We start from the raw sequence: 144,179 nt of genomic DNA, 5'->3' as shown, positions 1-144,179 counted from the left end.
TGTTAGGATATAGCAGGTTGGATAATGAATGGATAGATATAGGCGATTGCTTTTGTTTTTATTTTTAAGTCTGAGCAAGTAGCTAAATATGCCATCAGCTTATTTAGAAGAGATGTGATGACATCACAAGTTTAAGAACCGTGTGACTAGCAGCATTAGAAAGAATGTGGAAGCATTCCCAAAATAACACTTTAAATTGTATCACCCACAACACAGGGCTTTGACTAAGTCAACACTGGAGTGCTTTAAAAATATATATAATCCAAAATAAAATGTATTTATTTGTAAAATTTAAACCAACTGTTTTCTAAATGTTGCTGAGAGAGCCACTCTTCAGAGACATAGATGCCAAATGCACTCATCCTGTTTCGGAAGAAAATGACTATGAGGGGCACAAAATATTCTAGTTCACTACCTCCTTCTACTGGTAAGAGAGGAATTTCCAGATATGAGTAAAGACTACAAGGTGACAACTTTTCTGGAAAACACAAAGGGTTAGATATATTCTTAAATAAGTGGTGAGGCCTAGCTGATATGTATCTGGACCCACTTTCTTTCTTATGGTAGAATTCCAATAAATCTTGGAATCTAATGTAGCAAGTCACAGCTTCTGTCCAATTAATAATAATAAAATTTGGGTGAATTTTACATTTCCTATCAATATATCAATAAATGTTAGGACAGAGGCTCATGCTACCAATAGGATTTTCTGCACAATTACACCGGATGTCCCACAGCATCTCTAAATGCTCCAACTAGGAATCAAAGTGAGTTGAATTTGAAAATGGCATTCTAGAAAAATTCTGTTATGGGTACAACCATCCTCCAATCAGTATTTGGAAATGCTGAACTGTAGATTGTCCCTTAAGAGCAGTTCTAATTCATGGTTCATTTTCTCTTGTCTTTCCATTTCCCACTGAGTGGTAACCTGAAGTGAGGTCAATATTTCACTCTGTCTTGATAAAAAAAAATTCCAAAGCCAAAATACAGTATAAATTGTATTCCTGTATCTGAAATAAATACTTAAAGAAACCTAAAAAATGTAGTTAATCATCAATAACAGAAAGTATACACTTTCAAGAACCTGTCTACTACAGTGCATCCGGAAAGTATTCACAGCATCACTTTTTCCACATTTTGTTATGTTACAGCCTTATTCCAAAATGGATTAAATTCTTTTTTTTTTCTCAGAATTCTACACACAACACCCCATAATGATAATGTGAAAAACGTTTACTTGAGGTTTTTGCAAATTTATTAAAAATAAAAAAACTGAGAAATAATAACTGGAGTTATTCCAGGATGAACAGCAAACACTGACATCCTCTAGATTGGAACAAACAAAATTTTTTTTATGGAATTTTTGCCATGGTTTACATTGCTGGAATTCAGTTTTTTTTTTCTCAACATATTGACACTCACATAAGACATGTCAGTGAGGGTTTTTACAATGGCAGAGGTGCAAACATGTAAATCTGGTTTCAAAACAACTATCAGACAGTAAGAGGTTAGAAACTTAATTGAAAAAAAAACAGTGTGACAAAGTTAGACTGATAAGCATGGAACTTTGGCCAGTTTTAAATCTCTAAGTCTTCTTTATATCATGAAGATTTTTTTCCTTTTATTAAATAAAAGTTCAGACTAACCGTTGTGCCATCATAATATAGGCGTATTGGAATGACATCACTAGTCATAGTCAATGTGTCTATCAATAGGGTCAATACTAGGTAAAACTTGAATGCATTCATAAAGTAGTGCACAAAAATGCCAGCAACAGTTAGAAAAATCACCTCCAAAATGGAGCTGTGATGATGTCTCTACTGAAGTACCTTCAAAAATGTGCCACTATTTATGTATACAATCTAATCCAGCTGTTTCATTTAAGTTCCTACTTACACTCCTTTTTTTTTTGTCTAATGACTTGTTGCCCTGTAAGCTTTGGTTACCAGTCTTTATTCTATGTGTACTTACCTTGGCTTCGTCTGAAGGTCCTTTTGATATGCTTTTAAAAACAAGAAAATTCTGTTAGTCTCCTTAAAATGTATCTATGAGAATATTTATGCAATATTTTCAATGTTGATGACATAAATTCAGTCAATTAAAAATGCTTAATTCCAAAGTAGTGGCATTATAGAATATATCATGCCATCTGCATGTTTCAGAGCTAACAACAATTGCTATATGGCGACTTGTCTTGAAGCAGGTTCTGGAAGCTGATGCTACCACAATGCAACATATGTAGCACCCTCTGTTAATTTTGTTCTATTTATTTATTATATTTTTTTATGTGTGACATTGTTGATATATCTCATCCAGGGTTCCTCCAGTGGCTGGTGTTCAAAGACATGTTTTTTGTACTTTTTGTTCGTTGTTGACCAGTTATTTAATTTAATGTTACTTAATGTTCTTAACTATCTGTTATGTTTTCTTTTGCCTGTTTTATGTTTCATGTGTTTCGTGGGTGGTCCCCCAAGAGGCAGGGCCCCCCACCAATCACCACCAGGAACTGCCTTCTCCCCTATATACTGTATCTGGAGGGTCTCCCACAGCTCCTGGCAGTTCATTTCAAATTGCCCTTAGGAATGGTGAATTCTTGTGCTTTTGTAAATTCAGTGTACCTTGTGATTTTCTGGATTTGTTTGACCTTCTGTTCTGTGTTTTCACTTTAGAATCTACATTTGGACTTGTTTGATTTGGATTGACATCTTGTTACAGGCAATTCCATTTTGTCTTTGTGTTCCATGGAGCTTCATTATGATTAGAAAACATTATTGTGAAGAATAAATTGTTTATTTTATAAAGATTCTAAAAGGGCCTTCTTGTGTCTAGTCAGGGTTTTTGCTGGGACTTCCCCCTCTAGTGAACATTGTTGGTAGTTCTTTTGGGACTTACGCACTTTGGAACTCCTACTTCATGACAATTGTCCTCTGACATTCCTTGTATTTTGTGGGTGGAACCACAAGGAATTGGACCACCGTTGCATCCCTGTTGAGGAACTGCACCCAGCCTTTAAAGGCAGCCTGGTGAAGTGAGTCACATAGTGGTTCATCGAATGAGTTTTTAGTGATTGTTGCATTGATTTTCTTAATGAATTTACAAATTGTGTTGACTTTTCCCTGTGTATTGGGTTATTTCTCCAGATTGTATTTTGGGACTGTTTTACCTTGGATTGCTTTTGGACAATATTTTTTGCTCTTTTGAATTTATCTATATTTGTGAATAAATCTGTTTTTTTTAAGATTCTTGTATAACTTTTCTCTGTACAAAACAGAAATTTCACAGTTCCCCCTCTTGTGACAAACTATTTTATTTTTTTGAGACTTTAAAGCATTTTGAACTTTAAAATCACCGTTTCTGTGGCCTAGTCACATCCAAAGTCTCCCAGTTACCTAGGATCAGGCTTCTCTGAATGAGACATGAATTGGGGCAGGACAATGAGGATTCTGGACTATTTTTGTAGGTCTTCTTAAAGGCCTCACCCATTTTATTATCACAACAATTATGCTATGTGTAAATGAGAATTTGTATCCATAAAATTTCATCAAACAATGGGATGCTGATGCCTGGCATTGTGTTACTGTCTGATGTCATCATCATCTGACAAAGTACACCGTATAGATTTAACCATTAAGATACTAAAGGCTTTTTTCTTGAGAATTTTTGTGCTCTTATGTTGCATTGGTGCAACCAATGACAACTGTTGTTTCTTATTTGCTGAGTATGCTTTAGTAATTAGATGTTTTGTCTGCTGAAATCTTACGAAGTACTGACAAGACAATTTTGAAAATATATTTAAGCATTTCTTTGACTATGTATAGTCTAAGCCCCCCTGTATTTATTTTATTGAAAGAACATTTTCAGAAATGTGCTTCTTACAAACAAAAACCTGTTCCTCCAATTTATACAAATACAAAAAATACAGACTACATTAGAACTGCTTTAAACGCGACATAGTGGGTCTTTCTTGGGTAGCTTATGCCATATATTTTCCTACCATCCCTAAAATACTTTTATGTAAAGTCATGGGAATGTCCTTCTGAGATTTTCATTCAGGCAGTCAATTGTGTATTTTCTTTATATAACACACTAAAACTAGAATTACTTGCACTTTACAGCTGTCCTTGAAAGGATTGACTTTATTAATCTATCCCTCTTTTTTCATTACCCGCTTTTCCTGTTCAGGAAAACCAAGATTTTTTTTTTTTTACTACTTGTGTTGCTTACATAACTATATTTTCTGAAACTTCTTTTAAACTGGCTTATTTTCTACACTGACATTTGTTTTAATTTAATGTGTCTAGACAAATGACCAATTTATTGCAGAATGAAACATCAATAGCCATGAAATCCATTTTTACCTTATATAGTTGTTTGTTTAATTTCTTGTCTTTCCTGTGCAAATATATCTGTATATTTGTATATGCTTATGACAGCTCTTAACCCTAATAACAAGATAAGGAATGCATCAGTAGTTTTAAGCATTTGTTTCTTCTGTGATCTTTTACAAGGTTTAAAATTATGCCAACATTGCTCATATAGGCTGGATCCTTTCCCTATTAAAATTAGGTGACCATACCTGCCAATGCCAACCTAAAAGAAACTTAAGAGCATCAAGCAGATGTTGTTAATTGCACCTATTCTTATATTGTAGCAGAAAATTGAAGGATTTTGCTTTTATCCTTCAAAGATTTCCCATAACTGCCAGATAGTCTATAGGAACATAAAAGACTTGGCTTGTGGACTCAGCAGATTACTCTTGTACAGAACCTTTGGGTTCTCTCCTTGTTATATTCCAAAATTTATTTCTATAGCACATTTTCATACAAATGATGTAGCTCGAAGTGCTTTATAAAGAGTTTTTTTAGTAGTATTTTTAAAGGGATCTACAGTTTTAACCTGGTGTATCTCTATTGGTAAAGTATTCAAGATTTTTGGTGCCTAAGAGCAAAAGGCTGATTCACCACTTCCATTATGCTTGGTTCTTAGATCAGCAGACCACTATTAGAAGATCTAACATTATGATTTTAAATGTAGGAGGACAGACGCTGCAAAATACAGGAAGGATCAACATTATTTAAAGTTTTATATACCATTAGTAATATCTATCCATCCATTATCCAAACTCCACGCAGGGAGGATCCGGGAAGCAAACCCAGGTCTCCTAACTTGCGAGGCAGCAGCGCTACCTACTGCACCACCAAGCCACCCCCATTAGTAATCTTTTAAAGTCAATTCTAAAATATGTGGGTAACCAGTGTAATGATGCTAAAACTGGTGTAGTGTTCACAGATTTTCTTTTTCTGCCATCTAAATTAAGGCATATGGCTGGTAATGACCTATAACTGCTGGACAAATGCATACATTTATAGTAACTACACTGCCCTTTAATGGACAGAGATGGAGATTGTACCATTCATCTGGCATGCACAATGAAAAAAAAGTCAGAACAGCTAAGAGAAGAGGAAAAAAGAAAAGGCTGTATGGAAGTCCTTGAGATCCACATAACTTTCTCTGTTTTTCATTAATACTTAGAGAAAATGGCAGTAAATCTCTGTTGGAAATTACCAATAATCTTCTTTTAGTCAGAGGAATTGTTCATGATTATATCATATGTTCTTAAGAGGGTCGTGATTTAATTCTCCCTTTACTCCAGACAATACTTTATATTAATCAAAAATTGAATTTAATGGAATTTATACTGTGTAGAGTCCTGTGTGTATATATGTAGACAAATGGCTAAGTACAATAACTGTGTAGGAAGACATGATGGCAGACTATGATGACTATGATAATATATTGATTGGACCCAAACCCAGCAGCAATAACTAGAAGACTGATATAAATTACTGATTATTGAGGCACTGGAACAGTCCAATAAAATACTTAATTCATTCTTTTTTATTACACATAATTCCACTACAGTTCTGTTAACATTACAGTTCATAGTAAATAATTGCTGTTTGACTGATTACTTTACCTACTGTATTTTCCTAATTCTTTCCATCTAACCAAGCTACCTCAAAACTTCTGTTTCCCTTACCTTAAAAATCTCCAAACATTGTCATAGAAATAAATATTTGAATTATGAGGATACCATAATTGCTATTTATTTTTTATTAAATTCATAATATTAAAATGCAAAAATTTTAAGAAGTATTCTAGTAGGTATATCAACTGTGCCGCATGTTTAGGTGACATATCACACATTGTTTAATACATGAAACTAATAATTTCACTGTATTCTGTATAAATCATAATAAGGACTGTATAAAACTGTCATCAAGCCTTTATCTGTTCCTTTTGGAGAAGGGTTTCCTGAAACATCATTTTCAAAATTCAGCAATACAGATTTGTACTTGCCTATTGACTCTCTGCTGAAATCTACTCTTCTCTGCAATCATTCTCTATCAAGGTGAATTTCCAAATCTTTCACTGTATTCTCCCTTTCCCTCAGGCTTGAATGAGGCAAATAAGGACACTACATGTCATGAATTAGGAGATTTGTTCTGTGCAGAGTTCATTTTGGTATTTATTTTTATTTTTCTGTGTGTTTTGGCCATTGTGATGAAAATGTGTTGCTACTCTGACATTCAAGACACCATTTTATTAATCATTTTCTGACATGGAGGCCACCATTTTATATGTTTCTCCCTAGCAGCAGTCATGTGGTTGTTATAGCCCTGTATTTCTACCATGTGACAACAGAAAATACATCACATGGTATCATCACCAAGTTAGTATTTAGAATGGCAGCATGCTAACTTCTGTGTTCAAGATTGTGGATATAGAAAAAATTCATTAGACTTTAGTTGTTTTCAGTCATTTTGGAAATGGACCTTTGAAAGTTTTTTTTTTGTTTGAAAAAATTGTCATTAGCGTTTTGGATTTAGATGCTTAGCTTTCTTCTAATTTCCAGATCCTGATGCCTTCTACAGACTACCATTTTACAGTGGCAGAACACTGTAAGGCTACAGTGCTGTCAAATCCGAATATGAGTAGACAAAGCTGGTAACAAAGCTGAAGTTAACATTTCTGAGAATGACTAAAATCAGTAGCACTGGCATTTGATTGTGTCACAAGATCTAAAGTATCTGCCATTTTCTGCTTTGTTAGTGCTTCTTTATCACATAATTGGTAGCCTACATGGGGGCTGTTGACCATTACCAAGGGGCACAAACTATATGCATCCATTGTTGTTTTCTAGGCATCACACTAAGTACAATTGGGTTACAGTAACAGGAGAAGCCAGTTTTAATATTGTAGTTCCTTGCCCACCTCAATGCAATGAATTGATGGTCATTTAGATAGATAGATAGATAGATAGATAGATAGATACTTTATTGATCCCAAGGGGAAATTCACATTTTATTAGTTACTTACTGGGATGGTATAATAATAAAATATATTCGATCTGCAGTTGGCTGATTCTGCAGATGCGGAACCCATGGATACAGACAGCCAAAGTACTTTGGAAAAAAGATACTTTAGAAGGTCAAAACTAGTAATGATAACATCTCAGAAACTGACTGGCCAGATAGCCAGGGAAATACAGATGGACTGAGATGAAAGGCCATTAATAGTCCAGCATAACCTGGAATGGTAGGGGTAAGTAAAGGTTACGATGTCCATTCCCTCTCCAGAGAGAGAGCATAGGGTGGAATGTTGTCTAAATCCGTCCAAAATGAGATGTGTTGAAATGAGATTGGAATGAAACAGGAAGATGCCTGGCACTATGATATGTCATTAGTCCAGGGGGTATATCAAGGTAGATGGACTAAGAAAAAGATAGAGGTAACAAAGAAGCTCAGTTTCTGTAACATCTATGGAGGAGGAGTAGAACCTCTCTCTCAGTGGCCATGTTCAAACAGGCAACACTGCCTCTTTCTGACACACCATTCAATGGCCAAGCTGGATCAAAGGCCATGCCAGACCAGGCAGTGGCAGTGCATGTATCCAGAAAGTAGGTATTATGTCCACACCCGTGAGGTTTGTAGCATAGCAATCTGCTCTGGGGCTGCGTATTAGTCTTTTACATAACACTCTCTCAATATACAGACCATTGCATGCCACATCAATGCTTACAAGAAAATATCCAAGTAACTGAATATCTCAATCATTAAGAAATGGAAAAGTTATGTCACATCTATAATTCTACCTTGAGTACACCATCCACAAAAACTGAGTGATTGTGCAAGAAGACGACTAGTGAGGGAGCCCACCAATCCTGGGGAAAGACTGTGCCACCTCATTATATAAAGATTGTTTCTTTCAGTTAACCACCATGTCTGGATTGTATATGTCACAATTGGTCTACGTATAGGAAGAAAGCTTGTGAAAATTGGTTTTACCTATAATTTTTTGATACAAAATCAAACTGTGAACTTGACCCAGGAAAGGAAATTTAAGTTTAATTCCTCCATGTGAACTTATTTTTACATTTGAGGGTTGCAACTTGTAAGGACAAAGCAAAAACATACATGCCACACATCCATACACTTCCAAGCTCTCCAGGCCACTCTCTAGTAGATGTTACAGTACTTGGAAAAAACTTGTTCAGCTGTGGAGAGGATGTACAAACTCTACAGTTAACCGTGACCAAATCAGGAACTGAATTTCTTTTTCATTTGTCTTCTCTAAGTGGACCCACAATTATAGTAACCACATTTCCAATCCTCTGCTGTGCCAGTCCTACTTACAAAGCTATTCTAGACTGAATCAGGGGTGATCTCTTATTTTTGAGTATTTATAGTTCATTATTTTTACTGCAGATAGTCCTCTTGTGTTATGCTTGCTAAACGAAACAAAGACCTAACTTCCATCCATCCATTCATTTTCCAACCCGCTGAATCCAAACACAGGGTCATGGGGGTCTGCTGGAGCCAATCCCAGCCAACACAGGGCACAAGGCAGGAACCACTCCTGGGCAGGGTGCCAACCCACCGAAGAAGGCCTAACTTGAATAATAATTTCCACAACATATATGATCAAAGTAATCATCTCATTTATACATTTGTTAGGTTCGTTCTGTTCTCTTGCATTTGGGTGCCCTTATCTGAGATTAGATAGATAGATAGATAGATAGATAGATAGATAGATAGATAGATAGATAGATAGATAGATAGATACTGTATTCATTTTAAAGGAAGTGGCAGATTTAGACAAAAAAAGTCACAAATGTGCATATAACAAGAATTATAATAATGCTAGATATGTCAACAAGGTACAAATACACATATAACAAGAATTATCTATGAATTAACAAAGTGTAAGTATAAAGTCATTAGATTGCACATACTTATCAGTTACAATTTCACAGTACAGGATGTTTGTCATTGACACAGTATATTGCACATAATGTCATTTTCTGCTAGACCAGCTCTGTACCATTCAGCACACAGGGAACAATACCACCTCGGCTATGGGGTGACTCATTATAGAACCTGATGGTTGAGAGTTTAAACAACCTCACATAGCGCTCCTTGGAGTCTGTTAATGAATGTGCTCCTCATGTTAAGCGATGATAATCATTGTACAGGATAGTAAACAGCTTCCTGAGTGACTTTATAGAGGATTTAAATCTATGTATCATAGTAATCTCAATCAAATTAAAGTAAAACATGTTGTAATAGCTATCTTTAAGTCATGTAAGAGTTAATTATTAAAGGCTCATGCCTATACTTTTTTTTCTAAATACAGTAACTAGAAAACCACTAATATTTATCAGCCCAAAGTTAGGAATGTGAAAACTAATTAAGCGAATATGGAGAGGTGATTAGGTGATGGCCAAGTGGCAAGTGTTGCATTCAAATCAAGATAATAGTGGCAAGAGATAGATAGAAAGTGATTATGCCAAATGAGCATAAGGAAATATTGGTGGAAAAAGCAAGCCAACAGGATGAGGGAGTTATGCCTTAGGAGTCAGATAGCAATGAAAAATGTGTAAAGCAAGGTTGTTTTGTGATAAGATTTGTAATTAATACGAGGCCCACAAATGGGTTAAGGGGCTCACTTCAATGAACTGAGACGGCTTAGTGCTCTATGGAATAAAGTCTTATTCTGAATGCTCATCCAAAAATGGCGTGTTTTTCTTTGAGGTGAGTTTTGCTCTACGTCATCTTCTGTTCTGCCACTTCCTACAGTGAGTCCAGCCTGACTCCCAAGATTGAATCAGTCTTTTCAATCAGTAGATTTAGTCTGTTGCCCTCACCTGCACTGATGCCATTTCCCTAGCACACTATCGCATTTTGGTCACTACACACTGATAGAAAAAACTTGTAAGAGTGGCCTACAGAAACAGAGGCGTACTTTGACATTTCTTGTTTACAACTTCTGCACTGGTACTCCACTTAAGCCTATTGTTCAGATGCACTTCGAGATGTCTCTTTACGTCCTTACAAACTCCATATTTTGACAATCAGTAAGAACCGGGGGCAGAGTGGGTTTGATCTTCCTGAAGTCTATGATAATCTCCTTTTCCTAACTGATGTTTAGGTGCAGGTGGTTCAGTTTGCACTATTCAACAAAGTTCTTCACTAGCATCTTGTATTCATCCTCCTACTGCCCATGGTTGATACATTCAACTTTGGCTGTGCAATTAGAAAATGTCTGCATGCGACATGATTCAGTATTTTATCTAAAGTCTGAGGTGTACAGAGTAAATAGTTCCTTCTGGAACCCCTGTCTAATAAACAATTAATTACATGGGCAAATTCTGGTTCATTCTAAATGCCTTGTGCTGTTCATTAATACTATATTATATATTATTTATATGAAAGGCAGTATACAAAATCCTAAATAATATACGGATCGTTTTAAGTACTGCAGTTTATTTTTCACAGACATTTCTGCAATTCATAATAAGATGAGTGTGACATCTCATTGTTCTCCAGGCTCAAAGCTGATACGGAAGAAATGTTTTCTTACTGAAAAAAATGTAATGCCTAACCTTGCAGAAAAAAATCGAAATTCAAGATTCTGTCTTTGTGCTAGTAAAAATGTGTTTTTTATTGTTGGATGATGTCCCTCTGCTTTGTTGTGAGAATTTCTGCCAGCAATAATTTATTGCAGCATGACAGCATGTAGGATTGCTTGAGGGTCACTTAGCCCTTAACAGATTCTAGGAGCTCATTTAAAAACAATATTTTTTAACTTGCTCTTTTTCAGTTTTTTTTTTTTTTTGAGCATTGGCAGTTTATTATATTGGAGGAATGACAGAGATATGTTGTCTTTATTATTGACTCTTAAGTTTGTTTTGTTTCACATTTCAGAAGAGCCTTAAAATCATAATGTGCATTGAGCTTTACAGCTTTGTCATGGCCAGAGCGGTGTGGATTATTTAGCCTGATTTCTGACCCATTTTCCTAATGCATAATGGATGTGCTAGCTTTTCCTATTCAGATGTCATTCTATGTTAGCCATTTCTCTTTTGCACGCACTGTCACTTGTTTTTAGACAAATATACAAAGAGTCAACTTTTATTTTCTGTTGTGCCTTTCAACACTGCACATCATCCCAATAACATAAATGGAGCACACACCAATGAAATATCCCACTGTAAGTCAGAAGTAGGGATTGAACAGTGCGCATGGGAGGCAGTTGAAGGGATTGAGTAAAGGAAATTCCAAATCTGACCAGGATGTGGTAGAGTGCGCTGACTCTTTTTCCCACTTTCTTGCAGACCATTCACTGGAAGTTCCACCTGGCCCTGTTGACGTCATTTCCGGGTCTGAACCTATAGAGGAAGGCCTTGCCAGGTCCGGCCCTCTTGATGTCACTTCTGGGCTCGAGCCTATGGCTGAAGATCCCGGCCCCTTTGATGTCACTTCCTGCCCTGACCTTTAAAAGCCTCCACCTTTTCCCTATTCCCTCTATTTTCTGTTTTGGACTCCAGTTTGTGCACATCAGTGCTATCATATACTTGCAATTTGCAGCCTGGAAACCAAATATATGGGTGGCTGCACCAAACTTTGCTATGGTTCTTTGTAGAGTTTGTGACAACAGGTAGACACAGTGTTCCAGAATCCAGCGTTATACACATTGTCCTGCACCTCCTTGCTTCTGTAAGTCCACTCCTCTGACTTGTAGCTCTGCTAGTGTTATCAGTTCTTTCCTTTTTTCTCCAGTACCACTTTTATTTAGCCCCTGTAGCAGTTGTTTAGATTCCATCTCTGTCCTGACCTTTAACTGTATGAGCGCAGTGGCTTGTCCTTAACTATAAATTCAACCACACTACAGTCAGGAGTTACTGTGAAAAATAGATAGATAATAACAGATAATATGATTGTTTGATTTCAGAAGGCATGCTGCATTGAGGCTACCATTAATGGGTGTACTCCTGCTGTATGAAATCTAAGGGACAACATTTTAAAAACACTTCTATACTCCAAGGTTGTACTGGCCCTTAGGACTGTGGGTACAGCTGCCAGTGGGCTGTTCTCACTCTCTCTAAGTGATTGAGAAAGATGTCATGTGACATGTGTAGCCCACATCCACCATGCATCTGCCTAACTACATCATTCGACTAACTCCAAGGTCATTCCCCATTACCTTTTTCCTGAAGCAAAGAAGTGGGAAGTGCAAGACAGGAAAAATTTGTTCCAAAACACAAATGGAAGCAGAGCTGAAAAGTAACAAAAAAATTGCTAATGGTGCATTCTTCTGCTAGTAGAGCTTTTGGAGCTCTCAGACTTGTAACATTCCATCTTCTCACTTCCCCCCCAAAAAAGCAAGTGAAGATAAACTATATTTATTGTGAAAATAATAGGAAAACTAATGTGTATCATTTCACTTCAAATGCCATTCAACAAGAAATGTATTTCTGGCTTGGCTGAACAGATAATATATTTTGCCAGTAATGGTGCACTGCACAATAACATGCAGTGAACACACTTGACTTGAGCATTCATAGATTTCATCCTCTTCCTCTGTATGTTTAGCATTCGTTTGCTTAGAGGTTGATGTGCTTGCTGCTTCCTGATCAGCTCTTCCTTTCTCCACCCTAGCGGCCCACTTCTTCTCACCGGCATCTTTTTGCATTAAAAGTAATTAAATCTATTGCTCAATCTTAAGGATTTAGACTCCATATCTACAATATATAAAATCATTTTACAATCCCTCCCTTTCAAAGATCCAAGAGGACACTGGGAAAAAGATCTCTCAATTAATATATCAGAAAAGGAGTGGAAAGTAGCAATGCAGAGAATTCACTCGAGCTCCATATGCGCAAAGCATACAATTATACAACTCAAATTATATCGAGCACATCTGTCTCGACTAAAACTCTCCAAAATGTTTCCAGGGCATGATCCAACCTGTGAACGTTGCAACCAAGCCCCAGCCTCACTGGGCCACATGTTCTGGGCCTGCACCAAATTAACATTATTCTGGACAAAAATTTTGAATTACCTCTCAGACAGTCTTGGACTCACAATCCCTCCTAACCCATTAACAGCTGTGTTTGGGGTTCTTCCAGAGGGGCTTAAAGTGGAGAAAGACAAACAAATTGTGATTGCATTCACTACACTCTTGGCACGCAGACTCATTCTGATAAACTGGAAGAACCCAAACTCTCCTCTTTTAAGTCAGTGGGAAACCGATGTGTTATATTATTTAAAATTGGAAAAAATCAAAGACTCAGTTAGAGGATCCGTACAGACTTTTTTCAAAACATGGCAGGATCTAATCAGTAATATTTTAAAATAAGTTCATGAAGCACAGAGAATTTATTAATTTAGGTATGTTTACAAGCCTTAAATTTTACGCCGTTTAGTTTGCTCTCTCTCTCAGAGGTGGGGATCGATCTGTTCTTAACTTAATTTTTCTTTTTGTAAAAACTTGATTGCTTTGTATGGATTCCAATAAAATATAATAAATAAATAAATAAAAGTAATAAAATCAGTGTTTGTGTTGCAATTAGTATGTTTCTCGTAATTTTTCACTTAAGCTGGCACTTAAGTCTTCAATCTGCCTCAAGAATGATTTAAGATATGAAGAGGTAGGGGAAGTGACGGCGAAGGTGGTAGGGATGACAACGGCGCCCGTATGCATGCGCCGCAGAGCCGCCCTGCTGGCCGCTGCCGAGAGCTGATTCTATAATAAAATAAAAAGAGGAATAACCTTGGAGGTCAATCATCACCCCGAAAGCGGATAGTAGACGTCACATAGTATATGTGTACCAATTTTCAGGTCAATAGGTCAAACGGTTTGCGAGCTACAGGTGATTTAAAATCCTGGACAGACAAACGAACAGCCATGTTAGCATATTATATATGAAGATTTTATACAATTAACTAATCTGAAAGGTCAGAGTTACACCACAACTTACAGAATTAAGGTAGGTTTTGTTTTCTCTGAATGGTCCAACTTGCAGTTTCAAGTTCACAGGGCATTCATTTGAAATTTGTGACTCAGAAACTCATATTTACCATCTATCCAATAGCACGGGAAGGCATCATAAAGCACTCCAAGAAGAAGCAAGGAAAATGAGCAAAGATAGCAAATGCAGAAGTCATCAGCACAACAGTCTGTTGACTATGACTCCTGTCACGTATTAGTGCTTGGGTGACATGTTCAGGGCTGCAGCAAGATAAGCAAGACAAGAGGGGGCACTGTTACAGACAACCTCTCCTTTGACTCCCGCAGTTCAAAGAGATGTTGGCTGGAGGACAGCTAACATCACTTCCGCATGCCCGTGGAAGCCCTGCTCCTTCCGGGAATCCAGTATTAAAACCCGAAGGCAACAAGAAGTAGGTGTTCATTAAGGACCCATGATTGACAATGACAGAACTCCAAGTCTGAAGTTAATACAACTCAGCTTTATATTTATTCACAGCAAGAGCCATTATTTAGCACCTGCTTGTGCTCCTTTTCTTTTTTTCTAGGTCACCATCATCAAATGGGATAACTACGGTGGTAATCCAAGTCTTCGTTTTGAATTCTCTTATTTTGTTACACAACTTATGATGGTGCGCAAGCCAATGCAGTTCATTATATAAAAATATGATACATAATAACTTAAAAACAACACAAATAACAATAAAATACATAAACACACATTAATCCATAGTAGAACTGTGGTAGTGAAGAATAAAATAAATAAAATTAGGAGCACAGTGCTCATGCTAAATGTCAGTAATGATAATAATGACTTTATTTATATAGCACCTTATCATACATTTCCATGCAACTCATGGTACTTTTCTCAGATTAATCAACAAAAACAAAGATATACCACATTTACTTGGATTATTATCATTAATTAATACTATTATCATTTCTAATAAATGTAAGTATACTAAATAGAAAATCAACCAGGCATTGTTAAGCAAAATTTTACCACTAAAGTGCAAAACAATCCTTCACTGTTATCAGAAAAAGGTTTTCAATATTTATACATTAAAGCTGAATATAAAAGAGCCAGATCTAATTAATATATTGTAACAGTAGGGGGCACTATCGCTCCCTTGAACCCACGCCAAACACCAGGTAAAAGTCCAATAATTAATATTTTTATTATAATAATTATGTGCACCAAGCACCACCACTCCACACTACTAATTAAATAATCAATACCACAATACTCAATCCTCCAACTCCCAGACGTGCTGCCCTCCTACCACCCAGCTCAGCTTTCCGTCTGTGAGTTCCCATGGTCCTTTTATATCTCCTGACCCGGAAGTGAATCTGCCATACAGTCCATGAGGTTCCCTATCACTTCCAGGTCAGCTACAAAGTCTTTTCCTTCACCCTGGAAGCACATCATTCCTATTGATCACATGTCCAAGACGTACTTCCGAATTATAGGGCACATAGCACTCCACAAGCCTCCCTATAGCGGCTCCTGGTGGCTCCTATGGTATCCAGCAGGGCTGTTTATAGAAACTACAAAGTCCATGAAGCCCTGCTGGAATTCGGGGAACCTTTATGCCACTGGGAGGGCTCCATCTGGTGGCTTGGAGGTGTGGTCCGGAATATATGGCTGGCCATCCTTCACAATATATACACATAAATATATACAGTATATATCTTTCTATTTTACCTAGGCATATGTACAAGGCAATATATTGAGAAGAAACAGTTACATGTTGTTAAAGTTTTTTTTTTTTATTTTATTGATTTTATTGTAATCATTCCATAAAAATAGATACATTTTTACAAAAAATAGGATTGAAAACAAATCAATCCCCAAACCTGAGAAAGAGAATATGGCCAACGGAATAAAACTTAAAGCTAGTAAAAATAAAGAAATTGATGAGTTTAATAGGCGGATAAAGATAAATGGAGAAGAAAAAAAAAATGGGAAGAGAATCTACTTCCTCAGTGCTTTAAGAGCTTATTCTAAAATATTATTGATTAGATCCTGCCAGGTTTTGAAAAAGTTCTGCACAGATCTGCTAAGTGAGAATTTCATTTTTTCCAACTTCAAATAATATAGAACATCAGTTACCCACTGATTAAAAGAGGAGAGTTAGGATTCTTACAGTTTAGCAAAATAAGTCTGCGTGCCAAGGCTGTCTGAAAGGCACTTAAAAATTTTGGTCCAGAATGATGTTAATTTGGTGCAGGCCCAAAACATGTGACCCAGTGAGGCTGGGACTTGATTGCAGCGTTTGCAGGTTGGGTCTTGCCCTGGAAACATTTTGGACAGTTTAAGCAAGAGAGATGTGCTCGATATATAATGTTGAGTTGAATAATTGTTTGCTTTACGTATATGGAGGTTGAGTGAATTCTCTGCATTGCTACCTTCCACTCCTTTTCTGATATGTTGAGTGAGAGATCCTGTTGCCATTGTCCTCTTGAATCTTTGAAAGGGAGGGACTGTAAAATAATTTTATATATTGCAGAAATGCTGTCTGAGTCCTCAAAACTGAGCAATATTTTTTCCAGCATAGAGGAAGGAGGGAGATGGGGAAAATTGGGCAGGTTCTGTTTAACAAAGTTTCTAATTCGAAGATAGTGAAAGAAATGTGTTGCTGGAAAATTCAATTTGGAATGTAATAGTTCATAGGATGCAAAGATGTTGTCTATATAAAGATCTCTAAGCAATTCATGTTGTTAAAGTTAATGAAAAGATACAAAATCAAATGAAACAGCCCATAGCAGTCAAAAGGACAACACCCCGGTAAACAGACGTATGATTTAAAATTTAATGTAGCCAATGATCTAAAGTCTTTCATGCTACAATTTACAAGGATGCCAACTTTGAAGCTCATGTGGAGAAATGTTAACTTGTATTTTAGCCAGAGTTTGTTCTCTGGTTGAGGTTTATTTTCCTTATCATTATCATTTCTGATGTTTTTCAAATACTATTGTTTGTGTCTTTTTTGTTTTTATGTCATTTTTTGTTAATATTGTTTTATGTTATTACTAGGCACAGTACTTGTGAAAGACAGGTAATATAACAATTACAAAATATTTGTTATCCCTTTCACTACATGTACATTTAGCGCCTTTCCTCTGTATTTACACGTGTGAATGTTTCTTCATGACTCTCTCGAACGTGTTCCCATAATGCCTGCTTCTCTGACTCTGTCAATATTTTCAAGGCACCTTTTTCACCTGCAGTCTCTTCATATACTTTCAAATACTTTTTGAAGCCAACTCTCTCAGCGTACTTTTTATGTCTTAACTCCTCCTCACGTGTCTCACACTCGTACTTTCATCACATCACCAAAGCCAAAGATTGCTCAGAGGGACTGGACACACTGACCTTAGTGTTTTATTATATAGTAGATTCTACGTATAACTAGCTGTGCTACCCATCAATGATGGGTTGAAATCTAAGTAATCAACGTAGACATCAATGTTAGCGTTTGCAGTGCACCATGCAATGCATATGCCTCTGTTATATGCCATTTGGTATGGGATTTGTAAAAACACATTTATTGTTTGTGATACACCATCTATTGGAATGACAAATGCAATTTATTTTATTCCTTTAAATGTTTGTGACGCACCATCTTTTGAGTAACACAGCCATAGCAACTGGACGAACACACAGTTATCCTTTTATTAAGGTGGTTTATTATTATACTGTAGATGGTGTGTTGCAGCATCAGAACTCCAGTCCTTGTGTTCTGTGGGTGGAACATCAAGAGGAAGAGCCAACATGATGTCACTTTTGATGAACTGCCTTCAGTTCTATTTTTTCAAGTTGAGAAGATGAATTCCAAAGAGATTCTATAATTTGAAATTTCAAAATATTTATTTTCTTTTGTCTATTTAAGCTAGACATTTAACCAAGCCACAGGGGATGCACAAACCAGTGTGTTTCTTCGTGCCGGTCCCAAGCCCAGATAAATGGAGAGGGTTACATCAGGAAAGGCATCCGGTGTAAAATTTTGCCAAATCAATATGCGGACAAGATGATCCGCTGTGGCAACCCCTAACGGGAGCAGCCGAAAGAAGAAGAAGACATTTCTGGTTAGCCTCTTCCTTAAAGGGCATTTTTGTACATTTAAGAGCCTGAGCCCCATTTTGGGCTTTTTTGAGTTTGGGACCAGACTGCCCAGGATGAGGCCTGTTTCAGAGACTGACCAGTGAAGTCCTGGTCTGGTTTTCATTTTCTGAGACCTGTTTACCCTATTTTGCCCATTTTGTTTTGCATTATCACTGTAGTAACACTAAACAGTAGAAAAAATGTGTGGTTAAGACTCAAACTAACTTTGTCCATGTGTTAGACCCTACTGCATTCTTAATGTATTGTTAATAGGTATGTTTAGCATCTGCTGAAGAGCACAGTTAGAGTGCAAGGTCAGGGTAATATGGCACCATCTATGCAGCTTGTGATTGTATTTTAGACATAATACTGATCTGCCTTATTTGCGTTTTACTTGTTATATGTTGTGGTGGATGGCTGGGGTGCTTCTATAGTGGAAGGACCCCGGGAGAAAATGTGCTCGGGGCATTATATCCCCCAGAGCAACAGATGGCAGCACTTCGGGTTGCAGCAGGGCCCTGGATTCTCACTGGGCCCAAGGGGAGTTGGGGTTTGCCACAGCCCTGTTGGGTTATGTGGGTGCTGCCAGGGGGTGCTGCAGGGGCTGCAGAGCCCTACTATGTTGGACTTTCGTCTCACCCTGAAGTACAGCATTTCTGGATCATGCTAATGGGCCACCTGAAGTGTTTCTGGATGCAGCATAAAAGGAACCCGCTGGTACTACTCCTGGAGCCAAAGTTGGGAGGAAGGGAGATGAAGCTTGCTGGGAGGAGTAGAGGTGAAAGGAGAGAAAGAGAAAGAGAAAAAGAGAGAAGACAAAGGTAAAGTGCTGTACTTGTTGTATTATTGGTGCTTGTTGTACTGCGCTGAGTAAGTGGGAAATGAGTGAAAATGTTTTCCCACAATAAAAATAAAAACTGTGTGTACTGAACTACATCTATCTGTGTCGAGTTTGGTTTGGGGAGCTGTGTGCCCCCTGCTAGCCACAGTGTGCTGTGGGAGGTGAGAGGAGAGGCAAGAATGGTTGGTGTCTAGCCAGTTGTCCTGGTCCAGGTTCAGTTTTTGAACCCAGTCCATCCCTGATGCTCAAAGATGCTGATGTGCTGACTATATTAAGCTGTGATCACCCAATTCTGTAAAACTAAAAATCATTAATGAAATATTGTCTGAATGTCTCTATTATCTCTGCCAAAAATATAATGCCTACTGAATTTCTCTCAGTCCTCTATAAAATAAATATCCATAGTGTAACATTCAGGTGTGTTTGGAGGCTTTCGTGACTTTTCTGTTATGTATGATATATTTCTCTACAAACAGCTTTGCACACGACCCTCTCATGGAGTTTTAACTAACTTGTACTGGGGATCTGACTGTCTGTCAGACAAGTAAAAGACGAAAGTATCCAAAATATACAAGTTGATGAAACCACTGTCAAAGTAAAATTAAAACCGCAAACTCATGTTTTGTCTTCTCTGTTTTGAGACAGGCAAGATCACAAATTTGCCAATACATTTTGTTGGGAGATTTTGAAATTTCATACATACAGGACAATCTGTTTGAGGTACCACAATGAAGAATTGAACCATCTCAACAGATTCCCTTGAAGAGTAAAATGTGTATATTTCAACAAAATTGGTCCACTGGGGGCCAGGTTTTTTCATGTGGAAAAACGGACAGACAAACAGACAGTCAGCACCTATGGCTATATATTATACTGTATGTGAAAACACCTTAAAAAATATCATGATGAAACAGGTTATATAGTAAGAGTGGCTTGTCCTGTTGTGTGTGCAGCCTTCCCAGGAATTCTTCTTAATGAGCTCTCCACACAAAGGAATAATAATGAGAACTGAGGAGAATGGAAGGGGTGCCAAAATACTGCTCAAAAAATTTAAAGGAACACTTTTTAATCAGCATATAGCATTAAGTCAGTGAAACGTCTGTGCTATTGATCTGGTCAGTTAAGTAGCAGAGGGGGTTGTTAATCAGTTTCAGCTGCTTTGGTGTTAATAAAATTAACAACAGGTGCACTAGAGGGGGAACAGGTGGTGGCCACTGACATTTTTTCCTCCTCATCTTTTCTGACTGTTTGTTTTTTCACTAGGTTTGCATTTGGCTATGGTCAGTGTCACTACTGGTAGCATGAGGTGATACCAGGACCCTACAGAGGCTGCACAGGTAGTCCAACTTCTCCAGGATGGCACATAAATACATCACATTGTGTCTCCCAGCACAGTCTCAAGGGCATGGAGGAGATTCCAGGAGACAGGCAGTTACTCTAGGAGAGCTGGACAGGGCCGTAGAAGGTCCCTAACCTATCTGCAGGACCGGTATCTGCTCCTTTGGGCAAGGAGGAACAGGATGCGTACTGTCAGAGAGCTACAACATGACCTCCAGCAGGCCACTGGTATGAATATTTCTGACCAAACAATCAGAAACAGACTTCATGAGGGTGGCCTGAGGGCCAGATGTCCTCTAGTGGGCCCTGTGCTCACTGCCTGGCACTGTGAAGCGCAATTGGCATTTGCCGTAGAATACCAGAATTGTCAGGTCCACCACTGGCACCCTGTGCTTTTCACAGATGAAAGCATGTTCACCCTGAGCACATGTGACAGATGTGAAAGGGTCTGGAGAAGCTGTGGAGAATGTTATGCTGCCTGTAACATTGTTCAGCATGACCGGTTTGATTGTAGGTCAGTGATGGCCTGGGAAGGCATATCCATGGAGGGATGCACAGAACTCTACAGGCTAGACAATGGCACCTTGACTGCCATTAAGTATTGGGATGAAATCCTTGGACCCATTGTCATACCCTATGCTGGTGCAGTGGGTCCTGGGTTCCTACTGGTACATGACAATGCCCAGACACATGTGGCGAAAGTATGCAGGCAGTTCCTGAAGGATGAAGGAATTGATACCATTGACTGGCCCCCACGCTCGCCTGACCTAAATCCAATAGAACACCTCTGGGACATTATGTTTTGGTCCATCCAACACCGCAAGGTTGCACCTCAGACTGTCCAGGAGCTCAGTGATGCTCTGGTCCAGATCTAGGAGGAGTTGCCCCCACAACATCATCCATCGTCTCATTAGGAGCATGCCCCGACGTTTTCAGGTCTGCATACAAGCACGTGGGGGCCATAAACACTACAGAGTATGATTTGGAGTTGCTGCAATGAAAATTTGGCAAAATGGACTAGCCGGCTGCATCATTTTTTCACTTTGATTTTCTGGGTGTCTTTGAATTGAGCCCTCTGCAGGTTGATAATTTTCATTTCCATCAAACGATGTGGCATCTTTTCATTCTCCCACATTACCCAGTACATATCAGTAGAGATATCCAGCAGGATTTTTTTCCCATTGAGATCTGATGTGTTTTCAAAGTGTTCCTTTAATTTTTTTGAGCAGTTTATATAAAGCTGATTGCACCATTATAAATACCAGACCTCTGATTTTTCACACGTTTCTGGCAATAATGAAATTAAGCAAAATGAAAGTGAGAAAAGGCAGTAAAGGAGAAACTGCTATTAAAATCATCTGAGCAGAAGCTGTTCAGAATGCCTCAGATATTTCCACCAAGGTAAGCAGATTCAGGATCAACTCTCTTTGAACCTTTGTAAACTGATCAGGCACAAACAGTCTATTATCAAAACTTTAAAATTTACTCTTGTGAGCATTCCAAACTATTAGTTTAGTAAAACCTAAACGTCACAAAGTAGGATAATTCCAGAAGCCTTGTGTGACATTTAGAAAAAGATAAGACCTGCTGTCTGTCATTTAGGACAATTGCTGACAATCTAAGAGAACTGTCATTATTTTTTCCTTTATTTTATATAGCAATAATAGACTTTAGTTAAGATAGTTTATTTGCTATTGACTATGGGGCTTTCTACTTTGTTTTGAGAGCTTTATGTGGTATTTATTCTTATCTAGAAATAATTTATGGTATTTGGCTTCATGAGTCAGTGGAAATCCATTATTTATCATCATATAGCAGCATAAGACGGTAAATTGGAGGCATAATACGTACTCAGCTGTTGATTTTTTATACTTACTTGCCTACTTCTCAGACATTTTTATTCCGTATCTTCTCAGTATTTCAGTACTGAATAAAATGATTTGAAAGAATAATGTCTTTAGTTTAAAATAAAAGTGGCTTCTGTGACTATGTGCAAATGCTTGAGGAGAAAGAGCATTTAAATGACTGGATAACTGGTGTCAGGAAATCAAGATGAGCTTGTGCATTAAAATGATCATGTCATAAATAACAGTTAAGCCTGTATAGTTTAATTCTTTTTTGCTCACCTATGCAAGATTTCTTTTGAAGGGACCATAGATCACCACCAGCACCTATGCAAGCTGCTATATAATTTAAAAGATATACACATGTTACATTTCTAGTAGGGAATGTATTAATATTTTTTCAGTTTTTATATTCTGTTTGTCTAATACTAGAAATTCCATAATAATAATGTTTCCCCCTAAATACATTGATAGAATGTTTTATTTAGTTTTCAGGGTTGTGCTGCTTTGTCTTGATCTTAAATTATAGCTAGATTCAATATAGTTTATATATAGCAACTGTTTAATGATATAATAAATGGGCAACAACCATATGAAAAGAATACATAAAGGACAAAATGTTAAAGAGTGAAAAATTCATAATCTGATTTTTTTTCATGTTGTGGGACAACCAACAAAAGGCAGCTTCAGAGGATCAATCAGAGGGAATTTGTGCCAAGCTGTTTATTGCTTCCTAACAAATGTTAAGGGTGTATTTAAATTGAGACATGTTTAAGCATGCACTGTTTGTTTTGCAAAATGTTTTTCTTTTAAATCAGTACTGTTAAGTCCTTAAAAGATTAAAACACACATACACACCTGGAAAAGGATATTATACTGTTTTGCTAGCCCATGCTGCCATTAAGTGTCCACCTGACAAGTAGCCATGTTTTAATTTGATAAGCATTACATTCAACTCTATAAAACCCAGTAAGCTGAATCTGGTTTTATGTGTCATGTCTGATTTCTTTTTGATGTATACCATAATATGTATAGCCAGATTTCCTAAAAATCTTAGGTTGGGACCTTCATAAACTCCTGTATGTGCTATTCCCAGGGTTTCCTTTCATTGATGCTTCTCATTCAGTTCTGCTTTTTAATTGTGCTCAAACTGGTTAGACAAGTTCTGCTAACAGAAGGTTTTGTTGGCTTCAGGGCTTTCAGTATTTGTCTGAACAGAATTCTATTACATTAATCCTGTGAACGGTTGGTTTCACTACAAAAACAATTTTAAATGAGATTGTAATGTTTATAGCTTGCTAGGGTGCCAGAGCCTAAAAGAGTATAAATTATAATTTAAATAATGTTTATTAATTACTCTTTATTTCTTAAAATTTAGCATTCTCTATCCTTGCAGCATTGGATTCAAGACAGGAACCAACTACACTAGGACACTGAGCCATCCTGGGGCACATTCATCCATCCATTTTCTTTTATGCAATACAAAAGTACAGTCATATATGTAATAAAATTTAATATGTGCTTAAATATTTAAATACCTCTCTGTATTACTCGACTCCTGTTTCATGCAATTCTTCTTTCTTACTACCTGTCCTTGTATTCAATTAATCACCAGAGCTATTATACCAATATTAACTATGTTCAGCATATTGTAAATAAAGATGGGCCTTTGGTTTTCCATTTAGAATCCACTGGAAATCTGAAAGTTTAAAGAATACATTTATAGAGAGAAATGTTCATGTCTATTGATTTATTTATTTACATTCATGTTAATAATTTTTATATTGTTGAGCCAGACAAATTTCCAAATTAAAGCACAACTAGCCACAGCTCATAACCTCTAGAGCAGGGTAAGCAACATCAGTCCTGGAGGGCTGCAGATTTTCATTCTAACCCTTTTCTTAATTAGTGATCTGTTTTTGCTGCTAATTATCTTCTTTTGAATTAATTTTAGTTGACTTGGTTTTTAAGAAATGTTTCCCTGAATTGCTTCATTTCTTTCCTTAAATGGCACCCAAACAGAAGTGAAATGTGAAGTGAGTGAGCCAACAGAAGACCAAATAAGTCAGGGCCTCAATCTCCAACCAACTTCACTCCAACCTGTTGCTTATTGAGGTGCTGAGTCTTGTCGTTAATTCAACTCGTTCTTTCTTAAATTCCATGGCTTATTGCTGCTCTCATTATGCAATAGCAGACATTTCCAAAACTGTGGATTTTCTCTTTTGTAAGAGCAGATCAGCATTCCTGAGACTTTCACCTTTCTTTATTTTCAGATATTGTATGATGGTCACAGTTTGCTGGTCCTGTTTTGGCTCATTTTGTATCTCATTATTATTTGGCTGCTAATTAAGGAAAAAAAAAACAATTGATGGGTCTGAGTGTTCATGAGCAAGTTAAATAAAATGAATTCAAAAGAAGTTAATTAGCAACAAAAACAGATCACTAATTAAGAAAAGGGTTAGAATGAAAACCTGCAGCCATTGCCGCCCTCCAGGGCTGGAGTTGGGCACCCCTGTTGTAGAGCAGGGTAAGCAATGTCAGTCCTGGTGTGCGGCAGTGGCTGCAGGTTTTTGGCCCAACCCAATTGTTTAATGAGAAGCCAATTATTGCTTTATTTAAGTGGTCTCACTTGTTAAGATTTTCCATCCTTAATTGTTTAGTTTAGTCTTAAACAGCTGCATACACTGTTTTAATAACCCCTTATTAGCAATAAAATGCAATAACTAAGGAACCAACAGTTCTCCATCTAACTTGTTTCCATGTATACCTGTGTGCATTCATCATGAATCTATCTGGTTCGTTAAAATATTTGGAGGAGGAGGACTGAGAATTGTTCATTTGTTTTAGGCTTCAAATACTTTGGATGATATCCTTAGAAAGGTAAAAATATATGATATATACAAATGATCTGACATTGGTGAGTTAAAATACTAACAAGCCATGAAATTAAATAAGACCTCTTATTGGTGAGGATGGGTTTCCAGTTAAGCAACTGGTTTGGAACCAAAACCTTTAACTACTACAGCCCTTCAAGACTGAAATTGTTCACCCTTCTTCTAGAGCGGGAGTCCTCAATCACAATCCTGGAGAGCTGCAGTGGCTGCAGCTGCTGCAGCTTTTCCTTCCAGCCAGTTTCCTAATTAGAAGACGGTCCTTGCTGATAATGAAACTTGGTATTTAACTGTTTGGCTTGTTAGTGCATTCATTCATCAAAGGGAAATTTGAATTCCACTGTACAGTTTCCTTCTCTGAGGACATTATCCATGGGTTTTGTGGACCAGAACAGATTTAAACTTAACAGTCCTTCCAATTCCCCTCTCATTTATTTATTTTTAACACAGATACCTGAAGGTGCATATGGACATGTTTTAAAGGAAGCCTGTTAACTGGAGAGCTGCTGGTTTATTGGTTATCTGCATTTCATTATTAAGTAATGTCTGGTTAATTAAACAAGCAACAATTAAAACTTAAATGCAGCTGCTAGTTATCTGGAATTGTAACAGGCCAGATAACTAAAATCCCCAGAACTGTATTATTGCTTTAGTAGTAAATAAATTGACTCAAATTAAAAAAATGGTTGAAGTGAAAACCTGCAGCCACTGCGGACCTGCAGAACTGTAATTGAGGACCTCCGATCAACAATGTAAATAAAATGTGTCTTTGACGAATGAAAGCGCTAACAAGACCTAGCGTTAAATACCAAGTTTCATTATCAGCAAGAGCTGAGTTCTAATTCGGAAAACTGGCTGGAATGAAAACCTGTAGCAACTGTGGCCCTCCAGGACAGTAACTGACGACCCTTGTTCTAGAGGGTGCTTCAACCACAGGGAAGTAAATTTATGCCACCACCATGCCATTTTGGTATTATTCCTGCAACGCAATAAAGCCTACAAGGCTTCTTAAATAACAGTGATGTTCTAGTTGTGCCTCTTTTAGACAATCTAACTGGCTTTTCCTGTTCTCCGCGGGTTTGGTCCAATTTTATGCACATGATACCCTTCAAAGAGTGAAGTTGTTTTCTTGACTGCAGCCAGATGAGAACTGCTTTCAGTAGTGACGGAAACTTGTGAATGATTCAGTGAGCTGTATGAATTGATTCGCAGACACAAGGGAAATTGATTCAGCCCGGCACAACACTAATGTTAAGGCACACGCTTGATGTCGTCAACATTTCTAGTTCTGCAGGTGGATGTTTAAAGCACACAGGCAAGTATCGCCGATCTGATTGGTGATCCTTATAATTATTGTTCACTTCATTTGCTCACTGACATTCTACAAAATACAATATGATGAAAACATACCAACACTGAGCATTTTCACATTTAAATGTATTTTTTTTGTACAATCCCTTATTATAGCTATTTTAAATAGAATACTTAAACACAATATTGAACTATTACATGTATGTCCCTTTGTCCACTCAATAAATTAAACTAAAATTACACAGAACTAACCTTACAAAAATATTGATCTAATTTCTCACATTTATTTGTTTACAACCTGACAATTTTTGTATGAACACTAGTACAGGCTTTTTACTTCCCATTGACTTCATCCAGCAGAAATCATTCACTGAAATGAAAACCAAATCAAACCTGCACATGAGTCATGCAGTTCTCATCTACAGTATTTGATTTTCGAACTGAATCATTACCTTTAATTTTTTAATGGTAAAAAAATTTACCATTTTTTAAAAAGGAAAGCACACGGTCCACAATCTAAAAGTCCGTTAAAAACAAGAATTGGAAGATACAACCAATGATGCAGAGTTCAGTTTGCGCACTGTGTTACCGCAACAATTAATCATCCAACTGTCCACGGATGCACTCTGTTCACAAGACGCTCGTTTCCCAACAGAAGTTTTGTCAAATTATTGAATCCTTCATCTTTTTTTTTTTTACTGGGCTCCTTGTGTTGCTGCCACCTAGGCACGCCTCGCTTCTCGTCCGCCAGCTTTTTTCTCTCTCACTGGACTCACAACTGGCGTCTTCTTGTGGAGCTGTCTCTTCTTCCCCTGGAGGTAAGTGTTGCTGTCCTTGTGCCTCACACCATACCAGCCACATACCCTACACTGCCTGCGAGCCCCTGTGCTTTGTGTGAGAGTCCTGGCAGCGTTCTCAGTGGACCGTCCCTCTCACTGCCTTCTCCTGTCCAGAATTTTAAATCTCCTTCAGTCCCTGCCTAGATCAACAGGATGATGAATTAAACAAAGATACATACCAATTTCCTGAGCTTGAAAAATAACGTAAACACAGGTTACAAAAAGTATTGTTACCAACCATCAATGAGTACACATATGCTGATTATAAACCCGTATTCTCAGACATTTTCATTTCTAAGTCAGGTAAATACAAACATTTTCCAAGGAAGGAGCAGTTCTTTTATCATTAATTTTGTATTGTTTGTATATCTAAGCAGTTAAAACTTTAAAGCGATGATTCTTTTGCAAGACAGTAAATATCTATATCCTGCAGACACCCATAACAATAATCAGTACTGTAACAGGATTACCCAGGAAATTTGCCTTTTAACTTCTCACCCCAGTCCCAACAATGGGTGCCTATTGCCTTCTCGTCTACTGTGTTTTAAATGTAATATTTACATGTTTCTTTGCCTAAGAGGGAAAAGAAACCACCTAGTGTACAAAAAATGTCCCCCTCTGACAACATCACAAGGCATACTCACTCACACAGGGCCAATTTGGTTACATTAGCATTCACATATTAGAGATGTCACAATAAATCATTGTATTCTGGGAAAGCCTACATTCTGGGAAAGACTACAAACCCAACACAGATAATGACCAAGATCTATTATTAATGGCACAAAACCAGGATCTCTAAAACAATTCCGTGGCAGGGTTGTCCACTGTACACCCAGCATTAAAAGAAAACCCTAAAAATAATGAATAAGTCATTACTGAAGCTCTGCAATGGACTTTCTTCAAATGCAGTTTCCTGCCTTGCAGCCAATGTTGCTGAGATATGCTCCAGCTACCCATGAGTCTAATGGTTGAATTAAATGTTTAGAGAACAGATGAAGCACTGCAGCTACTATAAGTCAAACAAGTGGCCACTGGTTGTTGAACAGAGCAGGTGACAGGAAGCATATTTTTTAGGCAGTAAATATTCCCAGTATGATATGAGTTATTGTATTTAAATGAAAATATATTAAGCCTGCAAAAGAGGTAAGCACAAGAAAACATCTGAGGTAGTAAATTCAGTATGCCAGTTAAGGAAATGTTTATGAAAGGAGCTTTATCAACATACAACACAAATGAATTATGAAACGAAGAATAAAAAGGACAATGCTCTATCCTTTATTTGGCTGATCAAATAAAACAACATTTTAAATGTCAAAAGCATGAAATACATATGCAATTCAGACTATACAATTTTTTGAAATCGGTCTGGGCCTATAAAATAATAGATAAAAATGAAGCAACCTGCCATAATGGCACCGCTCAGTTGCAAATGGTTGCAGCCTTTTTTCTCAACTTGACGTTAATTAGAAATTTGTCCAACAGAGTGGCATATAAAGAGTGACAGTACCCTAGGAAATAGCAAATTGACAGAAATTAGAAAAAAAAGAGTCTATGATATGAGGGTACAATAGCAACTACCATTCTACAGAGAGCAGAGGATCAAAAATGAATCCTGCAGAGAATCATGAACTGCTTTCTGGTACTTCTTTGAAAAGCAAATGAGTTCCTCTGGGAAGAATAAAATTGCAACAAAGTCATTACCACTCTAGAGGTGAGTCTTTACTCTGTAGTTTGAACATGTCATTGGCGATTACTTAAACTAAAACAGTGTTTGTCCCTTTCTCCATGCATTTGAATGCATACATAGTGAGATCATTTTAAGCAATTCTTTAAAGATGCCAGTGACGTTTGGACTTCAAGACAATCGCATTTGCCAGACAACATTTGCAGTACACATCTTGCCGTACATAACATATCCAAGAATCTGACGCAGCTTGTGGCTATTCTGTGGGTGCCATGAAGAACAATATGACTCAAAAGAAAACACACATTCTGCTTTCAGTGGAACCAATGGGTTCAGACAGCAATGAACTGAATTTGACCCCCTGAGCTCCCGCAAGGTTAAGATCTGAGAGAAGAAAATCTAACATCACAGTTAGAGTGGGCATAATTAAAATTAATTGGATCCCATGCAGTTTATCCTGTTGGGGCCGGCCACATTGTAAGAAACAATTGTATCAGATTGGTACATCATGAACAAAGAGACAGACATTTTTCATACCTTTATTGATTGATGTCTGCAGTAACACAATTAATGTGACTAGTCTTTAGATTTTGCTAGGCTGAAAGGTCTGTAATTACAGTAGCATTTTGTGTACTTATAGAAAAGTCTGCCAGCTTTACTAATCCTTCAGTACAAGTGAAATGTCCCACTAGGTTCAATTATGTCAAGCTATACAGTATATTTACAAAATGTAGGGCATTAAAAAAAAAGAGTCAAAACTTTATTTTATATATTTGCAGTTAGGCCATTCATAATTATCTAAGCAGAGCAGAAGTTCATCTGTATGATTATAGAAATTGAATGCCAAGATAACTCTATTAGTAAAGTTACTATCCCATGTGCTAAGAAGTCATATCATTAGCATCTCAAAAGTTGAACTTTTGCTAATTACACAAAAAAATATTTTGGGTCAAGCTGTACTGGTGGAATGACTGACATATTCACTCCTGGCTTGTGAGAAAATAACCCTCTAATTAGTACTGTTATTCTTTTCAGAAAGACAAACCTTTTTGATGCATATCCCCTGAAGGTAGCAAAAGCAAATATACATTTTTCATGTAAATGTTCATAGCTATTAATTGTGAATTTTAATTAGAAAATATCCTACAAGAAAAATTTCCATGTTGTTAAATTGAAAAGAAAATGCGTGAGAGAAAACTAGATTAACTTTTGCTCTTTAGAGCATTCTAGTGTATCATCAGGGCATGAGAAGCAAACTCTTATTAACAAACAATATTCCACAAAGGCTAAGAGAAAGCTATGCAACATTAAATTGCTTAAATTCTGCCTAAATTTTATCAATTCATCCATTTTGGTCCCTGCTAATTTCAATGTAGGGTCATTTGAGCCAGAACCTCTCCTGACAATATTTAGCACAAAGCTGGAAATAACGCTGGTTGGCATGCTAGCCTTTATATTAAGTTTAACTTTAAACATTGTTGCTCTTTTGCCATGCATTGCTGGGGTGTTCTGGCAGTGCAGACTGAGCTGGTTAGAAAGTTTGAAATGGATGAGTTGGAGCCGGAACTGAATCGAAAACCAGCCATCCATCCATCATCCAACTCGCTATATCCTAACTACAGGGTCGCGGGGATCTGCTGGAGCCAATCCCAGCCAACAAGGGGTGCAAGGCAGGAACAAACCCCGGGCAGGGCGCCAGCCCACCGCAGGGCACACACACACCAAGCACATACTAGGGACAATTTAGGAGCGCCAATGCACCTAACCTGCATTTTTTTGGACTGTGAGAGGAACCCGGAGCACCCAGGGGAAATCCATGTAGACACGGGAATAACATGCAAACTCCACGCAGGGAGGACCTGTAAAGCGAACCCATGTCCCCTAACTGCGAGGCAGCAGCACTACCACTTTGCCACCGTGCCACCCACTGAACCAAAAACCAGGAGGTCCAAGACATTGTTGCCAGAGCATAAATGATAACCAAGATCAAAGTCAAAAAGGCATTGTCAAAGCTGTAAGGGCCAGTGGCCTCATGTATAAAACTTACTTAAGTTCAGAAATGTGTGGAAGCTATTTCTTACACAAAAGTTGGGATTTATAAAACATGAACTTGGCATGGAAATTGGCTTAAGGCTTTAACCATCCATAAGCCCTGCACAGACTTTTTTTGTGTTGGCATTTTAGTGACTGATCGATGAACTGAATAGAAAATCTTGTTTCATTGTATATTTCAGTGACATGTCAGTCAGAGTCCAATTTTCTTCAACTAATTAAATCACATTGGTAATAATGTCTAATGCATACACTTAATGTCAATTGCTTTTAATGTGTAGCCTGTCTATTTTATGTATAAAAATGGAGTGCTGCGTGTTGTAAAACATAACTGGTAATGGCAGCGTTAGCTCTTTTGGAGAATAGGCTAAAGCAAGTTTTTAGAGATTGAGACTTAGATAGAGACTGAGTGAGGAGTCTGAGTGTCTGGGCTTTCGAGTTTCCTGGATAAAAACCAAGATCCAGGCCTTTAATGACCTCTTGGGCACAGCCATCAGCAGTGTGTCTGTTTGCGGAGAGAGTGTTGACCTTGTTGAGAGGTTTGCTTACCTTGGCAGTGACATTCATGTCTCTGGTGACTCTTCCTATGAAGTCAGTAGATGGATTGGGAGAGCATGGGGGGTCATGAGGTTGCTGGAAAGGGGTGTGTGGCGCTCCCGATATCTATGCAGAAGGACAAAGGTCCAAGTCTTTAGAGTCCTGGGGCCTCATGTATAAACGGTGCGTACGCACAGAAATGTTGCGTAAGAACGTTTCCACGTTCAAATCGCGATGTATAAAACCTACACTTGGCGTAAAGCCACGCACTTTTCCACGGTACCTCATGCCTTGTCGTGCGCAAGTTCTCCGCCGGTTTTGCAAACTGGCGCACCCAGCGTCAAAGCAGTGCTACTGTTCTTGTGTGATTACTCATTATTTTCATGACGCGGCTTTATAAATACACAGAAACTAACCACATATTGTTTATTAGTGTAATGCATCTGATTGTAATTAACTTGTAACAATATAATGGTCCAGGGAACAGCCATAGTATTCCAAATGCCATAACTGCTTTAGCGTTGTTACTCTCACTTCTCCTTCTTCTTCTTCTTTCAGCTGCTCCCGTTAGGAGTTGCCACAGCAGATCATCTTTTTCCATATTACTCTCACTGCACCACTCGGAGTATTTATATCACTGTATCTGAGTGTGAATCACAGCAGCAGCTGATCGGAAAGAGAATTATCGGTATACGGCATTAAGCACACGCTGTCTCTGCCACGCAAAACGTTTCAAAGCCTTTCCTGTACGGACCTCGCGGTTCAAAACAGTTTAATCCCAAGAACTTTAAATGCAGCCAATCAAGTGCTCCTTGTAGAACTGTTTGTACTTATAAGTACAATCACCCCACTGTAAACTTGCACTATAGTTATAATATCACACAACCTGAGCCACTTTATAAAGCGCGTATTTACATATGATGACGATATCATTTTTAAGGTGAAATGCAGCAAAATATGTTTGTTAAATTATACACATAAAACTTTAACATCATTTAAATAATCTATATTCTTCACTGGGAGTGTCTTTAAGGATAGAATAATTAAACATTTACTACGAAGATATTTCAATGTTCTTTAAACGTTTTGAAGAATCGGCGCTAAGCTTACAGATGGCTTAATACTATTACAGAGCTGATTGTATGGCGATCGGTTACTTGGGGAAAGAAAAGCACTGACTGCAGTGACGGCTACGCCAATATATATTGAATATAAAACAAAAAGATAAAATAACAACACAGCTAAAAACGCAGCAACAAATTTCGGCAAAAGTTAAATGCTTGTGTCATGAGCACGAGGCGGCTAGTGTCTGCAACGGACGAGGCCATCCACCGTGCATGACTTTGGCAGGCGAAGGAGCCACCGATTCTTCCTCTGCCCAGTGCCACCACAAGCTTAGAGCCGCCCCTGAGTACTGCTGCAATAAATTATTTCATCGAAATGAAACACATGTTTAATAATGTGCTTTAGCTCCTATCATCATGAAAATGACATCACGTATACATCTCAGTATTTTAGTTACTCAGAGAGCTGTAATATCACAAATGTAATGGACTCTGTGTCCAGTTGGAGGAAGAGAGCCAGTTTAAGAAGCAAGTAGTGATTCACACACATAGAGCACATAGAAAATCAAATACAAAACAAAGCATTTAACATGCTACTTTAATTACGATGTGATTTTAGAAACTGGTTAATTAAACAATTTTAAGATGAATTTTATGATGTTCTACTTTAATGACAAAATAAACTACGTGATTAAAGTGGAAATGTCGAGATTGAAGTTGACATTTCGTGCTTTTTCCCCACTGTGTGCCTTTTTCTTCTCTGTACCCTAATAAGCTTTCATATGACACTCAGACAGTGGGCTACAACTCGCCTTTTCACGGCGACTTTGATATGTGACTTCTTTTTTATTTCCGGCACTGTGCGATTTTGTGGATTTGAGCTTTCAAGTTTCTCCAACACGCTATGCCACTCGATCAACTTCCTTTTGTTGATTATACCACGGCTTATTTGAACAAATAGTATGTTTTTCCTTTGCCTCCACTTGGTATTCGCTGAAATTCTTATGTTTCCCCCCATGCTTTTCCCATTGTCTTTTCACAGAAGGCTGCGCTTAAGGGCGATTTATATTGATTTGCATATTCAAATAGGCGTAATTCTGGGAGGATTTGGGGCGTTACATAATGCGCGTGCACGAGCGTTAGTTTTCACGCTGATCGGGATTTATGTAGCGGAAGAACGTGGAAGTTGGAGTACGCACAGATTCCTGCATCTGGATTTTTCTGTGCGTAAACACATTTCGGCTTTTGTGCTTACGCCATGTTATAGTGCGAGTTCTACGCACAGCATTATACATGAGGCCCCTGGTGTTTCCTGTCTTGCTATATGGTTGCGAGACATGGACGCTATCCAGTGATCTGAGACGAAGACTGGACTCCTTTGGTACTGTGTCTCCTTGGAGAATCCTTGGGTACCGTTGGTTTGACTTTGTGTCGAATGAGCGGTTGCTCATCGAGTCCCGAATGAGGCACATTACCTGCATTGTGAGGGAGCGTCAGTTACGGCACTATGACCATGTGGCGCGTTTCCCCGAGGGTGATCCGGCTCGTAAGATCCTCATTGTTGGGGACACAATTGGCTGGACCAGGCCAAGGGGTCGCCCACGTAACACCTGGTTTTGGCAGATAGAGGGTAATTTCCTGAAGGTGGGACTGGACAGCGTGTTTGCCTGCGGGGTTGCAAACCGGGATCCCGAGTTGTTTTGACATGTAGTGGGTGTGGCAACACACTGTACCAGTGCATGCTCCCCAACTTGACTTGACTTGAATAATTTTTTGGCTCATGATGATGACTGGTTTATAAGCTGATTTTGACACCCCACAGCCATCCTCTTGGAGTTTTGTGCTGAATTGAAGCCTACATTACAGAGACAATCATGCAGAAATCACATGATCCCTGTTCTGTTACAGGTTTTAACAACTGTAGGGTATTTGCTTTTTAAAGTGAAGTAGCTGATCAGTGTGACTGGACTGGACAGGAGTGTCATAGACTGCCCGAGCCGTATGGGCTGGTATACTTAAGATGCTACTTGGATACATACAGTATCATGTGAACAAGCCAAGATCAAAAATTTAAATTTTATTTGAAAGTAAAAGTAAATTTGTAGAGATTGCTGATTTTCCTAATGTACAGTAATCAGCTCAATTGACTGCACACAGGTTGCGATAGACACCATCACAGAATGAATTTGCTTATGTAAACAGAAAGCACTTTCAATCAATTAATACAACTAATATGTGATGCTCAAAATGTGTTTAGCTGACATTGTTGTGCAGCTCGACCCATAATTCCTTTATTTTAGCAGATAGCAATGTGGGAAGCAGGATTCAGGGTCATACTCTGTGTGATGGTTGGCTTCTTGATAAGTAAGCCTAATTAATAAGATTGCAATTAAGTTTAGTACATCACAAACAAGTTGTATAATTTTTCTTTTAGGTGTTAGTGAGTACACCACAACAGAGGAGATAAAATAATGAAAGGCACTCCTTCACATACTGTAAGTGATAAAATTGACCATTGTTTCATTGAAATATAGATGCCAATGTTTGGTTTCATCGGTGACACACTGATGTTCAGCCACAAAGAGTACTTGTGCAGTACTTAAAATGCACAAAATAGAAGGCCTCAGGATATTAACTAAGTGGAGGTTCAAAGACGTTTGGATGTTGCATGTTCAATGTAAACAGACTTGCATGACTGCAACATTAAAATTTATTTGGCAAAATCATTTTATGTTCTCTCAGTTCTATACATGGAGGCTGCGTCCATTCACATTTTGTACTGATGGAGATCTGGGCACTGCATGATGGCACATTGCTATTGCTTTCTTCTCCCTGTTGTTCCCACTTTTTTTTTTTTCTATTATTTGTGACTCCCAAAAAGAGATCATTGTTTTTGCGATTTTCCCACTTCAGTCAGTAATACTTCAAGTTCACACTCACTGCCATTTCATTTTCTGTGTTCTCACATGGTTCGTAGCAAAGGTGTCACTTAAGGACATGGGCAAATTCACATGGTGACTCGATTGTGAATAATCAAAAAAGGGGTTTTTATGCCATATGCGGCTACTGAAGGTGACAGGCAGTGACAGGGAGTGGCATAATTTTAAGTTAATCTGATATTTATAAAGGGCGACACGGTGGCGCAGTGGGTAGTGCTGCTGTCTCGCAGTTAGGAGACCCAGGTTCGCTTCCCAGGTTCTCCCTGTGTGGAGTTTACATGTTCTCCCTGTGTCTGCGTGGGTTTCCTCCCACAGTCCAAAGACATGCAGGTTAGGTGCATTAACAATTCTAAATTGTCGCTGTGTGTGTGCGCCTTGCCTGGGGTTTGTTTCCTGCCTTGCACCCTGTGTTGGCTGGGATTGGCTCCAGCAGACCCCTGTGACCCTGTAGTTAGGCTATAGCAGTTTGGATAATGGATGGATGATATTTATAAAAGATCTTGGTATGGCACGTGGCATAAATAGTTTTATAACTCTGACTTTTTGTTGTATACATTTTTGACTTTTCTAGTGTACAAATCATTTAGTATATGATCTAAGCAAGGTTTTATACAGAAATCCCTGGAATTCACTAAAGTAACATGCACAGTAATCTTAAATTTACCTACAATCTCAGATGATTCTATATTTATGATGTCATCTTGTAAAGCACTGGACTAGTGCCTTCATGTCCAGTATTATACCCCTGACAACCAGAGGTTTTATCTTGACCAGTGGCATAAGTAGAGTTTTTGCTACGCAAGGCAGTCTATGAGTTTGCCGCCCAACTTACCAAATAAATGATAATACATATCATACAAAAAATGAAAATGACGAAAATTTTAACTATGCTTTTAATTATTAATTGCAACTGAGGTATTTCAATAATGTCCCTTCATTCTTTTTTAATACTTCTTCCCTCTCCTTTTTCTTTTTTCTAAAAGCATCACTGCTCTTTTTTGGTCACTTTTGTTCGCTATTATTGAGATAATAATAAAATATGAATAATAAGATTGACGGGTTCATCCCTTTCAGTCAGAATGAGTCGACGGAGAGAGTGTTCGGTCAGAGTAAATCAGCCAAATGGTCAAGTTTTGCATATGTAAAATATAATTTTGCAGTATATATATTTGTAATAGCTTTTAAACATTAAAAATGATGTAAGTTTGACACAGGTAACACACATTAGCTTGCCAAAGCCTTATCAAACAAAATTGTCAAAAAAGTCTAAAAAGTCTAGTACTAAAGTTTATTAAAAAGGGCCGCCCTTAAAAAAGTGCTTCCTGGGGAAGACTATCCCCTCCACCTCTAACCCCCCAAGATGGCTAATACATAACAATAATAGTATACAAACAGAAAAAAAAATGTACTGTAAATGAAGAGCTTACAAAATGTTTTATTTGCATAAAACATTTTTAATAGTGTTTTAATAGTAATACATGCACGGACATGAATCTGATATCACCGGGTTTCTGTTGTTCCTGGAACAACATCAACAATTGACATTTAAACTCAGTCTCTGACATCAGAAGCCAGGAGTTTTAAGAAAAACCACAAAGAAAAAAACATGTGTTGGGGTGCACAATTAAAACAAAATTCATAATTGCCCTTGAATTTGCAATTTCTGTAATTAATTTATGTTGCCAAATGCATATACTATATTCTGTATAAATTCAGTACAATAGAACTTCTATTTATCTGTTTTTTAGGGAACCACTTAAAAATTATTAAGCACTGGATTAGTTGAAGAATGTAAACTGTAGCATTTAAAACAATATTGTTTCTTCTTTATTGTTTACAATAAAGATATAGGACACTTATTAAAATGCTAGTGTCACTGTTTTTGTAGTACAATAAATACGTTAACTCTTTGAGAGCTGAATATTTTTTCCAAAAAACATAGTTTCTGAAAAGTAATGGTTTCACACAGAAATCAACATAAAACATCTGTTGCTGCATGCTGTGGCTGCCAGTTTGCCAAGAATGTGCATCAGGCTTGCTGCCAGGCTGTCTTCACTGGTCACTGCGAAATGCAATATGGTTTCTACCTCTTATCATTGCTAAGTGGCAGTCCTCCTGGCGAACATTGCCGTAGGCATGTCAGCTGCATGAACATTTTCAGCACCACAATTAGCTGGGGACCAGTCAGCTGAAGCTGGAACCTCACATTTGTTTTCGATCACTTGTATCTGGCAAGTCATAGTCCAGTTCAGAGATAATAGGCAAAACTTCAACCACGGTGTATTTTGCTTTACGCATTCGCTTTGATTTCTCGCCATTTTGTCAGTGCCATTTTTGCGCCTTACTATTCACAGAAGTGCAGGAAATCTCGGTCAAACCAATGAAGCTAACTTTCCTTCTTGCAACAAGAGTCCAGCTAAAACATAACGGTTGGTTTTGTCACAGTTTACAGCTGATTACCATCGTCAACACCTCCTTTTGACAAAAGTCAACATCAGCCCTGAAAGATTTAAATTAATGATATTCAAATAATGGGTGGCATGGTAGTGCAGTGACAGCGCTGCTGCCTCGCAGTAAAGAGACCAGGGTTCTTGTACCAGTTGCATGTTCTCCCGTGTCTGAATGGGTTTCCTCCAGGTGCTCAGGGTGCTCCCATAGTCCAAAGACATACAGGTTAAGTGGATGGTGACACTAAATTAGCCTTGTGTGTATGTCTAATGTGTGTGTGTATTCACCTGGTGATGAACTGAAGCTCTGGATTGTTCCTTCCTTGTGCCCCATGCTTGCTGGGATAAACTCCAGACCTCACAACCCTGCTCAAGATTAAGCAGGCTTTGAAAATGGTATGGTATATTGAAAAAAATCTTAAATAAAATGTAAGTATAACACAACCATCTTTTATTTATTTATTTTTTTAAACAAGCGTTACTTCCAAAAATCTAGGCATCATCATCACCATTGACCATTTAAAATATTAAATCCGTGAAAATGTTAAATGTGAAAATTTTAAATTGAGGTTCTGCTGAATTACTAAAACATAACTTGCATGTGTATGTAAAAAATTAAAGTGTACAATAAATCCTTGAATGACAGTAAGGTAAAATTAAGAAGTTGATGTAAACACAGTCTATTGTATTGTACCGGTGAAAAGGTACTTAGATGATAACCTATTGTTACAAGTGATGTTATTTGTATAATTTGCAAGAATACACATACAGCACCATCATATTGAAAAAAAAAATGGCACTGTCTATATATGTCTGAAGTTCACTGCATGCTTACACAGCATTGGCACATTGGCAGACAGTGAATTGTTGCAGATGTAAGATATGGCAATATCGGTTGTGGTTCCATAAAGTGCTACTTGTTTCAAATCCTCTTCATCTTTTGTCTGACATTTGGAATAAAGAGAAGGCAACTAAGTGTTGGAAAAACAATTGTGAAAGGTAATGACATATATCTTACCCTGAGTTTCGATCATTTTTTAAAACCTTCGCTGCAAAGTTTTCAACAGACCTTTTTGACAAATAAAACGTGATGACTTGTGTTATCTGAGTTTGTTTACAGACTTGCGTTAGAATAAACCATTAAATAACTGTTATCAGTGTAGAGAACCAAACACTTGTGGATTATGTGGTTGAAACTTTACTGGTTGTATAAACATTTGAATGCAGTGTCCCAACAGTTTGCAAAGTATGAAAACAAAATAACTCATTATGAAGGATTCTCTTCATTTTAGTACTAAAGCATGTAAAAAAAGTTTCACTTAATCGTCATTCAACATAACTTAATTCTCACAATTTGTCTAAACGCTTTTGCAAACAGAAGAAAAAAATCATACTTTTTTATGATACACTTCCCCTAGATTATTCAATGCACTAACAATTAGTGTCAGTATCTGTAATGGGTTGCAACACTTATTTGCTGTTTAGAACAATCTGTAACTTGGAAAGCTTGATCTCGGACAAAGTTGGAGCACTAAACTGAATGAAGTAATCGGCAGTTTTCACGATTAGTGTATTGTGGTAGCTGTAATTGTAATCATGGTTAATATGTGATTTAGCAGCCCTACCATGTATTAAAATTTATTGATATAAAGAATAAGACTACATTCAAATTACCAGGCTGAAGTGACTCAAATTCAGTTTTTTGCCTTAATGTGGCACAAGTCTGATGTTTTCAGGGCTGATCTTTTTATCATGATCTTTATAATCATATGTGGTCCCAGATCAGTTACATATCTGATTCTTGGCTTTGAGACATGAATAAGAATGGTCAGATTGGAATTCATGTGTTTTTTTGTCTATACACACCGGCTGATCACTGTTGCCAGCATTGAAAGCTAGGAAAAACAACAATAAAGAAGAGCTACAGCTGCGACAACAGTCACGGTCTCACTGGCTCATTTCTTATACCCTGTGATAAGTCTACTTCTGAAATAAGAGGCTTCCACAAGTAAAAAGCTTTGGGGACCATTCCCATATAATTTCTGTAGGACAAAGAAAAGACATAAACTTCTTTTGTGATCAAAGACATAGATCGTGTTTGACCTTGGTTACATGAAAACATGGGGTTTATATACGAACAAACAAAATGGAGACAGGAAATGAGTTGGCATGTGATGACGTTGAAGCTATGGGGCGGAGGCAACGTCATCAAAGACTGACCGGAAGTGATGTTGAAATGGTAACGATGTCATCAGAAGGAGCCAAAAGTAACGTGATATGAAAGGGCCGGAAATTACGTCATCAGGGTTGACGGACGTGACGTTTTTGGTGGCCACCTTTGGTTTTATTTTTCTTCCTTTTGTCTGATGGAGAGAAAGAAAGAGGGGCACCGTTACCGTATATCAACCCCTCATCTCGCAATATTTCACTTACATTTGAGCTTATTGACTGCCTCAAAGTGCACGTGTGACAACCCACACATCTCTAGGGGCAACAATGCCAGCAATAATTGAAAAAACAACCACAGCTAGCCATCTGGCTTTTTTTGCCTTCTTGGCCTAATCATGTATGGCTGACAAATTTTTTGCCGTCCTCCAGAGAAAAAATGTGATGCATACACTAGCTGCTAGTGCATCCATTTAGTCAATTTTAATGCCAAGAGTCGTGATACAAGTAGGATTTTTTTTTTGTTATTGGTCATGCAGATGACTTGTGCACAACTGTGCAAATTGTACACATATATGTGAACCGTCAAGATAGGAAAACCCGATCAGAGCAAAAGGTCAGAACTGAGAAAAGAGGCTTATAATGTGAATATAGCGTAAGAGACAATTACGAAGACATACCAAATACTTTTAGGAAAATTAGACCAAGTAATTCAAAATATATTTCAAAAAAATAAAAATCCCCCAGAAAATGCCCTAAAAGGCCTAAAACTAAAGTTGAACAAAAAGTAAAAAGGCCTAAAAATATAAAAAAACAAAGAAGTTCAAAATTCAAAAATACCCAAATTGACTTAAACCAAAAGACCAAAAAATCAAAAGGCCTAAAAATACAAAACACCTTAAGTGTTCTTCTACCTCAAGGAGACAGCTAACTGAAATTGTAATGGCCAGAAAAGAGATACAGTGGAACCTCGGGTCACGACCATAATTCGTTCCAAAACTCTGGTTGTAACCCGATTTGGTCGTGATCCAAAGTAATTTCCCCCATATGATTGTATATAAATACAATTAATCCGTTCCAGACCATACAAACTGTATGTAAATATATTTTCTTTAAAGATTTTTAAGCACAAAAATAGTTAATTATACCACAGAATGCACAGTTTAATAGTAATCTAAATGTAAAAACATTGAATAACACTGAGACAAACACCTAGGCTCCCTGCTCAGCAGTTCGCTTGCTTGTTCTCTCTCTCTCTCTCTTTCTCCTCCACCGGCTTTCTCCTCCTGCATCCTGCCTTCTCCTGCAACCTCCCGTTCTTTCCTATTCTCTTCTTTTTCCCTTTAGCCGACTCGCACTTCTATTTATGAAGAGGCGTGGCAATCAACAGTTCCTGGGAACAATTACAGATGCAGAACGCTTCTCACCTGTGCACTTAGGTGAGAAATGCCCACATCACAAACTCCTCAGGAAACGCTTTGGAAACACGCCACCTCGCCCCCTCACTAAGCCGTGAGTGCGGTGATTATTTATTAAAACTGGCCTTTTTGACGGGAGCTGTGGACCCGCTTTATCACAGGAGGAATCTGGGTTGAGAGAAGGTTACAGTTTTGAGGGAAAGTCCCTCTGCATGATGCACCGAGAACAATGTACAGTACAGGGAGAGACTGAACACGTGCAGAAATCATCGCCGCATACAAACCGGAAGGGAAACTGGTTTGTTCGTCAACCGAGTGTGTGGTCATGAACAGATGCAAACGTTTGGCGAACTTCTTGGTCGTAACCCGATTTGTACGTGTTCAGATACGTTTGTGAACCGAGGTTTCACTGTATAGTCAAACACCACGCCATGTTCTAATTTTACATTTCTAAAGCAAAAATCTGTTCTATCTGTCATCGACACGGAAATCTATAGTTGAAAATTCAAAGCAGAAGTATCAATAACAGATTTTACTTTTAAGCAGCACACGTACTAATAAAGAAAATGTGTTTGTTATTATTTGTAATCTTGGATAACCAGGAAATCCATGGCACTGGCCTTTGCACCATCACACTGATGACGTCAAGCACTCCCGCTCATCCCAGGGTAGCAAAATCATAGCAACCATAAAGAAACATGGTAACACCTATAATAAAAAAAAATGCAGTGCGATAAAATGTTAAATAGATCTAACATCCCTAAATATTGTTCAAATCAGGATTTAAATGTCAAAATTGAGTTTTACGTGTATAAAAACCTTTGTAAGTAGAAAAAGGTCAAGAACAAGATTAGAAAAAAGTAAATCCATGTTAATACAGAAAGTAAAAAAAAAACCAAAAACACCAAAGTTAAAAGTTCAGAAAAACAAAATAATCTGATTCAATAGGAACAAAAAAGGGAGCCAATGACTCAAAGAAATATTTCAATGCCCGAGCGGTTTTAAGGTCTGAAGTAGGGTCTCGGCTACCAACACAGTTAGCAGTTCACATGCAGTACTAGGAGTCTCCACCAGCTGGGCTCAGCATAAAAACATAAATGAAAATCCCAACTTAAGTTAACACTACGATAACAGAAAAGGATTATTACAAAATGATCAACAAGAAAGAAAAAGCTTGGTGATCAAACAATTCAATAAAATATGAACAAAATTAACAAACGACATTTGCAGTAACAAAATGAATAATTTTGTTTACAGAAAAGGACCAAATAAACTAATCATTTGGTCAATCACTTTGTCATTTCCAATTTTGTGTCGGTTTAGTTTATTATTTTGTTATTCTGTATGTTAAGCCTAAGAGGTAAGGAACACCCAGCACACTGATGTGCAGCCTACAAGGCCTGTGTAAAAGCATAGCAGACCTCAGTCTAATTCCTGTAGGTTTAACAGCAGCTTCTGCATAGAAACTGTTATAATATAACCAGGGGAATAGATTCATACAACTCACTTTTTGCTCTTATTTAATCAGGCTCATTTGCTTTTTTGAAATTTTAACATTGGTGGGTTTTTTCTGTATTTTCGTTTAAGACTTGAATTTACTTTTTTCTAATTTTTTTCTGCATCTTTCTTTTCCTTTAAAGGTTTTTCTACGCATAGAATAAGAAACTTGTTATGAGCTACTTAAGTAGATGCTAGTGGTTACTTAACTAATTTAGTTACCCTTCATGTTAGTGCAGTGCTTAGCGCTAATTCCCTGCAGATCCGGTGACCTGTGTTTGAACATTGTCACACATGCACATCAGTGAATCTCCCTACGGGCTCTGTTGAGGTATGTAATAACCCGCTGGGATGAGAGAATAAGAATCCCAGTCTTCCTGAAGGAGGCATCATTTGACTCACGGATGAGCTGCTGGACAGATTCTTTTGTTATTTTAGCCCGTGATTCAAGGAAAACACGGCAAAGATGGGCATTACTTTTCTTTATTTTTCCCTTATTTTAAACGGAACAACCCATTTAGCGCCTCAGATTTTACCTGTCCATTGTTCCTGCACCCAGCCACTGTGTATACTTTTATAAACTTGGCAATATTCGTTTTTGTAGTGTATAACTGTGTATGTAACGTCAAACTATTATGCAGTGAATTCTGTTTACAGGAAATGATGTATATGTATGCCATAATATCGGGTGATCATTCGAAAGCATTTTCCAAATACTGTATTGTGCCCACCAGAAAAAAAAAATCACAATGTCTGCTCACTCCATAGGATTTGTAATGTGTTCTGATAATAAAACTCAGAATTATCTGAAGAAAAACAGAGAGATTACTTTCACAATAGGTGGGCATTATTATTTTTAGCAGATTCATTTTTCTTATGTCATACTTCATGTGAGAGAAGAATGTTAAGGCTGATGTGAAATTTAGTTAGTTTGATGAGACAGAATTTTGTATTGGTAAATTTGATTTCACCTTCCAAAACATTTTCAGCAACTATAGATAACTATAGACCTGTTTGATTCATAAAGTTTAGGTATTGAGGCATAAGAATTCAATCTTCCTCCAGTGGGAGACACTAGTGAAATATTCTATGATCCTTGTTCTGTTCATAAAGAGGTTTTATTGTTGGGACATGATTTTTGTATTTCTGGTCATTTTGATATTCCCAGAAGAAAAGATTCCATCTACCAGTATTTGTGATGGACATCCATCATTTAACTAAAGACATCATTGAATATTTAAGAGCGTGCAAGCTTGCAGCCCCTCAAAATCTGTTAAGTTTCCCCCTGTTGGGATTCTTCAGCACCTACAAGTTTCTATAAAACCTTCATTGTTATGTTTTGAGTGTTATCACCATCAGTTATCGCCATCCCAGCTTGCCTAGAAAAGGCCTCACCCCAAGCAGTCTGACCTCCTTACTGCACATGGAAGCTTCAACCTATTCAGCCCAAAAATTACAAATTAGCTTTCAAAGTTTCCAACAATCTCTTGAATGTCCCAAAAATAAATTACACAAAAATACTGTTCTAGGGATACGGACCATCAAAACCGTTGGCTAGGAAGGACAAAGCAGATGCAGAATCTTTCTGAATGCAGGTAATTATGTGCATATAACAAAAAGAACAAAAAAGGAAAAAATGCAAAAAAAAAAAGGTTTGCCTAAAAGGCAACCCAAAGCAAACAAATCTCAAAACACAATCCAAATGACCAAATCCACAAAACACAAATAAGAATTCAAAAATCAGAATAGTTAATAATTACTTATAAGGAAAATGTACTCTTTGGAACTTCTATGGACTGTTGAAGGATCTGCTCTCAGCTTCAGAACATAAAGTCTGGGGGCAGTGCTTCAGTGGAGACATCAGGGTAGCCCCACCACAATATGTGCAAATTGAATAATTATGGAAAACATTATCAAAGAAAACATGATCTTATATAAATCAAGAAAAGACAAGTTAATACCATGAGCATAATCCTTAATATAAAAAGGCAAATAATACTTGTTAAATAAACAAAGACTAAACTTATTTGAGGGTTATAACCCTGGCCAAACCGTAACATTCATGAAATTTCTCTTTGGAGTTCACCACAGAGTTGCTTCCTTCTTGTTGTCATAGCACTGTTTTATTTGTATAACCACTAAATAAATTAAAGAAAAAATAATTTTCTTTTTTTGGGTTTGTTTTTTTTTTCCTTTCTTTCTTTTCAATTATAGCTTTGTCAAATTTTACCAGTTAGTTTTGTCCTCTGATTTTTGATAGCATTTCTGTTTTGGTAACAGCTCCTACTCGTTTTGACTATGCTCCATGACCATTTTGTAATTCCCTTATCAAACATAACCTGAACCAGCCAATCACCATATCCCATGAAATTAGGCACAGGACTCAAAGAGCAGGACATTACAGAAGCAGAAGAGACTTTAGCAACATGCACTTCACCTGCCTAGTTGATAGCTATGATGGCTGTGGGTCATTGCCATGTTCAACAATAGCAAGGGCTAATTTCTCTCATCTCTCATCTTCTTCAAACTGATATAATATACCACTAGAGCTTAATATGAATGGAAGAATGGAATGGAAGATTGAAATCATAATAGGTTTTTAAAAATGATGTTAAGGGTAACCCATAACCTGAAGAAGCACTTTGCTTACCTAGCAAACATTTTTTGAGATCTATCATACTTGGATGAGGAATGTACTTCGCAGCAACAGAGAAAAATGAATGCTTTAGTTTGAAAGTAAATGATAAAACTAGAGTAACTAAAAGAATGGCTTATTATAACATGAAGCAGAGACTACTGCTAGTGAAGATAGTACGTCATAAATACATGTTAATACACATGATAAAGCTGAAAAAGTCTTCTAAACTCATCTTGTAGACTGAATTAAAAAAATAAAATGACCATCCACTTTAATTCTTCTTCTTTCCCGTTAGGGGTCGCCATAGCAGATCATCTTTTTCCATATCTTTCTGTCCTCTGCATCTTGTTCTGTCACGCCCATCACCTGCATGTCCTCTCTCACCACATCCATAAACCTTCTCTTAAGCCTTCCTCTTTTCCTCTTCCCTGGTAGCTCTATCCTTAGCGTCCTTCTCCCAATATACTCAGCATCTCTCCTCTGCACGTGTCCAAACCAACGCAATCTCGCCTCTCTGACTTTGTCTCCCAACTGTCCAACCTGAGCTGACCCTCTAATTTACTAATTTCTAATCCTATTCATCCTTGTCACACCCAGTGCAAATCTTAGCATCTTTAACTCTGCTACCTCCAGCTCTGACTTTAATAAAAGGAAAAATGTCTGTGTATTCTTCTGGTTTCTATGTCTCTCTCATTTTAACAGATTTCACATCACAAACATTAACACTGCTGTTACGTATCCCATACCAAAGGGCATCTAACAGGGATATGTACATTGATTTATTCATTCTAACGAATGACTCATCACAAACATTGCAGTAATGCACTTTATTGCCAGAAATGTTTGTGATGCGCCATCTGTTGAAATGAACAATGCAATGCATTTTATTACTACATGCATTACAAAATACATTTCGATAGAAGGTGCACTGCATTAACTCTGAGGTCTGTGTTGGTTACTTAGACTTCAACCCATCTTAGACAGGTAAAAGCTGCTATAGAAATAATCTGACTTTCTTTTCGCAATAGAAAGGGAAAAGAAAATATTTGTGGAACGTAACACTGTTTTAGCTAGCACTGTATTAATATTAAATAAAGTCAGGTCGATATTATTTATTGCTACTCTAGATATTATTGTTATATGATGTATTAACTCTGTGTTGACATTGCGCCATTGACAGGTCAAAGTATACAGCTAAGTAGAGCTTATATTATAGTTGAGACACCTTTTCTTATATACTGTATAATATTTTTAAGTGTTTTATATAAGAGCCAGGAGAGATGCCTATACAGATTTGAATCACTCCATATATTTGGTTTTATGCATGGTTTATGTGATTGTTGTCATTTTGTGCTTTGTCTTGTATTAATGCATGTCTTCTTCATTATTTATCAGTCTTAATGTTACAGGTTATTGATAAGTCTAATGGTGGGGGTAATAATTATACTCCAAACTGATTTTTTTCTCATTTCTCTCTGCTTAAATGGTCCAAACCACTTCTCAAAACAAAGGCTGTGGCCAGAGGGAGATATTTCAGCCCTGCAGGACTGTTTTGATCACGCTGATTGGGCCATGTTTAAAGCATCTATGGTCATCAGATCAACCTAGAGGAGTATGCATCATCAGTCACTGGCTCATTAACAAGTGCCTAGATGCTGTGAATGTCTCAATGACCATGAGAACATGTGCAAAATCAGAAGGACTTTGATAGTACTTACACTTTTAAAAGCCCATAATGTTGCCTTCAGACCTCTTGACAAAGTAGCCCTAATGGAAAATCTATCTTGGCATATCAAAGCAGCTAAGCGAGAGCGTGGTAAGAAAATTCACAGCCACACTCAAGGCACATGGTGCATGTAGCAGGGAATTTGAGCCATCACAGATAATAAGACCACACTACCTGCCAACAGAGGTGATGTCTCCCTTCCAGATGTTCTGAATAACTCTTACATGTGGTTTGATGCTCTGAACAACTTACCTGTGAGGATGTATTCCTCCTCAAGAAGAACAGGTACTATGCTTGTCCACTGCTGACATGAGAGGATCTTTGTTGAATTATTAAACCCACAGAACACTGCTGGACCAGACAACATACCTAGCCGATTACTCAGGGAATGTGCCAACCAGCTGACAGATATCGTTACAGACATCTTTAACATTTTCCTCAAGGTAGGCTGTTGTCCCCAAGTGCTTCAAAACCAGCACCATCATTCCTATTCCGAAGAGGTCCTCTGTCTCTTGCCTCAGAGACTACTGCCCCATAGCACTCACAACAATCATCGTTTAATGCTTCGAGAGGCTAGTTGTGGGCTACTTGAAAGCTGGACTTCCCACATCGCAGGACTCCAGTTTGCCTAGCTTCTGAACCATTCCATTAAAGATGCCATCTCATCTACTCTCTTGCCCATCTGGGCAAAAGAGACACTTATGCTGAAATGCTTTTCACTGACTTTAGTTCAGCTTTCAACACTGTCATCCCTCAGAAGCGTATAGGGGAAATTTGGTCTGCCAGGCTACGACACTTCCCTATGCAACTGAATCCTGGACTTCCCAAAAGAGAGACCCCAGACAGTTCACACCAGAAACACCATCTCTAGTGTAATCACACTAAGCACTGGTACCCCATGGCTTTTTACTCAGAAAATCTCTGTTCACTCTGCTGTTTCACAATTGTACAGCTGTGTACAGTTCTAACACATTCATTAAGTTTGCGTTTTATGCCATAGTAGTGGGTCTCATTGGCAATGGGGATAAGTTAGCTTACAGAATGGAGATGGCAGACAACTTTTAGAAGAAAAGTTCAAGTGCGTCAATCTGTCTCTTAATGTGGACAACACAAAGGAGATGACTGTTGACTTCAGGGTGGCCTATGCTGTCCACACCCAACTGTACATTGAGGGCTCTGCCGTGGAATTGGTCAAGAGCACCAATTATCTTGATGAGCATCTTGAAGGTGACCTTACTTGGTCAATTGACTACACCTCCATAGCCAAGAAGGCACAGTAGCATCTCAACTTCATTTGGCAGCTAAAGAAAGCTGGCCCCCATTCTCATTGCATTCTACAAGGACACCATCATGAGTGTTGGAACTAGCTGTGTCACCGTTTGGTTTGGGAATTGCTGTGTCTCATTTCTACAGCAGAATAGCACATTGGGACTCCTCTGCCCTCAATTAAAGACATCTTTATAAAGCTTTGCATCCACAAAGCCTATAGCATTGTGAAAGACCATTCCCAGCTTTCCCATGGTGTCTTTCTCACACTTACATCTGGCAGAAGGAACTATGGAGTCAGAATCAGTTCTGCTTTGCACCTTGACAGTCTGGATTGTGAACTCTGTGCTGAGACCCTGCCTTCAGATCTGCTTCTAGTAGCTTATTTATATGCAATATGTTTCTTACACTTAATTACTACTACTGGCTTTTATTACTAATTGTTGTTATAATTTATTTATTACTATTTCAAGCTATTCTTATCTATTTGATGACATTATATTTATTTATTTATCTGTTTATTTATAGTATAGTGTAGTTCTTTACCTGTCTTTCAACTGTTCTGTGTTTATGTATTTTCACACACGTGCGAGTAGGAGGTAGCTAAAGGGCCTGAGTAATTGTAATAAAACATCCGACCGGGGGTGGCGGAGTGCGCTGACTGTCTTTCTCAGTTCCCTACAGACCTTTCCCGGGAAATCCTGCAAGGTTCCGGCACCTCAGAAGACATCACTTCCGAAGCCGGCCCCTTTGATGACGTCACTTCCGAAGCCGGCCCCTTTGACGTCACTTCTGGTTCCGGCCTCTTTGATGACATCAGTTCCTCTCCAGACCTTTAAAGCCTCCATCTTGGGCTACTATAGCCAGTTCTGTTTTGGACTCTGTGAAATGCACATAGTGTTTTTGATTCATAAAACCCTTTTGCAGCTGGGAAAAACAATATACGGGTGGCTGCCCCAAACCTTTATAATGTCTTGGACTCGTATTTATGACAGTATATGCTGCCTCGCAGTTAGGAGACCCAGGTTCGCTTCCTGGGTCCTCCCTGCGTGGAGTTTGCATGTTCTCCCCGTGTCTGTGTGGGTTTCCTCCGGGCGCTCCGGTTTCCTCCCACAATCCAAAGACATGCAGGTTAGGTGGATTGGCGATTCTGAATTGGCCCTAGTGTGTGCTTGGTGTGTGGGTGTGTTTGTGTGTGTGTCCTGCGGTGGGTTGGCACCCTGCCCTGGATTGGTTCCTGCCTTGTGCCCTGTGTTGGCTGGGATTGGCTCCAGCAGACCCCCGTGACCCTGTATTCGGATTCAGCGGGTTAGAAAATGGATGGATGGATGGATGTTGCACCAAGGTTCTAGTGAACACTATTTCATGCCACTGTGTGTTGTAATACAGTATGGTGTATGGATGGTATGACAATAAAGTCACTTAAGGGCCTGTAAGTACTTTGGCGTATATTTAGGAAACAGGTTTAAGGGAAAGGTTTTCTCCATTTAATGAGCCGACTAAGGTCCTTCAGTGTATGCAGACCACTCCTACATGCTTTCTATCAGTCTATTGTTGCCAGCACATTCTTCTAAGCCAGGGGTGGGCAACTATTATTTATAGGAGGCCGCATGAGAAAACTAGCTTGCTGAGAAGGGATGAACACATTCTGTCAACTGTTACAGTAAACCTCTTATATTTCTTTTTTTCACCATGATAAAATTAATATACAGTAGGCCACATAGTCACAGAATTTTTGATTTATTGAACCATGGAACATACGCACACTATAGCATGCTTTCTAAGACAATCTACAATTGCTGATTATGTAAAACAAAAACCAAAATAAGAAATACATTTTACTGTAATAATCTCTCTGTACCTTTGACAAGTTAGTTGGAAGAATTAAGTCTTTGAGCTTCAACTACTGCACTGATGTCAGGTATAATTTCTGATGTTGCTATTCTCAGTACAGCAGACAGATGGTCATCACTGAGAGAAGATCTGTTTTGTTGAACATCGTTACTGAAAATGTCTGTTCACATATGTATGTTGATCCAAAGAGGACAAGCATTCTTTGAGCTAGTCTTTTCAAGTGTGGGAAATTCTCCTTCTTGAGATAATTGTAGAATGTCGGTAATGACATTGACTTGAAGTGTTCTGCCAGCAATGCATCAGTCTGCAGCCTATATGTTCAAGTTGTACCTCACTGGTGGCATTATCCACATCACAGATTAAAAGAAGAGGAGACGGTGAACATTTCACTTTCCACTGCTTTGAAGTCTTCATATCGCCTGGAAAACTCACCATGCAGTGTCCAGAACATGGCTGCACATCTGTTAAGCTGATCAGCAGATAGATTCCTCCCTCTCTCAGTGTGGGAAGGTGTGTAAATGTGTTCCTCTCCTCTTGCTGAGAGAGCAGCAGCAGCTTCTTCATGACAACCTTGACCAGAATGTGCATATCATGTGCAAAAAAAGCTTTGCCATGCAATTTTGTAATAAGTTAATTCATATGTGCAGTCACATCAACAGCAAATGCTAAATCTGATAGCCACTCTGTGCTGCTTAGTTCAAGGATGGGTTTTCCTTTCATTTGGCAAAACTCCTGAATCTCCAGTATCAGATCACAGACCTGTACTTTGCCAAGGCTTAGCCACCTGCCATCTGTATGCTAGCCCAGATCAGTGTGATAAGTCCAACTTTGTTACAAACAGTAGTATGTAGTATGACTGCAATACCTTAGGGACTTTCAAAACTCGACTTGTTTTTTTGGAAGAAATAAATGGATAGGACTGGCAAGATTTATTGGGCTGAATGGCCTGTTCTCGTCTAGAGTGTTCTAATAGAGTGTATACATGAAACAAATGATTTAATGTCCTAGCCCTGATGAAATTTACAGTATTTATTACAGTATCAACTTCATAATTAATTTTCAGCACTGATTTACATAGCACTTCATAGTGAATAATAAAATATAAAAATATGAGATTTTGGATTGAGTTAAACTCAGTCACATTTTCCTGCCTCCTTTTTAAATGTTCCAACATTTTTACCTGTCAAATTAGGAGAAATATCAGTTGTCATACCAGTTTTCCCACTGCAGTCATAGCTTTTGCATTAAATAAATCCTTACCGGTTGTTGTCCCTTTTACTGACTGCATAGAACAACAACAACAACAACATTTATTTATATAGCACATTTTCATACAAACAGTAGCTCAAAGTGCTTTACATATTAAAGAATAGAAAAATGAAAGACACAATTATAAAACAAAATAAATCAACATTAATTAACATCGAATGGGAGTAAGGTTCAATGGCCAGGGGGGACAGAAAAAACAAAAAAACTCCAGACGGCTGGAGAAAAAATAGAAGCCTGCAGTTCCTCTGTCATTTCAAACTCTTTTGTTATTCTTCTCACAAATATCAGTCGTGAACATCACAGCTCTTCTCCAAGGCCAAGGAGAAGGACTTAACATTTTCCACTGTGCGTTTCAGCTGTATCCAGATTCTCTGTAATTTCTTTAATCTGTCTTGTAACTCTTTGCCATGAAAGGGTCAAATATTCAAATGCATCCTTCTTCTCAGGAACTGTTGAACGATCTGTTTTCTGCATCAACTTTTCATTTTTTACCACTCATTTTTGTTGTGTCTTTGCACAAAATCCAGATGGGACACAGATTAACAACCGGTGTTGTCTTCCTTAATTCAATATAACATGAACAATTTCTGTATCACCCCTTTCTACGATCAATTTCCATCAGTTTCTCTCTTTCATATCCCATCCTTTCTGATGTAGTCTCCCACAATTTCCCATACATATAAGTTTTGATCTGCGTCTGCACGGTCACATCTAGCTGTGATTCAAGCTGACACACCCAGCAAGTACTTGCTGTCTGCCTTCCACGGGCCAAACAGAACCAGACCACAGGCCGCATATGAACTGCAGGCCATACAATGCCCAAGTCTGTTCTAAGCAGTGCTATGTTGGGGATGTGCAATTAGTACAGGCAATACCAATGGACTCAATAAATTGATCAGGAAGGCCAGCCCAATCCTTGGAGACTGAGGTACTGGTAGATACTGAAGAAACCTCAAGCGATATTGAATAATGATTCTTATCATCTGCATGACATCTTGGCTTTACAAAGGAGCTTTGTCAGTGATAAACTAAGACAACTGCACTGTTCCAAAGAGTGCTAAATGAGACCATTTGTACCTTGTCACACACGTGCACATGGGAGGAAGCTAAAGGGCTTGAGTAAGGGCATTTCTGAGACATATCGGGATGTGGCAGAGTGCACTGACTCTTTTTCTCCCTTGCCTGCAGACCATTCATTGAAGATTCCACCTGGTTCTCTTGACGTCACTTCCGGGACTGATGCCAATGGAAGGAGACCTTGCTGGCTCTGGCCCCTGTGATGTCACGTCCGGGCTCGCACCAATGGCAAAAGACCTTCATGAGCCCGACCCCTTTGACTTCACTTCCTGTCTTCCCCTTTAAAAGCCTCCACCTTTTCCCTACACCTTTAGTTCTATTTTGGACTCGGTTTTGTGCACATCAGTCTTGTATTCATTTGATCGACTTTGCAACCAGGAAATCAATTATAAGAGTGGCCGCCCCAAACCTTTTTATGACTCTTATGTCTGTTTTTTGTGACAACCCTTAGCCATTAGGTTGTATAATGATTCACCTGGCAAGTGTGGAAGTGTGGACCTCTTCCTGTCTTAATGATTCTAAACTGTATCAGCACATATTTATTTTTTATTTTTATTTTTCTGGTACAGTGCCTGGTTCATTCTGTTCCAATCTAAAATTTCTCTCTAGCAATGACAGTCTGATATTATAGGTGGGCAGGAGAACAGGACACTTTAGAAGTTAGTGAGGCTAGGAATTTGAAGGGCAAGCGAACCAACTGTTGTCTTGAACAGAGAAACATCCTGTTCTGAGAAGAGCGAGACTGAGTGCATTTTATGAGTTGTTTCACTCTGAATGCTAACTTGCATGTTAAATAAGAATAAAAAACTGCAATTAGTTATTTCAAATAGCTATGTTTTAGATTCAATGTGCAATCAGTGTCAGGAAGAGAAGAGCTCACTTTCTCTAAGAAAAATCTTATTCGGCTATCTCTAAAAAAATCTCTAACATACTAACATAAAAAGATGTTAAATAACTTGGCCTTTAATATTTCTGAAAACAAACAAATAAAACAACAAGTAGAAAATATTGACATTTTTAATTAAAAACATTGTTTTTTTGGGTACATTTTTTTAGATTCTGTTCCAAACAGTTATGTTACCAAATTAGTGATGCATGAATAAAAACAGAAAATACTATAAATTATAACTCAAGGGTAAATGCAGATTTTGCCATGATTTTATAACTTCCGAAGCTATGTGATATTAAGGAAGTGATAATTCAGACTTGATAAAACCAAGCGTGCTACTCTTGTCTTCTTCGATGCTTTCCTTGGTGACTTCTCCAAGAATTAATGACAGAATCATCATCCAAATCCTCCTCTTGTTTGGTCATTGATCTCACTCGAGCTCGTATGGTTTCTATTATATCTTCATCGCTATTATTATCTTCCTGTTTATTATCCACATTTGACAGATGGTGATTAAAGCTTCCTCTGGCTCCATATTCATTTGAATCTTGATCATGAATTTCTGCTCCCTTATGTACATGCCTTGACTTTGTTCGGTTGCTCCCAAGCTCAGACATTCCATTAGCAGTTACGCTGTCCTCTTGTGAGGAGCTGCTGTCAAGGTAAGATTCCCCAATGTGATGGTTAAGTTCATCACTCTTGACTTGTTGGGAGGGATATAACTTTGACTCTGACAGATAGGCTTTACTTGAAATTTTTGATGTGCTTTTATTACTTTCATCAATAGAACTGTATGAACTTTTAAAAGAGTCTGCCTTCCTCTTAGATATTGTAAAGTCCAATTGTTCTTCCCCATTTCTTGATAGGTATGATGATGCTGTGGATTTCCGTTCAGGCTTGAAAGATGTGGAACTTTCTTTGACATCACTGAGCCATTTATCTACACTGCTTATTCGGTCTGTGATTTCTGTGTCTAAGCTGGAAAAATGGCCTCGCTTATTTGAGGAGGCATCAGTCTTTGTAAAAGAACATCGGCCAGATATTACACTTCCAACATCCTCATCTTCATCACTGTCATCTTTTGCCTTTTTTTTCTTGAACAATGTACTACGCTTGTTGCATGCTACAAGTTTTTCTTTCTGATATTCTGATGCTTTACCTCTTATCTCAGACTGCATTTCTTTATTCCTTGTGTCCAGTTTCTTGAGGTCAATATCATCTCCAAACAAACTGTACAGCGGTTTGCTGGTCTGTGTGATCTTCTCTTTAAAGCCAAGACCAGATATGCCATCAAAGGAAACAAGAGATTGGTTATCATAAGTTCTTGTTTCTTTTTGATGTAGAGAGCTCCCACAAGACGCCCCACTTTGCATGCTCAAAAGTGATACTTTGTCATCATCCATGTTTCTAGAAGCAACAGCAGATTTTGTGTTCATTCCAAAAACAGAGGATGCACGGGACGAAGGCAAGCTACCCTGCATTAGCAACTCATTCTGCTTCTGGACTATAGTTTCTGTAACTACATTAGCAATCCAATTCTGAATGCTAGCTAAGGAAATTGCTTCATTGTTACCAGCCTGGAGATTTGGAATTGGAATCAAAGGGGTTTGAGGCACATTTTGAATGCTCCTCGCTTGTGAAACAGAGGTCCTGTTGCTTTGCATACTTAGCATTGAAGCTGTATCATCCTGTGCACTTTTTAAAGACATATTTGGCCAAAATGCAGAAAAGGGGATGCTACCGCTCATGGAACTCTCTGTCTCCCACCCACACATGGACTGACTTTCTTCCAGATTCTGCCTGGAACGTTCTAAGATCTCCGTTCTCCTTTGTTTCCTTTTGACGGATGCCGTGTCTTCACCTTTGGTTAGCTCCACAATCTCGTCTTTGTTTACATTTCCCAATTTCTTTTGATGTTTAAGCTTCCAAGCCTGATATGCGGTTAAGTTAACTTCTCCAAGTTGAGACGTTGATTCACTTTCAGTTTGTTCTTCTCCATTTTCTGCTTTCTTACCATCAGCAGACTCTGCATCTCGTTTATTCCAGCCAAATTGAATTCTTTTAATCTTCCACCTTTCTAATGGGGTAAGTTTATCTTTGTTCTTTTTGCAGAAATTATATAATGAACTAGTGTCAGAGAATAAGCTTTCCTCATCAATATCTTTTTCTTCTTTCTCAGTGGAATACTTATTTGCTCTGCCTCTTCCATACCTTTCAGCTGCTTGATTTTCAATTTCCCTCAATCTCTGAGTCCATATGTCTGACGCGCTGGTTTCTGTCGAGACAGAATCATTCCTAACTCTACCTACACCCCTTGCTACTAAATATTCCTTCAGTTCACGGATGTCACTACTGTTAACACTTTCTAAATCTTCCCTATCGCATGGATCAAATGAACTTCCTTCCAAAAGTGACAGTTCATCATCGTTCAAGGGATTTGATTTCCACCAGTCTTCACTCTGGTATTTTTCATTTCTCCTTTGCCATTCCTGTATTATATGATCTACATCCTCCTCATTGTCCTTTTCAGGAAGTTTCTGGTTTTTGCTTTCATTTTTGACCATCTTTTCCTGACTAGGAGTTAGGCCTTGCTTTTTCCTCCACTCTTCATACAATTTCTCTTCCTCATCTTCATCTATAAGAGTGGGCTTCTTAGAAGATATGCTTCCTCTCATTACACTGCTCATGGTGCTCATATTATCTTCTTCCTCAACAACAATTGAATGAACTTTAGCACCTATCACACTTCCTAAGTCCTCCTCCTCTGCCATGACGGAATGTGTTTTAGCCTCAATGACTGAACTCTGGCTAAGGGTATCATGTTCATCATCGTCTAATGTACTCCGTTCTTCTAAAAGTTGCTCATTTAAATCCCTGAGTTGTCTGAGAAACCCTTCATTTGGGTTTATGGGCCGCTTTTTTCTAAGTTTTAATAGAGAATCCATGATGGTCATGTGGTGAAAAATCATCAAGTATGCAGCAACAAATACAGCTGACCTGCTCACTCCCATCACAGAAGACACAAGGATTTTTCCTGAAAATAAATAAATAATGTTATATGCAATGCATCAATTTCAGTTAGTTTATTTATTCTTTATGCACAGCTGTATTTCTCAAGCCACAGATTTCAAATTTTGTGCACAGGTACATCTCAGTCAGGTTTTTGAAAAGTAATTTTGGCCTTTAATTGAGAAGGAGTGGCTCAGAGTTAGAATGGAGTTGCATTAAATTCTGCTATTAATTAAAATAATAAAGTTAATGTTAGAGCCAAGTCAATGTTTGAAAAGTGCTCCTCTTTGTGTTAATTACACTATGATTCATGTATACCCCATAGACCTAATTTCTAAAATTTCTGTTCACTTGTATAAATAATTGAGCTGAAACAAGACTTCTGTCAAGACATTGCGTTTCTTCTTTTATGCATTTAATTATTACTGGTGATGAGTGAAAGAATTTGTGTGAAATTAAATTTACAGTGAAACCCAGTATTCCATTTCACAAAAACAATTTGCGAAACAAACGGTGTTTCCCCTCCAGCGAAATTTGTGCCAGTGACACTGTATACATTTCTTACACTAGATGACTGCATTGGTATATAATTTGTTGCTTTTACGCTATGACAGACCAAATGCTCTGAGATTTTTTAGGTAAAAAAGTTTCAAAGGTCACTTTTTAGTGAGTTTTGTATTACACAATTGTAAAATCACCAACAAAATGATAAGAACTTTCACAAAACATGGTACGGATGTAAACATCCTTGTTTCACTCATCACTATTATTTTTTATTCATTTTAGGCATTGAATTACAAGGAATAAGTTACAAACTGGAAAGTGTTCCTTGAAAATAGATAGTTTTTTACATTTTAAGAAGAACATCCTTTTCCCATTGTGTTATGCTCGGTGGCTTGAGATTCCTACAGACGAGCAAGACAGTGTGGTGTGCTAGCAGTGTAGTAAATATTATATCACAGTATTTTGTCTAAGCTTTAAGGTTCCTTTGGGTGTTTCCCCAAACATAGAGTTAGAAATTATTGTCCATTCTAGGTCTGATTAGAAGACATTGCCAAAACATTCCCATAGGAACCATTTCCTGATAGCCTCTTTTGCAGTTACAGAATCTTGAACCAGATACACTTTGTATAGTTAGAGTTTACAGATATGTATGCAAAATACAATTTGGAGTTGAGTTTGTCATGTTTTTATCAAATTAAGAAGGAATGTATTTTATCAAGGGTTGCCTTTCATTCATGAAAATCTAATTGAAAGATTTTATTCTCTACGCTATCTCTGATTATCTAGAGATGCACTTTTTTCAAAGCACTGACATCGTGTGGAGAAATTTATAGTATCTTTTCTTGCAAGATAAAACTGATAGTTTCTTCAGTGGATAGTAAAAATAGATTAGGAAAGTTAGACTTGTACTTAAAAAACCCTATAACTTGCAAGTAGTAAAGGAAAAATTGGGAAGAATAGTTACATTTCAGGTAGAAGGATACAAATCTTTTCTCTATATATATAAATTTCTAAAAGTCACAATAATGAGAATATTCCATATGTTTAAGGATGAGGTCTATACTTTTCAAGTCAAAATTATGTTTTCACATGCATGGTATACATTAATTTGCCTTGGGAAATTGTGTTCTTAGGTGATGAATTTTCTTATATATTTTGGAAAATGTTGCGCCTGTTCTTCTGGTTTATAATGAGGTCTGTAAAGTACTGGTCTAAACAAGTAAACAAACGTTGTGAACTTTGAAAAGGCAAATTTTTTGATTTTAGAAAGCATTCCTTCCGTGTTTCTAATATATGTTTATGCCAACAAAATACATTAAAAGTAATACATTTTATTACAACTTCTTGGAATTGTTTTACCTGAGGTTAGGCTGTATTCATGTTCACTGGAATGTTAACAGTGACTGCCTTGAGGGAAGTTTTTATGGAAATAAGGAAAATAAATTGCATTTATACACGCACATGTATGAAACTCTTTAGAGAGACATTGCCTTTTTTACATTTTCATACACAGACATATTGCTGGCATAAAATGACAGCTTATTTGGTTAACCCATGAGGAAAATCTTACCCAAAGAGCTAAGAGACTGCACCTCAGCGTGAAAGTTTGCCATGGCCAGAGACAAATAGTGAGACGAAAAGCAATTCCTTTAAAAATGGCACCATTTTCCTGATTCTTTCCATTGTCACATACATTTGCAGCCCACTAATAAAACTAAAGGAAAGGCAGTGTGAAAAATCCAGACCACCCTAACCTACTCAAATGCTCAACTTAAGAACCAATTCGGGTAAGAAATGAACTGACTATCATGACATCAAAACTGACATGTGAGACCATAACCTGGTTAAGAGTTGATATTAGATATCTTAAAGACAGAAAGGAAGGTCAGAATCTGTGTCATTGATACTAAATTATTGTAAGAATAATATTTTCTTTATTATGTTTTAACTGCTTCATAGGAGATAATAGTTAAAGCAGGCAACAAGCTAAAGTATTATATTAGGAATTATCTCCATTTAACCTTTTATTAAGGTATTTTATTTTGTGCCCTAATAAACAAGATAAAATCTTTTATTATTAAATTAGACATTTTTACTTTTATGTCTCTGGGTTAAGTTTAAAGGGATAAACAGGGTTGAGGCCATTACTGTAAATATGGCCCAACAAGGGCTTAAGGCCTATAGCAGGTAAACCAAACCTGTTAAAGTCCCATCATCAAGTGCTACATCCAGAGGTCTGGAAATGTAGGATGAACTTAGGGACTCTTAGATCACCACTGCCTTCTGATCTCTCCTTAGATTGAGGAAGAGAGACAGAAGGCCTGAGTCCCCCACACCCAGCTCTAGAAAATGCCCCCTTTTATTTTGCATTTCTGTAGAAATTATTTGTCTTTTAGATCTGGGTTTTGTGTCTGTATCAATATAAAAAATGTTTTCTAATTTATAGTACAAACAAAATAAGGCGCAAAAAATAATGTGAACATTTTGTGAGAATACTCCTTTTAAAGACTTTAATTCTCCTAGGTAATGTGAGATAAAGACGTGACCAATTGATAATGTCTCTTGTAACACTTTGTATCAAGTTGCTGCAGTTGAACTTGAATAGGTCTTTAAACTCTGGTGTAATTATGATTCCTAGGTATGTGAACTGCTGTAGGACAGTTAAGGAAAACTAGTCAAGTTCTATTAAAAAAATCTGTTGTTACAGTATCATTTTCATAACATGATGTCTGTAGTAGCTTCCTGAATTTCTTCCTTCCTTTCTTCCTGCTAACAAAAATGGATTAAGTATCTAACTACAAGCTAACACTTGCATGATAGTCTATGTCTTGGGTATAGCGGAACATGTTCCAAAATAATTATTGGGTCATAGGTGCAAGATTTTGGCAGAGGGTAGAAAATTATTGTCAATTAAGAAACAATAAATTTGTGATTCACTGAAGAGAATAATGTCTGAATATGAGTGGAAAAACCTACATGGGTCTGACATTTTTTTTAAGAATGCAGAATTGTTAGGACAGTTTTAGCTAATGTTGTTGGAATTAAGAATAAGAGTTCTTGACAGGCAGTATTAGCTAAGACTTTAAAATTAAAACCCCAAGGGTGTGGGTTCGGTTCCCACCTGTGAATTACTGAATCTGATCTTAAGTTTAGTACACACATTGGGAACATTAGATATACATTCTATATAACGTATTCCCAGTTGGGTGTATATATGTTAGTTAGAAGTTTCATTTGTTCTTCTCACTATTATAATACAACATCCTTCTGAGTCTGAAATTACCTCAAAGCCAAATCCAAATCCTATTAGTCTAGTTTTATTATAATAATTGCCATGAAACTCCTGTCCAACCCATTTGTTCTTAATGCTTATTTGTTTATTTATTTTTACACAAATTATGCAGTTTGACCATTAATAAGTGTATTTAACCTTTCTTAAACTAAAACGTCAGGTCTAATTGAAACATAAGTGCCACTGTTAGCTTTGATTTCACTGTAACTGAATTTATTATAAGTCATCACATATTTTTGTTTCTACAGATTTTGTGTCAACCTACTCCAGGTGCTCAAAAATCTTAAGGCATTGATAACATTGATGGAGCAGAATTGTTACAATTAAATAGCAAATCAGACTCTCAAGGACATTAAGGGGATGTGTATTTAAGTCAGGAGGTTGAAGCCAAATTGCAGTTCTTCTCAAACAGACCGTGTTATTAAATCAGAAACAGACATAAAAAGAAAAAAATATCTGGATCAGATATTGGGACAACTTAGCTATCATCTAATGTGAAATAATAAAGGGAAGCATCAAGGGTTAGTAGCTTCTTGTTAATGAAGTGTTTAGAATGCAGTAAATATTAAAAATAAATACAGTATATAACATTTGTCTTAAGAAATCGCATGAAATAATTGCTGCAATGGTCAAGTAAACAAACGGAATGTTCCAGGAGATGGTTCAAGAAACTGGTTAGTGTCATGTTCTTTCAGGAAATATTCAGATGATGTAAGCCGATGAACCAATCAGAGTGAATGCAAGTTAGTGAACCAATCAGAGTAAGCAGTAGGTCACCTCTGATATGCAAATTCAGTTATCTAAAAGAATGACACCCTGTGTCTGTTCTGTGACCATTCTGTGTCAGCCTCTGCTCAGAGCCCCAGCTGTGAATGGGTGCTCCCTCTTCATGAAGAGAAATTAAAGACACATAAACAAGCTTCCTCCTGCCTGGTTCTTTGACGTGATTGATTTTATTTTATATTCAAAGATGTCCCTGTTGAGGACAAAATTTTCTTTCTTTAATATATTTACAATTTAATTCTTCCACACTAACCAAACAATGGACCAAAGGCTTTCCTCTCATTTGTAAAATAATCTTATGTGTAGGTTATGTGTTGTTGTTTTTTAGCTTCAGGTAAAAAAATCAGTTTTGACAGTTTCTGTCTGAAATAACATGGAAATGCAAATTAATACTTATCACATAACATGTTATAAAATGCCACAGTTGTTCTTGGAATAAATATTTCAAGAAAATATTTACTAGCTGGAGCAGCCAAGAGCATAGACATAGTAATGTGATTAGTTTGTTATCAGAAAAACACAAAGAAAGCAAAAGACCAAAACCAAGATGCTATACAACCCTGATGGATTTAAAAAGAAAAAGTCTTAATGAGATGTAGGGACAACATAAATATGAGCTAACCAAACAAGGTTAATAGAATGAAGAGTCTTCTCTCTTTTGTGAAAATTCTTGTGAGTATTGATTGATTGTTTACTTTTGTTCTTTATCTGAAAATGTAAATTAAATTTGGTTTCTGTATTTATGAAGAAGGTGATTTATGTTTAAGAGTGAAGATGGATTAGATATGCACTGTTATAACAACAAATTTATTATCCTTATGAGAAAACTCATAATGCTAGAAGTCCTCATTATGTAAAGAAAATTGACATGTTTCATTATATACAATATTTTTGTCCTTCATTTGCATTTTACATATCTCAAGCTGATGATTCATGTTTATGGTTATCAAAGCTGGAATTTTCAAGCCCTTAGAGGTAATGTAGTTTGCATAGGATTAGAAAGAATATTCAAACTTGCCATCTGCATGTAAGAACTAGTAGTAAACAGTGAAATCAGAGACATCATAAAATTGGCAAATTGCACTTGGCATCTCTGTCAGTTGCTTGTAAGAGAGAATTTCAGACATCAAGTTTAGAATTTACAGCAAAAGGGTGAAGAGTTCAAATTCATTTAAATATGGTTTACATTCGTCACAAAACACCAATTCAATACTCTTGCGCCTAAATGATGTTATACAACCTATGCATGCATATACATACACAATCAAAGCACTAGAATTTTTTAATTCTGTAAGTCATTGTGCTTTTATTTTACTTCTGAAAGACATATAGGCTAACATCACATAAGCGGCAGTGGAAAGAAAAATAAAAACTCCACTTTGCCAACACTCTTGAAGAAACTAAAACTCATCCACGGTCCTTCTCTGATTTACCAGGCATAAACCAACTTGCCACTATCTAATACATTTATTAATTTTTATGATAGATACTGGTGCATATGTTGGTAGGTGAAACATATAGTGGGGCTGTCACCTCTGATTGTCATTGGCTTTCCTCAATTTTGATGCACCATTTAATAGGCCAAAAGGAGTATCTTGGTTAAAGTGGCACCACAGCAAGATACACTTCATGATCTAAGAAATCATTTTTGGAACCCTCTATATAGACCCTGGTTTTGATACTTTGTGTGGCAAAGAAGGTATTTTCAGATCACTAGGCATAACCATAATCGTAATAGGATGCAGGGATTACTGGGTCACGATCAAAGAGTTTGCTTGTGTCAAAGGCAAAGGAGCAGACAACTCATAAGCCATTATCTAAACCAGGGGTCTCATATTCAGTTTTTGGAGGGCTACAATTTCCACCAATTTCTTAATTAGAAGCTTCTTATTGCACTCATCAAACACTTTTGAAACTGTTTTTCTGTGACCATGTTTTCTGGAGCGGAGCAAATCAGATTTTTTCAGGTCTTTTCTTTTCAACTATTTTATTGAAAGAAATATTGTATGATGGACCTAAACATGGAAATAAAAGTCAGATGGTCGTCATTTGGGTCATTTTTTATTTTATTATCATTTAGCATCTGGTTAAAAAAAGAAACAATTAATTGTTCTGGATGCTAAAAAGCAAGTCATTTAAATTAAGTATGTTCCACAAGCAGCCATAATTGGTTACTGTTATGATTTTTATGCATTTTATTTTATTTTGAATTAAATTTTGCACTTATCCAATCTTTTCTCAGCAATTGGTGTTTTGGGAATGCACTTAAATTTTAATTTGTACTTCTTTTTTACTTTCAGCTTAATTTTTTGTTGTTATATTTCTGTTATTCCCGCGTCACAGTTTTTTTTTTGTTTGTTTTTCATGGGTGCTGCCATTTTAGGATTCAAAGAATTGATAATAACAGGCTAACTGACACATGGCAACTGGAAGTCACAATGCATGATACCACCAGAGTACTAGTATAAAAGCCAACATTCTTGACTTCCAGGTTGTCCAAGTTTATGGATTCTACCAAATATTTCGAAGGAGTACAGTAATCCCTCCTCGATCGCGGGTTGCGTTCCAGAACCCCCCGCGATAGATGAAAATCCGCGAAGTAGAAACCATATGTTTGTGTAGTTATTTTTATATATTTTAAGCCCTTATAAACTCTCCCACACTGTTAACATTATTAGAGCCCTCTAGACATGAAATAACACCCTTTAGTCAAACGTTTAAACTGTGCTCCATGACAAGACAGAGATGACAGTTCTTTCTCACAATTAAAAGAATGCAAATAGATCTTCTTCTCTTCAGGAGCAGAGAATTTCAGAGAGAGAGAGAGATCGCTCGCAAAGAGAAGCAAAAAATTAAAAAATCAATACGTGTGCTTTTAAGTTTGCCGCGGCATTTTTTAGAGGAGCATCAGTATCTTCTAAGCAAACAGCCTCTGTGCAAACAGCCCCTCTGCTCACATCTCCTCCGTCAGGCGCAGAGAACGTCAGAGAGAGAGAGAGAGAGAGAGAGAGAGCGAGATTAAAGCAAACCATCAAAAAATCAATAAGTGTGCTTTTGTAAGCACCCTGATAAAGCGGCATTTCTTAGAGGTGCGTCCGTATCCACTAGGCAAACAGCTTCTGTGTAAACAGCAGCTCTGCTCACAGCCCCTCCGTCAGGCGCAGAGAATGTCAGAGAGGGTGAGAGAGAGGCAGAGACAAGCAAACAATCAAGCACCGCGCAAGAAGCATATCTTATAGCATTGAAGAGTTTTAGTTAATATGTAATACATGCTCTGATTGGGTAGCTTCTAAGCCATCCGCCAATAGCGTCCCTTGTATGAAATCAACAGGGCAAACAAACTGAGGAAGCGTGTAGCATAAATTAAAAGACCCATTGTCCGCAGAACTCTGCGAACCAGCGAAAAATCCGTGATATATATTTAGATGTGCTTACATTTAAAATCCGCGATAGAGTGAAGCCGCGAAAGTCGAAGCGCAATATAGCGAGGGATTACTGTATATTAAAATAATTATTAGGGTATAGCTTGATTTTTGGAGTAGCAATTACAAATTTAATGCAGGTACTTTTTGCATGCTAAGCTTTCACTTATTGTTTCATTTAAATTGTTTGTTTTCATCCTCTTGTCCCTGTTCTTTTTTCCTCTCTGCTGTTTCCTTAGTGGCAGAAAAGTTATTAGTTCACAAAGTGGGTTGAATAAAGCCCTGTAGCCTTTGTGGCGCTACAGGATATCGGTTTGACACCACTAAACGAAATACTAAGACTGATTAAATTTTCTTTCCAGATTTCCCTTTCTCTGAACAGTTATCATTGTTATATTAAAAAGGAAGTGAAATAACCTGCATTCTTAAATACAATATTGTTATGATTGAGCTTCATTTAATTTTTTTCTTATGTCCCTTGCTGCATTTCTTTATGTGTTTGGTCTCTGGAGTTTTGTTTGATGCAGAATTCAGTTCTGAACTGGTTGAATTGTTATCACATCTTGATTTTATTGTCCTGTGACAACATTCTGTGTTCTGTTTGTGGTTGCTGCTGCATTGCTGTGCCAGGACAGCCAGGACGTGACACCATCAATGTGATAATATACCTGTATAGATCAGCTTTCAGCACTTCAGAGTTGTCCAAAAATTGTGGAGACATTCAATAAATTTTTCATATGCTTTAGTGATTAGTTTTTTGGCTATCAATCTTTCTGCTTTTGATTTCTTAACAATAATTTAGATTTACGTTTTGAGTTTGACTGTTGATCTTTTTATTTTTTTTGTTACACATTAAATCTTTTTGTCTCCTATTAATCTGTATGTTTTTAATGTCACAATCTGCTGCTCACATAGAGATAGATGGGAAGATTGCTGTATCAAAATATAGACCAGTTCATCGTATAAAGCTGTGTTCCAACTATGGCATCTTAGGTTCATGATCAGCCAAAAAGCAAAATAAGAACAAATGTACAAAATATTGAAGGCACATTTGTAAGAAATGACCGAGATATAGCCTGAGTTTTAAGCTTCGTAGACCCTGACAATCCCAAGATAAAACAAACATCAAAAAAGTAATCACCAGTTATAACAACTACCACAAGTAACAGTAGATTAGATTAGATTAGATTAGATTATACTTTATTTGTCCCTGAGGGGGAATTAAAATTTTAAAAGTACAAATCATTGTACTAGCAGAATTATCAAGTGCGGATTCCAATCAACATCTTTTATGATGACACGTCACGTAGGTCATTCCAAAATTGAAAGTCTTCAGAGCTAAAGGTATTGTCTTATTTTTCCTCAGAAAAGCAAAAAATTGTTCATCCTAGAGGATAGCTATTCAGTTGCTCTAAAACAAAATATTCATAGCATAAGATTAAAACGTTCTTTTCCACAGGATCGAAACATATTTTATGTTGACCTTCAGATTAGTGAAGAATGGCAACAGAAGCACACGTCAAACGGCTTGACCAGCCAAAATTCTAATGTCACCAGCTACAGTCTGATTAAATCCTAAGGGTCTTATTCACTAAGTGCTGCTTACCCAGGTTTACATTATTTGGTCTTTTTAGTTTGACTTGCTTGTGGGTTATATATTTTCGTTAACAAGTAATTGCCTTCAAAGCAAAATGCAATGTTTCATGACAGCCGGACTTCATAGAGCAATTCTATTGAAAGGGGTTCAAAAGTATTTAAATTAAGCTTATTTCCTGCTCATAAATTCATTTTCTGGTAAGATGGAAAAAGAGCAGGTCTGTTTCCCTTTGAAAAATCCTGATTAGTTTGTTTGTCCTATTCAATTTCAGAGTGAAAGAACGCAATTTGCATCTGTATAGCACCCTTTCCTTCTCAGGGATGCCTAAAAGTTTTTTGTTTGTTCTTTTAATAAGAACTAGAAGTAGCCTGTGCTTTAGCCGCACATAGACTGCAGCATATTTTGAGAATGCTTAAGTGCAGTTTTATGTAAATTGTGCAATACTTAAACAAAACAAAAATGCAGTGTGTCTTAATGTAAGCTGTCCACCTGCTCCCAAGATATACCACCGCAAAGCACCTCCAAACTGTTCACTTGTACTGTAATTTAGGGAGACTCTTCATGTAGTTTAAGATTCTTTAAAAGAGCAATTGATAGGTTGAATTGATAAGCTAAACACCTCAAAATACAAAAAGGCTAGTTCAACAATATGTGATGTATTTTCTATATTATGAACCTGCTAGGCACCATATACATTAATAATACAAGGAAGGAGTGAATAAAAGGCAGAACACAAAGTATAAAATAAACAGTAAAAGAAACATAACATGCAGCTTCTCAGGGCTCAGCTGCACAGATCTCCATCCACATCTACCAGATAAGGTGGGTTGCCTCACTTGCCTCCCTGAGAATGCCACAAGCTAGTCATCAAGCTAGCTGTCAGGATTCTTTATTTTTTATTTTTTGTAAATAATATAACTTTTCCCTACTTCATTATTTTTTATCCTGTTCGATTTTGTTACAGCACGGCAGATTTTGAAAATTTTCTGTGTTCGAGCTACATTTTTTTTATCCATGCTCTGTGGTACTCTTTATGAGTTATGAATCCTGTGGAGTCTGAATATATTATTATTTTGTACTCCTTACTAATTTTTATCTATGTTAATTTTTGTTAGCATTGTTATATGTTTATATCATGGCACCATTTTGTTTTTTGGGTGGTAACCATTTTGTGGTTCCATTGTCAGGGACGCATTGGTCGGTTATTGAGGATGTGTTTCCAGAGGTCGCGAACTGTGATATTACACACACTCAGTAGTCGATTCATCCAAGTTAGCAGATAAAAAGACCAAATCTCTCTTGTTCAAAAGAATAGTTTCAGCTGATTCTCATATTTATTACTTGTTATTTCTTGACTACGATTCTGGTATAGCAATTACATAGATCAGACATCTTGATTCCAACGGTGGCTCAGTGGTAGCGCTGCTGCCTCGCAGTAAGGATACCTGGGTTTGCTTCCCGGGTCCTCCCTGCGTGGAGTTTGTATGTTCTCCCTGTGTCTGTGTGGGTTTCCTCCTACAGTCCAAAGACATGCAGGTTAGGTGCATTGGCAATCCTAAATTGTCCCTAGTGTGGGTGTGTGTACGCCCTGTCCACGGTTTGTTTCCTGCCTTGCACCCTGTGTTGGCTGGGATTGGCTCCAGCAGACCCCCATGACCCTGTAGTTAGGATATAGCGGGTTGGATAATGGATGGATCTTGATTTCATTTTCTCTCGGTTTTGATGTTTGGCCAGTTTCCAGTTAATTATTTTATTACTCTTCTTTTAATTAAAATTCTTTAATTCTTTATCTGCCAGCCATAATGCATTTGTTACATTCACATCATAATGTTTTTCATTTTCTCCCAATCTTTTTCTTACTAGTTTGCAAATAGGGACTACTGTTGTTATTTGAAGAACTCTATATGTTGTATTTCACTTGATTGCCTCAGTTTTTTGTCAAGGCATAAGCTAACCATTGCTTTTGTTGTTTGGCTCCCTTCTTGTGCTTACTGTTATATCTCAGCCAGGGCTTGGATTCAAGTTCTTGTTTAATGTCTGTTTTGTTCATTTTTGATTCTTTAATTCATATATTATAATGTCCATTTTTTTTTTTTATTTTGCGTGTTTTTTTACATGTAACCTGTGTTATGTACCATGTGTTTTAGGGGTTGTTCCTCAAGAGGCAGGGCCACCCACCAATCACTGCCAGGAACTGCCCTGCACCCTATAACCTGGAGGGCCTTCCCTAGTTCTTTATTGGTTCATTTTAAATGTGCTCTGGGATTGATGAGTTGATTGTATTTCGCTGTTCCCTTTGTGGATTTCTGATATTTTTTTAACCCTTTGTTCTGTTTTTTTGACTTTGTGTAGGATACTTTATTGGGACTTGTTTGCTTTGGATTAACTTGGCTTTTGAGGCAGCTGATTTTGGCTTTGTGCTCTGTGGAGCTCACTATTGTTCACAGAACAATTTTGTCAAGAATAAACCTTTTATTTTATAAGGATTCTACATAGCCCTGTATATCTAGTCATGATTTGGCAGGCTTATCCCGCCCAGTAGGCATCATTGGAAGAGCTTTTGGAATTGTTGGGACTTAGGTGCTGTAGAACTCCCAGTATCATAACACTTACTTCCTTTTCCTGCTTGCTTTGTATGTTTTGTAAATTTTTTTAGCGCTTGTCTGCATTTTTATTATTATTTTTCTTTCTTTTAGTTTTGTAGACTTGGCATGGGTTACTTTGTTTTAAAAAATTTTGTATTGAGTATTTACTATGTTATTTTTCATTCTTTAACAGAGTTGGGGGTAACATTTTAAAAGTAATGAATGTTACATAGTCAGGTTACTTTTTAAAGTAACGAGTAACCTAACGCAATTCTTATTTTATTGAAGTAAACATACCTTTGTTACTACAGATAATACTCCAAAAAAAGTACTGCATTATTAATATTGACTTTTTTTGCAAAGACATTTCCTGCTGCTGTCGGTGTAACATAGGGCATGCATTTGCTCTGACAATGGGGTAATAGCTAGCAAGGGAGAAGTTAAGCACATCCATAGCATGTATTCATGTGAAAAGAATCAAACAGATGTTCTAGGTATACATTTAATCCTGTATTTCCTAAGGTTTAAACTTAATCAGCCCAATTTAGAGCCACAGAGAGGCAGTGATTATCTCTGTACCACTGGGTATAAGGCAAGAAACAAACGTGGTGGACAATATGCGGTTCCTTTGCAGAGCTCAATTGCACACCCAAGTAGAAAATTGTGAGTTGTTTGCATGCCAGTAACAGAAGCTTATAAAGAAAGTCTCTGTTTGTTTAAATCCAGTTATTTGCTGCAGAAATGCTGAGACAGTGTGATCTGGTGGCACAGCAGTCTGTGTCCATACCGTGAATCTTCAGGGGCTCTCTTTTTAGGATGGAAGAAATGGATGGATATTATTTACTTCACTGCTCAAGAAGGACTAAACATATTTATTAAACACAAAAAATTGACATATTTGGTTGTGCCCCTGAGGTTCATATATAGGCTTAAGATTTAATAATAAATGCTATCCAGTGCAATGTACAGTTTACTGTACATAAAAAAGAAGAAAAAGAATGTACTGTTTATAATGCATTACATTTTATAATAAGTAATTACATAGCATATTTAGCTCCTTTTTTGTAATAAATAATGTAACTAAGTTACTTGTAAAAGTAAAATTCCCAATTCCGTTCTTTAAGTATTTAATTTTTTTTGCATTTGATTTATTTTGGAATTTCATGTTTTTGAATTTGTTGCATTGTTATATTTTTCTTTCTTTAATTTAATAAATTAAATATTAGGCTTATGTTTATTTGGTCTAAGTGTTTTGGCAGTTTCCCACTCCCTGGCCTTTTTTGAGTGTGTAGGTCCTGGGGCTTTTTTTTTTTTGAAATACAGTATTCCAATTTTTTTGCAGTTGTTAGGCTTGAAACACAACACACGCTCACATTTACCTTCAATCTTTCACTTTCTCTCTCTCTCTTTCTCACTAGCTTTTTTTTTACTTTAAATGGTGCTAGTTGAGCCCTTGCCCCAACTCACCTCATAGCTTTGGATCTATGACATGGCTTTAAATCCTAATGTTAAGTCATATCACAGGTTAGGGGCACCCTTACTTTTGTATCAAGAACAACAGGCTAGTTATTCATATAGTTATCTCTGGCGTCCTTGTACCTTTGACAGTGACATGCAGTGAGGTTCATGGCTGGTGAGGCACTGACTCACTCAGAGTCAGATTTATAAATATATGAATCCAAAGAGTCGCTTATTCACTATTCATTTGGCAGCATGCACATTGACTACTGGTTATGTTTAATATCTCATCAGCATTCTTTACACACAGATAGGTAAGGTGCATATTTGACTAAGAAAGAATGTTACATTTATAGTGTTGAGAGAGAACAGAGAGAAAGCATTTGCTCAGCATCCTCCATGTGCTCTAAATTTACCGTTTGTCAGAACAAAAAATAAAAATAAAATGAACCTCTGCATTGAGTGCCCTGACTTTTTGGTATCGCTAAGTTATTGGCGCCTAGAGCCTCTGCATAGAAGAACAACAGCAACCCAAACCATTGTCAGAGGTGGCTGGGGTGGTGACCCGGCCGGGACGCCCAGGAGGACCGGAGGAGGGCTTGCGCCTTCCCCAGACCATCTGGGGGCGACTGCCCTGGTTCCTTTGGGGGCCATGGGTACAGAGCTTTGAAGCTCCACCCTGTAGGGGCCCATGGTCACCACCAGGGGGCACCCCCATGCCTTTGGAGCCCTGGACCACAGCACTTCCGCCACACCAGGAAGTGCTGGGGGGAAGAAGAGCAGGGACACCTGGAGTGCTTCCGGGGATGCAACAGGGGCGTGTCGGCGGGTGATTGCCAGAACCCACCTGGAGCACATCCGGGTGATAATAAAAGGGGCCACCTCCCTTCATTTGGGACGGAAGTCGGGTGGAAGAGGACGGAGCTGGAGAGAGGACTGGAGGCGGTCTGAAGAAAGGCGAAAAAGATTGTGAAAGGCCCTGACTTTAGGGCGATCGGTGCTGGAGGCACTGGGACGTGCACAAAAAACTGTAAATATTGTATATAGTGTGGTGTAAATAAACGTGTGTGCTGGGTGAACAAATGATGTCCGCCTGTCTGTGTCCGGGTCCTGTTCCACACCGTTCAGGGGCAACTGGGCGACAGACAACTTGGCAAAAAGACAACTGGGCGACAGACAACTTGGCGAAAAGACAACTGGGCAACAGACAACTTGGCGAAAGGCAATTTGGTAAAAAGACAACTCAGCAAAAAGACAACTCAAAGACATCATTTACCAGTTAGGTAATATTTAGGTTCAAAGAGATTTTTTATTGATTTTTAAATGATAGCATAGGGTGCCGGAAAATCCACAGAATCACCTGCTTTATGAGAGTCCCAATACGTTGAGAGTAAAGATATTCCTTAAGCCGTACTCGCAGGTCACCTTTTGTATTCTAAATAACGTTATCATACGATTAAAATCAATACAATTTATATAAAGGATTAGCAATTTTGGTTGCAGAAGATAATGTAAGATAGAGTTTGTTCCATCTGCAGAATAAAGTTTGTTCTTCAATTATATACATTTATTTTCAACATTTTAAATCACGTCATTTAAATATAATTTAAAAAACTCTTTGAACCTAACTATTACCTAACTGGTAAAGCATGTCGTCGAGTTGTGTTTTGCCAAGTTGTTTCTTTGCTGAGTTGTCTTTTCGCTGGGCTGTCTTTCGCCGAGTTGTCTTTTCCCCGAGTTTTTTTTCGCTGAGTTGTCTTTTCACCGAGTTGACTGTCGCCTAGTTGCCACAGAACCACCTTCTGTGTTTTCTTAGCCTGTGTTATATTCCATGTGTTTTATGGGCAGATCCCCGATGAGGCAGGGTCACCTGCTAATCACGCCAAGAACTACAATCCATCCTATAAAACAGGAGCATCTCCCACAATTCCTGGTGGTGATTTCAAATGCATTGAAGAATGCTGAGTTCTTTTGCTTTGTGCAATTTTTGATCACTTAGTGATTTACTGCATTCTTTGACATTTAGCTCTGTATTTTGACAATTCTTGGAGTTTTGTATTGGGACTTGTGTTCACCTTGAATTGTCTTACTGGTAACTCTTTTTTTGTCTTTTTGTGCTCTATGGAGCTTCACTGCCTAACAGGGAATTTGAAAATATCTCTTATTTTGCAATGATTCTGCATAGCCCTTTTTGCATCTACCCAGGGTTTTTGAGAAGATTTCCCCGTCTAGTGGCCATTTATGAACTGTTGGTGCCTTACTTGTTTTTGAGTTTCCAAGCTCATAACAGTGTTATGGGTCATAGTCAATACCTGAACGTTTACCATCTCAGTAGCTGAATCATTTGGAAAACATCAAAGAAATACAGCTACAGCTGCCATTTCACATAAAGTCCTGTAATTTTATTTGAAGTCTAGATTTTACAGTTACTGTAAATGAATCAGATATAATAATGTTATATTTTATATACTGCTCAAAAGAATTAAAGGGACACTTTTTAATCAGAGTATAGCATAAAGTCAATGAAACTTATGGGATATTAATCTGGTCAGTTAAGTAGCAGAGGGGGTTGTTAATCAGTTTCAGCTGCTGTGGTGTTAATGAAATTAACAACAGATGCACTAGAGGGGCAACAATGAGATGACCCCCAAAACAGGAATGGTTTAACAGGTGGAGGCCACTGACATTTTTCCCTCCTCATCTTTTCTGACTGTTTCTTCACTAGTTTTGCATTTGGCTACAGTCAGTGTCACTACTGGTAGCATGAGGCGATACCTGGACCCTACAGAGGTTGCACAGGTAGTCCAACTTCTCCAGGATGGCACATCAATACGTGTCATTGCCAGAAGGTTTGCTCTGTCTCCCTGCACAGTCTCAAGAGCATGGAGGAGATTCTAGGAGACAAGCAGTTACTCTAGGAGAGCTGGAGAGGGCCATAGAAGGTCCATAACCCATCAGCAGGACCAGTATCTGCTCCTTTGGGCAAGGAGGAACAGGATGAGCACTGCCAGAGCCCTACAAAATTACCTCCAGCAGGCCACTGGTGTGAATGTCTCTGACCAAACAACCAGAAAGACTTCATGAGGGTGACCCAAGGGCTCCATGTCCTCTAATGGGCCCTGAGCTCACTGCCCAGCAGCATGCAGCTCGATTGGCATTCGCCATAGAATACCAGAATTGGCAGATGCACCACTGGTGCCCTGTGCTTTTTACAGATGAGAGCAGGTTCACCCTGAGCACGTGACAGAAGTGAAAGGGTCTGGAGAAGCCATGGAGAACATTATGCTGCCTGTAACATCATTCAGCATGAGCAGTTTGGTGGTGGGTTAATGATTGTCTGGGGAGGCATATCCATGGAGGGTCACACAGACCGCTACAGGCTTGACAAAGGCACCTTGGCTGCCATTAGGTATCAGGATGAAATCCTTGGACCCATTGTCAGACCCTATGCTGGTACAGTGGCTCCTGGTGCACGACAATTCCTGGCCTCATGTGGTGAAAGTATGCAGGCAGTTCCTGGAGGATGAATGAATTGATACCATTGACTGGCCACCACACTTTCCTGACCTAAATCCAATAGAACACCTCTGGGACATTATGTTTTGGTCCATCCAAGCCAACCGCAGGGCGCGCGCACACACACACACATACACACACATACACCAAGCACAATTTAGAATTGCCAATGCACCTAACCTGTATGTCTTTGGACTTTGCAAACCCGGAGGAAACCCATGCAGACACGGAGAGAACATGCAAACTCCACACATGGAGGACCTGGGATGCAAACCCAGCAGCAGCAGTACCCACTGCGCTACCGTGTTGCCATGCTACTTATATTCTTATCCAAATTATATATACATACAGTATATAAAAACTAGCAGCGGCCCTAGCACTGACCCCTGTGGAACACCACTCATAACATCGGCCAGTTCTGATGAGGTTCCTCACACCATCACCCTCTGCTTCCTGTGTCTGAGCCAATTCTGCACCCATCTAAAAACATCAACCTGAACTCCCACTTCTGTTAGTCTGATGCCCAACCCCTCAACTGGAGCTTTATCAAATGCTTTCTTTATTAATTTGACATCTTACAGACCTTTAAAAAAACTTTTCTGAAATGGATAAAATTCAAAATGAGTGAAATCTGATATGGATGATAAAGAATTAAATGATATAGAGATTGAGTCAATGCTCATCATACATTTTCCTTCTTTCAGTATTGTTTTTTGTGAAAGCATGTGGCTGCTTTTTGTTTCTGCCATTTTCTTGTTATCCATCCAGTATTTCAATTGATATTAATCAGCACTTTATAAATGCCAGGAATATTCAATTGCACTTACACTTTGGTCTATGCCTCAAACCTCTGGTTGGACATTCGTCTGTCCAACTCCACAATGATGTGCATAAGGCAGATTTTGGAAAGGCTGGATACAGGAAACATTTCTTGGCCTTAAGGACATTGTAATAAGAGATTGGTAAGAGGTCAAATCATGATCTAAAAAGAGCTTAAATATTGTCTTGTAAAGGAAACACCAATTTACAGTAATATTTCTGAGTTGTAAGCAATGCCAGTCCTTGTCAATGTAAGATAAGATAAACAAGAAGTATAATTATGAACATTTTTTACAGATACCCATCAGTCATTGACTATGAGAAGTGCAATAAAACCTGTCATGGAGAATTCTGCCTCCAGAATATCTCCACGGTGCCCTTTTTGCTCTGGTATTGCAGCACCAATGAATTGCTGTAATTTAGGTCACAATCAAAGTCTTTGGTTTCAACAACATTGGGCCAAGTCTGCTTTGACAGACTGCTGTTTGGTGGTCCTTCTGTATAAAAAGGAAACTTTTATAAAAATACATGCTAAAGATAATGTACTGTTCAAGTTCTCGTAGACTTGCATCTAAGGAAAGTGTTTTCAAAGTGCTAAAGGCTCACTCATGCCTTAGAGACGGACCCAAAGTGTTACTTGATCTTGGGAGTTCAGCCAAAATAATGACGCTATTTACACTATGTCAGTTCTGACTATTGCGGGAGCATAATTCGTGTCTTTAGTCGACAAGGGAAAGCAAACCCAAGCACTTAAACTCCTTTGAGATGGCTATGTGTGTCTGTAGAAAACTGACCTCTGTGGATTTTTGGATCTCATTAATTAGGATGAAGAAGGTTTCTAGGTGCATCCTTTTTGCAACTGAATCTGGTATACCTGACATTTTCTTGTACTTAGATTGTACTGTTTCTTTCCTCCCTGCCATTTTCTTCACTGGTAATTATCTTAGCTGGCATATATTTAATTATTCAGTCCCTGACTCTCTATTAATATTCATTTCCTCTCTGCTTGAGTTTCTTCTAGTACAAAGATGCTGAATAAATAAAATATCCGATTGCTTCGGGACCAAGACTGAATTTATCAGATAATTCTTTTTTTATTGTTGTTCTTTGTCGTCTTACTTGGTTCCTTGCTGTAACCCTTGGCTTGCTCGAGATAAAAAAAAAAAAGTCTGCCTACTCAATCATTCATCTCATTTAAATAGTAAGAATTCCCTACTTAGTTTTGAATTAATGCACTTATCAAATATGAAAAAAGGGAATCAATATTTTCTTGTTTCTCCCTGAAGTCAACCACAAATAAAATTCTACAAATGGACTTTGCTTACAGATGTTTTTCTTTTTGATAAATTTAGTTCATTTTCATTCTACTTCAGGATAAAAAAAAAAGGCTCCTGAACTGTGTAATGTCTATGTGTGCATAAAATATTTATGTGTGTGCATTTGTAAAATGAAGTACGCTTACTGTATCTAGTTTTGGAGAGTCTCCTTGTATTGATTTATTTATTAACCGAGACGCATTCCTGCTCAGGCTACATTCTTACATGTGGAATGGTCCTGGGGCAAAATACATCAAAGTTACAATTCATCATTCCAACACGCAGAATATAAAAGCATAAATTAATGAGCACATTTTCAGCAAAAGTGGATAATAATCTTCATTGCCATTGAATGTTTTTGGTAGCTGATTTTTATACCTACTGAGAAGAAAGCTGCCTTTCAGGTTTATTGTCAGAGTGTTTGGAGATATCTGGCAATATTAAACATGCAGCCTAAAGAGAACAAGTCCAAGATTGGGAATTTGGCAGTAACTGCAGTAACATATACTTGATCATAGATAGATTTTATTTCTTCTTGTGATCTACAGTGTTTTCCTATTTTTAATCCATTTTTCCACTACCTTTTAAATCAACGAAGCACAGCTTTAACAGGGCAGTTTACCGATGTAAGTTTTCAATTCTTAACAGCATGCTTTCGGACAACCACAGAAAGGAATCTTCTGAGGAAACCCAGGTGAGTAACAGGAGAATATGTCAACTTCACAAAGAAAGCTTACAGAACCAAACTGAACTGGGAGCCTAAGCCATGCCATAAGGAAGCATTCATATGAGCTGTTTGAAATACCTACTGTACCAGTTTGAAGGTAGCACTCGGACATTTTTCATCCTTTACTTATTAAAAAAAAAAAAAACTACAGTTCAGTGGTTCTACTTATCAGGGCATCACTAACAATCATGTAACGTTAACCAGTGAACACCAGTGTTGGGTGACAAATGACAGATACTGTAACAGAATTTAACTTGTCACTATTTATTAAATAAATACATGTAGAAACCAAGTGGGGGAGGATGTTGATGGTAAAGCATAGAGAAGGCCAGAAAGAGTTACGTTGCGTCTTTATGGACTGGGAGAAACCATTTGACAGGGTGCCTCAAGAGGAGTTGTGGTATTGTATGAGGCAGTCTGGAGTGGCAGAAAAGTATGTAAGAGTTGTATAGGATAAGTACGAGGGAAGTGTGACAGTGGTGACGGATGCATTCAAGGTGGTGGTGGGATTACATCAGGAATCGGCTCTGAGCCCTTTCTTATTTGCAATGGTGATGGACAGGTTGACAGACGAGATTAGACAGGAGTCCCTGTGGACTATGATGTTTGCTGATGACATTGTGATCTGTAGCGATAGTAGGGAGCAGGTTGAGGAGACCCTGGAGAGATGGAGATATGCTCTAGAGTGGAGAGAAATGAAGGTCAGTAGGAACAAAACAGAATACATGTGTGTAAATGAGAGGGAGGTCAGTACAATGGTGAGGATGCAAGGAGTAGAGTTGGCGAAGGTGGATGAGTTTAAATACTTGGGATCAACAGTACAGAGTAATGGGGGTTGTGGAAGAGAGGTGAAGAAGAGAGTGCAGGCAGGTGGGTGGAGAAGAGTGTCAGGAGTGATTTGTGACAGATGGATATCAGCAAGAGTGAAAGGGAAGGTCTACAGGACGGTAGTGAGACCAGCTATGTTGTATGGGTTGAAGGAGGTGGTACTGACCAGAAAGCAGGAGACAGAGCTGGAGGTGGCAGAGTTAAATATGCTAAGATTTCCATTGGGTGTGACAAGGATGGATAGGATAAGAAATGAGCACATTAGAGGGTCAGCTCAAGTTGGACGTTTGGGAGACAAAGTCAGAGAGGCGAGATTGCATTGGTTTGGACATGTGCAGAGGAGAGATGCTGAGTATATTGGGAGAAGGATGCTAAAGATAGAGCTGCCAGACAAGAGAAAAAGAGGAAGGCCTAAGAGAAGTTTTATGGATGTGGTGAGAGAGGAGGTGATGGGTGTAACAGAATAAGATAGTAGAGGACAAGAAGATATGGAACAAGAAGATCTGCTGTGGCAACCTTTAACGAGAGCAGTCGAAAGAAGAAGGAGAAAATGCCATGTGGGGAAAAGTATGTACATCCCATAATTTAGTAATTAATAGACACAACTTTAGCACTGCTCACCTGAAGTAATCCTTGACTTTCTTACTCTATTAATGTAAATTGTACTGATATGAATATGGTAGTATGGGAGTGTGCAATATAATACAGTAATATAATAATAATAATAATACAAATTATTTAAATGTTTTGATAATGTATAACTATTTAATCAAACATTCGACAAATCTAATATATAAAGGTCAATGTCTGTTTTTCTGGTATAGAAAATACCAACTTTTGCGCAGACTACCCACTAGTATGAAACACTGTAACCTATGTTTCCTTCTGAAATTTAGTTGGTACCCCCATCGTAGGGAATGCTGGGTGCTCCTGCTGGTATTTAATAAATGAGACTGAATAATAGCTACATGAATCCTTAATTGATGATAATTAGTTATTTTATTAAATGGTGACTCTCAATTTGCCCAGTGATGGACTGATGCATTTCTCAGAGTTGGTTTTTAGCACCCCCAAACCTATGCGCTGAGAGAGTTTAATAATGGATGAGTGGATTAATACTGTATTGCATCCAGTACCAATTATTAAAAGGTGAACAGTGTCACGCATGTGCATTGGAGGGTCACCTTCCAGGCTCGTCTGAGGTAAGTGCTACCATTCCGGGACACCAGGGGCGTGTGATCGCTAACTATTGTGTTTCTCTTATTACCTACACCTCCAAGAAGATGCAATTAGCCACTCCACTTCAAGTCAGAGAACTATAAAAGTGAGGCGATCCTGAGAAGTGGCATCAAATTCAGGAGATAAGTACACCACTTTACTGTATATATATATATATATATATATATATATATATATATATATATATATATATATATATATATGTATATATATATATATAGTCCTGCACGTGTGGATGGGAGACAGCTGAAGAGCTCTGGTGACTTAAATTTTACTGCCGCTGCAGGGGTTGGCACTTTATCCTAAAGCCTTTTCTCTTCCTTCCTCTGTAGACTGAATGATTGATGCCTATAACACCTCTGACATGACTTTCTATGTTTGTCTACCTGGACCTGTCCCTTCCTGCTGGAAGGTCTGAAAACAGGAAGCTTCACCATCTTTGTTAGTTCAATTTTAACTTGCATCTGAAAAGACACATCTGCAAACTTATTGTGTGCGTTTTTGTTTTTGAAGAACCTTCAATCATACAGGGTCACCAGGCTGGTACCCCAGCTCTTTATCGTTGCCATATCCTTCTCTTACAATACATTATAGATTATTATATACAAATCTATATATACAGTATACATTATAGATAGACTGAGAGAGAGAGAGGTTAGGAGCATTGGCTACCACCACATGACGAATAACGTCAAGATCCCAGATTTGGACCCAAGTGCAGCTATGCAATGGAATGAAACCGTGTGAGGTTTTTTATGGTGGCTGAAGTGCCAGTTCTGCCACCAATGATAGTAAGGGGATGTTTTATATCCCATCTTGCATATCTCATTTATGCAATAGTTCCATTAGTCAGTGCCACAGTTGGCTCATCCTGGGCTTCACCATGACCTATAATGTGGGCAGGAAGCTTCTTGGTATAATGGAGCCCAAACAGCATTTCTTGACACACTCCTACTAAATAATACTTTTGGCTGAACGTGTTCAGTGTCAGTGTGTCAGAGAGAGGATGTGCAGCATTGTCCATATTGGCACTCAATTTTTGTTTTAATTCTCCCCTTCGCTATGACTTCTAGGGGGTCCAGAGTGCACCTTATAACTAAGCCCGTCTTCTTAATCAGCCTCTCTTAATGTGATGCTACTGGCCTGTTATTATTATGATAATGTCAGTTATACCTGTATGTCTTCAGGATTTTTGAGGAAACGCAGAGAGAAAAATCTATTGGCCTGCTACAGTCTTTTGAGTGTATAGTATGGTTCCTCCAACATGCAGTACTGTGAAGCATTTTCCGAGGGTCCTTAATGTTAAAGATATGTTGGCATACTTTAATGTTACTACTTTTTTCCTTTAATATAAATTACATATTCAAAAATAATACCTGAAGGAAGCAGTCTCACAACAGTGACTTTGGTTACTCAATTGAGAGATCTAATTTGGTGCTTATAATAAATGAAAAAATGCATGAAGTTTAATCTTCTGACATAAAGCACTGTCAAAGAATCTGTAAGAAGAGATTTCGGTTACACCCAAAGAATATAAAACTGAAAAACAATATTCTAGGTCCGTTGTCCCTTTATACTTCTTTTTTTTCTGTTATGTGCAAGTAGCTCTCGGCATGTCAGTAGTTTCAGAGGCCTGAACATCCATCACAATTTTTCTAGTATATAGTAACCATGTCTTGAAAATGAAGGAACTGTTCTCTTTTTAAATGTATTTGTTGCTGAATGAGAGGAGAACAGTCAACTGAAGAGTTCATATATATTTAACATGGTGTTAGTTGGTAGACATATTCTCCTTAAACAATGTAAAAAAATAATTACAAAAATATTTCACCATTTTGTAAACATCAACATTTTGTGGTTGAGACGTCAGGATGCAGTGCACTGTAGCTTGGGGCTTTACTCTGAGAAGATAAGATGAGCCACAACACCGATTCTATACCTTATAACTCCAAGCTGCATAGTCCAAGATTACGGATCCAGTCCTTATTAGACATGTAAAAGGAGCTCTTTATGTCCTAAAACACACCCTTTAACAAAATACTCTGTGTGTTTGCAGAATCTTCTTATTGCAGGAGATCCATAAATTTGGTGGATTAATGATGGCAATGATCTGTTAAGTACAGGTTAATATTTACTGTTTTTCTGGTCATGTTTATGTTAATTGAAAAAATATGCCAGCCAGCTAACATGTTTTTGAAATTATGGAAAGAATTATAAAGGAGTGTATGTGTTAGCACTTGCCAACTCTGTAAAGAAAATGCCTTAGCATTCACCATCTGTCTGTTCTACTGTGTACACCAAGTACCACTAACTGTCAGCAGCAAAGGAGAACTGAAGATGCCTGTGAAACTTATAAATTGCACCAAAAAGAAACAACGTTCTGTCATACACATTTTGTGGGCAGAAGGTGTGCCGGGAGCACAAATTCATCTCTACATGTGTGCTCACTACAAGTTCTCTCTCGTAGAGTCGACTATGAATGGATTGAAATGTTCGAAAACGGCCATACTAGTGTGATGGATGCACACCACAAGGAATGAAGAACGAACGAAACAGAAGAATTTCTGGGAAAATTGTATCGCAAAGGAAGGTGACTATGCAGAAAAGTGATGTTATTTTCTTTTTGAAATTCTTAATAAAAAGTGTTAAAAATAGTGTGGAAATTTTTTGACTGTCCTTTGTATAGCAGGTCCTTATGAAGATTATCCTGAACTAACTGATCATAATGAATGATTGTGGATCTTATGCCTATTTCATAACTTTTTAGAAACAGGTAAACCCACTGGAGCTAAGCATGTTTGGGCCCAGCCAGTGCTTTGATGGGAGACCATCTAGGAAACTCTTGGCTTGCTGCTTGAAGATGTGTTTGTGAGGCCATCAGCAAGTGCATACTCTATGGGCTGTGTGTGGGCTTCTTTGCCTGTCTTTAAGATGGGATGTAAAACTGAGGTCCGGACTCTCTGTGGTCATCTTTTAAAAAATAGGATGTTTCCTGATGTTAAGGGCTAAATTGCTTACCAAAGCCTGGTCACTCTAGCCTTGTACTCAACCCCTGTCACTAATAGGCTAACTATCGCTTTCACCCCTTCGCCACCTAAAAGCTAATGTGGGATGAGATTACAGGCACAAAAAAGGCTGCTGTTGCATTAGATTGGTAGATGCAATACTTTGGTGCTGGTTGAAGTGGCACCCCACTATGTGTACTATGTGAAGTACTTTAAATAGGATAGAAAAGCATCATATAAATGTACTTAATGTGATTAATCAATTATTAATTATTTCAGTATTTCCCATTTCTGTTTCATTTGAAGTGTTTGAAAATAACTGTTTGGTGTAATTTTATGATTTATGATTGTAACTATTCATGATTGCAAAAGAAAGGTTAAAGGTTATTTCCGCTCTGAAAAAGAAAGTAGAGTAAAGCAATGTTTCAGCTATAAAGCTTTCATCAGGTGTGCAACTGAAAAGGAAAAAAAATATAACACATATACTGTAGAGGAGGAAGGACAGAACAAAGCCAGGGCAGATGAAAGGTGAAAAGGTGAGAGTTAAGTTGCCATTAGATAAGATGAAAAGGAAGATTAAAAAACTAGTTGGTCATTAAGATTTGAAGAAATATTTGATCTCAGGCTGAGAATTAGCATAGCCTCCCTAGTTTTTCTTTGATAAGTGTCTTTGAAGACCTGTGAAAAAACACAAAAATGAAGCTCAGTGTGGCTATGATCAAGGGATATGACGTGTTCAACAACAGGCTTTGTAACGTCTTATGATTTTAACGTGTTTCCTAAAATGGTCTGCTAGCCGTCTTCCTGTTTCATTTATGTAGATGGCTGTATACTTCCTACAAGAAGCATATAAGAATATAAAAGTATATAAGAATTTTAGATTGGCAAGAGGCCCATTGTTTCATTTTGAATTTACCAGAGGGACTAGATATAAGGGTATTGTGGGTGACATATTGGCAAGTGACACAGTGGCTCCTGTTACAGCTTAAAGTGTCTGGTGGGGAATGCAGCTCTCCCCTGAGAAGTGAGTTGCAGAGAAAAACTTTGAAAAGGTTAGATGGTTGACAGAAGGAGATTAAGGAAGGGTTTGGGGAAAAAAGGCTCCTGTGGAAGGATCAGTCTGCAAAACTGGGAATTGTTTTTTGAAGACATGTGTGTTGTGCTACAGCCAGATTTCCCCTCCCTGGCTGGGGTTCAAAATCATGTTTTAGATTTGTTTTGTTCTTTTTTTATTCTTTTATCGACGTTAATGCTACTTTTGTTGAGTATTTGCAATATTTTGATTTGTCTATTTATGTAAACTGGCTGGGTTATGTTCCCTGTGTTTTGTGGTTGGTTCCCCCAGAGGTGGGGCCATCAACCAATCACTAGCCAGAACAGCCCTGCACCTATAAATCCAGAGGGTCACTGAGTTTCTGGTCGTTCAGTTTGAATGCGTTTTGGGAGTTTGGTGAATTCTAGTGTTTTTTTCTGTGCTTGTGCCATTTGTAAATGTTTGGATTTGGGATTGTGATTTGAGACTTTGTTTGCTTGGATTGCCTTGTGTTTGAGGCAATTCTGTTTTACCTTTGTGCTCTATAGAGTCTCTCTGTGTGACAGATGTGGCGAGTGGCTTACACCTTCTCCAGACCACGAGGGGGTTACCCTGGTGGCTTTGGGGACCACAGGAACAGAGCTTAGAAACTCAACTCTATAGGGGCCCGTGGTCACCGCCAAGGGGCAACCCAATGCCTGAGGAGCATTCCGGGTGCGCAGCTGGTACTTCTGCCACACTTGGGAGTGCTGGCAGCAGCTAATCAGGAGGCACCTGTAGCACGTCCGGGTGTATATAAAAGGGGCCGCCTCTCTCCATTTAATGGCCGGAGTCGGGAGTGCAGAGGACGAAGTTAAGGACGGGAGGAGTGGAGGCGGCCTGAATAAAGAAAGGCATTGAGAGGCCTGGACTTTGGGGGAGTACTGGGGTTGTATGTGCTTCACTTTATTGTATTAAACGTGTGTGGTGATTCAAATGATGCCTGTCTGTCTGTGTCCAGGCCAGTCTCCACACAGAGCATTTCTGTGAAGAATCAAACCTTTTTATTTTTATGAAGTCTCTGTTTACTCGTTTATCTGGCTGGGGTTTGGCGGTTTATCCCCCTCTAGTGGCCATTATTAGAAGTGCTTTTGCAATGTTTTGGGATTTAAGTGTCTTGAGACCCCTAGTGATAACACTGTGAGAAACAGAGAGTGTTAGGGTGCAAGGAGGACCAGTGGGATGCAGATTTCATTACTGGGGTTGCTCTTATAGTGGATGTTACAAGGTCTACTCCTGGATTGGCTGGACCCTGTCCACAATATGAGAAGAGTATCCTTTATCGACGAAGAAAGTCCTCATTCTAAGTGCTTCATTACAGAAGTCAGCCTCATCACTGTAGAGGCGATGAAGTCTAGAGAATTGTGAAAGTTAGAGAGTTTTTAGTATACCAGGCATGGAAGGAGTTGTAAAAAGGGTAACTGTGTGAGTGTGACTTTTAAGTCCTGAAAAAGCTGATAGAAATACTAATAATCTAAAAATGGTCAACCTGTGGTAGAAACCTCAACTGCAAACCTTACATAAGGATGGACACTAGTAAAACAATGAATTCTGTAGCTGGATTCTGGAGCAAGAGGTGGCACCAACACAATCATCAATATATATTTTGTACAGGTCTGGTACAAAGCCTACATAGGAAGAAAAGAAACACTTTTCGGCCTTGCTGATGACGATGTTGGCATAGCTAGGTCCCATTCTGAAATAAAAATAAAGGTATCAAAAGGGAAGGCATTGATGGTAAGAGCCCGTTCTGCCAGTCTGGTAAGGGTGTTCATGGGAGGATCCTGGACTGGATGTCTGTTGAATGCCTATCTGAGGGTGATGAGGCTTTCATTGTGAGGAATGAATGTGTACAGAGAGGTAACGTCCACAGTTAAAATAATAATATTCATGATGTAATGAAATTTAGAAGGCAATAAAAAAAGAAAAAAAGAACCTAATGACTGAAACCCAACTGCCAACTTCATACACATTAAGAAGAAGAAGGCGTTCAAAGCAAGGTTTGACTTCTTATAATGGGCCCCATTTAAACTCAACATGTCTCCTTTGTGTTGACTGGAGCACACACTTCTCATGTTTCACTGATGCCAAATAAATGAGTGTAAAGAGCCTACAATTAGATGCCATTTCCATTTTATTTACTGCACATGAGAAAGGCTTCTGTATTGTTTCAAAAGAAATGGTTTTGTGATCCTGAACAGAATTCTGAAAGTTTTTAAATGCCCACAGCCATTGACAGGGGAAAGCAGGTACAGAAAATGGATGGAAGTACTGTATGTGAAATCGATGGATATGTGGGAAAAAGGACACTACAAATAGGTAAACACTGGCTAAGGGATACATTCGTTAAAAATTGTTTATCTTTACCTTCAGTTTATTCATAATGGCTTAAAAGTATGTTTTCCAATAAAATGAAACAGTGTGATCCAGTGCATTAAAAGGTAGTAAATCAAATGAAAAACATCCTTCTTATGCTTCTGTGAAATTATGTGGTAAGTCAAAAGAAAAACTTCCAAAAATAAATGTACAGAAGACTGACTTCTGGATGCTTTTTCCAAATCGGGATATTGTTTCAGATATACTTTTTTGTGGAATGATGAAATAGGGTGGCATGGTGGCACAGTGGGTAGTGCTACTGCCTCGCAGTTAGGAGACCTGGGTTCACTTCCCAGGTCCTCCCTCCGTGGAGTTTGCATTTTCTTCCCATGTCTGCGTGGGTTTCCTCCGGGTGCTCCGGTTTCCTCTCACAGTCCAAAGACATGCAGGTTAGGTACATTGCCGATTCTAAATTGTCCATAGTGTGTGCTGGGTATGTGTTTGTGTGTGTCCTGCGGTGGGATGGTGCCCTGCCCAGGCTTTATTTCCTGCCTTGCGCCTTGTGTTGGCTGGGATTGGCTCCAGCAGACCCCCGTGACCCTGTAGTTAGGATATAGTGGATTGGATAATGGATGGATGATGAAATATTGAGGGAGTGAGAATACCTAAATCTTGTCTTACATTCCCCCATAAATGAATGGTGTTACCTCTCAATAAAAGTAGTCTCCTCTGTGGCCACCTTCTAGCACATGTGCTTGCCACTTATGTTAAAAAATCTATGTAATAAAATAACTGCATCTCTGACAAACTATAAAAACAACATGTTAGGAATATATGAATAGGTTTGTCTTTATTCATTTATTTATTTTTTGCCCTCCTTGGTGATGTCATCATCAGCACCCTATTTTTAATTGTCTGAGCACCAAAATTTCTCTTTTCTACAGACCTGTGTTTGCATTTCTGGCTGCTATGATGCTATATGGCTCCTAGGCCTGTGATGCACATGTCACATCACCGGTAACCTCACAGCAGCTATGTTATACAAGATAGCCATGTGGTTGAAGTAGCATCTGTACCTTGCTGGAAAAAACTTTATAGACTTTAATTCTCTGCGGTGGGCTAGCATCCTGCCCGGAGTTTGTTTTCTGCCTTGGGCCCTGTGCCAGACCCCCATGACCGTGTAGTTTGGATGTAGCGGGTTGGATAATGGATGGATGGATGGACTTTAATTCTATACAATCAATTTTTATCTGAACTGTAGTTATGGTTTTGTTTAGCAACTTTGTCATTTGCATTATCTCATGTATTAGCCTATTAATTTTTGTCAACCCTGGCCGCGATCGTCCTGAAAAGTCCCATAATCTCTGCCACTCAGTGACTGAAATCGGTCTATCTGTTTGCACAATAAAATGACTTTCTGGGGACCAAAAGAACTGCAATTATGTGATGGTGGCAAATTACCTCTGTATGTTAGAAGAGCTTCATCCAAGAATTCAGCTGCAGTTCGAAAATGTTTTGAAATGTCCACATCAGGGAAGTCATCCACCTCAATTCCAAGGTATTGAATCTCCATGCCGGTGTAGAAGTCCTGGCCTGTGTAAATGCCCGTGCCATGAGCTGCGTTGAGGATGTGTGTAATACCCATTCTTTTCAGCCTGGGTTTATTCACAGCAACACTCCTGTAGCAAAGCAAATACAATTTATTATATTTTTTTACTGCATAGTTATGTTAAGCAAGGTTTAATAAATAATCTCTCCAAAGAATTAAATATACAGTAATCTGGAAAAGGGATAGGGCAAAATCTATTTTTCAGGAAACTGATTATTCACAATTGTGTGTTTACACGTTCATCAATATACTGTATTTACCTATGGTATGAGAGAAATGAATGTGTTACCATTACTCATGAAAGTTGTTTACTTTCTGAACTAATGAAGTGAAGAAACAGTAAGCTGATTGTCATGGAACAGGAAGACATACTGTGACCACTGCACGTATTCCGCTTATAATTAGAGTGAAACATTTAAATAGGGAAAGGGATGCAAGAAAAGAATGATTATTAACAGTAAGAATCTGTAAAGGCATTAAAGGGGATCAAAGGGGAAACCTACTGTTTATACAGAGGTTTAAGTGTTCAATTCATTATTACAATTAGAAAATGTGTGCTAGTAGAATTGAAGGAGAGGTTACTGTCACGGGCTGCAAGGTATATTTGCCGTTTTTTCCCCATTTGTTTTAGTAATTTGCTTCATCTCTTTTGCTAACATTTTGGTAGCCTGTTTCACACATTGATGACTTCATCACGTTTACCACCCATCGTACTTTTCTATGACATTGGTGTCATTCCTGTATGTGGGATGTCGTGGGTAATATTTAGTATAAAAGTAGGTGACTGGGGATTCCACTATGAATTGAAATAAATCTAAAAGAAAAAGGGGAGCCTGAAGCAATTTATTTTTCTTTTTTTCCTTTTTTTGAAGAGGGTTAAAAGGGCTTATATATAAGTCTGTTATTAGTTTCCAGAACTGATTAAGGCTGACATAGCTTAATGTTAGCATTAGTCTGATTTTTGGTTAACAGTTTCTGAACTTAAAGGAATACTTCAACCAAACATGTTATTTTTTTTACAAACAATTCTAAAAACATACATAAAAAAATCTCATATTACTTGTTATCCAGTTGTATATTCACAATGTTCCAAACACATGTATTTTTACTATGCTATCGTTATACAGTACGAGGGACATTCAAAATGTTTCCGCACTTTTTAAACTCTATTTATTAAGCATTTCAAAAACAAATGACATTACTTTTTTTACATAGTCACCTTCATTTGCGATGCAATTTTCCCAGCGTCATAGCAGCTTTTTAATGCCCAATTACTACTCCTCCCGCCTTCACCGTTTCCAACGAAATTATAAAAGTGCGGAAACTTTTTGAACATCCCTTGTATAAAGTACTTAGAATATGCTCTTGTGAACTAAAAATGGAATGCACTCAAATGCAAACAAGTATTTCAGTTGAAGATCTGCCTTTCCTCTCATTTGTTGGTCAGGAGTCCAGCAAAGTAACATCATACACATTAGCTAACATTGCACTTTAGATGATAATGTGGTAACAGTGCAAAGTTCATAGAACTAAAGATTAAAAATTAAAGAAATGACAATTTTATCTGAAAAGAATATGCCTCGTATTTGTGCATATCTGAGATGATTCAGCTTCTGTAGTTTCACAGAAAGCTGTTAAAGAGTTTTGAGGTACTCCAGTGAATATAACTGGATGTGGGTCTTCAATTCGATTGCTTGTTTGCGTTTGAGTGCATTCTGTTTTCATTCATTAGAGCATTTTCCGTAAGCGTCTTTTTAATGATATTTTAGTCAAAATGCATGTGTTTCGGATGGTGTAAGCGTATGATTTGATGATTCGACATGTGTATTATCTGACATGAATAACATGTGATTTCTTTCATGGATGCTTTTGATATTGTTTGCTGTTGTCCAACATTGATCACCATAAAAGCCAATTTTATCAGAAACTTCCATCCAACCATCCATTTTCTAACCCGCTGAATCCGAATACGGGGTCACGGGGGTCTGCTGGAGCCAATCCCAGCCAACACAGGGCACAAGGCAGGAACTAATCCTGGGCAGGGTGCCAACCCACCGCAGTTTATCAGAAACTTTGTCGACTCTATTCTGCATTAAAACATGACATTATTTTTTTTGTCAATCATCACTACAAACTGCATGGGGTACATAACATTTAAAAAAATATATCGTTTCTGGGTGGAGCATTCCTTTAAGCTTGATTCTGCAGCTCCATTGATGTTTTACGTTCAGACTTTGGTTTTAATATCGTCTGTAATTATGCTTGGTGGACCTGTTATCTACATTCTGCCGATATAATAATACTGTAATTAACAATTTAGCCACCAAAACAGCAACAATACACTTTTTCATCTCGTTTTGACAATAACCATTCAGCATTGATTTGTTTTTGGCATTTCATGTTTTTCGCTGATACATGATACAAGTGAGTACTGTAATCAGAAATCACACAATTAAATTTTCTTCTGGTCTTTCAAAATGTATAAGTGTGGATCTTTACAGAAAAACCCTGCAGAAAGTAATGATCTGATTCTAAATATTTCAGTTTTCTACACGAAAAGTGACTTGGGGAGGACACAGACAAGGTATTTTAAGCCACTTTCTTACATCACATTCCGTCAGTTGGCCCACTTAAATCATAGTTCGAAAAAGGTTCCAGTTATAATCTTTTTCTTCTAACACCTTCCTCATATGTGCCTTCTTCTGTATCTTGGCCAGGTTTGGGTTAGGGTGATTTAATTCAAGTTTGTCACACTCACCTGACAAGTGAGAACTCAAAAAACAATGAATTTTGGGATGATGTGCTTATGATTGAAGCACGCATACCTCAGAAATCAATGACTGTAATTATACTGACCAAAAGCATTCTCTTTTAACTCATGTTACCTTGATGATTCTTTCATTAGCAGTGACGTAGCTAGGGGGCTGGGGTGGATGGGGTGGTCCGCACATTTTTGGGGGCGGCATTATTGGCCACAAGGCTCAGTACAATTCGTGTGTAAGCAGCAGGGTTCGGAAAAATATCACTCATGTATGAAAAAAGTCAAATTCTCTGATTTTTAACCACAAATGCTTGAAAAATAATGTTCAGACTGTCCTTCTGCATCAGACACAGCAGTTGAAATGTATGAGGCAATGACAAAAATAAACATAAACGTTACACCGATAATAATTTCTAGGAAGATAAACAAATAATTTACAATTTATAATTTCGTTTCGTTATTAATCCGAATGCGTTCTTGCTCTGCGCAGAAAACATCCCCACCTATTACTTTGGTTCTGGTTTTCGTAGCGTAATTATATTAAACTAATAATTAGAACACGCCATATCAGTGCGTCTATACTATATTCTTGTCTAGTTGATGCTTGTAAATGTATATAAAAAATTATTTCTGTTTCTTTATATATGAATAAATCTATGCAAAATGTATCTTAATTTTTCTCTATACGTCATTTTAATTTTCTATTTAAATAGTTTAACATATTCAGATATGTTGGAGGGCGGCAAATTGAAGCCCCGCCCGAGCGGCACGAACTCGAGCTACGCCACTGCATTAGCTTAATGTTTCAAAGTGATAAAATACTTGCAATTAATCTTCACTGGATCAGGAGCTTTGATCTTCTTTCTTTCTGACTGTCATATCCAGCATTTTTCTGTCAACTAGACATGTAAAATGTACAGTAGGACCATCCGTTTTAAACCATATACATTGCAAGAGGTAAAACAGAAAGTGATGTTCAGTTAAACTAACAGAATTCCTTCTTCTTTTAGGGGAGAATAGAAGAACAGTGCAGAAATGTGTGGATGAGTGCCTTGGAGTCCTAATGCTTGACGGGAGGGACAGATAGCCAGATGGCTTCAATACAGCTGCTTCACTTCAAATGAGTTATTTGAATGAGTTTTACCTTTAGGCTTTTAACTTTACACATGCGTCACAAATGTAAAAAGAAATCACCATTTGACTCCTATGGGGCAAATGGAGCTTTCACCTACTTTGCATTTTATACAGATGGGAGATAACAAACCAAAAAAAAAGGACCATCAGGCCCAGGAGTGGACATAAGCCACTGTTCCTGTCAAGGCCAGATTAAGACTCTCACAGGCTCCTGGGTGAATTAATGTTTAGCGCTCTTTAGCAGAGAGTTGATCATACATTAAATGGGGCATAACGCAGTCAACCCTGGCATTTAATGCACATGGAGATTCTACACTAGCAGAATACTTGAGCGGTCAAGAGGGGCCGGGTGAACACAGAGCATGAACACCCAATCTTTTCATCAAGGGTCTCTTGGTGATTTTGCTACACGGGGGGAGGAATGTGAGTGGTGTAAAGGCCCATTGCCATTATGGGGCCCTGTGCACACATTGAGAACACTCTGAAGGTAGATCCAATCATGGATCCTGTTATAAAATGTTTAGTAAGTGAGTAATCTGGTCAACTCTACAAGCCAAAGAGACTGGATATAGTTTGTGATTAGGAAATTGGACTAAAGGTAATGTGCTTTTTAGTATTTCCTATTAAGACCTATACCCGCAAGGTGCCATGAATGCATAAATCTTGTCTGTTTGAGCTTTTCAACACTCTGTGATGGATAAATTTTGTGACTTATTCTCATATTCTTAGGAAGACATGTTAAATTAGTAGGTGTTTTTTTTAAATATTGCTTGCAACTGAAAAAAACATTCAGATGGCCTATAATATAAAGCACTGAACTGTAATCCACAATGTTGCAGGTATGGTGTTCCTTTCTCTAGCTTGCAATGTTGAATCTCTAAAGCTGTCTGTGCTTCAGTTACATAAATATGGAAACAATTGCAGGATACGGTTATTTGGATTAAAAAAACACATCAAAATTAAGTTTTCGTGGTGCTTTTCTGGCACTTTATGTGAAATGTTCAAAGGCAATACTCACTTCTCTCCAATGAAAATGTTAGGCCACACCTCATCAACTGGGTTCATAGGGGCTTCTAGTCTATCCTGTGTTAGCAGCCTTTGAATGTCCAGTACGCATGGGGTGTTGAAGCGACTGGTGTCGTCAACCATCTCCTTCACTCGATTGTACAGGTCCTCGACCAGCAACTGCTCTGCTGACTCCATCATCTCTTCTGGCATGGGTGCCACTTTGATCTCTTTGGGTTTTAGCTCTACAGTGAAATACAAAGAGTGAATGAAGACACTGGGTACCGGCCTTCAGTTTGAAAGTGCTCCATAATGTTAATAATAATGAACTGAAAACAGCAAACGGGGTACAGTATACTTTATCTGTGGTTTTTGATCCTAGGAATTCTACTTTGTTTATTGTTTATTTAAATAAATACATTTCTAATAGATAGTATTATGTAAATAAGCAAAACTCCAAAAGTCACTCATTCCATTGTTATTAACGTTTAGTGTTTCTCCTGTAGATATCTGCCCAGGCTATGTGTTAAAACAGAATAAAGCAGGACCAAAATTCTTGAAACAATATTTTAATACCATAGTGAATTATTTTGTTTATAAAACCTGCCCAGTCTAGAGAGTTATCGTACATATTAATTTGCAATACTGGAAGTAAATAATAGCAATACTGCAAAGCAAGACTTTTTGACTTTTCTGACACTGTAAATTAATACATAACAGTTTAGAAGGTGCAACCTTCTAATTATTATTTTTCTTTATTTTGGTATTATTAATGTGTTCATTTTGAATGTATTATGTCTGAATGATAATGATGTGTGAACTCATGGTCATAAAATATGAACGTCACTAATCAAAAAGAAATGTTGACTTTAAAAAAAAAACAAATTAGCTCAGTGAACTTAATTAAATTAGCTCTTCAATTTGTATGATTATATTATTCACATATTTTAGTCATTTTCTGAACCTGCTTAATGTAATTTATTGTTCATGGAGAACTACAGCCCATCCTGGCAGCGCAACCTTCTACACTCATGCATCCTGGACCAATTTTATTTATAAATCAAATGTATCAGACGCATTACAGTTAAAGATGAAAGTGAATCTACCATGCATGGCTTTGAAATATGGAAGGAAACCAAACTTTCTGGAAAAAATCCACAGGACCAGAAGACAATGTGCAGACTCCACACAGAATTTGAACCCACTTACCTGGATCTGTAAATCAGGAAGATGAACCGCCATTGCATTAAATGTACAAATAACTTGAAACCCGAAAGTAAGCTTGACATATTTATTGCATGTTTCAAGCATATGAAAAATTTGAAAAAATGAAGAGATTATTTTTTTTCAGTCCATGCAACTGGAAACTATAGCTTATAGCTTGACAAGTGTGTAGTATTTTAAAGGAATTAAATAAATCTGAAGGCATCTGTCATTTGGCAAGGAGAAAAAAATGTTATGCAAAAGTCATTTTAATGTTCGGGTTTCATTTTTGGAAATTATACTGAAAGCAGTTTTCTGGAAGTAACAGTGCATGTAGCCAATCAGATCTCAGATATCTGAACAAATGGTGATGCCTCCATTAAAATTCAGAGCTTTTATTTATTATTACTTATATCAGTGTTTCCCAACCTTTTTTCTTTAGTGGCACTCTTTTTGTAACCAAAAACCTCCCAAGGCAAACCATTATTTTACTAACCACAAACACATTTCATCTGATACATTTGCTGGAGTTCCCAAAGTGGTGGGACTACCAGAGAAGCCAGTAAAAAAGCAGCTCCGAGATCAGCATTCACAGACATGACACTTGGTGAGCACTTTGCTGACATCTCCAAGCTGCTTTGTACCTTTTGCCCACATCTCTGGCTCAGAGGCAGCTTCTATGCCCACTATACACCAGTGCTGTGAGGCTCGCTGGTGACCACATACCAAGGACAGAAAGACGCCAGCAGCCTGGAGATGCATCTGAAGTGCGGTGTCTGCAACATAGCGATCACGCTATGTCATCCCACTTGCTCCAGGTAGACTTGTTCTCCTCAGACAGGTCTTGACCTCCTGTGGAGCTCTCAGGTTCAGACCCAAGTGTGCTACACTATTATTTCCAGCACAGCACTTCTGGGTAGCTCTCCATGCACTACTATGCTGTGGTACAGTGGTTGAAAACTGACTGAAATGAATCAATGGCTGATATTCCAGAAGCATTGCCACTACAGCACTATGCTTTTATTAATATATCGTTACACTAGAATGCATTATAATAGAGCACTAGAACACGGACTAGTGCAGAAAACCCAAAAACAAAATACCCGACAGAGGCATAAATGAATGTTTTATATGAAATGCTATTAAACAAGTACAGAGAAAAAGACATGAGCATATCTCTCCATTATAATAAAAAGAAATCCTGGGACGAGACGTGACTTTCTCAGAGAGATACTTTCACATCCTACGAGATGAGACTTTGTACCAAGAGATTTAACCATGCCCGTAGACAGAGTAGATGACAAAGAAGAATGTCGTAGAGAGGTTCAAAAACGTTGGCACGATACACATGCAGAGCAGGTTAGAGATTAGGAAAGTAGTAAAATTCGAAAGTCTTAATCTGAAAATGATAGTAAAGATCGCATTAGCACAAACAAACAGAAATTATTACGTGGTGAAATAATGGAACAGCTTAAAGAGATCAAATATATTGTTCGGATTTAAACTTTATGTCAGATACTTGTAGATCGTCTAATTCATGTTGCCATTAGGGAAAAGTAATGTTTCTTCCCAATGAAGAGGCGTATCTGTGAGAATTAAAAGATTTGTTGTTTGGTGAAAGTGAAATCCACATACGCGAGTGGCAGAGATGTGAAGGGGTTAGCGTGTAGAGCATGCCGGGGAGGGGAGGGTTGGCGAGTGAAGCCCCCTAGTAAAATAAATTACCATTATTATAATTATTAAATGGCAATAACTGAGTTTCGTTTCACATACGGTTTTGAGAAAACAATGCTAAAATTTCATTTTGCTTGCAATTTTACAATTTCAACACTCACTGAAAAGATTTGTTGTGGGGGTTTAAGGAGTGGAAAGCAAAGAATATTACCATCTTAAGCATTTGGCAACACCTCACACCCCTATTAGACCCATACATTTCTCAGAAAAAAGTTGCTGGTGTAAATACCAGGAAGTGTCTTTTGGACATATGACAAGGCTAATAAAACATTTTGGTGTCACTGTCATCCACCTTCAGAAGTAGTAATAGGGGTGAGCTATGCACCATGGTAATAGGAAATAAAAAATTGCACATGCTGTCCCCACACTTGTATAAATGATTAATTACAGTGGATAACATAAAAATAAAAGGGGCAAAACCTGAGCTTTGCCAGTGCTGCCTCACTAATCCAGTGCAAGAAGATGAAAATGTTTCGCCCAAGCAAATATGATGAACATATAGGAAAAAAATGTTTTTTTAGACATGAAACAAAACCCCTTTTTTGTGCTGACAATGCCAGAAATTTCAATGGTTGCTAAAACCTAATTTTCACAAAATTCACATGTGCATGGGAGATAGCTTAAAGGGCTCTTGTAAATGTAATTTTCCGCCGAGCCAGGAGTTTGCACTGTTTTCTGATCCTTCATCTCTTTCTTTCTCTGCAGACCTGGAGACTGACAGCCCTACCATCACTGATGTCATCTCTTGTGTCCATCCTTCTGGACCCACTCCTTCCTACCATCTTCTTACATAAACCAGCAAACCAGTTACCTGGTTCAGTTCTATTTGGACTCGGGTCTGTAAAGACATCACCTCAACTAATTCCGTATTAATCTACACAAAAACTGTCAAATTATACGGGGTTACCAAGGTGGTACCTATGGAAGATCAGCCTCGACACAGACAGACACGCAGACTCAGAAGTCCCAAAAACACACATGTTGATTATTTTTCTCAGTCCTTAGCACCCCACAATGCACAAACCCACAATGCTCAGTCAATTCTCTTCTCTCTTTCTTTACTGCCACCTCCACTCCTCTTTTGCAAGCTCTGTCTTCTGCCTCCTGACTCCGGCTCCCTGAATGGAGTGAGGCGGCCCCTTTTATAGTTCCCCCAGATGTGCTTCAGGTGCTTGCTGATGTTCTTCCTGCAGCCCTTCCTGGTGTGACGGAAGTGCTGCAGTCCATGGCTTCTAAGCTCTGATCCCGTGACTCCAAGCAAACTAGGGTGGCTGCCCTCTCGTGTCCCAGGGGAGGTATTGTCCCTCTCCCAGTCCTTCCATCCTCTAGGTGTCCTGGCATACCCAAATTCTTTACCTGTGTTCTTTGTGTCATTCTACAGCTGCAAATTCGATTTTGCACGAATTGTTGGCTCATCCTTAATCGGATCTATGAAAAGTGAATATTGATCTTGAATCCAAGTCGAGTCAGAGGTTGGCAATCTCAAACTTCCATAAAATCTATGCACAAGATAAACTAAATTATTAACAGTTCTTGTCCACAAAATACAAATCATCCATCCACATCTTCCACTACTGAGTTGTGAGGAGGCAAAGCCAAACCCCGATGGCACTAAATGAAACAAAGGAACCAACTCTTGTTGCAAGTTCATCACAATACACTGACGGCCATAGGGTTTTCAGGTAACCTAACATGTATGCTTTCGAGACTGGGGAGGGATAACTAGAGAGTCATGTGAAGATGGAGAGAATGTGTCAACTTCACGCAGGCCTACTTGGGAATCAGATTCCTGGAGCTGGGGGGTAGCAGAGTTAGCCATTGCACCAGTATGCAACTCAAAGCACATTATGTTCTGTAAAATATTGATTATGCTACCTAAGGAAGATACAGAAAACATTATACACCATTAAGGGCTGAAAAATATAGTCAGATTGCCCTGAAGGGAAGCCTTTCAGCTATAATTTTATTTCAAAAATGAAAACGTCAGGTGCACCTAACAAAACATGAAGAGAATTTAAAAAGTTGATAAGATTTTTTTATTTTTTTATTATTGTCTGTTGAACGTTTCATGTTATTTTATTTTCTGTATTACAAGGAAGGGGGAGCATTGATTAGTGCTGCTATCTCATGTCTTTAGGGTCTTCTGCACAACCATATTGTCAGTGCCATCATAATAAAGACAAGGTATTACTACATTTAAAAAGAGGGAGAATGTTTTTTGCTTGATTAATAGCAAGGTTACTGTACTGTACATATGAAGTTTGCAATTTTTTTCCATGTCTGATTGGACTTTTGGCACATTTTCTGAATCTCAAACAATATGTGTGTTAAGTTATTTACATTGTGCCAGTCTGGTGGACTGTTGTCTTATTCAGGGTTAAATCCTGCTTTATGACCTATGCTGCTAAGATAAGCTCCAGTTGATGGGGAAATTTATGGCCAGAAAGAAAATTTTGAAAGGAGCTACCCAGCAGAGCAGAACAAAGTAGTCTCCCTAGGGACCTGGTGGTTCTCTTGTTATTTAAAATGAATAGGAAACAGCAAGCCACGTTAAGATTTAATATTTTGGTGTCATTCAAACGTTTTCTGTCACTTCAATGACAAGAAAAGTCTTTCATTGGGCAAAAGTAAGCAAACCACAAGTCATATAGCATAACCGTAATGTACAGGATAACATATGATGTGACAACAAAAGGAGAAAAGACAGCTGGCGGAGTTCATCCCCAGGCTGACCTTCAACCCACACGGTGCAGTTTGTAGAAATGAATAATGAAGACACACAGCCCCACCTCTCCTGAAAAACGAACTGGTCAGGGCATGTACTCCATATTGTTCTAGCCAAACACTGCTGTCGCTGGAAGTGCTTGAGAACAATGGAAGAGGGAACCTACGGTAGACTCCCTAAGGCCTCGTAAGAGAATTACACAATACTACGTGAGCTAGAGTTTCATTACCCAGACAAAAACTGGAGTATACTTTGAAACTCTACTGTCAATTACTTTTGACATTAACCTTTTTATTTGTACTTCTTGTGGTTAAATGCATCTGTAGTTGCTGTATAATGAAAACAAACACAGCTGCCTCCATGAATACTTCTGCTTTACTGTAAATATCACTCAAAACGCTGTTATATAGCTTTTTGTGATACTGAAACAATTTCATATAAGTCACAGCATTTTTTCCATTTACGTGGGCGTGCCTCCCAGTGCAAACGTTAGGGCCTTAACTTACACCAGAGAAGAAATCACATACTTGAAACATTTGTATTAACAGCTGCTTAGGGAAACTGGGATGTTGGCAGCATTTTATGACTAAGGCAGGTGCCTTTAGATAATCGAGCTGAGCAGTTACCAGACTAGAAAATAAAAAAGTAGGCAGAAATCTTTAAGGTAGAGAAGAGATAGATACCCACAAAACCAGACTGGAGTACTGCAATAATAGAACTCACACTTGCAGTTGAGAAATCACATGAAGAAATTGAAAAAAATAAAACTAGACACACATTAGAAATGGGGCAGGCAAGCATTTGGTCATGTCAAACCATTTAGTGGTGACAACATAATTCCTTTCATCATGGTGATGAGAAATGTTAATGGGTATGGCATTAATATCTCATTACTGTAATTCATAATATGCAATGGGATATTTCAGATCTTGAACACAAATATGAGGTAGAAACCAAAAGCAGTCTGACCCTTTCACAACTCTAGCATCCAAATCCTTCTCTACTTCTAAAAGACTTTGCACAATGGGCCTTATGGACGTACTGCATTACTGGCCTGACATAGCGGGCAGGAAACTCTGATTGCAACTTACAGAAGCAAACAGATTCTTGAAGAGATTATTAGAAAATTCTGTAATCGTAGGCATTTTTCACCTCGAGGAGGTGCTGTGAGCATTTCTCAAAGCACCTTATCCATTGTTTTAAACCCTTGCAGGAGAGATACATACATACATACATATTCCACTAAACCAATAGGATCTTACTAAGGCCCATGTCCCAAAATATTTTAACCAAAATTCAATATTTTACAATTTTCTTACCATGATAAATGTCAAATGCTGTGAGCAATCAATAGATTTGATATTGTTTGAATACACTGATTCAGTCATTTGTTCTTCTAAACAGAGATATTTTACTACAGGCCAGGACTGGGCAGGTATAAACCCCAGACAAGTGTGCCAGACCACTGCAGGTCTGTAATTTTGTTTTAATTTTGAACATTTACACCATGGGCGGCACGGGGGCGCAGTGGTAGCACTGCTGCCTCGCAGTTAGGAGACCAGGGTTCGCTTCCCGGGTCCTCCCTGCGTGGAGTTTGCATGTTCTCCCCGTGTCTGCGTGGTTTCCTCCGGGCGCTCCGGTTTCCTCCCACAGTCCAAAGACATACAGGTTAGGTGGATTGGCGATTCTAAATTGGCCCTAGTGTGTGCTTGGTGTGTGGGTGTGTTTGTGTGTGTCCCGCAGTGGGTTGGCACCCTGCCCAGGATTGGTTCCTGCCTTGTGCCCTGTGTTGGCTGGGATTGGCTCCTGTGACCCTGTGTTTGGATTCAGCGGGTTAGAAAATGGATGGACATTTACACCTTTGGAATGTCTTTTTCTCACACTGTAAGGCAATATAGACAGCTCTAGAAATTCTGTGGAGAAGATCTTCTCTCAAGGGCTTATTCTATTCTGACAAGCTAAGAGAAATTAGGGTTAGAGAGAACTACATGGGAGGAATAACTGAGTTCAAAATTGACAGATGCGTAGATAAACTTGATCCAGTTACATTTCTACTCATAGATAGTAAAGCATAAACAACATTAGAAATTGAGAGGAGGTGCATTCAAGATGGAAACCAGGTAGCACTTACAGTTTTTGAGATTGAGGACAAACTACTATGTCATGTATTTGAACCGTGATATCTGAATAAGCTAATAGGAAAAGGCAAACTAAAGGAGCTTGATTTCCACTAACTGGTTTCTTCACCTGGTGAAACATTTCATGTTAATATGACTCTGTAGGATCTCCCCAGACAGCTTCCGGGTGTGAGTAGAGGGTATCTGACTGGTCACCTTGCTGTAAGGCCAGCACTACTCCTGTCTTGCCATATCCCATCACTGATGCAGGAATTGTTTCTGCCAACAGTTTTAGCAGCAGTTCACGTGGCCACCCCAGTCTGGTGTGGCTAGGTGACTAGATTATAGACAGTCATCTTTCCCGATGCTCTTTTGTAGTAAGGTGTTGTACCGTGTTAGCCATTATGGGTACATCGAAAAGTCAAGCAAAATGACACCTTTTATTGGCTAACTAAAAAGATTACAATATGCAGGCTTTCAAGGCAACTCATCTTGCCTGAAGAAGAATTAATTAATCATTAAAGTCCATAAAAAAAAATCCAAATAAAGCATTATTATTTATTTCAATTCAAGAATTACTAAATCAAACAGAAGAAGCTGTTATGCATAGAAATATCCACACAAGCAAACAAGGAGGACTGCATTTATAAACTGGTCTCATTTCTACAAATATGAATACTCTGTTAAAGGTGAGGATGATTTTAAACTTCTCCTCAGTTTGTGTCCCAATGAATAATCTAACACAAGTGCCTAAGGCTTGCTCTTTGAATTAGAATTTGATTACATATGTCTGACAGGAGAAAGAAAATCAGTAAAAAAAAAAAAAAATCAACAGTGGCTCTACAGCGCAGTGCCTATTAAAAGTATTCACCCCCTTTGACATTTTCACATTTTATTATCATACAACATTGATACACAATGGATTTAATTTGGCTTTTCTTGACACTAGTCAATAAACAAAAGAGACTTTCATGTCAAAGTGACAAGAATACTTTGCAAAGTTATTTAAATTAATGACAAATATAAACCACAAAATATTTGGTTGCATAAGTATTTAGTTAATGGACCGTTGGAAGCCATGACAGCCTTGAGTCTGTGTGGACAGGTCTCTGTTACTTTGTTTCATTCGTTTTTGCTTAAGCTCTGTCAAGTTGCACGGAGATCATAAGTGTAGAGGGATCTTTAAGTCATGCCAAAAATTCTCAGTTGGATAGAGACACTGCCTCTCCAGGACATTCAAATTGCTGTTTTTAATCAATTCCCGTGTAGCTTTGGCTTTATCCTTGGGGTTGCTATCTTGCTGGAAAGCAAATCTCCTAACATGCAGGTTTCTTGCAGATGAAGTTAGGTTTTCCTCATATTTTGTTGTGATTATTTTACCCTCTACCTTCACAATTCTTCCAGGGCCTGCTGTGTAGAAGCATCCCAACAACAATATGCTGCCCCGACACATGATTTTGTGTTTTTAATTATGGACAGTGTTTAGCCTACACCAAACATGCTGATGGCCAAGGAGTTCAATTTTATTATCATCAGACCACAGACCTTTCTCCAGAGTCTCCCATGTGCCTTCTAGCCAAGATGTCATGTTTGTCTTTTCTCTTTGCCACTCTCCCATAAAGCTGCGATTTTTGAAGCACCCAGGCAATAGTGACTGTCTGTGCAGTCTCTCCAGTCTCCTCCACTGTAACTCATAAATCCTTCAAAGTTATTACAGTTCTCAGCATGGCACTAGTCTTCTTGCATGCTCACTCAGGTTTTGTGGATGGCCTGCTCATGCAGATATACTGATGTGTCATACTCCTTCCACTTCTTAATGGCTGATTTAACACTGCTACAAGAGATATTCAGTGACTTTCAGTGATAGTTTCTTGTCTCTATTCCCTGACTGGCTTTTCAACTGCCTTTTCATGGAGCTGCCCGGAGTGTTCTTTTTGTCTTCATTGTGTAGGTTAGGACACCATACTGACACAACACAAGATGGACCTTCCAGATACAGGGGCGTTTATACTCTAATCAACTGAAATCCATTGACTACAGACGGGTGATCTCCATTAAACTAATTATGTGACTTCTAAAACCAAATGTCTGCATCAGTAATAATTTAGGTGTTCCAAATTAAATGGGCTGAATATTTATGTGATCAACTACCTTGTGTTTTATATTTGACATTGCTTTGGACTACTTCATAGAGATGTGTTTTGACTTTGACGTAAAAGAGTCTCGATAGATAGATAGATAGATAGATAGATAGATAGATAGATAGATAGATAGATAGATAGATAGATAGATAGATAGATAGATAGATGTTTTAAAATAAAATGTGAACATTTCCAAGGGGGTGATAAATACTTTTTATAAACACTCCGTTTGCATCAATTATTAGACCCCAATAATGACATTATGAAATTGTAATGTTATAGACATATGATATAACATAAAGAGACACCACTGCTGTGTCCAGGTTAATAAAAGGATAAGTATCTGTGTGTCTGTTTGTGTGCCGGTCTGGTTGCTATGTCTTTGTCATTCCAACAGATGGCACATCACAAATATTTGTAGTAATAAAATGCAATTTCATTCCAATAGAATGCACATGACAAATACAGAGGGGACTGGGTGGTCTCATGTTCTGGAATCCCTACAGATTTTATTTTTTCTCCAGCCGTCTGGAGTTTTTGTTTTTCTGTCCCCTGGCCATTGAACCTTACTCTTATTCGATGTTAATGTTGATTTATTTTTTATAATTATGTCTTTCATTTTTCTATTCTTTAATATGTAAAGCACTTTGAGCTACTGTTTGTATGAAAATGTGCTATATAAATAAATGTTGTTGTTGTTGTTGTACTAATACTGCTTTTACAAATCCCTTTCCAAATGGCATATAATAGAGACATGTGCATTGCATGTGTCATTCCAATAGATAGCTCATCACATACATTTATAGTAATAAAATGCACTGCATTGCCTTTCCAACAGATGGTGCATCACAAACATTAACACTGCTTTTACGAATCCCATACCAAATGGCATATAACAGAGACTTGTGCATTGCATTTGTCATTCCAACAGATGACTCATCACAAGCATTTATAGTAATAATAATAATAATTCATTACATTTATATAGTGCTTTTCTCAGTACTCAAAGCGCTATCCACACAGGTAATAAAATGCATTGCATTTGTCATTCCAACAGATGGTGCAACATAAACATTAACACCGCTTTTACAAATCCCATACCAAATGGCATATAACAGAGACTTGTGAATTGCATTTTTCATTCCAACAGATGACCCATCACAAGCATTTGTAGTAATAAAATGCACTGCATTTGTCATTCCAACAGATGGTGCATCACAAACATTAACACTGCTTTTATGAATCCCATATTAAATGACAAATAACAGATGCATTTCATCTGTCATTCAAACTGATGGCACATCACAGACAGTAATGGTACAAATGCTTTTGTAATAAACCCTCTGTTGAAATGAGAAATATAATGCATTTTATTATTACATGTATTACAAAACACATTCCAATACTGTTGACGGTGCACTGCAAACGTAAATGATGTTACTTACCTAGAAGAGTAGCACAGCTATTGTGACTATAAACTTACAATAAGTGCATTGTAGTAAAAACATTTTCTTTGTGTAAATCAATGAGATCAGTGATTACTGTACACTGATCACTGATTACACATGTGGTCACTTTGTGAAGCTTGATATATAAAGTAAAGGCTACCTATTAAATTATTCAGACTGTGATAATATACACCATAGAGTGTTTATAGCATACTGAAAATTAACTAAATATTTCGGTTCCCTCTCACCCAAAGACATTTCTGAAGGTAAAAACAATTGTAAAGTTCTGAAATTTGGATGAATAAAAGTGATCAGGTTCTAGAAATGAACAGATGGATGCATATTCTTTAAATGCTAAAAACACAAATTAGTCATCATTGTCATTCTCATCCATTTAAAAGGCTGGTCTCAAAGAATTCAGGCTACTTTAATGTCTTAATAAAACAGTGAGTAGATGGTTAGCTTTTATTTTAATAACTGGAAAATAAATAAAATATCTTGAATTCTGGCAAAACAACCACCAAAATGAGAAGCCGTGAAAAGGTAAAACAACATACGTGATGAGAATGTTAAGGCAGCAGAAAACATTTAAAAGCCTGACATTCAGTTTCCACTGTATTTTTGTAATTTTCTGTGTGGTGAAGCCTCACCTTCATTTATGATTTGCTTAGCGGCCACTGCAGAGGAGAGATGAATTGGCTCCATAAAGATGCTCTCAGTATCGGTGTCAGACATGATGGAAAACCTGGACAATTCAAAGAAGGGCTTTTAAAAACAGAGGTACTGTAAATGTTTTTGGCCATAATTTGCTGTCTATATGGGATTGAAGATTTTATAAAATTATCGCCATATTTTACACAGAGACTGACACAGCATTGTTTAATCCTTTGAGAGAGGGGGTTCTCAGTGATTTATTTCACAGTGTCGGCATTTTAGAGCTTTTTTCAGTCCATCCAGTGGCCAATATACCAGCAAATAAATACAAAATATAACAAAATAAATGTGAAATACTATCACAACATAAAATACTGAATACAATCTTCACTAAAGTAATGGTAAAAAACATTAACTATACTCTGTAAAAGGCTGTAGAAAAATAATGACAGGAAAATTGAAATAAAGTTGAGCAAATAAAAACAGCCATGCACTCAGTTCTATAACTTACCGTACCCAAAGAAAAATGAAAGAAACTGCTTTTGTGAGTGTGCAGTGCTGTAGTGGTTCTTCAGTATCATCATTATAAAAGGTAAGCAGTACAGGAGCATTCGGTTTTTGGGTAAAGCTTTGAAAATATGAAATGCTAATTGTCAAAGTGTAAATGTATGATATTTCTTAATTATTAACTGACTACTTATTCTACATACATTATGTAGTCATACTGCTTTAACTGTAATATAATTGAGTGCAATAAATGAAACTGAAAGGTGCTGGGAGAAGCTTCTCAATACAGACGTTCCTTCCTCCGGTGCACACTGTCAGAGATGCAAATACTGGCTGTCTCCGACGGGGAACGTGTCCATGGGAATAGAGCAAGGGATGGGGCAATTAACCTTGGACTTAACCCGGTAACCTAAATACTGGGAAATGTGCTGTGGGGTCAAAAGACCGGGCCCAAAAGGCCTAAACCCAAGGTGAATGTTCTGAACTGAAAATGTAATTATTATGAAGAAAAAATGTAGATGTATGAACAGGAAGGAATAAAGGAAAGGGAAAAATTATACGGATTAAAATCTCAAGTGACTTTTAAAATCTAGAGCTTGAAATATGTCTAGTTAACTTTTAAAAAATTTTATTATTAGTTCTTTCTAAAAAAGGGGAAGACCTTTGACACTTCATCCCCAGTCAATAGGATGCCTGACAGCCGGGGCAGGGTGAGGCTTATGGATTCATCTCAACTGGTTAAGATGGGATAAATGGAGCCAGAGGTGTACACTGCTCGAGGTTTGAGGGCTTTTAGGGGAAAGCCATGCTTAGCCAGTACATTCTACCACAATGGCATTTCTTAGGCATATGCTTATATTGCCTGAATAAGCCATGAGAGCAGTTTATAAATTAGTTAAATCTCATGGGGTTAGAATTTCTTTTTGGGTATGTGTTTGAATAAAACATGTATCCCTTCCGAGGTAAGGACACATTTTTAGATTACACCACAGAAAGTGTAACTGCCAGAAATAAACCCTTTGTCTACCAACAAATGCACCTCTTGGATCAAGATATAGTGACTTTGCTGTGGACATTTTGTTATGTAAATGGAACATGTCCAATAAAAGTAAAATTGAAAAGACCGAATGGCACAAAATGCAATCGCACCATAGTGCTGACAGATAGACCATTCAGTATGCTACACCTAAAGAGACATTGCAAATCCACACTCTGTGAAGAAGACTCTCTCTTAAATAAAACCAATACAAATAATAGTAAGTAATAAACTTCATCTAATAACATGTAGGTGGCACGGTGGTGCAGTGGTAGTGCTGCTGCCTCGCAGTAAGGACACCAGAGTTCATGTCCAGAGTCCTCCCTACGTGGTTTGAATGTTCTCCTCATGTCTATGTGGGCACCCTCTGGGTGTCCTGGTTTCATCCCTCAATCCAAAGATGTGCAGATTAGGTAGACTGGCAAAGCTAAATTGGCACAAGTGTATGGCTGGGGTGTGTGTGTGCTCACACTGTGAAGGACTGGCACCATTTCCAGGGCTTGTTCCTGCCTTGCACGCTATGCTAGGTGGGAGAGGCTCCAGATGACCCCGAGGCCCTGTTCAAGACTAAGCAGGTTAAAAAATGACTGACACATTTAAACCTCATTCTGAGTGTTAATAGGGCTCAAGAAAACGTACATGTGATGTTCTACAGATAAAAAACAAAAAGAGAAAAACAATAATTTGGGCTATTAAGCAAGTCATGAGCACTCCCTGCTGAAATTGCTTTGTCTTAAGAAAGTGCAAAGATGTTCGAGGTTTTTCAGCAAACTCAGTGAAATGCATTGAAGTCAATGGGGAAGGGGAAACCGAGCCCATTTTGAGTGGATTACAAAAGTGCAGTGGTCTTTTAAGTGTCCCTAAGGGCTAAGGATACGTCTGCCAACTATACTGGACTGATGATTGTGGCCAAAAATGTGATCTGAGATGTAAAGCAGCAGTACTGTTGCAAAAACGGTGTTAAGACAGGGGTTGACTATTAATTTAAAATCTTAATGTGTCCCCTAAACCAGACTAAAAATGTTAGACAATCTCGTGTTAGAGCGTGGCATTTTTAGTCTCATTCATCCTTCTTGATAGACAAAACAATGTTTGCTCTTTCATGGTGTCTATTTTAAACAAAGGTATCTGAATTTAAACGCGAACATCCAGGTTTCTCGCTTTTTTGCACGCATGTGAAATATTTACAAAAAGAGTGTTAATTATGAAGCCGATTTTACCCAGGGTGGCACAGTGGCGCAGTGAGTAGCACTGCTGCCTCACAGTAAGGAGACTTGGGTTCACTTACCAGGTCCTGCCTGCGTGGAGTTTGCATGTTCTCCCTGTGTCTGCGTGGGTTTCCTCCGGATACTCCAGTTCCCTCCCACAGTCCAAAGACATGCAGGATAGGCGCATTGGCGATCCTAAATTGTCGCTTGGTGTGTGTGTGTGTGCGCGCCCTGCGGTGGGCTGGCACCCTGCCCGGGGTTTGTTTCCTGCCTTGCACCCTGTGTTGGCTGGGATTGGCTCCAGCAGACCCCCGTGACCCTGTAGTTAGGATACAGCAGGTTGGATAATGGATGGATGGATGGATTTTACCCAACTGTCAGAGTATGCACTGGACAGTTTCCACAGGCAGCGCTCCAGATAGTAGGAGTAGTTATTAGAGCTGGACTTTGCTCACTGACTTTACCAACTTTTATGGTGCATTCTTTCTACCAAATGGAATAATTCGGGCTTAAACGAGACATGTAGATTTTGACAATTCTCTCTCTATCCTTTTGGAGAGAGTCGTCCGTCCTATACCGCCATGTACAGCTTCTTCCAAGTTTTCCTGAAAAGACCCCTCTGTCTGTCTGTCTGTCTGTCTCTCTCTCTCTCCATGAGTGGTCTTATGCCATTTGTTTTTGAGAAGCAATCTCTACACAAGACAGTCGGTTTACCTTCTTTTCAAGTCCCAGATCACAGTACATAATTATCTCTCTGTGGTTATCCCAATCTCCTACCACTACGTCTAAGCACCCACAAAGCCTTTGTTACAAGGGATCAGTGTTATATACTTTTGAGGGCTGTCCTTGCCGTACCTGATCTTTATTACATAGTGAGGATATTAACATGCTTAATCCAGCAATGAAGACAAGACATACAACAAATCTGTGCAGAACAAATCATTTTTTTTTTATAATATTCACATAATGGTCTTATAATATAAATATTATGAAAATATGTAAATTTTCATGCAGGGTACAAATCCAACTGGGGTACTGATCAGGTAGTGACATCATGCATGCTTGTATATGCTGTACATTATTCATACATCCACAAAGCAGATACGTTCCATGAAGTGAGAGCTTACAGTATATATGCGTGAAAGTTCTGTGCCAGCAAAATGCAGATTGGGCAAATAGCCCGGATCAAGTCAAGTAATAATATTCTCATCCAACATATTGGCTGCTGCAGATCTATGATGTCATGCTGGCCTTGCAAAGCATCATGGGGTAATGAGAAAGAAGAAGCTAATATAAGCCAACTGCACAGCAAAGTTTCAAGGAAAAATTTGCTAAACAAGGTCACCAGTGAACCCAGAAAATCTGCAGCAAAAACTCTTTGGTGAATTTCGCCAATCAGCACTAATCAATAGAGCGGGACTGAGTGCTACAAAGCCAGCTCTGCAGTGGCACTCCGGTCCTTTCCTCACTAAGCAGGACATTCCACAGCGGAAATGCACATGTGTACATAATTATATTCTAAAAACAATATTTCCAAGTGTTATACTGTACTTTATTAAGAAGAATTAAGGACAGTCCATTACAACTACACCAACAGAAGAGACAAAGACCATTGCAACAGTGCATAAAAAATGAGATTTGCCAAATCAATGTCTGTGCACCCACAACTATAAATATGACATGTTAATAAATATCTAAGGCTTATACATCTAAATCAGGGGCGTCCAACTCAAGTCCTGGTGGGCTGCAGTGGCTGCAGGTTTTCATTCTAACCATCTTATTAATTAATAAGCCATTTTTGCTGCTGAAACTTGTTTTGCCTTAACTTTAATTGGCGTGACTCAGACCCTGTAGTTGTTTTGTTGCCTTTAATGAGCAGCCAAACAATAATGACACATAAAACAAGCCACCACATGACCAGCTAACCTGAAAATAAAGAAAGGTGAAGGTCTCGGTCATGTTGGTCTGCTTAGGTCACCAAAACATCTTGATAGTGGTGTAGTTTAGTAAAAACTGAAAATTAACTGCTTTAATTAGCGGCAAGAATTGGCTTCTCATTAAGAAACTGGTTGGAGTGAAATTGGCTGGAGTTTGATGTTCCAAAGTAGCTGGTCATCTGTTGTCTCGTTTCATATCTTATTTCTGTTTGGCTGCCATTTAATGAAGAAACAACTCAATTCAAGAGGAATGAAATCTTAAAAATAGGGCTATTAAAATGAAGGAAAAAGGAGTTAATTAACAGTGAAAACTGTTCGCTGAACAGGAAAAGGGTTAGAATGAAAACCTGCAGCCACTGTGACCCACTCAGCACCAAAGTTGGACACACCTGATCTAAATGGTATGTGTTGTAGGAGGCATATAGGATGGAAGGACATCCCGGCAAGGAGTTGGGAAGATCCATACCTAGATGGGAGGCCCTGAGTGGACAGAAGGGCATCCTGACCAAGAGAGGGAAGGATGTCACACCCGAACAAGGCTTCCCTAATGGAAGGATGGATATCCCAGCCGGAGAAGAAGATGGTGGGAAGCCCCAAACAAATGGACAGACACCCTGACCAGACATGTGCATAACTCTTTCCCTCAGGATAAAAGAAGACAGGGAAGGACTGTCTCTGGGGGTATTTATTTCTCCTGGTTGGTAGATGGCAGCAGCCCTCAATATCTGCATCCATTGAAGAACTAGCAGGGAATTCTTGGAGTTGTTGTCTGGCAGTACAGCCCTGCTGGGGTCCATGGGTGGTGCAAGAGAGTGCTGCAGGAAGATAAACTCCCTGTTATCTGGGACTTCCATGTAACATGAAAGTGCTTCCAGCGGGCAACAGCCCTACCACTGGATACATTGCTGGGTCCTCAATAAAAGGGATTGCACTCCCTTGTCCTGACAACTCGGAGCTGGGAGGAAGGAAGGCAACAGTCGACTGGAGGAGGGCAGTGTGGTGAACTGGAGGAGAGATAACTGTGTTCTGTACTTGTGTATATTGAGGTATTGTGGAATAAACACCTTTTGTTTGAACCCGGGACTGTCTGGTGTGTTTGTGTTTAGGGTTTGGGGCTCTCTGATGCTCCTTCACAGTGTTAAATAGCTGAAGTATTAATTTATTTATTTATACATTCATATTTTTTAACATTATTTCACTACATAAAGCTATGACCATTGGAGTCTCTACGTCCCACATTTATTTGACTAGTTTAAGAGGTGTAGACTTCCCTTCCTGTTCTGAAATATAACGTTAGAGTGAGTGGCGGATTTTTGCAGGTGATTGATTTGTGTGCAGTTGTGGCTGCAACAAGAAAATGGACTAGAAATCATTTGGGAATTTCCCTTCAAAGAATCCTGCCGACTACGTGCTTTGGCAAACGTGTGTTTTAATAGCTAAGGGATTCGAAGTTAAATCATCACATTTCCAGTTCACTTCCAACCTCAACCTCAGTGTGTGACCCTGAGCAAGTCACTTAACCTGAATGTGCTCTGGTAGTTAAAAAAATGACTGAACTGTAGCTCTGTACTTGTATTATAGTTAATCTGTCTCAATTGAGAAAAAAACAGAGGATCAGGGAAGTGGGTATTACAGCATCAGATAGGCTGCACATGTGGTGAAGTTCAGGATTTGTGTGGCATCTTTCAGCCAATATTTGTAAAGGTGATATGCTGTGACTGACTGTGCATTGTTTCCTCCAAAACATTTTAAATATTGTGAAAGGGCACTCCTGCATGTTGGATTTCTCTAGGTACTTTATATAACAAGACAAGAAAAACTCCAGGGTGTTGTAGCCAATTTTTACAGCTGTTGTTGGCTTTCCTATAATTTAATCAGTGGGTCTATTCAATTCTCTCTCTTGTATAATCATTGTTATTGTACTGAGAAGCAATGTTACTTTGTGTTGGAGTGTGAGTGTCAGTCACAAAGAGTGAGTGGAAAAGTGAGGAACAAAATGTACCACAGCCAACATGAAAAAAATTGTGATTATTTTATATTCTTCTCTGTTTCCATTCATCCTAACCGCACTACAATATTAATGTGAGCCTTTTGTATTGGTTTTGTTGAGTCTCCATCCCTGTTTTGTGTTTTGTTCCTTTTTAATGTTGTTATTTTTTTGTAAATTGTTTAATCGTTTTTGAATGATTCAGTTTTTGTAATTCAATTTTAATCTATTGTGTCTATGTGATTTTGTGTTTTACTCTGCCTTCTATACATTGAGCCCAAACAGACAGTGTAAAACCTGTTTTTGCTCCTTTTTCATTGCCTTCCTTTTTGCAATACCTTTTTGAATTCTTTAAAATAAATCTTTAAATATTAAGAAATAGTCCTGGGATCTGGGGTGTCAGGGTTTCCTTTTCATCATTCCTGGACATTGTAAAACTTTTGCATTTCTGGGCCTATGCATTTGGGAAACCTGCCATTTGCATTTGGGGCTAGGCTGACAAGAGTGAGGCCTATCCAGTAGGACAGAACCTGTAAAGAAGCTAGATCCGGTCTATTGTGTGTGTGTGTGTGTGTGTGTTTGAGATCCACATTCCCTTGTTGTGCTTTACTGTGGAAGGTGTCACTATATATATCAATATTGTTAAGGCATCCATAAATTAGCCAAACAAGAGGTTGCAGCCAATAGTCGCCAATCTAAACAAAACTACTCCTGTCCCTATTGATTTATCAACTGACCAGCCATCCATCCATTTTCCAACCCGCTGAATCCGAACACAGGGTCACGGGGGGTCTGCTGGAGCCAATAGACCAAAAAACAAATCTGAAATTATTTTTCTATTGCCTTTGGGAGCACATTAAAAAGTATACATATGTGCTGTTTCTTTTCTTCCATATGAAGTGCTTCCATTGGGCAGTGGCCCTGCCACAGGAAGTAGTCCCAGGTCTTTAATAAAAGGGACCGCACTCCCTTGTCCAGATGAGTTGGAGCTGGGAGGAAGTAGAGCAACACTCAACTGGAGGAGGCAGTACAGTGGTGAGAGAGAATATTGTGGAAGGAGAAGAGATTATTGTAGAGAGAGAAGACAGCAACTTGTGCTTTGTGCTACTGTTGAAGGAATTTGGTTAATAAACCATCCTTTATTTGAACCCAGGATTCCTTGTGTGTTCGTGTTGGGATTGGGGGCAGGCTGACGCCCTGGTATCCATCACAGTGTAAATAATGCTTTTGAGTGCATTACACACCAACTTATTTTAATGTATCATCTTCCAGGTCACTCATCCTTAAGGATATCCACAGATGCATTTTGCTTTTTTGGAGTTATTTAATTCCTAGCAACTCCCAATGTGTTGAGGTTACCACATACAAACAGTGAGATAGGTCTTTAGATGATGTGCATTACTCATGAACACGAGCTTGCTCAATGGGATGCAGTTTCCATAGCAACTCTAATACAAGAAAGTAAAACGTCAACCCTCAGGCTGAAGGAGCACATTCAGCAAATGAAAGCATGTTTTCATACTAACTGTGTACGTCCACAACACAAATTTTAATTTGCCATGGGATATCTCACACAAAGTACTAGGCCGAAATATTGCAGTGAACTGGACTAGACCGTCTCCAGTTATTTTTTAGAAAATCTCAGCCTCGCTCAAGATGGTTGAGAAAGATATTCTCTCCTGTATCTGATACATTTGTTTCCTTACTGCAGAAACTCTAAGTGAGGCCGTGTCAGGTTTTCTCATACATTTTCATTTTTGATATGTGAGGCTGATGCTACATTTCAGCAGGCACTTAACGCTAAATAGGATCTTTCTCACTGAGTTGGATTCACACCTCCCCAACAAGTCTTTCTGCAGAATGAAGTAATAGCAGTGTAAGAGGTTTGTATTGCGCAAGAATGATGAGGTGGTGATATCACCTCATCCTTCAGGTACAGTTAAACTCTGCCAGTCCATAAAGACATTGTGTGACAATTTGGGACGGAAGGAGTTAATTGTCTTTATAGTAATTTATAGTGAGTTCATTGGAAATGCAGATAACTGTTGTAAATAACAAAAGCAGAAAAACGAGATCTGCAGCTACACAAATAAAATTTGGAAGCTAAGGCTGCCTATCTGTTAAATAACCGTATGTAACATTCGTTGCCATGTTGTCCTCCGTTTTTGTCTAGTGTTGTTCATCTATAACTTTCCATTGTAGCTTGCCTGTTTCTGTCTCAATGTGTTGTTCTTGCAGTGCCAACTACAAAACAGTCAGTCAGTTCAAAATAGAGAGTGAGGATTAGCAGAAAAAAATAAAAAGGCGACGCAAGGGTCAAAGCCATAGGTCAAAAGAGAGAACCGCCAGAGTCAGATTGCATACAGAAAATTAAAGTCAAAGGGCAGAACTTGTGTCAAGAAACCAGTAATCAAAAATGGTCAAAAATTAATTCACTACTTTTTGGTCCTATCTTGGGTACTGATTGACTGTTTGGAGGTCCTTTATAACGGTACAAAAGCTTTTGATTTCAGAAATAGGTTCCTTGGATGGCAAAACACATCTAAATTAGGTTTCTAGCTTCAAAGAAGCCTGAGAAAAATAAATAACACAAATTATAACACAACTATTTTATTTTATATTGTCTCATAAGAAAAATATAATGAAACATTTCATCTTCTTTCTAATTCTTTATCTTAAGGAAAGATTAGTTTAATTTTTCAAAAGCCAAACACCACTTAAGCATATTAAGGATTCCTGCCCGATACTTTTACAAAGCAATAAACATTTCATTTGGACCTACCTGCTAGGTGAGGGGCTCCGTAGGTACCTGTTTTGCACTGCACGCACGTCTATATGATCTTCTGGTTCGGGAACAACTTGCTCGCTGTTTGGAGTGTCTGGAGTGTCTGAAGAAGCCATTCTGGAGGATGATATCACTTTTCAGCCCTGCAAATACAGATGATATCAGAAGAAGAAATAACAGACTGACGGCTCAGACTCCACCATAAAAACATACTTGGTCTATTTCTGTCTATGCCGGTGGAATTGTGTGACATTAGTGGTTGGAGTGCTGATCCTAAGGACAAATAATGTGGAGTGAGTGGTTGATGGGTGATGCATTATCTGTTTAACATCAGCCTTTATGTTTAAGTGCTTTCTTTTCCATCTGATCCTTTTTCTTTTGTTTTTATAAACTAGCTTAGGAGTCACAATAAATGAACCATTCCTTCTGCATTGAGCAATGACCTAGCCAATCTCATTAAAAGATATGTCAGGATTCTTAAAGAGGAGAAAAGACTGGATTCTGCTTGTTATTCTTGGGCCTGGACTGAAATTTAGAACATTAGAATAATTTTGACAAGAACAGGCTATTAAACCATCAAAGCTGGTCGATCCATAAAGGCTGGAGCAGAAGATGAGAGAAAATCATATTGATGGCCATGGTCGAAACCAAGAGCCAGACGGACAAAAAACAAAGGACAAAACACTAACCAAAGTCAAGTGAGCAACCAAAAAGTCAGAACCTTTAAACAAAAGAAAAGCAACTTGCATGTTAATCTTTTGAGGAATTATCCAGTGTCACACACGTGCGAGTGGGAGGATGTTGTATGGACCAAGCAAAGGTAATTCAAATGCCAGGCCAGGAGGTGACAGGGTGCACTAAACCTTCTCCTGTTATCTCTGCAGACCAGCCGCGGCAAAACCTGTCTAAATCAACGTTGATGATGTCACTTCCGGTTCTGGTGTCCATACAAATGCCACTTCCGGTTTTGATGCACAGACTAATGTCAGGAGAATGGCACTTCCGGTTCCCCTTCGTAACTTCTGGTTCCTACACATCACTTCCGGTGTGAATCTTTGAAAACCTTCAACAGTTCAATTCTGGACTCCAACAGAGAAACATCTTTTGTTAAAAAATCAACCCATTGCAGCCAGGGATAATATACGGGTGGCTGCTCCAAACCTTTTTAAGTGTGTTGAGTCTGATCATTTTCACACCAGGATACAAAGGAGTTACAAGTTGTTGCTATGATGCAATGCTACTCATTTCTGGGAGCCATATGATAGCTTCCAGAGTTCTGTTGCCAATAAAAAAGACACAAAATGGTAGGCCCTAAGATCAATATACAGAAACAAAATGGCGGTGAAAACAAACAAAATAACATTAAAAAATAATAACATCATGAAATAGTAATGGAACAGCTTTATTCAGTTTACTATATAACTTATTAAGATATCAGACTGATTCCTTTCCTACTGTCAAATTACTGGACAAACTCCGATTTTATCCTAAATTGTCATATGAACTGACTATCAAACTTTCTCTGTAGACAGCCAAGGTTCTGCAATCATTTTATGTTTTGTGACAGGTAAACGACCAGTTTTCATCTGTTCATCTACTTTCTGAAGCCACTGTAATAGGAAGAGGCACTCATGCCTCAGATCAAAGCATTTAATGTATCTGGAGGAAGCTCATGGGAGAACATTTAAACTCCAAATATAAGTCAAAAATTGAGCAAGAATGACGTGCCACTGCTCTTTCTGTAAAATTGCAGTTAGCAACCAAGTTCTTTACACAAGAGTAACTTATAAGAGAGTCAAACACTTGCATACAGGCGGGTCTTAGTTAATGGCACTTCCGAAGATATGAATGAGCAAATAAAACCCCAAACTTTCTCTTTTCAACCAAATTTCACTAAATGTTCATCTAATGACTTCTGTTTCATTTACTTATGAATAAAGTAAACTAGGAAGGAATAGTTCTGTAACACAGATTTTGTAAACATTTTCAAACATTATTGTGCTTTCATGTGCGCATGTTGCCAAATGTAACTCTGCAGCACAACTGGACGCTGCTTGTTTAGTTGAGTGGTACAAACCACTGCCTCAGGTCCCCACTGTCCTAAGTTAATATCACTGCCATGTCATCTCAAGGTGTACAACTTCTGGAAATGGGTTTGTGACACTCGGTGATCTTTCAGCAAAGACAGCACATGCCATTGAGTGTAACTGACTTAGTCACAGGTAGGCAGTTTGGATGACAACTGTCTGTTTACATGAGTGGTAGAAGCCACTGCTTGTATTTCTCAGAGTCCTAAGTATGTGTCACAGCCTGTGGTGTCACACCTGCTGGTAGGGGGAGGTGACACTCTTAGCAATCTCTTAAGAACAATGGGCATCAGTCGTCAGTTAGTGGTGGCTTTTTGTGTCATCATTAGGTCTTTTAAAACTTTTTGAAATATTGTGTCATTGCCAAAAACTGTAGGACATTTTTAACAGAACATACACATGTGTGGTTCATTTTAGTTAAAAATATTTGTGTTTTGTGAATGAACATACAGTAATATTATTTTGCTCTCATTTTATTAATCAGTTTGACATATTTTTTTCTGTAAATTACTGTAAGCAATAAAAAACAACGCATTTCCATTAAAGGACATTTTTCAGTGCAAGTTCTGACGGGTTTGGAACATCAGCAGGATTGTAAATATCCTTATAACCTGAGGGCCGTCTGTATTTAATTGATTTTATATTTTTTTAAGGCCTCATGTAAAAATGAACTCTTCTTAGCTTTTTTTGTTATTTTGTGATAAACAGAGGATCCGTTCTGAACTAAACTAATTTTGCATGAAGCAACCATTCCAGACATAAAGCTAAAATAAAAGGACCAGACAAATCACCTGCAGTTGTCGCTGTTGTAGGTTGTGATTCCATTGATACAATTCAGTGTGGGTGAAAATGGTAAGGTTTCATTATTAGGAGACAGACAGAAAAATGACTGAGGGTAGTACAGTTTAAATGTCACTGCCTCACAATTCTTGGAGAGCAATTCATGTTGTTATGGGGTTGCTGTTGTGTTCTCTAACTCTATCATGGTGTTGCTTTTAGGGATTTCAGCCTCCAAAGATATTCTGTTTCATTAATCAGTAACTTTTATTTGGTCCAGTTTAAGTGAGTGTGGTTTTGTGAGGAAGTGTGCCCCGTGAAGGAGTGGCAACCCACCCATTGCTGGTTCCTAACCTGTTTCTAAAGGCACCAGGAAAGACTTATATATAAAATGCTAAAAAATAAAGTGATAAAATATGACGCAGCATACAGGAGCAATATCTACTCTATATCTTTAAAATCCTAAAGTGCAACGATTTTGTGCAACGATTTTATGTGATGTGTTTATGTCACGTTTTTTGTCACGCTTTAGATCAGGCTTATTTTAAAACATATATATATATATATGTTTGGTATCATTATTTTCAGAATTTATTGAACTTTAATGTGATGTTGTTAGATTTTCAGATTCTTATTCTGTTTTTACATTATGAACTAAAATATCAAGAACTCATTTCCCGGTTGACGAGACTTTGTGCCAAGACATTTAACCACGCACAGGGCTGGAAATAAAAGAAAAAGAGTAGGACAGCTGCTGTACAGGCTTTGTGGTGTATGGCCGGCTGTTCATCCCGGCCAATACCCCCAAGCCGCCAGATGGAGCCGTCCCTGCAGCATGGAAGTGGCCCGAAGACCAGCAGGGCATCATGGACATTGGAGTCTTTATACACAGCCCTGCTGGATACCGTGGGGGCCACTAGATGGCACTGCAGGGAGGAATGACATTTACTTGCCTTACGCCCCGGAAGTACGTCTGAGTCACATGGACAAGGGGAATGACGTGCTTCCGGGGTGAGGAAAAGGACTTTTGATCTGAAGTGATAGGAGATCACATGGACTGGGGATTGGAATACTTCCTGGTCAGGGAGGATAAAAGGATTGTGGGAGCTCCCAGACAGTGAGCTGAGCTGGGTGGAAGGGTGGCAATGCGTCTGGGAGTGGAGGATTATTTTTGATTGTGTATTTGTGTAATTTAATGAGTATTGTGGAGAGGAGGGTGCTTTGTGCACTGTGCAATTTGAATAAAGTCTACCTTTGGACTTTTATCTGGTGTCTGGCGTCTTGGACAAGGGTTCAAGGGAGTGATAGCGCTACCTATCTGTCACAGCTTTTAAATGTTCGAAGTGCTGTGTGAGATGCAGATCACACGGCACTGTAGCAGCAGCAAGCCAGCAGCTGATCGAGCAAAGAGGAGGTAAAAAAAACTGTATTTGTTTCCCATTGTATCACCGTTTAAGAAGGGGTTTCAGAGGAGCAATCGCATCTCGTTGGTGGGCGTTCAGCTCCCCTCTTCACAATGCGAGCAGCAGAGATGCGAAGTGGCAAGTGGGGGTGTTGGTGAGTGAAGCAATCAGGGGGTAACCCCCTAGTAAACTATAAAGAGATAAAATAGAATTTAAAAGGCCAGGTAGTCTATTGTGCAGGTACACCTAAATATTGAGTGGAAAGTGAGACTTAATTAGTCAAAATAACTACACACGGAAACAAAATACTGTTTAGGTGACTTGCTTTCACTGTTTTTGAAGCAGGTGATGCCCAGGGTGAGTCAGATCAGCAATGACTTTTGCGGCCCTCTTCCTTACTCTGGACTTATATGGGACTTCAGTGTGTGGTAAATTACAGGCTATGATCCTTTCACAGGCTTTAATGATGAGTTGCAGATTGGCCTTAGCCTGAACAGAGAGGCAGCACCAAACCAGACAGTTATTAGATGAAGTCGGAATGGATTTGATGATGGCTGTGTAGAATTGGACCAATATTGTTTGAAGGAGATTGAATTTCCTCAGCTGATGCCAAAAGAACATTCTCTGATAGGCTTTCTTAGTAATACACTTGATGTTATTGTCCTACTTAAGGTTTTGTGACAGCACAGTGCCAAGAAACTTAAATGACCCTGTTGTCCCAATGGCTGAGCCATTTATAGCAAGTGGGTGAGCAGGTGACTCTTTCCTGTAATCTATGATCGTCTCCTGAATTTTTTGAACATTAAGGTCCAAATTATTATGGCAGCACCACACTTTCAGATGTTCCACCTCTTGTCTGTATTTTGACTCATCATTTTTTGAAATGAGGCCTATTAGTGAGATGTCATCATATATTTAAGAACTTTGACAGACAAATCACCAGAGGTACGGCCATTCTGTATAAAGTGAGAAGAGCACTGTGGAAAGGACACATCCTGCAGTGCGCCAGTACTATGGGTTAATGGGTCAGACACATGTGCTGTTTCAAATCTGTAAAACAGGAATTATATTTGCAAGATTGACAGCTGGAGGACAAGTAGACATTATCAAACCAGGTAGCTAACTGATACAAAAAATAAGTTTAAAGGAATAGACAAAGCTATAGCCAGAAATATTTATAAAATTCATATATTTGTGATTAAATGTGCAGCTCTGAAACCCTCCCAGTTTGTTTCATTCAGTCAGCCATGAATTTCTTTACTTCACACTTGGCCATGCACTCCCAGATTGTCAATACCACATGACTTGTGTATGGCATGACTTGAAGGAAAGCCTGGCCATCGATTTGTGGCCATGGTTCATCTTATTCTGCACTGAATGTGCTGTATCATTTTATCTTATTATGATAACATGGAGTTGGATCTTATCTAATCAGGAAGGCATTTTAGAGTGGTCTGATAAATAGCTGGCATTCTTAATAGATGAGGCTGACAAGTGTGAAGGTAACACAAGTGAAATAAGCACTAAGTTTGGAAAAGTGAGCTAAAAGTTTTCAGGCCACTATGGACGTCTAAAGGGGTAAGTGAGGTTAGGAGCAAATAGCACGTGGTGTGTGACCAGGATAGGCATGTTCAAGAAAAACTATGACAGTACTAAGTCATGTGCGGCACGGCTCTACGTAGCATGCGGCATGGTGACACAGTGATAGGGCTGCTACCTCACAGTAAAGAGACCAGAGTTTGCCCTGCAATGGTCTGTCACCTTCTCCAGGGTTTGTTCCTGCCTTGCTGCTAGCTGTGACAGATGCCTGAACCCCCTGCAACCCACATCTGGATTAAGAGGGTTAGAAAATGGCACGGCATGACATCTCTAAATAACCATAAAGCATGTTTATAGTACTATAACTGAGACAAATTGCACGTTTATGATCTGACTACATGATATGTCGACTAATTTTCTTTTATTACAATTTTCTGTTGTTACTAAATGTATTCAATGGAAGGACAACAATTTTCAGCAGGATTGAAATGTTTAAGATAATACTTAATTACAAATTGTATGCCCGTTTCAATATCTTACTACACTGTTTCTCAATTCCGATAATTTTATTTTAACTCATGGAATAATTCTCACCTCTCAAGAATTTGCATTCATGTGAATTATTTTTACATGCTGTATAAAACTTCCAGCATGACCAACGAGGTACTTGACTTTAGATGGCCATTGTATGTATGCAGGTAACTCTTATAAACTGAAAAAATTGCAGAATCTGTGCGGCACTGCAGGAGGCTGAGGTGACCCTGTGAGAAGAAACATTTATGATAACGTATGGGCTGCATGGTGGCGCAGTGGTAGTGCTGCTGCCTCGCAGTTAGGAGACTCGGGTTCCCTGTGTGGAGTTTGCATGTTGTCTGTGTGGGTTTCCTCCGGGTACTCCGGTTTCCTCCCTCAGTCCAAAGACATGCAGGTTAGGTGGATTGGCGATTCTAAATTGGCCCTAATGTGTGCTTGGTGTGTGTGTCCTGCGGTGGGTTGGCGCCCTGCCCGGGATTGGTTCCTGCCTTGCGCCCTGTGTTAGCTGGAATTGGCTCCAGCAGACCCCCGTGACCCTGTGTTTGGATTCATTGGGTTGGAAAATGGATGGATGGATGATAATGTACTTTATTTGCCACTTACAAATTCATGTATACAGAAAGTATTCTTTACATATCCCAACTTAACTCACATTTTTTAAAGGTCAGAGCACAGCGCCCCTGGAGCAATTGCAAGTCAAGAGCCCAACAGAGTAGCATTTTTTGTGTCACAGCTGGGATTTGAACCAGCAACCTTTGAGATACCAGCATAGATCCTTAGCTACAGAGCCAACACTATTTTACTGCTTCGCATGATGTCCTACGAGACTTTACTTACTAAGATACTGTATTTATTTAGCATTTTATAAGAAATGTGTTTTTGTGTAAAAATTTAATTTAGAAACTATTAATGGTTTTTATCGTAGACATGTAATAGAATAGTTAAAAATTATTTGCTATCTCTTACCCTATGTGTACCTTTAGTGCCTTTCCTCTTTTTCTGCGTGTTTGAACGTCTCTTAACCGGCACCTCCATCTCTCAGATGCATTCTCATAAAGCCTGCTTATCAAACTCTGTCATTATATATGAGGCACCTTTCTCATATCCTGTCTGGTTTACTACTTGCTGTCTTTGCTGGCGACTCTCTCAACGGGCACCTACATCTTTACTCCTCCTCGTGTGTCTCACACTTGCACTTCCTCTTTTGTTGTGGCACCAAAACCAAAACGACCAATCAGACAGCTCAGAGGGACTGGACCCAAAGATCTTAGTGTTTTATTATTTTGTAGGTGATATATTACAATCGGGTGGTGCAGTGGGTAGTGCTGCTGCCTCGCAGTTAGGACAATCAGGTTCGCTTCCTGGGTCCTCCCTGTGTGGAGTTTACATGTTCTCCCCGTGTCTCCATGGGTTTCCTCCCACAGTCCAAAGACATGCAGGTTAGGTGCATTGGCGATTCTAAATTGCCCTTGGTGTGTGTGTGTGCCCTGCAGTGGGCTGGCACCCTGCCTGGGGTTTGTTTCCTGCCTTGTTGGCTGGGATTGGCTCCAGCAGACTCCCGTGACCCTGTAGTTAGGATATAGCGGGCTGGATAATGGATGGATGGATGGAATTTTATTTAGAAATTATATATTGCAGTATTTAATCATAATTTATATTTTACCTTAGAACTTGTTACAGCACTTTGAGAATGCACTCAATGAAGAGTACTATTCAAAAATAACACAATTGAATTGAATACAACCAAAAGAGAATACAGTAGGCCGACAGTAACTGTTTTTCGGTTTAGGGAGCGAGTTTTAATTAACTAAGTAGTGCAAAAAATCATCAACACAAGGATCTGCTTTTTTAATTGATTGAGTGGATCTAATAGATACTGTAGATGGAATAAATGTAGAAATTAAATTTAAATAAATAGATTTAAATAAATGTAGAAATAGTGATGATGGAAAAATTAATCAGCCAAAAGCTTCCTTTGTTGGGTTATCGGTATTAAATTAGCTTAAGCACATGCTTTTTCTTTCATGTTTGCACCTAAAGACCCAATACATTTTGACGCATTAAGCTTAAATTTGTACATAAGCTATGGTTAGTGATTACAAATAATTTAATTGTAGATTATGAGGCAAAAAACATATTGCACTTAAATATTTAAGAAATAACTTTACCCTTCTAAGCTTATTTGTGAAAATCTATTTATGTATTATATTATGCAGTGCCTTTTATGTCTGTAAATGTGTGTATCTTACCTAGTTCCTTTCATATCTATTTATTTTTGTACTGCTTTTCATGTCTATCTTTCTATCCCTCTCTATCTTTTTATCTATCATTAACCTCAAACATATATATATATATATATATACAGGTATATGGTTTTCCAACTCCACTGTTTGCAAATCTCAAAAGAGTAGTTCTCTTTAACAGAACAGATGAATCTGTAATGTATTTTAGGCTCCCATGACAGCTGCTCAGGGTTATCAGGAATGTGTCAACTGACATGAGCAGTGGGCAGAAGGAGGCTTCCACCACTTAGGATATTTACTAAGACTACGCAGATCAAAAAAAGGGAATTTTAAAATGTTTCCGCTGAGAGAAGCAGCCCATTATAACAAAAACATTTTGCCAAAGGCGGTTAACACATAAGCAAGTTCAAACAAGCCTACCTTTGCATGAAGCAGAGCCTTCTAACTTGTCCCTTGCTTTGCAGTGCACCTCTTTCAGATTGGCTCAGACAAGTCCCCAAAGTCGTTGACACTTTCAGATTGACTGCCTTCTCCCCCCCACCCCACCATGACATTTGAAACCAGAGGGTATTAAGAGATTAACTCTTTACTGTCGAGGGACTTCACTTGTGGGTGAAGAAAGTCCCTGCAATGTACATCTTAAATTTGCTAAATTATAATAAAATCCTAAAGACAACACAAGTAATTTACATATGGAAAGTACAAAAATGTAAAAGAAGGAATAAAAATGTGAAGAGAAATGTGACATGAATATTATACATTTTCTAAACACATCTGTGGTTTTAAATGTTCCCATCGTGTTGGAGTCTTAACATCGCAGCAGTGGACATTAGCCAGAAACCTGCCTTGACAGGAATGCCATTCCATTAATTTATCAGACTGAATCCTTTTAAAGATATAAATGTGCTAGAAGTAAAAGAAACAGAACAATTACCCTTTTTCAAACCTGATTAATACAGTTTAGGACTATGAGGGTCAGAGCCTATTTTGTCATATTCTAAAATAATGTTTTTGTAATATGCAAATGTACAGTATATATGTATCTATATATATGGTAGATTTAAAATTTTAACAGTCATTATGTATGTTAAAGGGTTCCATTTTTTCAGAAAGACATCATTTTCTAATCTCAAGTGATTCAAGAATATTTAAAGAAACATACAAATGCCGCCTGATGAAGTAACTTATTAGGCCTCTTGTTCTGCCATCTCCAATTGTAATACCCATCATTTTGTAATTATCAAGATGAAATTACAAACAATGCTTTAAAAAGTAATGAAAAAAGGTTTGATCAGAAGTATTTTTACATCCATCCATTATGTAAATCCCATAGCCATCAAGTCCAACTTTTTTCACAAGAATAGATATTTGAAAAAATATACAAAAGAGGAATGGAATGAAGGTGCCTTTAGAAGAGTAAACAGGTCTTTACTTTACAGTGTGGCAGTCCTGAACACACCAGCCCCCCATTCCCTTTGGGACCACCCTCACTTTTGAGTGTAAATGTATACTAGTAAATACAAGCATAATTAAGAGTCGCACTCAACCAATACTCTACACCAGGAGTTCCCAAACTTTTTTCAGCCGCAGACCCATTTACCAAAAACTTTTAAAACCGCCGACCCCCTCGTCACACGCAACGGTTTTTCATGTCCACACTTGCTTTGATACTTTCGATAAGACAATGCACAGACATGTTTGTGCTACATGTGTTTTCATGCATTCTTACGTGTGACTCTTTTAATGGCACATTTTACCTTTTCATTTGCAAGTTTGGCATGTAATGTGCTTTTATCAAAAAGTGTTTTTTTGAATTATTTTACTTCTTGATGGAATCATAGATATTTTGAAGTAACAAAAGTCTATTTTTGCTGTCGTCGACCCTCAAATTTTTTTATTGAAACTATCGACCCCTAGCATATTCAAATTGACCCGAGGGGGACGATATCGACCACTTTGGGAACTCTTGCTCTACACCAACTATGCAAGCAGTTCTTTTGGTGAACACAACATGTCTCTGATATCCTGACTCTGTTCAGTCCTGACTGGAGTATAGTGAACATCATGCTCTTAAGTTAGATTTCGATTTTCTTTCCATTTTATGTTGCTTGTTTTGGTTATTTATTCAGATTGATTGTGATTTTTGCCTAGCCATTTTATAATGCTGTAGATATTCTATCAGACGGTTGTGGCGAGCGCCCACTTCTACGCGGTGTTGTGCTGGGGAGGCAGCATAAAGAAGAGGGATGCCTCACGCCTGGACAAACTGGTGAGGAAGGCAGGCTCTATTGTAGGCACATAGCTGGACAGTTTGACATCCGTGGCAGAGCGACAGGCGCTGAGCAGGCTCCTGTCAATCATGGAGAATCCACTGCATCCACCAAACAGTATCACCTCCAGACAGAGGAGTAGCTTCAGCAACAGACTGCTGTCACCATCCTGCTCCACTGACAGACTGAGGAGATCGTTCCTCCCCAACACTATGCGACTCTTCAGTTCCACCCAGGGGGGTAAACGTTAATATTATACAAAGTTATTGTCTGTTTTACATGCATTTTTATCTCTCTTTAATTTAATATTCTTCTTTATGTATGCTGCTGCTGGAGTATGTTAATTTCCAATAAATAAATGTATCTATCTATCTAGTTTTTAATATATCCATTCTTTCAATTCTCCCAAACTGTACATTAATCATACCTCCATGATATTCTTTTAACTACCTATTATTCATCTTGCTGCCTTTAGTTTTCCTTTAAACAATGATTTTTGGCTCTTTGCACTAAGAACTAGCTCTTCAAGCACATTTAGACATGGAGATCATAACAAATGGAAAAGTGGGGACATGCAAGAAGGTGAAGACTCTGTACTGGACTGACACTCCAGGTCAAGAGGATCTGACAGAGTTGCTGCAAATGCCTACCCTGATTATCCTGAATGCAAAATTGAAATAAACAATTACTTATCAACATAAATATTCTTCAAGTACAAAACATTAGTGTTTACCATATTGGCTGGTCATGACATCATGTGGACTTGTTACTTTCTCATGGATTTTGAACCCCAAGGTGGAAATGTCTGCTGTGTGAAGTTCTCATTGTGTTTAGAAGGATTTCTATTGTGGACTTTGATTTCATGTCACATTCCAAAGATATCTTAATAGGTTGATTGATGAATCTGAACTGAGGACCTTAGAGCTGCAAAATGGCAAAAGTGGGCATTGTGCTATGGTGCCAACCAGCACACATAACAGAAATTAAAATATTTTTTGTGATAAATTATATGGTAAAATACTGTGGGTACTGCGAGTTCAGTACAGGTTGAGTATTTTGTCCTATCCTCAAAGGTCCATGAACATGTTGATGAAAGTTTTTCTCAGTTATTAGAACAATAGAACATTAGAAATATTTAGACAAGAACAGGCCATTCAGACCTATCCATTTAATTCCTCCAAAATCAAGTCAGAATCCTTCAACATCAGGTTGTGTTTTGAAGATCCCTAAAGTCTTACTGTCTACCACACTACTTGGTAACTTATTCCATGTGTCTGTGGTTCTCTGTGTAAAGAAAATCTTCCTAATGTTTGTGTGAAATTTACCTTGAACAAGTTCCTAACTGTGTCCATGTGTTCTTGATGAATTCAGTCTTGATCCACTGTACTAATTCATTTAATAATTTTAAACACTTCAGTCATGTCTCCTTTTAATCTCCTTTTACTTAAACTAAAAAGGCTCAGCTCTTTTAATCTTTCCTCATAACTCAATGCCTGTAGCCCTGGAATCAACCTTGTTGCTCTTCTGTATACTTTTTCTAGTGCTGCTATGTTTTGTTTGTAGCTTGAAGACCAAAACTGCACACATAACTCCAGATGAGGCCTCACCAGTACATTATAAAGCTTCAGCATAACCTGCTTGGACTTGTACTACACACAGTGTGCTATATAACCTAACATTCTGTTAGCCTTCTTAATGGCTTCTGAACACTGTGTGGCAGTTGACAGTACCAAGTCAATTACAACTCCTAAATCTTTTTCAAAATGTTACTTCAATTTTCATACTTCTCATTGTGTATTCAAACCTCACAATTTTAGTTCCTATGTGTAACACTTTACGTTTGCTTACATTAAATTTCATCCGCCACAAACCTACCTAAGCTAGTATTCTGTCTACATTCCTCTGTAATGATTCAATGGATTTAAGATTATCTGATAATCCTCCTAGTTTGGTATCATATGCAGACTTAATCTGCTTGTTACTTACTGTATATTTCTATCTAAATCATTTATACAGCGAGAAACATAAGTATTTGAAAACCCTGTGATTTTGCAAGTTCTCCCACTTAGAAATCATGGAGGGGTCTGAAATTAACATTGTAGGTGCATTCCCACTGTGAGAGACAGAATGTAAAAAAAAATTCAGGAAATCACATTGTATGATTTGTACAGAATTTATTTGTATTGCACTGCTGCACATAAGTATCTGAACACCTGAGAAAATCAGTGTTAATATTTGGTACAGAAGCCTTTGTTTGCAATTACAGAGGTCAAACCTTTCCCGTAGTTCTACAGGTTTGCACACACTGCAACAGGGATTTTGGGCCAGATCTGTCAGGTTCCAGGGCTGGCGCTGAGCAACACGGAGTTTCAGCTCCCTCCAAAGATTTTCGATTGGATTTAGGTCTGGAGACTGGCTAGGCCACTCCAGAACCTTGATATGCTTCTTACAGAGCCACTCCTTGGTTATCCTGGCTGTGTGCTTCGGGTCATTGTCATGTTGGAAGATCCAGCCATGACCCATCTTCAGCGCTCTGACTGAGGGAAGGAGGTTGTTGCTCAAAATCTCACAATAAATGGCCCCATTCATCCTCTCCTTAATACAGTGCAGTCGTCCTGTCCCCTTCGCAGAGAAGCACCCCCAAAGCATGATGTTTCCACCCCCATGATTCACAGTAGGGATGGTGTTCTTGGGATGCAACTCCTCCTTCTTTTTCCTCCAAACACAGCGAGTGAAGTTTAGACCAAAAAGGTCTATTTTGGTCTCATCTGACCACATGACTTTCTCCCAAGCCTCCTCTGGATAATCCAGATGGTCATTGGCAAACTTCAGACGGGCCTGGACATGTGACGACTTGAGCAGGGGAACCTTCCGTGCAATGCATGATTTGAAACCATGACGGCATAGTGTTCTACCGACAGTGGTCCCAGCTCTCTTCATGTCATTGACCAGCTCCTCCCGTATAGTTCTGGGCTGATTCCTCACGTTTCTTATCATCTGTGATACCCCACAAGGTGAGATCTTGCATGGAGCCCCAGTCCGAGGGAGACTGACAGTCGTCTTTAGCCTCTTCCATTTTCTGACAATTGCTCCAACAGTTGATCTATTTTCACCAAGCTGCTTGGCAATTGCTCTGTAGCCCTTTCCAGCCTTGTGGAGGTCCACAATTTTGTCTCTGGTGTCTTTTGACAGCTCTGTGGTCTTGCCCATGGTAGTAGTTGGAGTCTGACTGACTGTGGGGTGTACAGGTGTCTTTAAAGAGATCAGACAGGTGCTAATAATTAATTTTGTTGCTTCCTCATAGAACTCCAACATGTTAGTAAAACATGACCTCCCTCTTCTGAACCCATGCTGACTGTTTTGAAAAACTGCTGTTTTTGCCATCTGTTGCTCAATCTTTTCTAAATAATCCCCCCCATTAATTTACTTGTGATGCACATTAAGCTTACTGGCTTATATTTGCTTGGATCTGCCCAATCACCCTTTTTATATAATGGGATAATATTTGCCATTTTGCAGTCCATTAGAATTTCTCCATTGTACGGTGGCTTCCAAAAATATGTGTCAAAGGTTTATATATGTACTCTCTAACTTCCTTAAGAACTCAAGGGTAAATATTATCTGGTCCTATGATGTGTTTGATTTCAACCTGTTTAATCCAAGCACTACTTCTCCCTCTACAATTTCCTGTTTGCTCAGTACCTCCTTAGTAGTCCCTGTTACCACAGCGCGGTTATCCACTGCATCACATGTGAAAACCTCAGAAAAATGCAAGTTTAGAGTATCTCCTTGTTCATTTTCTGAATATTTTAATTACCCTTTACTATTCCTGATACTCTTCACCTTCTCCTTGACTATTCTTTAACTACTAAAATACTACTAAAAACTGAAAAGAATCTCTTTGTCAAATTTCATTTAGTAGTTTTGTATTGTATTTCATTGTCATTTTTCTGTTGTTTTTAATTCATTGGCACATATACTGTATAACAGTGGTTCTCAACCTGTGGGGCACCCCTAGGGGGGCGAAGATGTGAAAAAAAGAAAACAAGAATCATAAATATGAAAAAGAACATCTGTTGAAACCAAAACAAATTAACTTAAACTACATTCTGATACTACAACAATAAATACAGAGTTAGATAAATGTTGATAAAAGTTAAGTAGGTATAATAAAATATGCATCTACATTTCAAAACAATGTTAGGGGGGGCGCAATTAAAACTGTTATGAAAACTCGGGTCACAAATACTTAAAGGTTGAGAAACGCTGCTGTATAATTTTTGTGAAAAATTAATCATCAAGATGACTTTATACAAAACAAATTAAAGGGAACACAGGATGGTGCTTGTTGTCCATGACCAGGAGAAAGACATGGAAAAATGCCAGAAATCAAAACACTGCCGGAAATCTTAGCTGAAAAAATCAAAGCAAAGAAGTCAATATCAACACTTTCTTAAAGTAATTTTTATGTAGTAGTAGTTATTATGCTTTTTCGAATAACCAGTAAGCACATGGCACTGACATTAGAACATTAGAACAATCTAGACTAGAACAGGCCATTCAGACCAACAAACTTGCCAGTCCAATTCACTTCATTCTTGAAAAAATAACATCAAGTCTACTTCTGAAAGGCCCTGAAGTCCTCCTGTCTACCACACTACTTGGTAGCTTATTCCATGTGTCTGTTGTCATCTGTGTAAAGAAAAACTTCCCAATGTTTGCGCAAAATTTACCCTTAACAAGTTTCTAGCTCTGTCCCTGTGTCGTTGTTGAACTCATTATAAAATAACAGTCTCGATCCACTGTACTAATTCTCTTCATAATTTTAAACACTTCAGTCATGTCACCTCTTAATTTTCTTTTGTTTAAACTGTATAGGCTCAGCTCTTTTAATCTTTCCTCGTAATTCATCCCCTGCATCCCTGGAATCAGCCTTGTAGCTCTTCTCTGGACTTTTTCTAGGACTTCTATGTCCTTAAAACCGTCACAGGAATGATGTCATTCATTGTGTGTACACCTCCAGCCATCTGAGCCTATGCAAAGAAAATGGCAGCACCCACAATGTAAACAACACAGCATCTGAAATGATAATATATATGAAAATATAGCAAGTTTTAAACTACTAATTCTAGCACAAAGTAAATATTATAAATTGGCAGTCAATAGGCAAAAACCTCCAAAGAGAACAGAGAAGATCAAAAATAATACTGAAGTGTAAGAGACATAAAAAACAGAATCATAAGTGTAGCTGAGCCAAGACCCCAAGGGCTGTTTTCTCTTTTGAAGCAATGACACTAATCAGGAAGAGCAGTAATCATGACCTTGCCCACCCACCAGTGAAATGTTAAAAAGAGTCCTGATTCCCAGTGTGACTGTCTAACAGTCAATGTTGATCATCATTATCATAATTGTTCTGGATATTCAGAGAAATATCTGTTATGATAACTATTGGAAGGGCATTCCACAATACAGAAATATTTAGTAAAACAAAGAATGGGTTTTCTGGCTCATTCCCAACTGTGAATTAGTGTGAAAGTTCTGTATATGGCTGCTAAAGCTCTGTGATGTCGTAGCTGATACTGAAGCATCATGATCTTAAGGAAGATGACAGCAGCTCTCTGGTGGGTCTTTCATATATACACCTGCGGGGCATCATGGGAATTGGAGTTCCAATGTGCAGCCCCACTGGGTCTCATGGGAGCTGCCAAAGGGAGTTGGTGGAAAGAGGTTCCCTCCTTTTAGGAAGGCTCTGCCCGAAGTGGTTCCTGGATGCAATATGGTGGCACTGGATGTACTTCTAGGGCTGGTATAAAGAAAGCCATTCTTCCTTACTCTGTGAGTCAGAGCTGGGGGAAGAGGATGAGGTTCACTGAGGAGGAGTAGGCAGAGAATGAAAGAAGAGATAAAAGAGAAAGATTTATTGTATTTAACAAAGAAACCATTTGCAAAATAAATCATTTGTTTCCACCTGGGATTTGTGTTTGTATTGTTGTGCGTGGGACTTGGGGTGCTGCAGTGTCCCATACTGCTCCATATATATAGTAATGGATGGCAGGGGCCTTGGAAGGACAAGGGGAGCAAGTGTGGACAGAGCATCACTTCCCCCGGAACACTACTGTAGATGGCAAACTCCCTAGATGGCATTGATACCTTGGACTCCCCCAGGGCTTCATGGGAATTGGAGTTCATTACAGCCCTGTTGGGATCCGGGGGTGCTGCCAGGATGTGTTGCAATTGTCCCTGAGCCTGTGTGGACGGTTCTTCCGCCACACCCAGAAGTGGGTCAACAAGCACCTGGAACACTTCTGGGTGACCTATATAAGGGGCCAGCAGACACTACTCCGGAAGCCAGAGTCAGGAGGAGAGGAACTAAGCTTGCCGGAGAGGAGTGGAGGAGATAAAGAAGAGAGAGATTTCATTGGTATTTATTTGAGTTTGTGCTTAGTGTGGGACTGAGTTTATTTCTTTTATAAGTGTGCCTCCCGTGTCTGTCTGTGTCAGGTCGGCACCCATATAGCACATTTTGTTACTATATATATATATATATATATATATACATATATACACACATACACACTCACCAGCCACTTTGTTAGGTACACCTTTTTAATACCAGGTTGGACTCCGTTTTGCATTCATAGCTGTTGTAACTTTATGTGGCATGGATTCAGCAAGGTGTTGGAAATATTTCTCAGGTATTTTGCTCCATATTGACATGGATTTGTTCTTCTTGCTATTAAAGTTTGTTTGTTTTAATTTACTATTGGCTCTTCTGGTTTTTGACCACTTTCTTCTAGAATTATGTTTTGAGAATTTCTGAGTTACTTCTTTTTTGGAAATATACAGTAGGAATTTGAGCATTTTTTTGTACTTCTTTCTTTATTTATGTTCTTATGTTGTGAGATTTATTTTTTATTTTTTCTGATCAACTTTTTTGGAATTCGCTTTAGATCTTAAAGTTATTTTGCATGGCTTTTTAAAGATCCTCCTTTCTTTTGGGTGATTTTTGCACGTCTCTGTCATTTTTGGAGTGTGCAGGTCTCAGGACTTTTTTGAGGCATTCAAGTTTTTTGTTGTTTTAAATAAATAAATATATATATATATATTAATAAAGAGAACACAGAAAGATATAAAAATGCTGGGGATTCACAACAGACTCCACATTTATTAATTTAAACAAATGAATGAATTGAAAGCCATTTGGTGGATTTTCTAGGCCATGTACAGTACCCAGGAGAGTGGAAGGTGTGGAGTCACGAGAACATTGGAGACGGGCTTAGAGAAATCTTTGCACATTTCTCCTTAATGTAGAAACAAAAAAGCCTGCTGTGCAACCACCAAATCCTCCCTGAGTTTTCCCTTTGTCATTATTTTGAATGCCCTGACTCCACAAAATAACAAAGGTCGAGGCCTTCAAAAATAGCCCACATAACAGCCCTGGTCCCAGGAAAATTGGTGGCCATAGACATCACTTGGCAATAAAATGGTGGTCACAGCCAAGGAATAGTCAAGAATATCAGAACTTGATACATCTTTCGAGGTAGAGTACCAAAAAAACTCCATCTAGGTGTAGGAACAAGTTCACCAGAAATCTTTATAAAATGTAAGTTTTATTAACAAAAAATATATATTTAGCAACATGCATAGGCTGGGAGCATGTGTAACAACCATAAAACAAAAAAGAGGCAAAATGGAATCCTTAGCAAAGAAGCCCCTACATGTTTAACCAAAATCTGAATTCTTAAAACAATAACAGAAAGTCAAGTTAAACAGTAAATCCAAAGAAGCCATGATCAAAAAGGAGAACTCACCAAAACACCAAGCACATTCAATGAACAGCGAGGGATTGCATTTCCATCAGCCTTTACAGGGCTGGGAGCAGCTAATCAAAAGTGATGGACAGGTGGCTCCACCTGTTGGGGGAACCACCCACAAAATAGTGGAACACCAGAGAACAATATCAAAGCATGTAGAAACTAATAATAAATAAAACTAACATAAAATTTATAATTTGGCAAATAATAAAAATAAACAACAACATTAGCATAAATAATTGTAATAAAAGAAACAAAAAAGACAAAAAGACATAATCCAGGGAGGAACCCTGGCTAACACATACCACTTGTAAGACTTGTATCAAACTCCCACATATGACAATATAATAACAGATATCATTTTATATCTCTAGTATATATAGATTAACTTCCATGTTCAGAAATTCTTTAAAATAAAAATTACCACAATGTAGTCATTACAAGGGAACATAACAGTAATACAGACCTCACAAGTGCACTATTTTTAAACTTATTACAATACAAAGATTGAGATGAAAGACTTAATATAACATAGACAAAGATCAACTGCTGTTAGTGGAAGAGTTCATCAGGAGCTTGTTCATGATTGATGAAGAGAAGGTGGCAAGCAGACTGGAGCCACAGTGGCTGTTCTGTGGGCACTGAACCAGCCAACAGTTGTGAAGCAGGAGCTGAGTTTAAAGATAAAACTCGGTTTAGCTGATGGTCATGAGCTGTGGGTAATTATCAGAAGAATGAGATCGCAAGTACAAGCGACAGAAATGACAACTGACACTCTGTGATAGGGTGAGAAGCTGAACAGTTTGAGAGAGCCTCAGAGTTCAGTTGCTGCTTCTCAGGATTGAGATGAGCCAGTTGAGGTGTTTTTTTGGTATGTTGTAAGTATCCCTGGGAGGTTGTTCCCCCTAGAGCTGCTCTGAAAATATCCTAAAGAGTGAAGACTGTGTGACAGACCCAGGACACACTGAAAGGAATTATATTTCTCAGGTGGCTTTGGAAACGCCTGGGAATTCTCCAGGAAGAAATGGAAGGTGTAGCTGGTAACTGGGGTCTGGGCTGCCCAGCTTGGCCTGCTGCTGCAGTAACCATCACCTGGAGATAGATAGATAGCTAGATAGACAGATACATAAATAGATAGATAGATAGATAGATAGATAGATAGATAGATAGATAGATAGATAGATAGATAGATAGAAATATGCTACATAAAAAGATCAATAGATATATGTAAAAGATGCTATATAACATAGATAGTGAAAGGCACTATATAAACTAGAGAGTAAAAGATATAGATAAGAAATGCTATATAAAAAACATCAATCGACAGATGTGAAAGATGCTATATAAAATAGATAGAAAGGTTTTTGTTTTTACAAATCAAGCTTGCAAATGAGTCAATAAGTTGACTGAGTCTCTTGACATAGCTGTGTTGTGTCAAGTGTCAGAGATGAGATAAACTATTCTACAGCACTTTTTTCTTCAATTTTGTTTTTTAGTGTCAAAACCCTGAATCTTATTACAGACAGCAGGCAGACACTGCACAAGTGTCAACTATAAATAGAGAGTGGCAAGGTTCTCTGAAAAAAGGAGTACAGCCAATAAATAGAGTGCTTTACTTAACAACATCATCAACAAATTTAGTCAGCAATGAAGAAATAAATGGCTTAAGAATTCTTTTGAATATGTTTACCAAGCACATACATTAAATATAAATTCAGAGTGTTTTCATTTGCACTGTAAGATGAAAATGGTACAAGCTTAAAAGTTCTTTAGCAGTTTTTTTTTTCTTGATGGAGGGGTGATAGTCTTACAATACAATGCAATTTATCACACAATACCAAAATCACACAAGAAGTGCCGCAATGGGCTTTAACTGGCCCAGCCTCTTGACAGCCCCCCAGCCTTGATTCTCTAAGACGACAAGAAATAACTCTCAAAAAAAACCCTTGTAGGGAAAAAAATGGAAGAAACCTTGGGAAAGGCAGTTCAAATAGAGACCCCATTCAGGTAGGTTGGGCATGCAGTGGGTGTCAAAAAGAAGGGGGTCAATACAATACAGTACACAGAACAGAACGAATCCTCAATACAAAATAAACAAAATAAAAATTTTAGAAAATTTAACAGTAGATGATATCACATAATATGATTTGGATTTGTTTAGAGTCCTCATCCTTCAAGCTGCCTCCCCCATTTGGCCATTCCACAGCTGAAATAGCGCTAATCCAATGAAAAGACCCCTCTTTCCCACAGTTCCTGCGATCCTCCATCAGAGATGACTTTACCTTAGGCAGGCAAAACAACTTGGCAGGTGGACAGTAGCACCAAGTGCCACATTTGAGTACCGAGGAGCGAAACAGAATAGGTGAGGGTTAGTAACAAATTATAACTATCATATTACTTATGTTTTAGTGCTAATGACTAACAACAGAGATGCAGTCTGTACAGTTAATCAGTAGCTCTAGTCAGGATATGCTAAACTGAAGTAGTGAGTCTTCAGCTGGGACTTAAAAGCTGAGACCGAAGGGGCATCTCTTACAGTAGCAGGCAGACCATTCCACAGTTTAGGGGCCCTGTAACTAAAAGCTCGACCTCCCACTGTTATTTTATTAATCCTTGGAATCATAAGCAGACCTGCATCTTGAGATCTTAATGTGCGCTCTGGTTTGTAAGTCATGATAAGTTCAGACAAGTAAGCCGGACCTTGGCCATTTAATGCTTTATATGTTAAAAGGAGGATTTTGAAATCTGCCCTAAACTTAACCGGGAGCCAGTGTAAGGATTTAAGAACTGGAGTTATGTGTTCGTATTTTCTTGTTCTTGTAATAATTCTTGCAGCAGCATTTTGGATTAACTGGAGGCTGTATAAAGAACAGTTTGAACAGCCAGTGAACACCACATTGCAGTAGTCAATCCTACTAGAAATAAATGCATAAAGTAATTTCTCAGAATCCTGTTTATTTAGAAAACGCCTTAATTTCCCAACATTTTTAAGATGGAATAAACATGATTTGGACGACTTTGTAATATGCTTTAAATGACATGCTAGAGTCAAAGATAACTCCTAGATTGCGGGCTGATTCAGTAAAATTAATTGGGATTCCAACTGAGTTAAATGATGACAAAATATTGCTGTGATCAGCGTCATTCCCTCCAACAATTAACATCTCTGTTTTATCTGTATTTAAAGACAAGTAGTTCTCATTCATCCATTCCTTTAATTCACTAATGCAACTAATTAAAGACAACATCAGAAAAACTTCATTTGATTTAAATGAAAGGTGTAACTGGTTGTCTCAAATGAAAATTAACATTATGTTTCCTAATTATAGATCCCAGTGGAAGCATGTAAAGTGAAAACAGTAAAGGTCCCAGTACTGAGCCCTGCGGGACACCATATTGAACTTCTGTGTATAATGATGGAGTACTGTCTGCACATTTCTGTACATACTGGAATCGATTTGATAAATAAGAACTGAACCAAGCGAACACAGGGCCTGTAAGCCCAACATCGTTTTCTAGCCTGTGCAGTAAAATAGAATGGTCAATGGTGTCAAATGCTGCACTTAAGTCTAACAACATAATTACAGTGGAGTTTCCTTCATCAGAGGATATCAGAATGTCATTTACAACCCGTGTTAGTGCGTTTCTGTACTATGACCAGTGCGAAAGCCAGACTGGAATTTTTCAAATAAATTGTAATGTGTAAGGTGTGAGTGAAGCTGATTGGCGACTACTTTTTCTAGTATTTTAGAGAGAAATGGTAAATTTGAAATAAGCCTATAGTTATTCAGTATGTGTGGGTCTAGGTCTGACTTTTTAAGTAATGGTTTAATTACTGACACTTTTAGTGCATCAGGTACTGTGCCATGCAATAATGAACTATTGATAACGGTTAGAATAGGCGCTGCAAGAACATCCATTGCACTTTTTACTAATTTTGTTGGCACTGGATCAAGGGAACAAGTAGTGGGCTTCATTTTAGAAATTAAAGTTAAGACTTCCTGCTCAGTTACAGGATTAAAATGACTAAAGTGCTGAATGCAATGTGAGACAGGGTCTGCTAAGTTTGTATTTGGTTTGTACTGTGATACAGTGATGCTTAGATCTGGGATCTTATATTTTTAATTTTCTCATTGAAGAAGTTCATAAAGTCTGTACCATCCCCCATATTTTCTTGCCCCCATGTGATTCACAGGGCCAGCTGTGCAGACAGTGTCTAGACCATAAGAGTGTCTAAGGTACAAAAGAATTAATACGTCACCAACTGCATAGGCCTCAGTAAAACAAATATCAACAAAAATCATGTAACCAGGTCAGAGTTAGGGATAACCCAATTTACGTAGGCACAAATCTATACAAACTGCATTCACAAATTCAACTCATCTATCTATCCTTCTGTTTTCTTGTTCTGTTACTGGGCCAGGGAGCTGAAGTCAAGCCCAGTAGCACAGAATATGAGGCAGGGGGTGGCCTGTATGAGATCCCAGCCCATGTGTCCATCAATTTCAGGGGACACTCACTTGTGAACATTTAAGTGGAAGGATAACAAGCATTCTAATGGCATGCTGCCTTCCAGCTGGCCTTCTTTTCCCGTTCTTACTTGCAAATACTTTGTGGTGCTGATCCAAGAGTAGCAAGCTGTTGAACAAGAAGGTCTAGTGATGTCACTTTTGTAATGCTATGAATAAAGCTTCACTTTGAGAACCTTTGAGGAATGAAATTTGCTGTATTTTTCAAAATCTCTGCACTTTTTGTAAAAAGGATAGATTTATCCTGTATTTCAAGATAATTGTTTTATTTATTGTTCCCTTATGATCAGTATACACTGATGTGTACAGACCTTTATTATAGTGCTTACTAGGTTAGACACCATACAAAATGATGATTTAACTCTAATTTTATCTCTGATTTATTGCTTTTATACCGATTGCTATGCTACTCCTCCAAGGTTGACTGCAATACTATTTGGCACTATGTGATAGTGAACTATACAAAGAATGATGAGCAGTAATGTTGCTCTTGTTTTTTTGTATCATAATTTTTAACTGGGCTCCCTATTAAAACATAATCTACTATATAATAAAACACTAAGGTGTCTGTATCCAGTCCCTCACAGCAATCTGCTTGGTCAGTTTGGCTTTGTTGTGATTGGTCACTTTGGCTTTTGGTGATGTGATGAAAGAAGAAGTGTGAAAGTAAGATACATAAGGTGAGCAAACGCACTGGAGGTATAATGAGAGAGCTGCCTTCAAAGATGGCAAAAATAAAACCAGGAATGAGGCAAGAAAGGCACCTCAAAATGACAAAGTCTATGATGCAGACTTTACGGGAATGCGATCAATAGAGGGATAACTGGGGAAGAGAGGTTCAAACACACAAGGATACAGATGAAAGGAGCTGAAGGTACATGTAGGGCAAGAGATAGCAAACATTTTTTAATCATTCTATTACTTGTCTTTGACAGATACTGTGGCGATAATAAAGTATGACAATAGTACTGTCTTCATTTCTTTGCTGCTTGTCTTTTAACAGGGTCTGCTCTCAAAGACACTACTTTTTTCTAAACTGATTTGCAAACTGAGAGGGGTGATAAGAAGATGCCATTGCAGACAGAATCTTGATTGGTCACTAGAGAAGGGGGAGGTTCTCCTTATCTTAACTGGCTAAAATTGGCACACCCTGCACTTTAAACCCAGCAGCTCTGAGTAAGGATGAACAAACAAGGGGGTCACCACCTGAGCAAATTTACAACTGGTAACAACAGTCATTTTTTGATAGTGAGTCATAGGAAAGGCACTATATAAAACAATAATTGACTGCAATATAAATCATGATTCATTACATAGTCTTTTGTGATAATGCTCTCTGTAAAAAGCTCATTACAGTGAAAAAGATCATAAAAAGTGAGTTTGGAGATTTCTTCCATATGTGATGTCTAGATTATAATATTTCTTTCTAATACTGTGCTGATTTTTGTGATGATAATCACTGTAGAATGCATTATACAGTATAAAACAATCATTATTTGTAATGCTTCTGTTAATTCCTTGCTCACTGCAAAAGGCACCTTGTAAAAAGAATAACAGTTTTTGGTTGGGTACACACTTTAAAGTCACTATATAAAGTCAGCCTGTCTAATATTTTTCTTGATTCATTTTAACACTTTTTATTATTGATCAGGGTTGCTGGCATTAGATAAGGCCATGATATTCTTGAGTCTTTGCAAAACCCTTTATTTTATTTGTTAATAACTTGTGTGTCCTTCGCCAAATTTACTAGCAAGTTCATCAACGTTGTTTGAAATTTTTTACGTCTTAATTACACTGTAGTTAGTGTATGGACATCACTTCTCCTGCCTTTAATGCTGTTTACATAATCTTTTTAGTCTTTTGTTTAATAAGTGAATTGTCTAGACAAGGGGTCCCCAACTCCGGTACTGGAGGGCCGCAGTGGATGCAGGTTTTTATTCTAACCCTTTTCTTAATTAGCGACCTGTTTTTGCTGCTAATGAACTTCTTTTGAATTAACTTTAATTGACTTGCTCTTGAAGAGACAGACCCCATAATTGTTTCTTTTTCCTTAATTAGTAGCCAAACAATAACAAGATATAAAATGATCCAAATATGACCAGCAAACTGTGTTGATCATACAATATCTGAAAATAAAGAAAGGTGAAGGTCAGAGGAATGTCGATCTGCTCCACACAACATTTTCACAGTGCTGTTAGAAAAGAGGAAATCAATAATTTCGGTAACGTATGCTGTTGCACAATGAAAGCAGCAACAAGCCATGGAATTAAAGAATGGATTTAATTAACAACAAGAATCAGAGCCTAATTAAGCAACTGGTTGTAGAGACGTTAGTTGGAGTTTGAGGCCCTGACTTAGTTGGTCTTCTGTTGGCTAATCCACTTCACATTTCACTTCTGTTTGGGTGCCATTTAAGAAAAGTAATGAAGAGATTCAAAGGAACAATGAAGAAATTCAGGGGAACAAAAACAAGTCAATCACAATGAAAGGAAAATGAGTTAATTAGTAGCAAAAACTGGTCACCAATTACGAAAAGGGTTAGAATGAAAACCTGCAGTCACTGGGACCCACCAGAACCGGAGTTGGAGACCCCTGGTCTAGGTTATTGCATGTAGTACACACTCACTTAACATTAGCGGGGCCTTAACAGATGGATTTCTGAATTTGTCTTTTCCACCAGTGTACATGTTTTAGGACACATGCCTGAAATTTTTTATTTCCTGGAAAACCTTTAGGGGCGGCACAGTGATACAGTGTGTAGCGCTGCTGCCTTGCAGTTAGGAGACCCAGGTTCACTTCCCAGGTCCTCCCTGCGTGGAGTTTGTATGTTCTCCCCATGTCTGCGTGGGTTTCCCCTGGGTACTCTGGTTTCTTCCCACAGTCCAAAGTCATGCAGGTTAGGTGAATTGGTGATCCTAAATTGTCCTTAGTGTGTGTTTGGTGTGTGTGTGTGTGCACCCTGTGGTGGGCTCGCTGCATCCCCAGGGTTTGTTTCCTGCCTTGTGCCCTGTGTTGGCTGGGATTGGCTCCAGCAGACCCCCATGACCCTGTAGTTTGGATATAGCAGGTTGGATGATGGATGGAAAACTTTTAGTGATTATGGTAAACAGTTTCAAGCTGAATGCAAATGTAATTTCAAATTGAGTGTAACATGTAGGAATTTGGAGAAACGTGAAATTAACATTTAATGAATTTAGTGTGTTTACTCGCTTAATGATGTTGACACATTGCTTTAGTTCAACTGTGCTAAAAATATTTGGTTGCTGATTTTCATTTATACTCAAAATCTAATGCGTTTCACATCAGTGTTCAAAAATAGTTGTTCAGCACTGATAAATTCCACCTCCCCTAATACTGCTCTTTAATTCCATTGTTCTGGTATAACCATGCACCAATATTAGCAGCGAAAAAGTACAAGTGTGAATGTTGAAAGTAAATCTTTAGCAACATGTGGTACTCCATTGTTTTGTATGCTTCTACCCTGTTCTTCAGTTGCCAAGAAAATCCTCAACAGCATTCTTGAATGCCTTCCATGTGCTTTCCTCCAGCCCTGTTTGCAGATCTTAAACTGCTTGTCATTGGTGATGTGTCTGATGTAAAATAAAAATGCCTTCCTTAATCTTGGCATCGGTTATTTGTGAGAAATGTCTGTCTCAGCTGTCAGTATCCTTCACCTTTCTTGTTCATTGCTTTCACAAAGTTTTTCATCGCTGTGAGTGAGTTAGTGTGCCATCAGAATGGTTGGTAAAGCCTTTAGGATTGGGGCTGGTCTTCCATTTTTCCATGATAAATTGATTTCAGAGAGCACACTGGAAACACTGAAAAATTGCTAATGTTATTGTCTGTAGAAATTATACTTTATTAAAACCATAGAGGTTCAAAAGTGGTGTCAGATGCATAAGGGAAGTCATCCCTTTATGAGAAAGAATTTCAAGGGTAATCCAGCGAAAAGATCTTGGGGGAACACACCAGCTCACCCATCTCAGGAGGCCATGGAAGACCTTGCCCTCAAACTGTGTCTTCCAGCTTTTCCTACTTCAAAACATTGTGTCTAGCATACTGTCATTTACTACCACCAAGGAAGAGAACAGATCTTCAAACATTGACTGTGAACCCATTTTTTGCCTGTTAAAGCTAATAAACAGCATTTCCACTGTGAAACCCAACACGCTGATGTCATTCTTTTTACATTGTCATGATAAAAAGAGCACTCTGTGATTCAAATAAATTAATTTTTGACATCCATTAGTATATTCATGTGATAAAACCTTTAAGTTTTATACAGGTTAAAATGCTGACATTTCTTTTTAACTTTTTAACTTCAAATAAGAACACCATTATGAAGACAACTATTTAAACTTTAATTCATACATTCAAGTTACCAGTGAACAGTTTTGTCATCCAGATGATTTTAATACTTACTTTCTTTCTCATTTCAAATACCAGTCTGATCTCTCTTGTTCAAAAATGCAGTCCTCATAGGTTTAGCTTGTCTTTTGTAAGCTGGTGGCCGGCTGGGCAGCTATTTATAGTAGACAATGCGATCAGGACTATTTTGGGAAGAGAGTGCAAGCAGGCTGAGAGCTAAACACTGTTGAGAGGACATTATATTATTTTTCACTTTATTGGATGATATTACATCATATACTTTAATAAAAGAACAAACCAAATAAACTATTACTATAAAATTAGAAACACATTTGAATATTCGTGGAACTGTGTACAAATCTTTTATGACCCTCAAAATATACATAATTATGCAATTGGTTAATATCTTTACCTATGGTGATGTACAAGATCAGAACACAGTGCAATTCCTTTTACATTGGCCTATTAGAAAGGGAGTGCAATGAGATTAAGTGACAATCACTCAGTAATTCTCAAGTCATTCTCAACCAGCAGTACTGCAAATTCAGATTCCAATACCTTAACCACTACATCACTGTTATGGATACACAGAGTGCCCAAGTGTTACTGTGAGTATGAAAAGACCTAGAACCTTATGTATAAAACCTTACTTAGATTCATAATAAAAGTTCACTCTCACTTGAAAGGAAAAATGGCATGCATACAAAAAAATGGATTCATAAAATCATATGTATGCTACAAGTCATGCCATGTTCCTTTATAAAACTGAAATCAACTTTAAACTATGTGCATTCTCCATCACTATATATATATATATATATATATATATATATACACTGTGAGTGGAAAAAACACACCAAAATGTTTTTCATCACATCTTCAACAATAGTTGGCCGATTTTGATAAAATTTGGAACATTGTATAAACTTGTGAGTAATTAATACAACTGTTGTTGGAAAACATATTACATACACTTTGTATCAAACATTAAGTAAATCAGCCGACTATTGTTGAAGATGTGATAAAAAACATTGAACCCCTGTCCACGACTCCAAACACCAGGTAAAAGTCCTCAAATTGACTTTATTAATCTTCCACAGTATACAAAACACCCCCTCCTCCAATATTCTCATATAAATCACAATAATAAATCACAAATGCAATCCTCCACTCCCAGACGTGTTGCCATCCTTCCACCCAGCTCAGCTCGCCGTCTGGGAGCTTCCACAGTCCTTTTATATCTCCTGACCCGGAAGTGTTCCTAGTTCCCAGTCCATATGACTCTCAATCATTTCCGGGTCAGGTACAAGTTCTTTTCTTCACCCCGGAAGCATGTCATTCCTCTTGTCCATGTGTGCTTCCGGGGTGTAGGGAAAATATCCATTGCTCCTCCCTGCAGCCTCCCCTAGTGGCCCCCATGGCATCCAGCAGGGCTGTGCATAAAAACTCCATTGTCCATGATGCCCTGCTGGTCCTCTGGGGACCTCCATGCTGCAAGGAGGGCTCCACCTGGTGGCTTCGGAGTATTGGCCGGGATAAACAGCCGGCCACCCTCCACAATATATATATATATATATATATATATATATATATATATATATATATATATATATACACATTTTTTTTGAGTCTGTCAGGCACCCTGAAAATCACTGGGCCTTTGTTGCCTGTTTATAGATTATATTAGCCTGCTCTTTTAAAATTCAGTTTTCCCCATCTGGCATGCATTCTTCCCAGAAGCAGGTTTGTATTGCAGGTTGGTATTGAACACCAACCTCTCTTGTCGAAATAAGTCCCCAGGTGGAAGAGGGAAAATCCACAAGTGACATCAGATGTTGTCGCTGGACTCATCCTGTGGCCTGTGGAAGGAAAAAGAAGAAGGCATTAGTGGCTGTAAGCCATCAGGCGCTTGAAGCAGAGGTGTCACCTTACTAGAGCCTTGAAGATGCTCCGTGTGCACGTGTAATACAATATATATATACCAGTAACGGCACACTGCATGATGACGTGCTGTGAATACACTTGACTTAAGCATTCATAGTTTTCATCCTCTTTCTCTGTACATTTAGCATTCATTTGCTCAGAGGTTGATGTGCTTGCTGCTTCATGAGCAGCTCTTCCAACCTAGTGGCCCGCTTCTTCTCATGGTAAAACCGATTAAGTCAATGTTTGTATTGCAATTACTTAGTATGTTTTCCTTAATTTTCCACTTAAGCTGGCACTTATGTCTTCAATCTGCCTCAAGAATGATTTAAGCTATGAAGAGATAGGCAAAGTGAGGGCAAAGGTGGTAGGGATGAAAATGGTGTCTGTACACATGGGCCGCACGGCTGTCCTGCTGGTTGTTGCTGAGAGTTGATTCTACAATAGAATAAAAATAAAAAGAGGAATAACCTTGGAGGTCAATCATCACCCCAAAAGCGGATAGTTGACGTCACATAGTATATGTGTACCAAATTTCAGGTCAATAGGTCAAACGGTTTGCAGGCCACAGGCAATTTAAAATCCTGGACAGACAAATAAACAGCCAAGGAAAGCGTATTATATAAGAAGAAATATATTGTAAATCTGGAGTATGGAAAAGTAGAAACCCTGATTAATAGTGAAATGAAAAGGACAAAATTAACAGCACATGAAGGTGCTTCACAAAATATTGAGCTTCGGTATAGTCCAAAGCTCTCTGATGTCTTCAGTAAATGGCTCCAAAATGAACAGTGGCTTTCTGGAGAGTCAGAGCTTAAATATTGGGGCAACCTGAAAGGGGAAGTGTTTCAGAGTTGTGGTGGAAGTGGGTTACAGGTCTTCACTTTCAAAAAGTGAACCTCAGAAATGGAAGTAAAAAAGGAGTGGTTGGTGAAAGCACCCCCTCTCTGACCGGGGAGGTAATGTGTCCTTTCTGAGAGTCATTAAGATGTCCCCTAAACTAATGTGATTAATAAAGGCACTATAATAAAAAATATTGTTCCCTCGTCAGTGTAACTATTCAATAAACATGACTGACCGCAAGAACACAAAATTTAAAACCTTAGTATCCATTAGTGGGATTCACAAAGCCAACAATCTGGTAATAACTATGGAAGTAAATGTGAAATGAGTGTGGAATAGTGTCT

General features: G+C 38.3%; 1 protein-coding gene across 2 annotated transcripts; it reads right to left on the bottom strand.

Annotated features, from left to right (window-relative positions):
* Positions 1 to 54,136: 54,136 nt before the first annotated feature.
* dusp27 (dual specificity phosphatase 27) lies at positions 54,137 to 141,188 on the bottom strand. Of its 2 annotated transcripts, none has more exons than XM_039744630.1 (6): positions 141,124 to 141,188; positions 113,503 to 113,648; positions 104,042 to 104,136; positions 92,037 to 92,268; positions 86,976 to 87,193; positions 54,137 to 57,060 (listed from the first exon to the last, which is right to left on the bottom strand). In XM_039744630.1, exons 2-6 carry the CDS (start codon positions 113,619 to 113,621, stop codon positions 54,362 to 54,364), a joined length of 3,363 nt encoding a protein of 1,120 aa, XP_039600564.1. In that variant the 5' UTR covers positions 113,622 to 113,648; positions 141,124 to 141,188; the 3' UTR covers positions 54,137 to 54,361. The 2 variants fall into 2 exon arrangements, with proteins under 2 accessions (XP_039600564.1, XP_039600563.1); XM_039744629.1 differs by lacking the exon at positions 141,124 to 141,188 and adding an exon at positions 122,509 to 122,615.
* Between the last annotated feature and the right edge of the window lie 2,991 nt (positions 141,189 to 144,179).

Source organism: Polypterus senegalus, chromosome 2 (assembly GCF_016835505.1).
Source record: "Polypterus senegalus isolate Bchr_013 chromosome 2, ASM1683550v1, whole genome shotgun sequence".
NCBI classification, from domain to species: Eukaryota; Metazoa; Chordata; class Cladistia; order Polypteriformes; family Polypteridae; genus Polypterus; species Polypterus senegalus.
The sequence above is the reverse complement of the archived record's forward strand: the minus strand, read 5'-3'. Positions and strand labels throughout refer to the sequence as shown.

What these genes read in the sequence shown, in the direction of transcription:
- dusp27 (XM_039744630.1), bottom strand. Translation starts at nt 113,621, where the DNA reads ATGGCTTCTTCAGACACTCCAGACACTCCAAACAGCGAGCAAGTTGTT. An exon ending in AACATTTTCATTGGAGAGAA is followed by an intron (nt 87,194 to 92,036) that starts GTGAGTATTGCC and finishes GCTTTGCTACAG; the next exon opens with GAGTGTTGCTGTGAATAAAC. An exon ending in AGCTCTTCTAACATACAGAG is followed by an intron (nt 57,061 to 86,975) that starts GTAATTTGCCAC and finishes ATTTATTTTCAG; the next exon opens with GAAAAATCCTTGTGTCTTCT.